This window comes from Plectrocnemia conspersa, unplaced genomic scaffold (assembly GCF_051122295.1).
Source record: "Plectrocnemia conspersa isolate PC_06_02 unplaced genomic scaffold, ASM5112229v1 ptg000009l, whole genome shotgun sequence".
Lineage (NCBI taxonomy): Eukaryota > Metazoa > Arthropoda > Insecta > Trichoptera > Polycentropodidae > Plectrocnemia > Plectrocnemia conspersa.
In genome coordinates, this window is record NW_028277173.1 from 6,137,088 (window position 1) to 6,281,266 (window position 144,179).

The 144,179-nt window shown below is 32.3% G+C and overlaps 8 protein-coding genes and 1 long non-coding RNA gene across 65 annotated transcripts in view; 7 read left to right on the top strand and 2 right to left on the bottom strand.

Annotated features, from left to right (window-relative positions):
• Positions 1–242: 242 nt before the first annotated feature.
• Positions 243–9,850, bottom strand: eIF2alpha (eukaryotic translation initiation factor 2 subunit alpha). 2 transcript variants are annotated; one of them, XM_088192585.1, is made up of 6 exons: positions 9,483–9,850; positions 3,217–3,454; positions 1,139–1,370; positions 835–1,067; positions 651–766; positions 243–576 (listed from the first exon to the last, which is right to left on the bottom strand). In XM_088192585.1, the coding sequence occupies exons 2-6, from the start codon at positions 3,452–3,454 to the stop codon at positions 388–390; spliced, it is 1,008 nt and encodes a 335-aa protein (XP_088048711.1). In that variant the 5' UTR covers positions 9,483–9,850; the 3' UTR covers positions 243–387. The 2 variants fall into 2 exon arrangements, with proteins under 2 accessions (XP_088048711.1, XP_088048710.1); XM_088192584.1 differs by lacking the exon at positions 9,483–9,850 and adding an exon at positions 3,582–3,705.
• Positions 6,513–15,114, top strand: Dek (protein). 50 transcript variants are annotated; one of them, XR_015810706.1, is made up of 14 exons: positions 6,513–6,735; positions 11,621–11,753; positions 11,819–11,973; positions 12,040–12,104; positions 12,171–12,450; positions 12,525–12,849; positions 12,917–13,020; positions 13,085–13,249; positions 13,317–13,433; positions 13,524–13,650; positions 13,792–13,994; positions 14,071–14,223; positions 14,486–14,634; positions 14,924–15,114. XR_015810706.1 is itself a non-coding variant. In XM_088192547.1 (13 exons), the coding sequence occupies exons 1-13, from the start codon at positions 6,691–6,693 to the stop codon at positions 14,936–14,938; spliced, it is 1,887 nt and encodes a 628-aa protein (XP_088048673.1). In that variant the 5' UTR covers positions 6,513–6,690; the 3' UTR covers positions 14,939–15,114. The 50 variants fall into 50 exon arrangements, 33 of the variants coding, with proteins under 33 accessions (XP_088048673.1, XP_088048675.1, XP_088048674.1 ...); XR_015810708.1 differs by having other exon boundaries at positions 13,536–13,650; XR_015810707.1 differs by having other exon boundaries at positions 13,085–13,243.
• Positions 15,115–18,963: 3,849 nt separating this feature from the next.
• Positions 18,964–60,776, bottom strand: LOC148231718 (sodium-dependent noradrenaline transporter-like). Its single transcript, XM_088192546.1, has 19 exons — positions 60,591–60,776; positions 46,644–46,792; positions 42,535–42,990; positions 35,308–35,364; positions 34,520–34,687; positions 31,801–31,920; positions 31,591–31,722; positions 30,842–30,904; positions 30,573–30,774; positions 30,375–30,508; positions 27,050–27,189; positions 21,332–21,435; positions 21,143–21,267; positions 20,959–21,071; positions 20,756–20,896; positions 20,594–20,693; positions 20,433–20,533; positions 20,206–20,373; positions 18,964–19,404 (listed from the first exon to the last, which is right to left on the bottom strand). Exons 2-19 carry the CDS (start codon positions 46,735–46,737, stop codon positions 19,306–19,308), a joined length of 2,517 nt encoding a protein of 838 aa, XP_088048672.1. The 5' UTR covers positions 46,738–46,792; positions 60,591–60,776; the 3' UTR covers positions 18,964–19,305.
• On the top strand, positions 19,395–21,307 carry LOC148231719 (uncharacterized). The gene is made up of 3 exons (XR_015810723.1): positions 19,395–19,928; positions 20,223–21,074; positions 21,134–21,307. It is a non-coding gene; the product is annotated as an uncharacterized LOC148231719 (long non-coding RNA).
• Positions 60,777–78,462: 17,686 nt separating the features above from the next.
• LOC148231720 (uncharacterized) lies at positions 78,463–88,310 on the top strand. Of its 3 annotated transcripts, none has more exons than XM_088191499.1 (14): positions 78,463–78,697; positions 82,021–82,252; positions 82,317–82,497; positions 82,575–82,721; positions 82,793–82,938; positions 83,006–83,260; positions 83,327–83,508; positions 84,106–84,188; positions 84,258–84,429; positions 84,639–84,783; positions 84,865–86,432; positions 86,498–86,618; positions 86,683–86,797; positions 87,440–88,310. In XM_088191499.1, the coding sequence occupies exons 2-14, from the start codon at positions 82,076–82,078 to the stop codon at positions 87,979–87,981; spliced, it is 3,834 nt and encodes a 1,277-aa protein (XP_088047625.1). In that variant the 5' UTR covers positions 78,463–78,697; positions 82,021–82,075; the 3' UTR covers positions 87,982–88,310. The 3 variants fall into 3 exon arrangements, with proteins under 3 accessions (XP_088047625.1, XP_088047627.1, XP_088047628.1); XM_088191501.1 differs by having other exon boundaries at positions 78,463–78,693; XM_088191502.1 differs by having other exon boundaries at positions 78,463–78,672.
• A 7,376-nt stretch (positions 88,311–95,686) lies between these two features.
• On the top strand, positions 95,687–102,408 carry sax (type I BMP receptor saxophone). Its single transcript, XM_088191850.1, has 11 exons — positions 95,687–95,851; positions 97,967–98,138; positions 98,473–98,542; positions 99,424–99,533; positions 99,603–99,709; positions 99,771–99,900; positions 99,965–100,190; positions 100,256–100,441; positions 100,509–100,843; positions 100,913–101,138; positions 101,264–102,408. Exons 1-11 carry the CDS (start codon positions 95,800–95,802, stop codon positions 101,414–101,416), a joined length of 1,767 nt encoding a protein of 588 aa, XP_088047976.1. The 5' UTR covers positions 95,687–95,799; the 3' UTR covers positions 101,417–102,408.
• Positions 102,409–108,744: 6,336 nt separating this feature from the next.
• On the top strand, positions 108,745–120,108 carry LOC148231722 (uncharacterized). Of its 4 annotated transcripts, none has more exons than XM_088193016.1 (12): positions 108,745–108,886; positions 114,224–114,347; positions 114,415–114,522; positions 116,819–116,905; positions 116,969–117,135; positions 117,200–117,298; positions 117,366–117,488; positions 117,681–117,849; positions 117,921–118,435; positions 118,505–118,629; positions 119,001–119,220; positions 119,371–119,552. In XM_088193016.1, the coding sequence occupies exons 1-12, from the start codon at positions 108,854–108,856 to the stop codon at positions 119,509–119,511; spliced, it is 1,911 nt and encodes a 636-aa protein (XP_088049142.1). In that variant the 5' UTR covers positions 108,745–108,853; the 3' UTR covers positions 119,512–119,552. The 4 variants fall into 4 exon arrangements, with proteins under 4 accessions (XP_088049142.1, XP_088049141.1, XP_088049140.1 ...); XM_088193015.1 differs by lacking the exons at positions 108,745–108,886; positions 119,371–119,552 and adding exons at positions 111,310–111,475; positions 119,593–120,108; XM_088193014.1 differs by lacking the exon at positions 108,745–108,886 and adding an exon at positions 111,310–111,475.
• A 5,972-nt stretch (positions 120,109–126,080) lies between these two features.
• iav (transient receptor potential cation channel subfamily V iav) lies at positions 126,081–137,786 on the top strand. Of its 2 annotated transcripts, none has more exons than XM_088192286.1 (22): positions 126,081–126,329; positions 128,532–128,758; positions 128,854–129,008; positions 129,079–129,301; positions 129,607–129,702; positions 130,311–130,528; positions 130,601–130,826; positions 130,887–131,002; positions 131,081–131,317; positions 131,385–131,536; positions 131,751–131,881; positions 131,944–132,029; positions 132,497–132,658; positions 132,721–132,909; positions 135,292–135,407; positions 135,467–135,750; positions 135,812–136,065; positions 136,133–136,295; positions 136,358–136,619; positions 136,728–136,885; positions 136,948–137,068; positions 137,133–137,786. In XM_088192286.1, the coding sequence occupies exons 2-22, from the start codon at positions 128,632–128,634 to the stop codon at positions 137,320–137,322; spliced, it is 3,666 nt and encodes a 1,221-aa protein (XP_088048412.1). In that variant the 5' UTR covers positions 126,081–126,329; positions 128,532–128,631; the 3' UTR covers positions 137,323–137,786. The 2 variants fall into 2 exon arrangements, with proteins under 2 accessions (XP_088048412.1, XP_088048413.1); XM_088192287.1 differs by having other exon boundaries at positions 136,954–137,068.
• A 4,033-nt stretch (positions 137,787–141,819) lies between these two features.
• LOC148231724 (uncharacterized) overlaps positions 141,820–144,179 on the top strand; it is a 30,884-nt gene continuing 28,524 nt past the window's right edge. The window contains exon 1 of the mRNA XM_088191508.1: positions 141,820–142,583. Coding sequence (XP_088047634.1) covers positions 142,419–142,583 — 165 coding nt within the window. The 5' untranslated portion in view covers positions 141,820–142,418. The remainder of the gene's footprint in view (positions 142,584–144,179) is intronic.

Below are 144,179 nucleotides of genomic sequence, written 5' to 3' on the forward strand. Positions count from 1 at the left end.
AATTGAATAACAGTCTAGAATTTCTATATACTAGAGCGAGAAGGAAAGTATCTCACCGCCCGCTCCTGATACATATTTTTGTTAAAATTAAATTATTGAATAAGAAAACTAAATTCTATAAGTATAAAAAACAAAGAACAATTTTATATAAAACTTTTACTTAATAAAAAATATAAATTTATCGCCATACATACAGTAATAAAATCAATGAGAGTAAAATAATAAAATCAAACAGAATAATAGACCGTTTTAGTTTTATTTATTTTTTCATCAAATACCGATATACAAAATTATCCTGAGCGATAACGCAAATGCGAGTTGTGTTGTTGATCGAGTTTAGAGCGATGTACCACAGTCAATAAATATACGTTAAACGTACACAAGTGGCTAATCATCGTCGCTTGCTTCGCCGTTCTCTTTCGATTCGCCCTGTTCGTCCCCGCTCAGTTCGGCGGGAGCTCCAATACCTTCCTCTTCTTCTTCGCCCGAATCTCCACCGACTTCGGCGTTTTCTGCTTCGGCGCGCTCCATCTGTCTCACTAATTCTGCTTCATCCAGCGCAGTGACAACTTTAGGCTACAAATGACAAAATTTATGAACAAACAATTCAACATTCACCTTACAAATCACAAATAAGTAAATAAACATACTGGCATATGAACGTTAAACACTCCTTTCATTGATAGTATCGTTTCCTTTATTTTATCAATAGCATCCTGCAAAGCTTTCAACCCTTCAGCTTTTTCAGGGGTTGACGTTGTCATAACTATAATAGAAATGATGACATGATAAACATATATCTTTTTACAATCTAATGTATATTTATCTATCTACCGTATAAAGGAGGAGCTATTAAGTTTATTTTGATAGGCATCTCTTCCGTCGATAACTCTAATCCGGCTTTAAGAGCAGCTTTGACTGCATCGATTCCTTCATATTCATAACACGCTACTTCAACATCAGCACGAATCTTCACCGCCTGCATGGTCAGCTTTCTTTGAATGTTGTTCAGCAATACTTGTTTAGTTTCTTCGTCGAGTTCGCATTCTGCTAATATTTTCGGATCACTGAAATGAAATGAATTACAATAGCATAAATTATAGTAATAAAATATAACTATTTAACTATGATTACTCACTTGACAGCCTGTTTGAAGAAATCGTAAGCGAAAGCTTTGCTACTCTTGTGCTTTTCTTCAAAGTACCAAGCCGTTCTTTCGTACAGGTCTTCTAATTGCTGATCGGTGGTGAAGCTCATCAGCTCTGCCACGTGACGAAGGATTGAATTGACGGCCTTTGCTTTCGCGTAACGCTCATTACACTTTTCGACATCCTCAGGCGAGACTCTTCTTTTAGACAGATCGATGTATCCTGAAATTGAAACAAATCTTTGAGCAAATAAATAATTTACTTATATGACTCGTAATTTAATGAACAATTTACTCTTTTGGCTGATTGCACAATAATTCATGCCTATTATTTTACTCAAATAAACTCGTCATAATGCAACTCGAACAACGCCATATAATTTCTTAACCGTGCATTTGAATAAATACAATAATATTGCTCAGTGGTGACTATTATAAAAATATTAACCATAATGGTTCATCTATCGGGAGTCCAAAAACGTTGTTTGTTTATGTTTTCGAAAGGCTGTGGTGATTTTTACTTCCAGGGGTTCTGGCTAGATTAGCTGGCCACACACGGGCGAATTTGCCTGACGGATTTGTTTGAGATGGATATCCGACAGTGTTTGCTCTTAAAATCTTCGGACAGATCCGTCTGTTGTCCGTGCTCAAAACGAACGGATCAGACACGGACAAGCAGATCTGAGCAGAGGTCGCACTCGGGTAAACGACGGTTTAGTGTTTTTTGTTAAAATTTGTCCCTTAAGTGATTTTATGACCCAGGCATTTATTAATTTAAGCCAAAGTTGCCGCCAACGACTAATTTTTTAAAAGTTTTATTACTTTAAGACCCACGTAAAAGATTTCTATTACATCACTATACAATAGAAAAATAATATAAATTTAAAATGCACTTATATGATATAAGTATCGACTCTTGATGCTCTTGATAAGTATATATACGTAAATACTAGTTAAATTATTATATAATAAAAAATATAGTTTTGATTACACTAAAATTAAATTTATTATCACTATTGAATATGTATGAAAAGATCAAGGTATATTTAATATATGTATATTATTATTATTACTAAATGTCATTTAAATTTAGAGTTTACTTTAAACACTACATAAATTTAACTTTTCTTGCTTTTATCTTTAATCGTTCAAGTTTAATATGGTTTACAGTATCGATGGAAATGTGCATGTTTTTAGGCAGTCCTCGGCTCTCCGCTTTTGTCAATTGAAAGGTAATTAAAATGTATCGCAATTGTGTTATTCGCACCCGATAGTTTACAGTATCTTTTGTTAAAATTTGTCCCTTAAGTGATTTTATGACCTGAGCCATTTCCACTAGCCTTTATTAATTTGTGCCAAAGTTGCCGCCATCAGTAGGTATATCGTCTAAAAGGTCTAAATAAAGTTTTATTACTTTATGACCCATCGGTCACTCTATATTGTTACCGTTGAAAATGTATTTTTGCCATTTATTTTATCAAAGACAGTGAGACATCATATATTGTAAACTAAATTCGTGTGTTAAAAATAATTGTAAATTGTGTAATTGATTATTGTTTTGACGCCAATCGCTTATATCGCTTATAAGTTATTCTTCTAGTATTGTAAGGATAGGGCTTCATAATATGCTTGTTAAGTTGAAATGCAGAATCACCTAAAAACACGTAAATCTGATGTCCGATAAGAATTTATGTGAGCTCAGACAGACAGATCCGAGCTCGTACATTTTGAGTCTGTGACCAAGCACGGAGAGATTTGTCAGATGTCTTGTGTGCTTGGCTATTGCAAAATTGAGTGTTTATAGCAAAGCACGTCTGTTGAAAAACTTATATTCCAACATAAATCCACACCTTAAATTAAGATAATCTGAACCAGAAAGTGAAGTTTTGTTAGTGGTATCTATGTTTATCTCCATTAATTTCGAGTTTTAACCCAAGTAATGTCTAAATAAATTCATTCAACACCATCCCGAAGATAGAACGTACAAAGTATTTCATCTCATAAAAACCATTTTAGTAAACTTCGTATTACAATTATAAAACTTTAAGATAGAGCTTATAAAAACATACCTTTCTCTTTATCAACCCTGATAACGACCACGGGCTCCGTCTTTCCAACTCTGATGAGCTTGTTTATGGACCTGATACGCCTTCTGGACAACTCAGACAGCAATATCATGCCCTCGATGTTGTTGTACTCTAAGAGGTGCACGTAAGCGCCCATTTCTGCGATCGAGCGCACAGTCACCATCACGACGTCCTCCACCTCAGGATATTTTTCCTTGTAAAATCTACAAGTGAGCGGCATCTGAAACACCGAAGGAAACAATTTTAACTTCGACCGTATGCCGTCTGACGAAACGTCTAAAAAGTATAGGTTATGGCGGAAAAGTATGAGAAAACTCGTTCATTTCGAAGACGGAGAGTATTTTAACCTCGGATTATTGTCTGTAAACGAGCTATCCAAGAGTTAGAGGGCGATAGACCCAAGAATCGACGGAAACGTCGATACAGTCGAAACTGCCCACACTGCAATTGACAATACCGCAATTGAAAAGTGTTGCCACTATTAAAAATATTGAGGCCAAAATATTTTAAAATCAGAGCTTCTGCTGACCCACGTGTCATATAAAATCTTGTTATGACCGAAATATTATTTAATTTTATATAAATACAGGTAAGAATATTGAATACAAATGATTGCACCGTTTACTTTTCACTTAATTCCGTTATTATTTGCTAATTCATTATTTGTTATTATGCATGCTAGTTAGTTAGAACTATTAAGTGTTTTAAATGTCAATTTATTACAATTATATTTTCGTCGACTATTCAAATATAAGTTATAAAAAGCTTCTAAAATTATTTCTATATTTTAAGATAAAACAAATATTAATATTAAGAAGTTTGGGTTCCTTATAATTTATTGAATCAAAACAAGGCCACTCACCCGCCCTCATACTGATAAATTAACTAGTGAAAAAATGAACAGTCTTGACTGGAAAGTTTTATTACGCACACCGTATTCACCAGACATAGCTCTTTCAGACTATCGTGTTGAGGTTAATAAATGACATGCATTTTACTAGCCAAATTCATGGAGGAGCAGATGCCTCCACCTGCCACCCTCTCCCCCCCATAATTGACAATAAAATCCGGCCATCGCCGTGCATATTAGTACTTATTATAACAATATTACGATTTACAATAAGTGAAAATCATATGAATCTAAACCAAATTTTGCAGAATAAAAGAAGTAAAATATCTACGGCAAAAGCAATAATATCGTGTCAGCGATTTTATTGCTTTTGACGTGAATTTTTGACTTTAGAGAAGTGATAATTGTTTTTGCACTCTCCTATTGGTCAAAATTCGATTTAAATATGCTTCATTTGATTCTCGGTAAGTCATAATATTGGTTTAAAAACAAAAAAAATAATATGCACACTAGATAACTACTTACACTACTGGATAACATAATTTATTAAAAAGTATAGACTTATCAAAACTAATTGACGAATTCGTGACTCTAAAAGCCAGAATAGTTTTTTTAAACATAGTTATATTATTATTTTTTGTTTAATTGTATAGTATTTAAAAAAGATAATAGTATTGTTTTCGTAATTTTATAATACTATTATTTTATATGTTTATGTAAATATTTAATATAATAACTAAATTTTGTACAAAAAATACGTTTAAAAATTAAAATATTTGTTCGTCCTATCTTACATGAAATATCAGTATTTTTGTATTTTCCCAAAATTTATTATAATGAAATACGAGGGCGGCCTCACCGCAGGATGTAGAATGCATTAAAGTGGCATTTCCTAAGCTTATTTTCCGCAACCCGGTTATTATTATTCTTTTTCTGTATGACCCACTAAAATTTTAATCACATATTTTAACCTGTTAGCAAAATGATACAAATTTGTATGTTTATAAATTATATTAAGAAGCATTTGGTCTTACAAAATGTAATTTTTATTCCATAGTCCAATACCGGGTCGCAACCCTCGATTACGTTCTTTGTTAATCGAGAGTGCTCCTCATACATGAGCTATTTAGATTTTAAATTAAAAAATTACCGCACGTTAGCTAAAATCTAAAAATATTTGATCTCTAGTTAATAATATTCTTATACAGCAGCGTGTTATATTTGGTTATTTTTATTTTTCAATTCTTGGCGACCAAGTTGTACATTTGCTGGCGTTCATATATAGCAAGTTGTATGTTCATTTTATTGACTAAACATATTATTTTTATTTCGAAAAAAGATCACCGTTTCTTATGTGTTTACTTATTATATCAAAGTAAGCTGTAACATATTGACAACTTAAAATATAATTACAACGAAATAAAAATACCTACTATATTCATTGTTTAATACATGCAATTGTAAAAAATGATTTTTCAGAGAACTCAAAATCCCATGCTTTACTGGTTTGAATTTTTGGGACTACATTCGCAATAATCCGATTACATTTTTTTATGTGCGCGTTACAATATTTATTGGTAAATATTTCGAGTGCATGTTTAATAATAAATAGCTTTAACACGTTCAAAATGACGAACTTTTTTATATAAAAATAGTAAATATTCAAATTTTGTTAGGCAATTAAAATAAGTGACAACAGCGCCATCTGGTAGCGTTAGTTATATAGATAATTATGTATTTTTATGATAGGCACGTTTATGTTAAATAAATTTATTTTTGAAAACCTGTTATGCTTTCTCCACACTCTCTGGAAGTAGGCCATGGTTGGGCAAGGATGGAAAATATAATGTGTTAATTCGGGGCTACTTCGGTCGAGCTCGGGTCTGCCCGCTCTAATGTCTCGGCGACCTCGACCATATTCGGTAGACCTTTGGTTCGGTAGCTTCCAGAGACTATAGACTCTATAGTATAGAGGAAGCATTAAGATATGCTGGTTAGATTTGATTTACAAAATCCGATAAAATGTAAACTCGGTGTACATCGCAGGAAGGCAAAGGTAAAACATATTCGTAACGGCGACACGCATGAATGGTCTAGTTTTATTTTATTTTATATTGTTTTGGCTAAACAATACGGTTAACGTAACTATGCATAACGTGTCCATAAAATATATGTGTAAATGTTATTATGATTTGAGAAAACCTGGTTAGTCATGATCGTTAAACTTGAAATAAAATTAATAATTTCGAAGACGCATTAAATATTTTACATTTATTATTAAATATTTTATTTTTAATATTACTGTAATTAAAGATTGGAATTAATAATGCATTTATTAATAATAAAATAAAAAAGCGCAAAATAGCAACGCGGCGGCGACGACGACGGCGGGGAACGCAGGCGCTCCGACAGGCGGCGCGTCGATCGCACTTGCGCGCGTGGGGGTTTCGAGCGGCGCGCGCACTGTTGTCGGACGCCGAAGGGACGCCGACGGAGTGATCCGCGAAGGCCGCTTAGGCCTCAGCCCCCGTCCGATAGCCCCGGTATCAGCTGCCAGATCGGTGGCAGTGCGCCGAAAGCGCGGACTACGCGACGCCCGAGAAGCCATGTCGGCCGACGCCGCGAACGCCGCCGCCCTCGCCGACTCTCAGGTACAGCGCCATTTTACGCAACGCGACGCATCTCGCCCGCGCGCGTCTTGCTCCTACCGCAAAATGGCCGACTTCGCTTTTTCCCGCCACACCCCCCCGCGCACCCCTCGCGGCCGCGTCCCGCCGACGTGCGACCGGGTCGCTGTGTCGCGTTCGACCGGGTCGAACTCGCCGAGTCGCCCGGCGCTCCGCCGAACGCCGAACGCCTTCGCCGCTCTCGCATCGCGTGAGTCTAGTTCGCCATATTGTTCCCCCCTCGACTCGATCCCAGTCTCGGCCGTATTTTATTGTCGCGCAATATAACCTCTTGACAGCGACCGTTGGCAGCCCTGCGCGCCGAGGCGGCCGAGTCGCATAAACAAGGCGGACGCCGGCTCTCCTTTTTCCGGCGGTTTTGTGCCGCCATGTTGGCTCTTTTGAAAAAATGCTTTAGCCCGTTAACACTGAGGGGTCAAAAGGTGACTATTTTAGTATCCGACACGGATGTGATATAAAACGCATGATCGTACATTTTTGCATTTTTAAATTTAAAAAAAAGTCGAGTACCACTGGTCTGACCACTAACTAACTCGTTGCACTCGAGATCGATTTAATAGTAGGTAGTATAAATATGTAATCTGTAAACCTTCAAAATATTGTTCATCCCATGTGTTCATTTTAAATCCTTCCACCGATTGCCATCAACTACTTTTTGTCTCTATTTTCTTGGGTACTTGGGTACGGACCCTACACTTCCTTCTGGTTACCGTTACCCTTTTTGACCATGCCCCATCAAAGTATTTCTAAAATCATCCTATTATCCCCTGTGACAAAAATCATGGCGTCCAAGAAATAAAAAAAATTAAAGACCATAAATCAGCAAGAAATTGTTAAATAATATTATGAAGTGATAGTTTTAAAATTACGAAAATAAGAAAATTGAAGCGCATAAAATAGTGTCACAGAACATCATCCCTTAATTAAATTCATCATTGTCAATATATTTTATTACAGCTTTACTGTCTCTTAAAATTGATTCATTCATCTGTATTGAGAATATTTTTACTCTCAACTTTTCAATTAGTTGTATTTCTACATCTTCAGCAATCTCATCTTTTCTCTTACTAACCGTGCTAATGGTTAGTGGCATTTCTTTCACATATTTTTTTTTTCTATTTCCAGATATTTTTTTTTTGAGAAAAACTGAACAGTATGATTTTTTCAAATTTGGCCAAGGAGAGGAATTTCATAACTAGCTTCTAGGGTATACGACTTTTGTTAGCATTTATCTTCCAGAGAACAATGAATTTATTGTTATCATTTTTTTTTAATTTCTCCCTTATGTTCTTAAATTGCGCTAAATCATAGTTCAAACAAGTGCTAAGTTTCGCCCTCAAGACGACCATTTTTCATAGATTCATTGGTCAAAGAATGTTTGCATAAGACAGAACTGTAAACAAATATGAGTAGCTGGTATGAAACCAAAATTAAAATAATCATCTAAATATTGACGAACTTTTTTCTTGCTTTCACTACTCATTTTGTGCGATGGGGTGAGTTAGAAACCATAATTAAATTATATTCATAAAATACAGATTTAATACACAAACACATGAATTAACAACAGACCTCAAAGTGCTGCCGGTTTTTTTCTCAGGAAGTCAGGGTTGCAGTATTAAAAAATATTTTTGATGTGTGACTAATAAAAAAAATGTGTGCACCACATGTTGAGAAACACTGACTTAATTGGAAACATATCCGCAGGAGCAGTTTTCTCGGACATTGATAAAGCTTTTGATCGCATTTGTCATTTAGGCATTACATATAATCTAAATACACTCGATTTTTAATTGACATTTAAATTAATAAATTCGTTTTTAAACTGTAGAATCTTTCATGTTAAAATTGAGAATTATTAATCAAATTATGTTAGCACCCTACAAGATTTAATTTTAGGGACCGAATGTTTAACTTTTATTCAATGACAATCCGACCATTATATGCGTCTTCAAAAATCCCTCTCCGAATTGTTGTAGATATATTTCAAAAGAATAAAAATGATTTAATTATGCCTTGTCACTGCAAATTTTACTAAGAGTAGCAGTAATGCTTTTTTGTATAATTAAAAAAAAATGCTGTAAATGCAAGTTTAATAATTAAAAAAATATCAATTCATAAATCTATAATAAGATATAATTGATACTAAATACTCAGCAAAATGTTTGATTAAGAATTGTGTCAAATACTCATTGGTTTGTCTGCAATTAGATGTTATACTAAGATTTATAAATAGGTACTTTGGTCATACATGAGAATTAAATCTAAATTTATATTAAGTACATCAAAATTTATTCTACAGAAACAAAAAAAAAACGCATATCAGCAAACTAATAAAAATAATTAGCATTAACTAAAAGTATATGTTTTAAATAAACATTAATATTTGAACGCAAAACGTGTAAAACTCAATAAAAAAAAAAACAGTTACCACTGGTTGACAACCAGTGACTGTTATTGGCAAATATACAAATAAAGTGGAGTGACCATTTATTTTATAATATTTAAAAAAAATATTTGTGTTTAATGTTTAAACAATTTGAATTTATTTGAACTATAGCATATATTACATTTTTTTGCATATTTTATATATTCATTACTCATTATTATTAGCACTTGTTTCTAACTTCAAAAAATAATTTTAAATTGCAGACATGGGCTTCTATACTGTTTAATCATAGCTTCCTTGAATTATTTGAGTAGTGACGTACGTTTCATTTGCCTCCTAATTATCGTTCCTCGATTTCTACATAAGTGTCCTTTTTTTAATTTTGCTTTTTCTCATTCTCTTGGCCAGTTTGTTGGAACTTGAGGTCCAGATAATTGATCACCCGTTGAATATTACTATTTATGAGGCACGCTTAACTAATTTATATTGCTTAATTTTATCAAAGTGGCAAGGCTTGTTTAATGTGTTATTTCTTAGTCACTATTATTTAATTTGTCATTAAAATTATTTTATTGGGCCATGACTGAGTTACTATATTTTTACGTTTATTGAACATTTTTAGGTTAAAATGCTTTTTTTAAAAACTGCTTAGAACACACGTATGAACTCGATTAATAAATATTTCAAACTGACACGAAAAAGGTCCTCGAAAGCGAGATCACATAAATTCCCATGTTTATTACACTGTTTTTGACTCCAATTTACAATTAAAATAAGCAAACAATATAAATGAATGGCAGTAATAATATTTTTATTACCTGAAAAAATTCATCATCAATAAAATAAACACCATTTGTTGAAAGATAAACAGTTCATTACCACAGTAATTATTAACTTTTTGAAATACATTATTACGATTATACTAATATAATTTTTATAAAATACGAAAGAAAATGAATGATTAGAAATAATAAATAATGTTAATTATGCGACTGAAGTATTGCATATGAAATGCTGCCATAGCCGCTGCTTCCGAGCTCAAAGTGTTAAATTAGGTATAGATAAAACCCACCTATAAAGTCAGTCCTTGTTGGTTTGATCCAGGTAAGAAAAATATTTTAGATGAGATTAATTCTTTAAACTTTTATCTTTAAAATTGCAAAATATACTTTCTTATTTGACAATTTTATTATCTGGCCCACGTTTTTGTAGTCTTTAAATTAATCCGATCCTTTTTAAGGCGAATTAAGTTTCACAACTAATACAATAATTTTGGCTCATTCCTCAAAATTTTTATCTAATGTATTTTAAGACATAAAATACCACATATGAAGTGAGTGTTTTATGGCTTATTGAGTTATCATATTTATTTGAAACTTTGTTGAAGTGAATGTTTTGAATATTATTAATTTGTGGAATTTTTAAGCTTCCATGAAACTAAATGTAATCTTTTGGAATTTTGTCAAATTTGCCCCATGAAGTTCTTGTCTAAAATTTTGGTTATTGATGATTAAGTTTGTCACAAGATTTTTAATTTCAACATCTAACATTGTAAAAAGTGCTTCTACTGAAATATTTACAATAGAGTTTGTTAAATAATTCAAGACACATTGGAAAGTTTTTAGTGTAGTCTTTCCATTTTTTACAAATGTTCTATAAAAAATCAGTTATAGTAAAAAAAAAAACTGTGTTTTTGACTTAACTATTTCATTTCCTATTTATTAGATATGCTTATATTTATTTATTGTAATATTATTGTCGCTATTTAACTAATTATATTGAATGAATACAGTTGTAATTAATCGCTGCAGATAGGGAATCACCATATAACAAATTCCGGATAATAGAAAAAGTTTTGATAATACTGAAGTTTAAAAATTTCATTCATTTAGTTTTTTACCTGTTGCTGATTATATTCTTTATGACTAGGCGATACAGCGGACGCTGAAAATATTTCAATTTTATTGGTTTTCGTTCGATATTTTTACAATTCTATCGAATAAGAAATGATATTTAAATGTATGAAAATTTTATGGAAGTCATGAGGAAAAATGTGTTAATGTATGTAGTGATGGCGCAAAATAGTAACTATATAGTCACTGTTGCGTTGTTCACATACAATAAGTATTTTTTTTATCTTTAAAATATATTTATTATAAGTCAGTATAAATCATTAACATTAGTCGTAAATACTTGATGCATTGATTTAGTGAATATATGATAAAATTATTAAGCCGTTTAATATTATTTATTACCTTTCTTGGTACAAATTGTTCACTTATGAAAGGTTGTCAACCTCTGTGCTACTTTCTAGCACACTTTCGAATTGTAATGACGTCAACTAAATATTATAAAATTTTCATAATAAGTTGCTTAAATTAAATAAATATAGTTATTAATGTCAATCACCATATATTATGTTACACTACGGTAGACATAAAGGTTTTGTTTTGTTCATAGGACGAACTGAAGAAGCCCAGCGACATGTCGACCGAAGACGAGTCGTCCTTAGATTCGAAAACCGAAGCGAAGGAAGCAAAGGGTAACGGCGATGCCACCGCCAAGGAAGAAGCTGACGAAAAGAAAGATGATGGTTTGTTATAATTACTAAATGACATAATTGTCAATTCGCAAAAGGTAATAATATTTTTTCCGCAGGCAACGCTAGCAGTGCCAAAGCAGCGTCGGATGATGTTAAATCTGAAAAAGACGGTGATGCAGAAGATGAGGCCGAAAAGAAGGGCGAGAACGGAGAGACACACGATGAAGAAGACAAGAAGAAATCAAAGGATGTAAAAAAATCAGCTAAAGATGTAAGTGTCCTTTTTAATATTTTATTTTTAATATAATGTAATCACTGAATATTTTTGCGCTAATAGGAAACTGAAGAAGACGAGGAGGAAGAAGAAGACGAAGTCGAAGAAGAGAAAGTGAAAAAGCCTAAGTGATTAAATTATCTTTTGTGTGGATAGGCTGTTTGTGATTTTTTAATAATTTAAATATTTTTTAGAGCTAAGAAACCTGCAGCTAAAAAGAAAGTGAAAGATGGCGATGATGATGATAAGGATGAGGAGGAGGAGGAGGAAGAAGAAGAAGATGAAGAAGGCGAAGAAGAAGAGGAGGAAGAGGAAGAGCCTCAACCTAAAAAACCTAGGAAGGAGCCCACGGAACCGCCTGTACCCGTACCGGCCGGAAAAGGAATACCAATCGGATACATTCCTAATGTTGAAATTGCTATTTCGAGATTTAAGATCGAAGACTTAAAGATCATGCATCAGTTTCTGTACAACGTTAGTCTAGATTCGATTTTGAACTTTTTTTTTTTAAACGTTTTTGTGTATATATATATTTTTTTTAATTACAGCAAATCTGCAGAACGAATTTAATCAAGCGCAACATCAAGAAGTTCAAGGGATACGAATACGACAAAGACTCCGCTGAGTACGAGGCCAAGATCGAGGAGACCAAAAAGCTGGAGCCGAAACAATTGCGAATGCTGTGCGAGATGCTGGATCTCGATAAGAGAGGCGGGCCAGGCGATTTGGCTTCTAGGATCGTCGGTTTTTTGGTGATGCCCAAGAATTCTTCACCACATTCCCGAGGAGCTGTCAAAGAGCGAGTCTCCGATCACAGCGCCACTCCCGGCGGACGTCCGCGTCGAAACGCGGCCGTCAAAGTTCACAATAGAGGTTAATGTTATTTATTACTGAACAGTAGTGTTAAACGACTTAGTGTGAGCAATGGCGAGGCCTTTAGATCAAATTTTCGTTTCAGGTTATTCCGACGAGGAATACGAAACGGATCCGGAGACCAAGGTACGCAGACGTAAGGTAGATAGAGACGGTTCTGCCGATTCGGATGTACGTTTCTTATATCTGATTATGATTAAGAAGTGATATCATAATGCACGAGTGATTCTTTCAGGGATCCTATAATCCGAGCGGCTCTGGACAAGATCCCGACTCTGACTTCGATCCGACGACAGGCGAAGGCGGTGGACCTGGCCGCAAACGACGAGCGCCGACTCGCAGGTCAAGCAAACCCGGCAAAAAACCCGGCCGCCCCAAGAAAGGAAGCAAACCTGTAAAAGTAGTTCTTTACCGCGCTGTGTAGATGTTTGAGGATAAGTTTTTATTTACGCATCGACTGCTTTTAGGGAGCGACGGCTAAACGCGGAAGAGGAAGAAGGCCCGCGCAGAGCGAATCTGAAGAGGAGAGCGAAAGCGAGAGCGACTCCGAGCAAGGAAGCGAGTCTGACAACCAGGATTCGGACGTTAGCATTATTTATTGATTATATCCCATGATTGTTTCTCACTCCTCTCTTTGTATTGTGTTAATATGTTTTGAATTGTGGCTAATATAGCCTTTAATGCAGGAACCGCCAGCGAAGCGAGGACGAGGAGCCGTGGCTGGCCGTGGACGTAAACCTGGAGCTGTTAAAAATAACAAATCGCCTGTCGCCGTCAAGAAGAAAGCTCCTCCTTCTCCTGGTATGTATCATAGAATAATAAGAATGTTATCTACAATATAATTCAATTTTTGTCAAATCTTTTCATCTATAATGATGCTAATTGATTTAATATAAATTAATATTATGATTTTGAGAGGTAATTATTCTTGAAAATTAACAGCCAAGAAGAAACCAGGCCCGGCAAAAGTAAAGCCGGCGGCCAAAGCTGGCAAAAAGCGAAAACAATCATCTTCCGAAGAGGACGATTCTGAAGGCTCTGAAGAGGAGGAGGGTTCAGAGGAGGGATCTTCCGAGGAAGGAAGTGAAGAAGACAAGCCCTTAACGAACCAATCGAGCGCTAAGAAAGGAAAGCATCCGCCCACTGTGAGTATTTAATAGTCGATACATAATGTTTATGTGCATATAAATACCTTTATATACAAATGGACGCTTTGTTCAGGATGAGGAAATTAAAAAGTACGTTAAGCAAATCCTCGACGGAGCCAACCTTGAAGAAATCACAATGAAAACCGTGTGCAAACAAGTTTACAGCCATTACCCCGATTTTGATCTCGCACACAAAAAAGACTTCATCAAGGCCACTGTTAAATCGGTAATTGACCATTGATTTATTTTGGGTTGTTATTTTTTTCATTAAATAGTCAAGTACACATCTAAAGTTCCGATGTCTGCTTTCGATTTTTGAGTAGCTTATATATACATTGTTTATTTTGCTTATTTATATATGGTATAATAATTTTTGTCTGAATCTTATATTGTGTGTACTTATTTTGTATGATAGATTTTTATTTTAAGTGTGTTAGTTTATTTTTATAAATATTTATTTTGTATTTTTGTTTTTTCTTTCTTTCCAGTGTATTTAAGTTCTATGTTTTAAAAAGTATATATAAAGAATATATATAAAATATACGTTCAAAAAAATGGAAAATTATTGACACCTAAATAAAATATATTATCAAATAAAAAATAATTAAACAACCACATTGACGCTCGATCTTTTAAGGTATTTTTTATTTATTATAATATATCGTATTTATTTTAATGAGGAATTTATCTCTTTGTTTATATATTGCTAGTCACCCGTATGAAAATAATTTATTTATGGAGATGGTTTTTTATTTATTTTTTATCATTTGTGTACGTGTACTAAATGTAGTTTTGTAAAGATATGCATGAGCTGGGTCGGACATTAAAAACTAATTTATTTTGCACATAAACATCTTGTAGATATCACTAATGCTATTGACATTCTTATCGAATAATGAATAACAATGTGTTTTTTCTCATTGCAGTTAATATCATCGTGAGCTGTATAAATAGAATACGTCTAAATATAAAAATCTCCCATCTGCATGGAAAATTTAGGACGAAATTAACAACACATTCTTTAGAGAACTTAAGATAGTTATTAAGTGTAATCTATTTACTTATATATAATATATAATGATTAGGTACAATGGTAAATAAAAAAACATCAGGAAAATTAGTTTTTATTTTAAAAATCGCTTATACTTAATGAAATAAAAAATAAATTCTTGTCAGCTTTGAAAATATGTCAGTGTTTATATATTTTCACGCCATTTGATTTTTATATTATATAAAAATAAATATAATTTAAATATAAAAAAGCTCGTAAGTTTGTATTTGCATATGCATTCAATTGAGTGTTAAATTGGATAGATTAAATAGACTAACGAAAATAAGGTAACACGGAATGTGTTCATCAATTGTTATAATTGATTATGATTACGTGGATTCGTTTACCTTACAGTTTTCTTAATGTCTGATTAAATATGAATATACGTGAGTTGGATTTTTATTTTGAATTTATATATATCTACATTGAAAATGTACTTTTGTTTTAATTTTTCTGTTCCAAGTGTAATTTTTTTCCGTTTATGTCATTAAATTCTTCTTTTTATTAAAAAGAAATAGATGCATGCACTTTTTTTTCTTACATATATATAATATATTTGTTCTTTATTGAATTTTCGTTCTTTCGTTCATCATTGTAGCATATCAGATGCGAATTTTTTGGGAATTTATATATTTAGAATTTATTTTGGATCTTCTTTGAAATCAATTTATATCTCTTGAATAGTTTATATAGTTATATTATTTACAAAAAAAAAACATAATTTGAACAATAAAGTGATAAAAATTAAATAATTTTATTTTATATATACATATTTTTTTAACGTATATCAGTGAGTGTAAAGTACAAAATTGGAAAGTATATGAATAACTCTTTTGGCTTTTTAATGATTCATTTAATAATAATAAAAATATTTTAATAAATAAGATCAGGTTTTTGAGTTATGAATCACTTGAAATTGAGTGATATTGTGGTTGTATTTTTTTAAATTGTACTTTTTTAAATTTGCATGGCCGTGTAAATACGTATTCGCTCACTTTTTTATTTGTTTTACGATCTAATGTACGTTGGTTGATCAAAGAGTCTCGCATGTAAATAATACAAATATTTGTAAACAAACGTCCGCTTATTTAAATACAAGATCTTTGAGAACGAATTATTAAAAATAATAAAAAGTGCGCTATTAAAATGTGTGTAATAAATTAAAATCATTTCAATCGTGATACTAAAGTATTTTGGACGAAAAATATGATAACTATATTTTAATAGAGAATTTGTAGATTATGTGAGACATTTTGTATTTCCAATCATAGGTGTTATGTCGTAAGTCGATTAATCGTGTTTCTCTCGTAGTGATGACCTTTATGTTGTTCCTATGTAAAATAAAATCCACACAGTCTTCTTCACACAAAAGTGTTAAGTACACACACACTCATAAAAATATATATATATATAAACCAAAGTATGGATCGTGAATCGTTCGTTTTATCAGGTTTTAAGTATACATTATATTAAATAGATTAACAGTTGTTTGAACAGTGTCAATGTGTTGTTTATTTTTATTTTTTAGCAAGTACTAAGAATCCGTTTTAAATACGGTCACTGTTTTTAGGATCCAATACAAGTCTTATACTCAATAAAAGTGTTGTTTCATTATATCAATCAATCGACTCCCAATCCTAATATATAAATAAAACAAAGGTCAATTCGTAATGTAGAGTTACACATTTATTTTTAACAACAATGTATTTACTTATACTACATACACTCATACGCGAATAAATATAATGTAAATGAAACGTTGAAAAAAAATCAGATGCAAATAGATTGCTTTTCGTCAGTTTCACAATCTTAACGTTCCATATTGACACATAAATGCAGAAACGCATATTAGAGCTATTACTGTATTTGAACTAAATAAAGATAATTTAGCTCTTGATGAAAAAAGAGTTATGAAATCTGTTTCTGATGTAGGGTAATTTAAATCATGAATGATAATCGCAATACTGATTTTAAGTGATATTCTTAATGTTTTCTATATAATAAGTCAACAATATCATGATTATTTATACATATTTAGTATATGTCGAAAATTTTAAGAGACCAGCTCTTTACGTATATTAAAATACAAAACAACCTCACTTCATAAAATGATTTAAGAATTTACCATAATATATATTTTAAATAAATTTGATACGGTACTTGAAAACATGCACATAGTTTATTTTTGTATTGTACAAAAAAATCATCGAAATATATGAGTGGTGACATTATTAAACTGGAGACAAAATTTTGTTGGATTTTTCTGATATTAAAAATCACTAACTTTCTACAGAAATTTTTGAAAAATAACATCTTGGTTGGTTGTCTAGTGTTTGAACTCTTTTTGTGTATCTTTGGTGTATATATATTATTTAACTGTTAAGCTTTTTGAAGCATTTTGGTATTACTTTAGACCGGATAGGTCTTATTTCATCTAGATTTGTGTATCAATATCTTTTGACTGATTGACATGACCAAACATACATATATTTTGATCTAAAGGATAACTTTTTGATAACCTTATAGATCTATAGAAAATCGAAAATTTCTTACAATAATTGTTTTATGTAATTTACACCAAAGAGAATGACTTGTTTAGATCACAAATTCTTAGTTTTATGATCATTATTTAATAATCGTGTCTGATCATGGAAACTGATATGTGAAAAATTAAATGCTATGACTTGTATTTTTTCATTTATATTCTTAAAATGCAGTCAGTAATAATTTATTATTTTCAATAATCAATGCACAAAAATTTGCTCCGCTGTTTGCTTTTTTTTATTCTAATTTAACCCGGTTCTTAGCATTTACGTTTATTCAGTGTGTATTTGTTTTTAATACTTTTTTTATTGTAAATAATAACATACAGTAGACACCCCAATAACACGGTAAATTTGGGTGCCCATTACTTTATTCGTGAGCGAGCCAAAGGGAGGATATATCACACACGCAAGTGACTCATATGTACGTATTGCAAAAAATTGTACAAGTATTTCTAGTCTCCCAACTACACGCACCCGAATAGCACGTCCCCAATTAACCGTGTTATTGGGGGGTCTACTATCTGCTTTGACATTTTTCCAAATATATAATAAATTTTTGCATTGCAATTTTACAATAATAAAAAATATTTTCTGAGAATTAACACTTCTCATCACATAGGCATGTAAATTATTTCACCGACACTAATCAAACTAAATTCACAGATATTATTTGATTGTTATTATTATAAAGTTGCAATTCGTAAACTGATTTTAAAAATAAATATTAACGTTAACTACTGAACCACAGACATAGTATCAATGCGGTTCATAGATCAAACAATCATAAAACAGCGATATGATTATTCATAAAGAACTTTCTCTAAGCATTGGCCCATTTTATCATTTCTTAAGTACTCTTATCTAAGCTTTGCATATTTTTGATTGAACCTACATACTTATAATAAAAGTAACCTGTTTCAACGGTTAAGTAAGATATATGTTACACATTACAACATTGTTTATAATATATATACATTTAATTTAATTAAAAAATCATGAACGACAACAACGTATATAATAATATCAGCTTAAAGCTTTTAACCAATTGTTTTATAATATATAAAATATATTTTCCAACGTCAACAACGCAAGTTGGGAATTTACACATTATTGTCTACAGCTTTGTGAATGTTTTTACAAATCTTATTTTGTAGTGAATATATATTATTATATATAATGTCTTGCAATGACACTTACATGTTTAATTCAAGCGACGCGACATTTATTGTCATCTGGAAGGTTTCGAGCTATAGTCTGTTCACTATTAACTCTTGAAAGTGAACAGTCTATGTATCAGAGGAAAGCATTATTAACTATCATATTTATATTGCCACAAACATATTGTGATATGTTATTTAGTTATTATTAATTTGATTTACGAGTTTTATATATTTCATGACTAGATACATGTTTTCAATGGAAACATCTAAGCGAACATCACATTCTAACCGTATACATACATATATAACAATTGTTTATATACAATATCTTCTCTACAAACACATTTAATTGTGCCTAAAACATTGATGCGCTCCTAAAAAACACTCTTTATAAATATTTTCAGTTTCTAAATCGTGTAAGCGTAACTTATGCGTTAATATTACATGTATATTTAACACGTTTAAACACTAGCTGCACATGTATGTTTACAACTACACATTAATATACCAACTACGTTATACAATGATCAATAATTCACATAACTGATAATTTACACATATAACCAATGCTTCAGCTTAAACCGACTCACTTCGTTTGTTCTCTTGATTTCTTCGTGCTCGTCAGTCGGTGAAATACTTAATGCGAGACGCTAAAAAGAAAAAGAGTGAATGTGTTAATTACGTATGCAAAAATGTTACAGAACTACCCAAAATGTAGAAAGCACAAATTATAACAAGAAAGACTAGATTTTACCTCATATAGACCAATCACCTTCTTATAATGCCAAAATTATTTAAGAATAAAAAAAATCTTTCAAGTACTTGAGTTATCACTTCAGTTTCAGGAACGAAATTATAAGAAGCAGCAGGCAATGGTAATGAAATGAAAGATCTCTAGGAGAATTATTAACTGACCATCTTGAAAATACTGCAGCGATAACCAAAATGCATTCAGTCCAGATGCTATTTTTATTTTATTAACTACCTAACAAATTCTGCTTTTGGCTCATCAATTTAAATCATACATTGAGTATTATCAGATTTTTGACAAAACTCTTAAATATTCTCCGGCTGTCTAGAGAGTATTATCAAGTATGTTCATATCAGAAATGTTTTACATTTATTTCGAGGTTTCTTAAGGGTTCAACTTATGCTGTGAAATTTAAAAACAATGGTAAGCATACAATTAATGTCGAGTAGAACGTCTGTGCTACTATAGTCTATTTATTTTCAAGAGTCAGTGCGCAAGAACACTGTTTAACGCGTAATCAAAATGTGCTCTTAAATTTCTGCCTTGTGATTGGTCGTTCTCAATGAAACGATTGATCTTACGGCGAACGACCAATCACAGGGCAGAAATTTAAAAGCATGTTATGATTACGCGTTAAACAATGTTCTTGCGCACTGACTCTTGAAAATAAATAGACTATAGATAATTTAATTCAACATACCTGTCTCCATGTTCCAGGCGTAACCCACAACCTGTATATAATCATGATGGGTATCATCAGAACGGAGCTGAGCGCCAAAGACCAGCCTACCCATTCGGCCCACCATGGATATGTATACTCTTGATATTGTAGTGGTTGATGATATAGTAGGCCAAAAGTCACTACACCCTGATAACAAAAAAACAATATAAGAAAAGAACAAAATAGCGATGAAATTATAAACTCACAATTATGAATGATGGACTTATGAACTTCCAACATATCCTCCAGTAAATGCCTGGCTTGAAACCTAGCATATCTTCTACATCTTGCGAGAATTTATCCAGTCCTATTGCAGAAAGTATAGTGAAATAATTGTTATTTATATAAAGTATTATAATTCACGTACCATAAAACCATGATACGGCTAATGCTTCAAACAGAGCAGAACACAACAGTGAGATTCCAGCTGAATATGTGTCCAGCAAGTTGAACATGTAAATGCCGCCCTGAAAACAACGTTTAGATTAACTGATGGTAAATATTGTAGTCATGGTTTAAATGATCTTACCGGTGTCACGTTGAAGCACGCGACACAGAATGAAAATCCAACTACGCACAGAGTGAACTTTTCTCTGGCATACTTCTTATTAGCAAACAACCATTTGAATTCGTCCATAAGACCAGTGATGACGCATTCCAAACCGCCCATCTGTTTAGATCGAACGTGATTATGATTGTTGATAAAGAAAGATCGTATTTTATTAAACATACTCCTGAATCAAGACCCAGCATTATGAGCATGAAGAAGAACAGCATCGCCCAAATGCTCGCTCCTGGAAGAGTGGCAACAGCTTCTGGGTAGACTTGGAAGACCAATCCAGGACCTTGTACGTTCATTTAATTAAAAACATGTTAAAAATATTATGCTAATAAACTTTAATTATAGATATAATACCTTCGGTAGCCACAGAGCTGATTGGAACTCCTTGCTTGTGCGACATGAATCCTAAATATGTGAAGATGACGAATCCAGAGAAGAAGGAAGTAAAGCAATTAACAGCGGTAGTTACTAGACAGTCTCTGTAATTGAAAATAAAAGCTTCTGTAGTGTTTCATCAAATGTGAACGTATTTTATTTTATTACCTATAACAATTATTGTGAAACGTGTTATAGCTGGCATATGATAGATGAACACCAAATCCTGCACCCACTGAATAGAATATCTGAACAGCGGCATCGACCCATACCTAAATGAAAAAGCAAAATTATTACATTGGTGGTTTATGATAAGTTTATAAAAATGGGCTGGACGACCAATTAAAACTGAAAGTCAAATACTAAGGAAAAATGTTTCTAGATACACAAGAAAGTTGCATAAGCGAATGCGAATTAAAATCCACCAAAGAAACTCTTTTTAGTATAAAAGGTTTGCTACAACGACTTTGAGAAGGCATTTGAAAAAGTCCAACATAGGAGAACATTTCTTTTTAAATCTTCAGGAATAGACGATAACGATTGCTAAATTATTCCCAATCTATAATAAGAGACGTATCATCGGATGATATCAAAATACAGCGAGAAGTAAGACAATGTTGTTTTTTAGACAATTTTGTCCCCTATGGTTTTTAACAGATATAAAATTATTTTTTTAACGAATCATTGCTGAACACAAACGGATTCAATAGATAGAACGCAGCGTCGCTAGTAGAAATTTGCCTACCACAGGAAGTTTTAGACTAGTGAATATTATATAAAAAAAACATATTTGCATTCAATTCGCTTTATAAGCTTTGCAAGAATCCACCATGAATGGTCGAATATAATAAAATGCGTCTAAAAGTTTATTTTAATGGAGCGTGAATATGTCTCCCGGGTGCCACTCAAAAATGAAACCATTGTAGTTGCTTACCAATAGCAACAAATTAATTGTAATTTGTGTATATCTGGAAACATGATTTATGGTTTGTTTCCCTGGCACAGGGACATCATTTGGGGGGGGGGGGGAAGGTGGAGGTATTTACGAATTTGACAGTTGCGAAACGTCCATTTGCTGTTCAAACCCTAACCTAATCTATACAAATTAACCTAATCAAATTGAATCAATAAAGGTTCTAAAACTAATTATAGTTTTAGAACTTTCATAAGGTCAAATCCAAAATACAAACTAAATCATATCTTAGGGGAAAATTAGCGAAAGAAGAAATACAGACACGTCGCATCTCGGATATTGCTCCATAGTTCGTCAGCACTTCGATATTACGCTATGTTTTAAAAATAAGATAGCTATCCTTACCGATATTACTACGGACTTTTGATATGAGAGTATTACTCAAAGTGTATTCAAATCGAATTTTGGTCAATATGAGGGCCCAAAAACAATTATCACTTTTTTGAAGTCAAAAATTCACGTCGAAAGCAGTAAGATCGTGACGGCGATGGCACGATTTTATTGCTTTTGACGTGAATTTTTGACTTCTGAGAAGAGCTATTTGTTTTTTGTACTCTTCTATTAGTCAAAATTCGGTTTAGATATGCTTCATTCGATTCTCACTTATTATGATTCACGTCAAAAGCAATAAAATCGTGACGGCGATCGCACGATTTTATTGCTTTTGACTTCTGAGAAGTTTTTGCGCTCTCCAGTTGGTCAAAATTCGGTTTAGACATACTTCATTCGATTCTTGGTAAGTCGTAATACCGTTATTAAAGTCTTAATATGAACGCTAGATAACCAAGCGCTTCCACTGCTGATTTTATTGCCTTTAACGTGGATTTTAAACAGGAAAACCATTGAATTTGGCGAGAAAAATGCATGTCGTTTAATAAAAAGGAATGAAAATCTTAATGAAAAGGATATTTTAAAACGATTATTGACTCGCCAACTTTTACCCCCCCCCCTGAAAAAAGCTGAAATGAGTATATGGTCCGATTAAATGATATATTTAATGGATATTACCACGCACTATTATCGTACAAGTTAGGACTTTTTAATTAAATAAAATCGGCCGGTCTTTTTTCGGGCGCTATATGCGGGTGCCTGTTCTGCCTGTGCGTAACGCTGACGCTGATGATATGCTGCTCACAGTAAAACAATGTAGAAGCCTGTAAAAATGTGGCCTAAAATTAAACGATAAATAGACACACGAAGCAATTTGTATATGTAGCAAAATATATTTATTTGGGTTATACTTTAAATTCAAGTTAGACCACACATTAGAGATGAAACTTTTATTAAATTTAAAAATAAAAATATAATAATAGTACTTACAGTGGTGTGACAAAATAATTGGACCACTCAAGAGATTAACAAAGATAGAGGACGATGTCCTGGTCAGTGATGTAGTGTTAATTTTAACTTAACTTCCACCCATTATGCCTGTGTATATATGTATACACCAAAACCTCGTATAACACGGTTTTATATAACACTGTTTTGATCTGTTTATCCATTCCTTATATATCTACAAAATATTAAGAACACAAGTCGGATGTTAGTATTGTTAAAAATTAAAAAAAATAGTTGGCCAAGAACGGAGAATATAGTGGGTTACTTCGGTCGAGTTCGGTTCTGGGCGTTCTAAAATCTCTCGGAAGTTGTCCGAGGTTACCGAGAACGGGAGGTAAAGTGAGGGTAATTCAGTCGACTTGGCCAGCTTCGAGCGCTTCCGAACATTGTCGGCAAACGGACCGAAGTCAAAGAAACCGAAGTTGGAGCTGCTTTTTCGAGCGCGAGCGATGAGAAACTTTCCCTTTCACTCTCTCGCGTGTTAAGTGACGAGAGTGAGAGAGATAATGATATGGTTTATCGCAAACTGAGATAGAACGAGTAGCTCGGTTCAATTTCAGTATGCGCGTAGGCGTCCTATGGTTAACACGCACGTCGAGTGCTGCATCGTGGTCACGTGGTCAAGTTATAATACCACATACTAATCGGGGACTTCAACAGACTCTTACTGACATCTTTGAATGTTTTAGGGCACCAAAAGAGATTAATTATATTTTTGATAGTATATTCTTCTAACAGATATCGTTATTATATATTTTTTTCATATAAAATTAAATAATTAGTGATAATTAATTTTGTTAAAAAAAATCGTTTCGAATATCCTTGTGTATTTTTCTAGATCGGTTTATATAAATGTCACACCATAACGAATTCTTATTTAGAATCGATGGAGACAAACTCTAGGATAGTCACAGATGTGGTGTTCGTATTCTGAAGTATAATTTTTATGCCTTATGGCATTTTTCAAAAGCCGACAAAGATTTTGCGTAAATTGAATATTTACGACCGAAATTTTTTTACTGATATTGTATTGGTGAGTGCCCACACATACCTTTATAATTATCAGTAATTTTAATAATATGACAATTTAAAAATTGCGATTATTTGGCACATTTTTCGATCGCGCGCAAATATGCTAGCTGTGCATGACAGCAGCCGCCGTGCGTACATCATTCACGCCCACCGTCCGGACGGCATATGAAATTTGTGGCAGTGTGGCCGCCACTCGGAAGTCGGCGACCTCGGCCGACTTCAGTTGAACTTCGGTTCGGACAACTTCCAGAGAGTGTAGTGCAAGCATTACAGATTTTTTAATGGTTGAATCCAAAAATACTCCAGAGTCCTTTGATTATGAAAACTTACAACCGATCTCGAAAAAGAGTCGAACATAATCGATACATATGAAAATGTATATTTTTTTTATTGTTTATTTAAGAAATAAAGGGTATTAACTAATTTAGATTTTTTTTTTAAACGCAAACCCTAATTTTGTATGAACTACAAACCTCGTATAACACGGCGTTTTTGTGGAACCATATGACCGTGTATATATAATACATATATATGGGGTGTGCCAAAATAATTTAATCACTCCAACATTTCACATATTTTAATATTTAGTAAACAACTAATGTAGAAAATAAATGATGTGCGTTAAAAGATTTGAAGCTTGTTAGTAGGCAATGATTTTTAACAAAAAAGTTATTAATTTTTGTATATTTGTTTCTCTGACGAGACAGTCATGCGCACGTTGACCGAACAGTGCGATTATGTGCATAGGCGACCATCGGATAAGTACAAAGAAGAATGTATGAAAAGAGTCGTAAAATATCCAAATTAAATGATGTTATGGTCTGTTATTAGCTGCAAGGATGCCGTCCTCTTTATTCTGATTGAGAAACGATGAATCGAGATCAACTTAAATACGTTTTATTAATAAAAAACACGATATACAGCTCCCTGTCAAACGGTAAATTAATAAAGAAATACTTGGTAAGCAAAAGTATACAATTTTTACATTGACCAGGTAATTTACCTGATATTAATCTAATAGAAAACAGTTTTCCACATAATTTTATGTAATTAAAAAAGTTTTTATTTTTTTACAATTACATAAAAGTGTGTACGACTACAAAAATATGAAAAATAATGTCTGGTCCAATCATTTTGTCACACCCTGTATATCAAAGCTATTTGTATCACGTGAATAATACAAATACTCATTAAAACCATCACTTGATCCATACCATAATGCTTCTCGTTTTCTCATCTTTATTCATATCTATACATCCACAACTTTGAATGCGCCATAAAATATGTACTTATATTAAAATTCAGTTTCAAGCATACATTTTATTGCATGTATTAAATAAAAATAAGCTGAATTTGAATTTATATTTTTTATCGTGCATATCTTCACGTCCACACACGCGTTTATATATTTCGCAAATAAAGGGGATAGGAGAAGTCGCGTTCGTTTAACCAGAGAGAGGGCTACCAACCGCACCGACACGTACGGCTCCTTCTTTTCGTTCGGTTGGTAATGAAGACGAGTTATTCGGGTTTATTCGCGCAAAGTATGCGACGCGCCTCCCATTATTTTATTGCGGTCGAACCAAGGGGACAATGGCGCGCCGCCGCTGGAATTTCCAATCGCATTCCAATCGATTCACCTTCGTTTTCCACAGCCTCACGTTTAGCTCCGTTATTAAAACTGCCTGTCGTCTTCGCAGTCGTCCCTTCATCTTCTCCATTGTTTAAACTCAAAACTGGGGGGTGACTTGATACGAGGAATGCCGGAAGACTAAGACAAGGTAGGGGGTGTTGTATATTAGATAAAGTTGTTCAGGGGCAAAGCAACAGGTGAACGCGTGCCTGAATAATGTTTATGTATTTTATTTTCGACTTGTATTGTAGCAACTAATTATTCAATTTATTTTTTAATTAATTATAATCAAAATTAGGCGGCACTCTGACCGCCGGCAGAGAGCAGCAAATTATTTTGGTAGACCTCGACGGGAAAACAGCGGTCGATGGTGCCTCGTCCACCGTTCACTCGCATATATATATGTAACATTATTACATAATTTATAAACTATTTTAAACTTTTCAATACTATTGCAGCAGTATTATAGAATAGACAAACTCAATCTAGACTGGAATAAATCAGTAAGCATGCGCGTGGGTATAAGCTGCGCTTGCTGCAGCATAGAAATACCGAGACATTAATATTTCTAAAATAAAATAAATAATTAATTTTTAAAATATTAATTTAAAAATGTTATTCAACCTGTATTTATAATACATTTCTCATCACGAATATGAGTTTTTAATTATCTAATTACCCATATTTTTGATAAATCATTCGAAAACACAAAAAATGCATAACTAAATTAAAAAATTATCTCTATAATTACACCGAAGGTGGTCGAGAGCTTAGCATGATGTGCGTTTTTTTATATAAATATCTCTCGGGGGTGAAAAACGCACGACAAGGTCAATTACTTTTTTTTTAATGTAACACGCGAGTCAAGGGTTAGAACCCTCTTTGACTCGCAGACAGGTAGATTGTGTACCTGAGTGTCTGCCAATCTCGCCAGTTGAGGTCTCAGGTAGTATGCGATGCCTTTTGCGGCTCCAGGGAGGAGCAACCCGCGAGCCAAGAGCAGAGAGAGGACCACGTATGGCAACGTGGCTGTGGCCCATACGACTTTTCCTGAAAAATGAGATAAATTATAACATGATTTAAAATACAATATTGGAACTTAACTTAGATTATTTAGAAAAAAATATATAACCAATTGAGGACAATTAATTGGTTCTTTATATTTTTTTAGAAATTATTAAAGAATATTAAGAAGAATAAGGCATATTAAATATGTAAAACAAATATTTCACAGAGATTCGCTGCTTTTTTATACTGGTCAGATATTTTATTAAATAAAATTGATTTATTTTTCTTCGTTCTTTGAATATTAAGTAAGGTATTTTATATAAACAAAAAAGGTACAATTACACGATAATCGATAAAAAATATATTTTATACTTTTTAATGGGGTAAATCAGTATCTAATATACAACCATATAATTAATTATAAGCAATCATGATTAAAATTTACAATTAATATATGTCACTTTTCAGCTGGAGCTGGTTTTTTAATAAATAATTAAATCTGCTGCAGGGATCTGAACCCGAACCCGTGACCTCTGGGTTATCAGTCCAGGCCTTACAGACTACGCTATTACGGCCTTAATATTAGAGTAAAAAAGAACAATATTTTTGTTGTTGTTTATTTAATTATTATTATTATTATTATTATTATTATTAAAAAAAATGTTCCGCGGTTTGACAGTTGAACAGCGCTGCTGTGCTGTATATCGAGTGTACATGTTATATTATTATATGAATATCTGTATAACTATGTCGAATAAAATGCTTATATTTGAGATATTTCTCCATGATACACATACATATTAAATCAGATATTTACATTAAATAAATAATATTCGAAAGACACAAAAGTAAATAATTTGTTTTCAAAATCAGGTTTTCGTATGTTTTAGACGTGTACCATAATTATTTATTATTATTTTTTGAACGTTCAATTGTATAATTATTATTTGTATAATGACGCTTGGGGAAGCTTGTCAAGTCATGATGGCTAGATTTGTAATACAAAAAAAACTGTTACGTGCCGACTATGGCTATGTATTTGATAATAATATAATTAAAAATAAAATATTATTTACTCGCAATAAATTGAAATCATTCGTTTTTACAATTTTTATATGTATGTACACCGAGTATACAGCATCGGAGCGCCCGAATTTTTCTCAGCCGTAAGGTTAATAAATGAATATTATTTTTATAAAAAAACAATGATCACATAATCTATCTTCCGTTTTTTTTATTTTTAAATTAGACATTCTAAGTAGATATTCGTTGATGTTTTTGCCCCATAAAGAATACAGTTGTTAAATTATCTTAGATAATCCACTATTTAAACTTTAAGTTCCAAATAGTAACAACTTCCGTTCTTTTAATATTATATAAAGGCATATCAATTAGGCAAAAAAATACAATTGAGTTATTTTGTTGCACTATTAACATTGTCATAAAAAAAAGGATTATTTAATTGAAGAGAGATTTTACCACATCTGTTCATTAAATTTTTAGTAAAGGAATGTATGCAAAATATTATACAATTTCACGAGATTTGAAAATAAAAAAAATACAGGAGTTAAACTATTTACACCGAAATAATTGTACTAATAAAACGTGATCAAATACTATTAATTGAAGTTCGACTGCAAATATATAATTCAACCTCCGGTCTATAAATATCATATTAAGGACAGAATAGCGTAGTCCGAAACGTCTCAGACCAATAACTCTGAGGGTACGGGTTCGAGCCCCGGCAGCAGCACTCGAATTTTTATTTAAAAAAAATGCGCTAATATTAAAAAAAAACAGCCCCAGCTGCATTTACAGCTATTAGTTATCAATTATATTGCACATATTAGTTTATGATTATTAATATAGATGTCACCGATTCTCAGACTTTCAGTCTGGTGGTTAATAATTGCTTGTAGGTATTCATTATATCCGATTGACTTACTCAGTTGGTATAGATTTACACCGTTATAACGCATTGGGTTTACGCCTGTCATGTTACAGCGGAAGATTTAATAAAAATAATAATATTACTTGAAAAAGGTGCCTGCACTTTAAAAATATGTTTAATTTGTATTGAAAAATCTTTTGATTTTATTATAAAAATTGTAAATGAATTTCCTAACCTCTATTCTTGAGATATTATATAAAAAAAATTCAGTAGAGAAAAACTGATTTTGCCCTACAAAGAGCTTTATAAGAAAAAAATGCTCAGGACATTAACACCAAAATTCCGATACTGAAAAAGTTGTTATTCAGATTATCTAATTGCAAATAGATTTGCAGCCTCCGTTCTTTAAATAATATATAAAGGCACTTATAATTATGGCTTAATAAATGCAAAATGCATAAAAAAAGGCACTTATAATTATGGCATATTTATAAATTTGTAAATATGGATTATTTAGCACAGATATGTATAGTTTATAGTAGAGATTTTAATAAGTGTATACTGCAATAGAAAAAAACATATTCTCTTTAATCCACGATTATTTCTAGAACAGATTGTTTTTAAATCTTCTATTGTAACCTGACAGGCGTAAGCCCAATGCGCTAACGACTGGGTAAATCTGTACCAACTTGATAAGGCAATGAGGCATAATAAACATCAAAAAATAAGTATTAACTACCAGACTAAAGTATTTAAAGCGGTGATACCTATATAAATAGCTATAAATTTATATGAGAAATTTAATTTATATAAAATTCAGCTGCCGTGGATCGAACGCGCGGCCTCTGGGTTACCAGTCTGAGACGTTACGGACTGCACTATTCCGACTTTACGCAGATGTATATCTTTTGTCAATTCGCATGTATTGTGCATTTCAGAAACGAGTATAATCTAACTTTATCTAAATGTCGCTCTTATATTTGTGAACACTTCGGTGTCTGGGGAAGTATCTTAAGTTGAAAGAGATTTGACTAACTACTTACTTTTAAAATAAAATATTAAAATTTATATATAAAAACTGACTATCTCTGGCCGAAAATCCACCAATAAAAATGAAATCTTCCTCGAATAAAAAATCTTTACACCCTTCCGCCAAATTTGATTGCGATCGAATGGTTCTAAAGGTGTCACAAAAAATCCTCCCGTTTCCTCTCGCTCGTTTGATTTATATAGAACGTTTGATTTGACATCTTATATCTACATAGTTAAACACACATTCGTACTTAATTTTTAAACAGTCTTGCGAAAGGCGATAATTAGATTTAAAATCACTCACCAGACGATTTGACTCCTTTGAACAGCGAAAGGTACAACATTGTGTAAACACACAGTAAGCAGAGCACCAACTGCCATTTGGGCAGACCTAGATCGTGCAGACCGTTTGATTTTTGCATCTCCAGAACTGAACGACTGCAAAATTAAAAATTGGATTAATTTAAATGTGTTATGGTTTTTTTTTTGCTCTGGAACTTACTGGAAAAATTCTGAAGCAGGCGTGAAATGACTCAAAGGTCCGTGGAGCGAAGTTTCGTTGGAATAAGTCTGATTTGAGTATTCGTTGGATGTGTTTCTTTGGTTGGAATTGTCCCAGCAGCTCTCAGAATTCCAACTGTTGTTGCAATGTATCCATGGCAATTCTGTAGTGGCCGATGAGACCAAGAAGTATAGCGACCAGCCTAAAATATTAACGTTTTATAAATTAATCAAGTCTATGTTTAACACAAAAATATAAAATACACTTACCGATAATGACGTTATAATAAAATGAGACGTAGAAGGCAACCATTACTGCACAAAATCCAACACCTAAAAAAAGGAGGAAAATAGTAGGTCATCATTTTTTTTATTTTTAAGACAATTTTTTGACAACTCTAAAAAATACTTATTTATGTGACTATTTTTGGATATTGCTTAAAACTTGAAAACGTTCCTCCAGGCGAGTACCGAAGTTCATTTCAAACATATTTTGATTCCCTTACAGTAATTATTGTGTTCGAAAATACTATTCTACTGTCACGCTCAGAACAAAGACCATTGTCCTCAACCAAAAGCGTGACAAGGATCGTATAGTTCAGCAGATAATATATTCATACTTTTATGAAAGGATATCTTCAACAAAATTGGTCATAATAAACCCATTTACCATAAGTCAAAGCTGCTAGCATCAATAATATAAAATAACTGTTTCGCGTACATCACTATTTATAATTTAATAGACAAACATCATCACACTAAGGACTATTTTTGACAACTTGCTATGCAACTACGATTCATCCGGACGCATTCGACACCGACGCCCGACACTGACACCTGATTTGTATGTATATATTAATCGGTCCAAAACCACATAAATTTTAAGTAATTTGTTCTGCAACCAATACATGAAGTTTAGCATTGCTAGTATGCTTCTTCTTTAGATTGGCGTAGACACTAATGAAATAATCTTTAGATTCAAGATAAATATATTTTGAAGAAAAAAGAATCGTTCTTACCTTTGAAAATAGGACAAATCTTCCACAACGATATTGGACCCTGTCTGTTGAACTGTCCCAAGATGAGCTCCATGTAAAACAGTGGCACCGCCCCAAAGACGAGCATCAACGTGTAAGGTATGAGGAAAGCACCTGGAAGCGCAGACTAAAGATCAATTTATATTTTCAGCTTTTCAGACGTTTTAGAAATCGACGCTTTCAACGTTTTACCTCCACCGTTCCTGTAGCATAGGTATGGAAACCTCCAGACGTTCGCCAAATCGACCGCGAACCCTATGATACTCAATAGAAAATCTGCTCCGGTTCCCCATGTCTCTCTTCCGTCAGTTTCTGTAAATTTTAGATAGTGAAAAATAGTGAATCTGTATTTTTCAGTGAAGTTATATTTTTAAAATTATACATATAGTTTTACTAATGAGTGCCAATGTCCACTTCTTTCGAAATTTGTTTTATTGTTGAAATGGATGATGCTGGGCATTCTTTACAAGCTCCATTAATGAAAAAAATCGTAAAAACACCATTGTCTCAAAAAAGTGATATCACTACTTTTGAAAAAGCCATCCAAACATTTTGAATGTAAAACTACCAATGTCCTGAGCAATAAACAGACTAAACAATGCATGTTTAAAATTAAAACTATGAATGATAATATATGTATGTCTTCTTCCTTAAAATTTAAAAAGGTTAAAATAAGCAATAAAATATTTCTTATCATAATTCGTATAAATAATTTGCTAAAAAAAGATTTATATTCCTCGTTTTTATTAAATGCGAGTTGGTCACAGACACAGAACTGGAATTAATATTAAAATAAACTTTTTTACAAAGGAGGACTGAGCAGCTAATGTTACATAAACGCCGTAAAAACACAAGAGCAAACGCATCACGTGCATACACAGAACAAATGTGCGTGTATATCATGTTTCTGTTACATAAACAAAATTTAATTTTCTTAAATGTCGAGAGGATACTTATTTATTATATTACGCAAAAAATAAAGAAGAAAATATGCAACATATCTCTGATATTATTTGTGTGATTCAGTTGTGATTTTTAATACCTTAAAATTTATATTGGAAAGTTCTTCGATTAATATTACTGATAAATCAATAAAACACATTTTAAATACAAGTAGACGAGAGTTAATTAAAATAAAAAGGGTGTAAGGAAGTCCTTATATTAATAATGTAAGTTAGAATATTCTAGCAAAAAATATTATAAGTGATTGCAGGTATTTAAGTAATATTTATATTTAACCAAAGTTACCAGTGAAAATATATTTTCACTGATAATACACATTTACTGTAACATATATATATTATATGAGTATAATATGAATATAATATATTATATTTAGGTGACCGGTTTATTTCTCACATGAAAATTGTTTGCTTGTCAAATATATTTTACTGCTTAATATCTTTCAATGTAAATTACTAATATAATTGTAATATATTTTAAAAACATGATATTTTTAATTTAAAAGAATATTTTTAATTTAAAAGAATATTTTTAATTTAAAATCAGACATTATTTTTTATATAAATTTTTCTATTTTTAAATATACATACATGTGTATATTGAATATCTATGATCAGAATTTTTGTCATTTGAAATTTTCGCTGTGCGCAATAATCACGGAATTTATAATATGTGTAAGGGCTGAAAAACAGCATGGTATATGAAATAAAACAAAGTTGATATGAATTCATTAGGAAAGTTTTTCATGTATGCATTAATAAAATAATATTACATAGCAAAACTGGAAACAAGTACAAATGTTCACGAAATAGCTTTTATCAAAAATATATGAGGCGAATTTTGGCATCGTTTTTTTTATAATTTTACAGGAATATGTTTTATTAATTTTAAAATATATATATTAAATTTAAAATAAATGTATTTTGTTGGAAATCTGTATAAACAGCATATAATGAAAATTAAATTGAAGTAATTACTCGTTAAAAGCGTATTTGTGACATGCAGAACAAGTCTGTTGGTCACGCCGACGTGACGGTCAATTTGGATTGATTAGGGCTTAGATTAGATTTGGATTGATTATTTTTAGAAAGACCTAATATCTATAAAAAAAATATTTAATAAAAAAAAATATGAAGCGAATTATAGCATCGCTTTTTTATAATTTGTAACATATTATCATATGTTTTTTTATGATAATATGCGTAATGTAAAGTAATTTAAAATAAATATATTTTGTTGGAGATCTGAATTAACAGCATATAATGAAAATTAAATTTCCGTAATTGTTGGCTAAAAGCGTATTTGTGTTATGCAGAACAAGTCTGTTCGTCACACCGACGTAACGGTCGGAAATTTGGATTAGACCTAATGTTTATAAAAATAAAAGGGACTTATATAAGTGCGACATGTCGAAGGAAAGTGTCTTAATAAAGTTCTTAAAGGAAGTGATTCAATAGGAAAATGTTTTATCTTACAGTTATCGATTATCTGGTCAATATCAATGATTCAGGGCGGAACCAAACTATTTGTTATTATCTTATAAATATAGATGGAACGATACCTCACAACGGTGATTCGAAAATCAATGATTTTTATCATCGTTATCGTTTAATGAAACGAATAATTGAGTTTTCGGTATATTTTTAGTGCTCTTGTTCGTAGGAGATCTTTGTTCAATTAAGGTCCCGTTTTTAATGCAAGTGCTTCTGAAACTGTTTAATGGATTTTCGCTTAGATAAGCAATCGATTATCTTACGCAGTCGGGAAAAACTTCGTCCAAAGAGCACAAAAAAATCAGTTTTATATGCTTTTATTTTTTTCACAACAATTACGGATGGTCCCGATATTGCTCTTATTTTTTTTTATCAATTTAATTTTATTGACACATTTAATTCCGATTAAATCTTAATAAACCAATCACTTCAATCATTAACAATATATAGATTACCTTCTTTTGATTTTGGTTTTATGACTTCGCCTAGAATGGATCCTGCACGTGATGTATCTTCTCCTTCTCTTCCTTCTCTCGCATCGGGACCACTTCCTGGCGATTCTGTTGTTATAAGCAAGCTTTGAACTATGCCTGAGTCTTCTTCTACTTGCACTAATAGTTCCTCTGAAGAAAAAATATTTTATTTGTTGCGTTTTATTAATATAATAAGAGCCCTACGATATATTCCATTAAATAAAAAACTTTGTGTTGAAGGATTAAATAATACAATAAGATGAATTTACTGTGTGTTGAAAAAGTGTTGGAATACTATAATCGATTGGTGTATTATTATTAATCATATGAGGGATATTCGGATACATTGATGTAAACCTGAGAACAAGTTTCTCGATTCCAACGTCATACAAATCTCACGCAAAGTTCTCCATATAATAAACTAATGCTTCGGTAACTGTTTCATAATTATAAGTTCTGGACACTTCTACACATTGTTCATGAATTCATCGATTGTGCCTATCAAAAATATGCTTTTAATGAATTTATCAATGATAACTATTGCTTGTTTATAATAAAAGCAACTTAGCGGTAAATTACGCACAGAAGATCGAAGATCAAAGCGAGATTAAGAATTGCGCACAACTCGAGTAAAAATATCGCTTTCTTTTTTACAAGCCTTGAATCTAATTTCTGAATATTCCACATAAATATACAATCAAAATATATATACTAAAAGTAATCTAAGATGTAATCATATCATATATATTCATGAACAAGTTATTACTTACTTTTAGGGTATAATAACGTATTCGCAGATCCATGGTGCTTTGAAGGTTTGTGTTGACCTGGAAACAATAAATAATATTCAACGTGACACATTGCACATTACACACTACGTTAGTTTTCAAATCATATAAACGTGCAACGCAGAATTTGTTGCGATCCGTTTGATTTCGCTCAAATGCAGATTTGAGTTTATGTCGTACAGTCAACCGAATAGAGAACGAATTAATATATCATGCCAGAACAATTTTTCAGTTTTTCTGTATTTTACCTTAAAACTGAGCTTTGAATAAAGCTGTTAAAAAATGAATAAATATGATGCCAATATCAGAATTAATTTATATGAATTTAGACATGATAAAAAAAATATTTCCCTTCATTTCACCACCTAATTGTGTGATTTGTCCCTATAAATTTGCCATAAACCTGGTTTTACGGTGACTACCAGTTTCAATGCCGTTTTGCCTACCGTGCAAAACCTATAAGCGTGATTGGAAAGGCATTTTTCATAGCTGGCCGTCGGTGAGCAAAAAAAGGGATAGATTCGCAAAGGGCCCCCGTCGACAATTTCATGCATCACAAAGAAGCGTCGTGTATCGCATAAAAAAATGAACTGAAAACCTATGTGACTATCTGCATATGTCATGTAATACAGATAAATATTCATATCTATATTAATTTTTATTTTTAATAAAGATATGTTAGATAATAATATAAAAATAGTTATATATAACTCTATTATAGAAATAGTTGATAATATAACATATTCAGGACTAATTTTAGATAAAAAAAAAACAATTTTAAGAATCATTGTAATTACATAATAAAAATAACCAGTAAAAATATGTATATTATCTAGGAGTATAAATACAAAAAAAATATATATATATATACTCTTACTTGCAATAATATTATATATGCTTAATAAATTAGATGATACGGTGTTGCAAAAAATACTTAATAGGGGAGTAAAAGTAGTTTTAAATAAAAAATAGATCTACTAGTTGTAGAGGTATGATTGAAAGATTGGATATTCAAGAAATATTTAAGATGAATATTTTAGTATTTATATATAAGTTAGAACATAATTACCACAGTATTTAATAATAAATAAAAATGTACATTAATTGATCGTGTAATTAGAAATAATTTAAAGATAGTTAAGTATTAAAAAAAATATTTTACGGAGATGTGAATTTGTATAATAATATTTTCCACAATGGAATAAATAATCATATTCGTGCATTAAGAAATAAATTATAATATTAAAGTATTATTATTTTATATATTCTATTTACGTTTATAAAAAATATGCTGTGTTAGTAGAATAAATAAATAAAATGCATAAATAAATAATTAATAAACCTTAAATAATATATAATAATTGATTTGTTTCATTATATAATATTAAGCCGCATAGTTTAAGTTAATTAAGTTAAAAGCTTTAAAAAAATTGACAGGCTGTGTAATGTGCTATCCGGAAGCATCATAAGATTCCCTATCAAGCTCGACGGTTTACCGTTACATTATAATTAGAATCCATTACTATTTGTCTCTCAGCCATACACCGTGGGGGTGTTACCCTGCGCTTCTACAGAAATATTCACCATTTTATTTATATAATATAATAATACTCTTTTCTTATAATAAATACAAATATTTTATTGCTTTTGGAAACAACAATAGTAGGAACACATTTAATTATGACTATAATAATTATATTTATTTAAAAAAACTTTGAAATTCTGCGCAAAATTAAAAAAATCAGATACATAAGTAGCAAAATTATGGAATGAAGTTAGTGGTATTGCAGGTTAATCATTTAACAATCCAGAACTGATGCCGATTCCCTAGAAATAAAAGTGGGAGGGGTGTCGCACGCAACGAAGAAAGAGATAAAACATGCTATTTCGTGTAATGGTACTTCGTCCAGACGACATGGGAACCTTATGAAGCGATCCGGAACGACAAGTGCAAGGTTGCCAAATTTTCACACCGAACGGTCAAGCAACGATTCTTGTAAGAAAGACAACGAAAATCTAATTCCACTCGCAAATTATTGCATCTAGTGCATAAGTCGAGAGGAGTCAGAGCAATGAAAACTCCTCCATCTTAAACAAGGATATATAAACGCATATATGGCGCACAACATTGACCATTTGGAATTTACTTCGGATGAAATCATTAAACACTTATTACCGACTTTGGACTAGAGTTTTTAATTATTCGAATATTGAATAGCAAACCTTATTCTTAAAGATATTAAAAACCGAAAAATACCGTTTAAATAATAAAAACCGGTTCATACACACACAGTTCTATATTATAAAAAATATAACAAGAATATTTATTTTTATTTAAGAAATAATAGAGAATAAAGTAGTACAAAGGTAAATATTAAGTCAATATTGTGAAATTTGTATTATTTAAAAGTATATGCTGTATTTTGTGGTTACGCGAAATTTATGAATTTGAAGGTAAAGATGTACACTAAATATAAATGTAAAGTCGTGAAGCTATATAAATAATCAATAGATATAATTTTTAGATAAAATGATCAGATTTCTACGAACTTTTTTTCAATCAAAAAAATACATAGACAATTCGTTGAATATTTCATTCGATTAAATATATTAAATCACAATTGGATTTTTCAATATTTATAGATAATCAGAAATATATTCAAGTCCGCCATCAATATCAGAAAAGTATATAAAAGTTAATCAAGAGATAAGACATAAAATAGAATCACGATATGATATGCTAGGTTGTAGATTTTTTCTTAGAAATCTGGGTTTTTCAGAAAGCGGGGGGGGAAGTTTCTATAGATCGATGAAAGGGAGTGGGCAATAATATGTTGTCTTTAGCCTCTAAAGCAATATGTGCTTTGGCATTTTGTGTTTGTATTTCAATTTAGTGTTTGTTTGTATCATAGTCACCGATACATTAATTTAGTGCTATGAAAATGACAGTGTTCTTTAAATATTGGTATTTGAAGGCTAATATGCATTTTTTAAAGATAAGTATAAAAATGTATATTATAAATTATTTTTATTGCTTTATTGTGCCAGCTTCTCCATCTCGCCCATCACAGTCTGTCGCAATATGTAATATAATCTAATAAAAATCGCACTAGTTTCCACCTGCGTCTTACTGGCTACAAAACTACACGCCAAATGGTGGTAATTGAAAAATTTATCGAAAAAAATATGTTACACAAAAAAAAGCTGCTCAGCAACAATGCCCCCCGCTTACAAGGAAACTGCAACTATCATGGTAGGATAATTATACAAATTAATTCGGACAGGTAATAAAAATATGATCATTATAATGCATACATTATCATAAACAAACACGTCTCATATCACACAATGTATCGTTATAATATTACAAAATTAGTTTCTGATTGTGATTATAGTTTTTTTAATATAAATCTCTATAAAACCTATTTCAAAATCTATCCCCTACATTTATTTAGTAAATATAAGTGTCTATTAAAATCGTATTTTTTTAAACAAAGTTACTTGACAAATAAACCTTCGAGAGATATCAACATATCATTACAATCAAAAACCAGACTTAAATAATAACCAAAACATAATTTTAAATATAACAAAAATTAATTACACTAACGCTATTTGTATTATGATTGCCATAACAATACGCATTGTTGCGTTTAACGAATATGGTAAGTGACAACAATGGCTTTGTTTATAAAGAGCTACCCCGGGAGATATACTTATGCTTCATTATCTTAATGAAAGTTAAGCAAAAGTAACCAATATTAGAAACTAAATTCGGCAAAGCTGACGCTAGGTAAAACATAATTCCGGGCAGTTAAGTATCATTTCTCTGTCCAGCATCAATTAGGGCGAATGTTCGCCGTTATGAGATTTCACCTGCGAATACCTAGGACTCAATAAGTGCCGAACGAACGAATGCGGCGGCAATGGAAATGAGATTCTTGTCGGGGTGGGCGCATTCCTGAATACCGCGGGCCAACACGATTTTGAGGTGCAATGCCAAACTCTCACACCAGACGCATACTTTCGACGAAGGATCTCCAAAGATATTAAGATACCTCATCGAAGCCCTTAATTGTAGTCAATTACAGTCATCTTCAAATTGCGTGAAAAACAAGAATTTTTTAAAAATTCTAAATAAAATGTAAAGTGCTATCCTTTTATTTTTGTGCCCAACTTCTCATACTTTTGCTCCTAGTTTTCATTAAATACATTCAAGCTATTTTCTTTGATCTTAGAATTAAACATTATTATCATTAAATTAGTCATAGAAGAATAAATCGAGGCTTTTTAAGAACAAGATCTTGTCGGTAATACAAGCGAACGTGCTGAATGCATATTAAAGTGGATTAAGAACACTTACACAGCTTTAATATTATAAATCATAACGTAAATGTTAGTTTTAATGCATATTTAGCACAATAACAAATAGTCTGTTTCCGCCCCAAATTTCTGCATTGATAAATTGATCGAGAGTAAGAAGAGTAAATATAATAGTAAACATGGCTCACTTCAATAAAAAAAATTACGATTCATCTTCGCTTCCGACTTGAAACAAACAATCAGCCCTACTCGCACTATGAAGAGCTACGCTGAGTATCGACCGAGACGACCCGTATAAAATTGAGAAAGCAGCGGCTTCCCATTTCACGTTAGATAATTAGATAATGTGTTTCATAAGAGACAACGTATCATAAAAATACGATATTAAGAACGTATTCAAATTTGGCTTCATTGTCGTTTATGTGAATTTACATATAAAGTTACAGTAATTAAAAAATGTGGTCGAACAATTTTATGAACTGACCTATATAAACAGTACAAAATTGTCGATCTACTTTCATTAAATAATTTTATGAAGCACAAGAGTCTTTGCAGTATTCAGATACTGTATTATAAATTGGCTCATGATAAAATGTTTACAATTGTGCTTTTACTCAAAGGCTAAGATTAAAAGTTTGCTTCTCTCATATCATATAATTAAATTTTGATATTATTCCTTTCGGCAAATTTTTATTTACGACTCGAGAGCTTACAATATAATATTTAAAACACACGAATAAATAATTTTTGTCCCATATATGTATTGCAAAAATCTTTATTTTTTAGCTAAAGTGTAAATGACAGGGGGAGGAAACGGCGAGGGTAATATTATAGAACAAAAGTAGGGTTCACGTTAAATTTTATGAACCGATTGTTCGTTGAAGCGGATGTTTGATAACTTATATAGTTATTAAGGATGCTGCGCTGTCCGCAAATTTGTGATGTCATAAAAAGACGCCGATAATGTTGAAGCGAAAGAAAAAATATTCGTGAAGATTGTATGGCGATAAATTGCGAAAGACTATAAAAAGCAAGTTCGATAAGTGCTGTGATTAGTTAACATCGCGAAACTTTACAGCGTCTCTTCCGTTTATTGAGTGTCGGTACATGAATTTATCTTGAAAGTTTAAAAGTGTACTTTGAGAGATGTGTGATGCAATCGAAGATGACACAAGATAGATAAGATCCATTTTTATTAGAGCACTATCTGGCGGCGTTTACTAACGCCACCAGATAGTGCTCTTTTTAACGACTAACGACTCACAATAATTATAATAGTATGTATCGAGATTAAAGCGTTATTATATTTTTATTATATGGAATGGGTAAATACTAAGTTATGCATCTATCACCAAGTAAGTGTGACTGTTTTGCATAGGCTTTGACGAATGGTGAACGGTGAATGGAATTATTTTGCCCAATTAGGCTGTAGAAAAATCGCGCTTCCTTTTGGTACGCATTTGGGCAAGAAATTCTGTACTTTTTCAAATATTCTTCAAGGCTTTACGATCTTACAGTTATACAGTTTACATATATATATATACAATTTAAGGAGATGACTAATAATATGTATTTAATATAAATCAGTTGCATGTTAGCCCAATGTGTTACAAAAAGATAAATACACTCGAGTATGTAGTGAGGTATTTTTAAACTAAATATGAACGCTAATAATATATTTTTAAAAAAATATGGCCACTACTAAAATACACATTCTAATTGCAAAAATAATTAGTAGTTCAAAGATTAAAATATGTATTTGAATTTCTGTTGCAATATAACAACTAAGTAAACACAATCAACAACCATTAAAAAGAAGTAAGATTTCAGACTGAAATCAAAGTCTGTAAATCAGTGTTATTTGTATGTTTTATTATTTTTTTATTGGTGCTACAACCCTAGATTTTTCTTCGCCTTCTTTTTTGGTTTGCTTCGAAGCAAATTGCACAAAATGCATAGAAAGTTAACTATAAAACCTCTGATTATGGTACACAGACTTTGATGATACTGAGAGCTCATAATTACTGTTGCAAAAAAAAACAAATTAGGATTAAAAATTTTGTCTCATCCCCTATATTTTCCTGACCTTTCTCCTACATATCATAATCTCATAAAAGTAATATTATAAAAACGTTTGACTCTTATCCTCTTTAAAAATATTTGTTTATAAACAATGTATTTATGAATTGTTAAATCGTCGGGAAAAGTATGTAGCATATTTTTTTTAATAAAGTTGTAGTTAAAAAAAAGTGTAACGTTTTTTATTACAATAAAAAAATCGGTTAACTCAAAGGAACAACATTGAAAATCTAAAGAAAGTTGTGGAAATTTCAATTTAATTTTAATTGCATCACAAAATATTTTGTGAGATATGTTTTAAAGGCCTGCTGATTTAATTACTATAATACTATAACCTTAAACATTTTAATGTGTTTTGCAGTTCAATATATACAATGATTTTGATTTAAGTAATACGTAAAGTTAAAATCTGTATTTACTTTAATTAAAATATATTTATTGTAAATAATATATTTTTGGACCACCAGTCGAGAATAAATTAAAATTAGTTCAAGTTATACAGTTGTTTTGATAGAAAAGTTAACCACCAACCATCGATCAATTACATCATGTGTGTTGACACAGTGGAAGTGGAAACCATGACCCGAGGCTACCTTAGAAGGCTTTCACGGGTCGGAAATGACCGTATCACGTGACGCGCATTGCACAGCCGAATCGCTTTCGAGCGTCTTCGACTTTTTACTACCAAATCAACTACAAATTAATCATGGATTCGATCACGCTTCATCGATCAACCGAACTTAGCCATTGGCCTAGAATACAATCAATTAACTCAATCGACTCGAAATAAGATAAAACGACAAATACCTGAACCGAACGGAGAGCTATTTGAAGAGCCGTAACCGTCGTCAAGACCAGGAGTGGAAGTCGAACCCAAGCTCGTCCTTCCTGGAGTACTGTGAGCGGTGCTGCTGGCTCCTGCTGATAGTGGAGGTTTTCCAGGAGTCTTTTGGAGCGCATCTTGCATTACGATGCCAGCTTCTGGATCGTCTATCTTATCTATTTCTATGCCTTCGAAGAAGCTGGACACTAAGCTCAGCTTGGGTCTTCCCTCTTTGCCTTTGGACGTGAGGACGACTTTTGTGGAATTAGTATTGGGATCGAATTTAGCTGTGATGTTCCTTGGTGTTATTGGAGGAGGCTGCTTAGTGCGGTTGATCAACGGAGTAGTAGAAGATGGAGTTCTGTGGTCATGGAAGTTCAGTTGAGTTTGTTCCGTGATTGAAGCTGTGTCTTCTGCTCCTTCGCCAGTCTCACGTATTCCTAGAAAAATAAAGACGATTAGGATTATAGATTTAATCAAATTAATATTTCTCAAAGAAATCTGTAGAAAAATATTGAATTGAGCTTTATATTTATATTATTCTATCTAAAATAAATGTAAATTTAAATTAAACTTAAAAAATATTGACAAATCAAAAATTACTTTACAAAGCCCTCAAAAAAATTGAACATGTAACAACTTCCCAAATAAAAAATATTATACAATTACTTCTCAATCGTAAAGTTTGAATAAATGACTTCACACCTAATAAAGTTTTTAAAATCCTTTCAACGAATACTATGTAAGCAACATAAACATAATAGTTCTTCGGCAACTGGATATAGACCCTACGCTTTCTTCTAGTCCGATCCATAAATTTACTACCCGTCGCGAGTAAAATCTAAAGTTACTAGGGTATGTTAATAACAATAAAATCATAAATTTATCAACCATAATAGTTTTGTAATAAAAAATATTTTTAGCCGCCGCTGTAATTAATTCTGAAGTAGTCGTAATCGCGTTTCTTTTTATTACCCGTTGCGGCCAAAACGTCATTAGTTATGAACGCTCCTCTTGAATGAGCCATCCAGCTCCTCAACGAGCTTGCCAAACACAATAATGTTTTTGGCGATAGCTATGAGGAGCTGGAAGAAATATGTAGGATGGTGTTCGTCTATTTTAGGTGTGTATTATAACTGTTTTTTATTGTCTGTATAATGGTTGAAGAAACAGCAAATCGTATAATGTTTTAATTAATGAAGGTAAATCCTGCTTGGGGTAAAAATAAACTATTTATATCGTATCGTTGTTATTTTTTTTGTCTATGGTACAAATTTATATAAGCGTTAATTTTCAGAACCCCTAAAACCTGTACAATATTCAACAAAGTTATTCAAAACATATATTTATATAAATTTTGTAATTTCCGAAGTTTTCAGGGAATCGGTTAATTTCAAGGGCTAAGAGAAATAATGTAGCAACGTGAAATGAAATAAATCTAAAGGCTGTTTGCGAAAAGAGCTATTTTTAAATTATGGAATCCACCTGGCTGTCATTAGCGTCATTTACAAAATATGAGATCGATATGATCGTAAAGAACCTAATGAAAAGTTGAATATTGCAGTCAAAATTTAATATAGTACTGAATCAAATTTACTTCCTTATATAAGTGAAATTTTGATTGATATTAGTAAAGGAACAAATTAAGTTCTCACTCCAGTGACAATTTTTATTTTAGCAGTAAGTAGCAGATATGCTACGATTATTTCCGCTGAAGCTTTAAAATTACTAGAATAAATAATATACTTTAAATTGTCAATATAAATGTAAATTAAAGAATATATAAATAAAAGTGTCATGATCACTTAAAAAACAATTGTTAAAAATAATATTTTAATTATCTCTAATGTGTTTTTATATAAATATATACAATAATGACCAGTAACTCTTGAAGTTATATTCCCTTTATATTGTACTCTTTCACTATTGGTAAGTTATTAATTGTATTTTCGATAATACATTGTCGTAATCCAAATATATTTGCCTCATAAAATTCTCACATTTGCCTCAATTTTCAATTAAAATGGTTTCAGGATTCTAACCTTTTGAGATGTGACTTTGCAGCCAGTAAGACGCAAATGGAAACTAGTGAAAATTTGATTAGATTATATTACACATTGCGACGGACTATGATGGGCGAGATTTTTTTTTTCGAGCAGTGGTGAAGCTGGCGCAGGGATGATGTACGTGGAAGATCCTTTTTGTTCTGATTGCTGTAGCAGCGACAGAGGTATAACTACGTAAAATCCATTGATCTGCATGAATTGCAGACCAGCCAATGTAGCAATGACAGTATAGCGTATGTTGATCCTTTTGCTGCGGTGCTCATATGGTGGAGTCCTTCTCAGGATGTGAGCGTCCATGACCTTATGTTGTCCACAGGCGGGCCGAATTTGCTCTGTCTTTTCTAGTGTCTGCCTGGTCCTATTGGAGACCAGTCTTATGTATTCAAGGCTGCAAAGCTTACTGACCAGTCAACCACACGCTGGAGATCGCTGTTAACAGTGTGGGAGAGTGAGGGACCTCTTTCGAGTTTGAAACCCTAAGCTCTTGAGAGAAAGTAAACTTTGTGAGCACCCAACCGAGGTAGCGTTCTTTGGACTACCAATGACGAGCAAAGCATTGCATTTCAACCCCAGTTGGCTAATAAGGGCCCGGCCCTTAGGGACCGGGGGCTAAATCTGGAACTGAGGCATCACGAAAGTGATGTACAAGGATGAAGCGTAGAAATACAATATCATGCAAAGCTAATGCTATGCAAATGCAATGCAAAGATTTGCAGGTGGTCAGGAGAGCGTTTCCACTTTGGAACAAAACACTCTAATAAATAACGTAGTACTACGGGGGGTGGATACTGCTCATCCAGCCCTTAAAAGATGGATGCCGCCCATAGGGTTGGTCTCGTAGGGTCTTATTACCGGTAAAGGTAGTGGTTCTTCCAATGGAAAAATGTAGTAACGCTCTTGATCAATAACAATCACGCAGCGATCATCCAGCCAATCGTTTTACTCACTTCTTAGAACAACGAAATGTGTATCCGCCTTTAGAAAGTGACATCTCCGAGGTCAAATTGTGCAACGGGAATGTTGTGGCAATATTCATTCATTCAATGCACCATAGAATCCTTGCGTGTCATTTTTTTTCTAGTCCTAACGAGGGCCTTTGTGTGATCGCACTATTATCTAATTTATCCTTATTGATGAATGATTATTTTTAGTCACAGATTTTAACGCGAGTTTAAGAAGAAAAAATCTGAAATATTATTTATGAATTCCAAGAAAAAATTTGGATCACTATTTGGTCATAATTTAAACAAATGTAGATTTCACAACGTTGTTTCAAAACACTTTTAATTTAAGAACTGCTACATTCCACTGACTTTTTGGCACTTGTATTGCCAATTTGTATTTTTATAAGCACCGACTTACGTTAATTTTCAAATGTCCCTAATACGTCTAATTCTCTGTGTGTCACGTTGGCGTGACGAATAAACTTTCACAAGCAATAAATATTAGTATAATGCTTAAGGCGTAGTTACGGAAAAGATTGATTTTCGTTCAGTTCATGTGGCGTCCATTTGTCAAGATATTTGTACAAGCATTGACTTATTGAATGTGATTCTGATTAAACTAACGCTTTTAGCTAGTCATTATTGACTGTAAAAGGACGCCCACGAGCTCTTTTATTTTAAAGATAATACTATTGCATATTATGTTACTCTACAGTACCTACACCAAAAGCATTGTTTAATTTAGAACAGTTTCTGCTGCTTTACTGCCCGATTTTAACTCAATATATCTGCATATTTTCCATCTTTATCAACATAAATACAGAGCAGATGCACTTTAAAATTATATAAATATGGATATGGTAAAATTACATTAAAGAATCTAATATGCATATGAATGGTGAAAGGCAAAAATATTCCACATAGGTCAACTCGCATATACAAATTGTTTTTTTCCGAATTAAAGACACTCCCATTGGACCATATTTAGAATTGACCGTACTCAATTGACTCTAATACGTATTATGAAAGTATCAAATGACAGTGTGTATGAATAATTAGCAAAACAGGGACATTGTACGATACCTAATTGTATGGTCTCGGTGAGGACTGGTCCTCTTCTGTTGGCGTCCGCGGGAGCAGAGTCTCCGATCGTGTTCCCCATGACACCTAGCTCCATGATTCGGCTCCTAGATGCTGCTCGTCCTTATTCTGAATTCTTTGGTGAATCCATTCTGCGGAAAAGAAGATAATATATAGTCGCGTTAGAAGCTGGCCTTTTATAGCAGAGGAAACAGTTTTTCTGTTAGCAATATCAATCGATTGTCACTGTCAACTAACATTAATTAAGCTTTATTAAACACACATGAATATATTAATTTAAGTTAAAAATATTTTTGAACAAAGAAAATATTTTAAAACAGTTTCCCGTTTGCGATTTTCATAATTTCGCATTTTGTAAATATTCTGTCTCAAATGAGTATAACAATATTTATTCGTGCAAAAGTATGACTGTCGGTTCTAAATTAATTTCGATATATTCTCTCGAGAGCTAATTACGAAACTTTATATTGTCGTAGTATGTGCGTGTATATTTATTTTCCCGGATTGTTTGCTAGATGCACAAATGGTCGTCAAAACATTTTCTGTTTGATTTTCTTTGAAAATTTGCATCTATATTAAAATTGCCTCGGTTTGAACAACGAGCAAATATTGCAGAATTCAATAACCGTGGGGGCGGTAATAATGGTAAACTGGCTTCAAATAAAGATGTATTTGTAGTAAATGCAATATTCCGTTAGACTATTGGTTAAGTTAAAAAAACCGCCTCCATTGGAATGAAAGTTTTTTATTAAAAATATATTAAATTGTAAAACGTTTGTTTACGCATATGCCTAGTTATTTATTTTTTCCAAGACAATAGCGAAAATCTAATATATGAAGATATTACACAACTTGACAAAGGTAAATTTAAATGTATATAAAATAATAATTATGTGCCAAAAACATATATTGTTCAAAGTACATAATACAATAAGTATACTTAATAACGTTAAGGGTTATTCAATTGAAAAATAAATGATCCTCTCATATTTTCAATTAAGTAATAAATTCTTATTTATGTAGCATTCTTAGCAAATTACCAGCTTTGATATAAAGTTAATTTGAAATTTCCCTTTGACTATTCATAGCAACCATGTTAAGTCCGAAGCTATACTTTTACTTATAGTCAGCGATGGCGTAGAAATTATTTAACAAATCTCATCATCTTCTTAATCTGCTAGTTAATTATCGAGAAATTAATAGATTGAGACTTACCACAGCAAAGCCGCATCCACGCTAATAATAAAATGGGAAAATAAATTGATTAAGAGGTTTATATGACCTTCCTTGATTGCAGCCTCAAGCCTTTATAATTTATAACCCAACAAAAATAATATTCTTAGACCGTATATATGGAAATAAATATTATTTTAACAATATTGGTTTTCTTATATATAATAGATTCTAACGCTACATAATATTCAGTTTGATAACACTACCCATATAAAATAATATTTTATAACTACAAAAAAGACTGATTATAGAGCTACTACTAATACTATTAAATTTATCTATCTTGAAAGTATGTTTGTACGAATATGGATCGAAAGATAATACGCAGTGTAAAAATACATATTTATTCTATCTATATCCTACAATATAGCAAACACATACATCATAGTTTACAAAAAAAATTAAAGCACAAAAAGTTGAACGTCCATTACCCGTACGTCGGCTTGCTGCGGTATTTCACAACAGTGAAAGACCGATGGATATGCGCTTTTTGAAATGACCTTCATAAGTCATTTCAATTACTTTATTGTTTAATAACTATAACAACTTAAAAATTGCGTATTGAATTGTATTGCTTAATAAATCAAAATTACGTTTGTCTTTACATAATCATCACAACTACGACATTAAAGTTTAATTTTTAGTTCAGTTCAAAGATAAATAGTTCGAGCGTTACCACGATCGCTTTTGTATGGCCACAACAACTTTTTTGCTAAGCATACCTTGACAAATTCACGAAACTTGATTCCCCTTGTAATTTCGCTTAATTCCACTAAAACTTTTGCGCTCTAAGTTATTTACAACGCAAAAAATATCCGTGGCGCTTTGTTAAAATTATTCACGTGCACATACGCAAATGCCGCTCGTTAAATGACACGAGCAAATTGTGGTCTTTGTGCTGTTACCAACCCCTTTTGTGTTTTTGCTGCCGCCGATAGATTGATTTCGATGAAACGCAGACGAAAACGCTGATACGCAACTAGCAACGAAAGCAATATAAATAAATTTAACACACCCCTACTTTAAATGATAAACCTCGCTTCAAAAAAATACTGTGAGACTAAAAATAACCTTGGGATTAAAATAATAATTTCATTTGTTAAAATTCAAATTTATATCACATTTTAATTGATTCAAATAAATCTAGATATAAACAAAATATTGTTGCTTAGCAAATTAAAAATTATGTATTAAAAAAAATACATTTTTCATATTGCATTGATTAAACTATGTGTAGTAATAATTATTCGTAATAAATTATACGTAATTCATTTTCATTTAGGTAGAAAATAAAAATATAGGGTGTACCAATTTTATGTTTTTTTTTTTTATTTGAATATTACTGAGAATAATTAAACAGTATTTTAAAACTATTGTAATTAATATTAATACATATATTTAAATCTTGGTACTTTAAAAAATAAGCACAAATAGTTATTGCAATTTGAATAAGTAAACTGCTCGTTTCACATTAATGCTTTTGTATAATTGCTGGAGGGGGAGTATTTTTTTGACTAACGTATATTGATTCAAAAATCACAGTAAATATATTTATAAGTGAAATAGAGGTGATAATATTTAAGTTAAGTTACGTAATATTAATACATATGTTATTGCACAAAATTTATAATTGTCAAAGCTTAATGCAAAAGTATACACATATTGAAAAAATATTTTGTGAGAACATTTAATGATTGTAGTAAAATATTTTATTATCAGAGCCGTACAACAAATGAAATATGAACCATTTAATAAATGTAGAACTAATTTATAACTATCTTCTCAAGAACTACTACTATTCTTAAGCACGCACCTGATTTAAAAAAATTATAGTCATTGCCAGTTTATTGCGTTCAATATTTTTTACAAGACAATAAAAATACATCTGGAAAATCAGATTTATTTGCTGAGTTAAAAGAAACGGTTTTCAAAAACCTGACCATACCTGGTGAATATTGGTAAAACAATGAAATGGTTGAAAAGTTTATGACCAATGAATTGCCTTTGTTAAATGCTTCCTACTGTGATTTCTGATCATAGTCCTATTTTGCAGGTTGGGAAAATTTTTTGTAATACTTGACTCACAAATGAAAATGTTTAATAAGCCGAGTAGCGCAAAAAAGAAAATATAAAGTTCTGATAAATTTTACAGATATTAAAGTCGCAATTAGAGATAGCTACATTTAATCGATTTATGTTAAACATATTGTTTAGAATGAAAATGTATTTGGCCGCGTAGCGTGGAATTTTTTATTTTTACCTTAAAAATATTTGTTTTTATTTAATTTGAATTGTCGTTATTTTTTCACTGAAAAAGCCTTGGCTTAAATTAAGCTGTGACTGAGAGAAGCGAATAATAAATAAGCATTCATATACACAGCATATTTTACAATTTATTATTCAGATAAGATTTTCCTAGATTTTATTATCTCTCAGATGAGTATCGTTGTGGATTATCTTAACTCTCTTGTAATAACAATCATTTATAAACGTAAAGGGACTTTTTACTGTATTGTACTATTTAATACACCCTGTACAATATAATATATGACATCACGCTCCAATTTTTTTTCAATTTATATTCAAAAGGTACATTTAATTACTTATTCGGATATATGTACATTTGTCACACGTTCGGGTGAAGGACGATTACACGCGAAAAAATCAATACGCCACAGACACAAGAGTTCAGTTAAGAATTTCGATTCGGGAAAGCTTGATTCTTGACGATGAGTTGAAAAGATCCTTCACCTCTATGCGAGTAATGCATGGTATGAATGCATCACATACATACACAAGTGAATACTTTGATAAAAGTACGAGGGTTGCATTAAAATTCAACCCTGGAGTTTTCAGCTATATTTGAGGTAAGGACAAGGCCTTTGGAACGGTTGCCAAGAAATTGATCTAATTATGGGTTGCATGTCGATATAATCAGAAATAATGGTTCAATCGTAAATATATAATAGTATGTATAAAATTTATATAAAGAAGCACAAACGCTTTTGCATTATTAAAAATGTGTACTTTTTTGCAAGAGTCACTTCAACTCGAGAGTATGTGCATATGAGTCGTTACATTTTAAAATGTGCTACATATATCTGAAAACATTGCACTTATACAAATTTTTTTAAATATATAATAAAAGTTTTGCCCTCAATCTTTAGTATCCAAATAATGTGTTATGACTTTTAATTCAGTTTTTTCTGCAGCTTACAAAATAGTATTTAGCATTAAGCACGTAAAGTTCCTTTAAGAAAAAAAATATTTGTATTGAATCAAGAAAATCAATATAAGAGAAATTCTTTGAATTCTGTTTATTTGTATATTATTTTAAAATAATTTTTTAATGTACAATATAGTTATTTATATTTTTAACTAAAGCTTATATTCAGTTTTTTCTGTTAGTGTGGCGTCACTTTTGCATAGTTAAAGAATTACTGTTAACAATTAATTTTTCCCCATTATCTCTGTTCTGTTAAAATTTAAGAATGGCTATGAAGGCAGAAGCATTCTTTATTGAAAGAATCTAACCGTTTATATAAGAACAATACTAGTGAGTTTTATAGTAATGCAGTCGAATGAACATGTATTTACAAATAAGGATGCAGATTAAGAAGAACCGTTCAAGTGCACTAGATTTGTAGATAAAATATATGAAAGAAATATTAGCAAATTTAATTATAAATAATTAAATATATTACATATTTAATTATACCTATACCCTTGCTTCTTTACTTTAATAAACATTTACAAAATCTTGCTCTATAATCCTTGACAATTATTTTAAAATGATAGCATCATTACCATGAATTGTGTGGCACATACCATTTAACTTATAGAAGCATAATGGAATAGTATGCATAAATATCTATAGCACCCAAAAAGGTAGAAGAGAATGATCTAGATAGTGTATTCAGTTTTATTATATACGAGGCGTGATAAAAAAATACGGTGATTGAATTTTTATATCAGCAACTGTCCGATTGCTGATATAAAAATTGATCCATTGAGATAGTCAGTGTCAAATTTTAACAAGTTGTGACTTATCAGACGATTTTCGGAGCCGGAAGAGTTAGGTCGTGTTTACCGTTACCGATTTCGACCAACGCGTTAACATTCATTTTTGTTTTAAGTTGCAAAAAAGTGGCAAATATGCTCATGAAATGTTAAAATCTGTGTATGGTGATACTGTGGTAATTCTGGAGACTGTTTACAAGTGGTATGAGCGATTTAAAAGCGACAATCGAGACGTCCTTCGATCACAAAAACAGACGAAAACGTGCAAAAAGTTTTAAAAATGGTTTGTTCACACAGGCGATTGACTATTTGAGAGCTAAGCGAAGAACTGAACATCTTGTATGAGTCCGTGCCAGTGGCGTAGCTATGGGGGGAGGGGGCGGAGGGGGCGTTCCGCCCCGGGCGGCACTTGCTTGGGGGCGGCATATTCGCGATGGGATCGTCTAGTGTGCTTCTTAACCTTGAATGCACTAAAACATATATAAATCCACGAATAACAAGAGCTTAATAATAACCAATTTAATATTTCAAGAAATGCTGATTTTATGACTGCAAAAAATGTAGGAGGGAAGCGGCAATTTTAAAGATCGCCCTGGGTGGCACATACCCTAGCTACGTCACTGGTCCGTGCAAAATATTTTAACCGAGTGAGTGCGAAATTTGTTCCCAGGCTTTTGACTGACAAACAGAAGGAAAATCGTGTGTCAGTTTTCACGGAATTGAGGGATCTTCATGGTCAAAATTATAACTGGAGATGAAAGTTGGGTAAACGAGTGACTCTCCTCGCCTTAAGAAGGCACGTCAGTCAAAGTCTAACATCATACTTGTCGACACTTGTGTTAAAGACATTGACGGTCATCTGCAATGTATTAATGGTGGCCCTATTCTCCAAGTCTCCGATCGTCACGTGCGCTTATATAGCGTCTTAACGTAACGAATAAACCTTTTATGTATAATAATAAAATGATATGTATTAAAATTTAATTTTTCATAACCCATTACATACAAAATTATCAGAATAGCATTAAGTTTGAAAAGCACTGGAGTACATGGTTCAGGAAAAAGACAAGACACTAATTGATAAATGTGTTAATCGTGTCACTGGCAATGAATAAATAAAGAATCTGCCACTCTGCTTCGGTATTGATACATACATGTATCATACATCACAGTACTCCTCTCCTAGCAATTTAATTTTATGTTATAAGAAGAGAGCTTGGAACATTGGCTTGACGTTAAAGTAAATATTTTGTAGCCTATGATATCGGTTGCGGCTCTAGTGAACTGTGAGTAAGCGTGGAAGCTGCTGCAGATATTTTTATTTTATCACATAAAAAATGATAATTTCTGATAATATAAATATGTTATTTCAAGCCGAGCTTCAAACCCAATATTAAATTTGTTAATAGTTTTTAATTAATAAAAAGGTAGATCAGTTTTGAAACTTGACACTCCAAACCTGCGAATAATACACGAGTCTTTTCAATTTTCACGACACACACATACACACTCAGTCTCTTTTGATGTGTCGTGTGCACATAAAAGTAACAAAGATTCGATTTGTTGATCATTTTTCTCATCTCGTCATTTGCTATAGCGACTATTTCAAAAGGAACGCGTTTCAAAGGATCAATCCTTTATTCGCTCATAATCCTTTTTAGGAGAGTACTGCGTATTATATCGTAGATATACGATGTTATTGCCAAGAAAGCTCTACCTGTTGATCATTATTATTACTTGGTTTTTGCAACAATATACAGAAAATCGGGTCAAGCGAAAGCCTTGACCCGATAGGCTAGCGATCAGGACGAGCGCTACAAATGGAAAATTAATTGAATATAATCCCCCGGTCAATTTTAGATTTAATTGACCGACGCACGCGAATTTCGCAATGATAGGCACAAACGCGCCCTCGATAATTCTGAAAATGTATTCATATGAATATATAACTTTAAGCGAAACTGCGCTTCACAGTTGTTTTTATACGGAGGAGGATCAAAGGGTAGAAAGTTTTTATACAGACGGCAAAAAGTTTCCGCTACAAAGTGATATATGCTGAGGCGTAATTAACCATACGAATATTTGATTAGGCAGCGTCGGTTTTATGCCAGTGTCCATATTGGCATTGTTCGTAGGTAAGTGGATTTTTTAATTACATACAGTCATTCATGTTAATATTACACATTATGGCATTGACCGCAAATAATTTTAGGTAGTCCGCGAAAGTGAGACTGTCGAAGTATTTTAAATTAAATTTTTCATACAAAAATAAAGTGGTAAAATATTTTGCTCTTATGACAGCGTTAAAAGCTTTGGAAATGGCAAAAATAATTTTAATATTTCGTCAAATGTAGAAATATAATGAAATTAATCGGCATTAAAAGAACTTGCAATACTAATTTATTTATTTGTTTCCTTTAAAGTTCGTAAAATATGATTTTACTCAGTGTAAAATAAACGATATATATTCATTAAATTCACTTGTAACAAAAAACATAAGCAAACCTAAGAACGTCGATGCCAAATACAAAGGATAAGAACCCAATATTTCACAATCCATATAATTATTAATATGTTAATATGCCGCATCAATAACTAGACACATTATATAAGTCTGAAGTTATACTTTCCCTAAAGAACTTTCTTTAGATATTTTGGTTAGAAGCATTATCCAGAATCAGCACTTCGCTTCCGACTTGAAACATACGAGAGTTTAGCTGAATTTGCATAAAAAAAAACTACACTGAATCAACCGAGATGACACGTAGAAGTCCAAGATCGACCCGATCGCCTCAAGACGAAATGAAAGCTAGGTGACGCAGTATTATGCTTAAAGATAAAATATTATTTTTCGAAAGGATTGAGCATAATAATTTAGGCAATACAATAAAGTAAAAAAAAATATATTTTAAATAAAAATATATTTTTAAAGTTCCTTTAAAAAAAATAGCAAGTTGTAGAAAAAGATGTTCAAACTGAAATTTTATTATTTTTTTCTCTGCGATCCAAATACAGTGTAAGGCATCGTGTTTCGTACATTTTAAAATATTATTATTGTTATATATAGTTTGATATAATTCGTCACATATTTTTTATTTTTTATTAAATCTTCCATTGTAACCTGGCGTAGCTATGGAGGGGGGCAGGGGGGGGGAAATTCGCGATGGAATCGTCTAGTGTGGTTCATAACCTTGAATGCAATAAAACATATATAAATCCACGAATAACAAGAGCTTAATAATAACCAATTTATTATTTTAAGAAATGCTGATTTTATGACCCTTCTAAAAATATATTTGAGGGGGGGCGGCAATTTTAAGGATCGCCCTGGGCGGCACATACCCTAGCTATGCCATTGAGCGTAAGCCCAATGCGTTACAACGAACAAATCTGTACCAACTGAATAAGTAAATCAGGCATAATGAATATTTACAAGTAATTATTAACCACAAAAATCAGTGACATATACATAATTAATTATAAATTATTATGTGCACAATTTATAATCAATATATGTCACTGCAGCTGGGTCGGTTTTTTTAATAATAGCGCATTTTTTATAAATATAAATTCTAGTGACGCTGCCGGGGCTCGAACCCGCAACTTCAGAGTAACTATTCTGAGACGTTACGGACTACGCTATTCCGTCCTTATATATCCATAAACCTGACAAGTCATAATGGACAGATTTGTAATAAAAAATAGAATAAAAATGTGTTTCAAATTAATAATCGAATATTATGCGATAACATTAAAAAGCTCGTTAAATTAAATATTTTTCCTATAGTATCATGTGCCAAACATTCGAAAGTAAACATGCGCGCAAAATTGCTCTCAGATTAAGATTATACTAATTAATAAAATAAACGTAAGTAAAAATCGTGATATATTTACATATAGTGATGGTTTATTATTTTAGATAATATAATCATAAAGAATAACCAATTACGTATTTAACGTTTTTTTTACTTGAGTTTTTTGCAAGCATATGCATTTTATTTATAGTTTTTTATATTATTTTTTGTGACTAGGGATGTGACATATTTTTTATATAGAATTATAAAAATAATATTAATAAAATTGGCTATGGCAACAAAAAACGGCAATAAAAAAAATATGGCAATAAAAAAAATACAACAGCAACGATCTTGTCATAAAATACTAATCATTTTTATCTTAAATTTAATGATTAACCTTTAAATCTATATTCATAAATTATTTTTGTGAATTTTAATAAAGCAATTATTTTTAAAATTAATTGATTTTTCTGAAATAATTTTACAAATAATATAACAAAAATATTAAAAATTGTTGTGAAGTATACTTTTGGTATATATAAGTAGTTTTGATAATTTAATCTTAAGTTTTTCTCGCAATTGCAGAAAAGATAAATTTTAAGAAGAAACGAGATAATTGGCAATTTATTTTTGTAATATTATTTAATATCGAATATGTATTTTGGAATGAAAAAATATTTGTGATTTAAAATATACTAATAGACACAAAATTTCATACAATATAATTATGATGTATTCTAAACAATTAAAAAATATAAATAAAAATAAAATTCATACATACATATAAGTTTTACTACTACTTACTATTTTATTTCATTAAAATTATATAGCTTAAATGTGGCTTTTTGATGGTTAGATTTGATTAACCAAAGGAGAGCAAATTTCTGAATTGGTAAAGAGTATTAAATATATATATTTATAAGTAGTATATTTTATTTATATGTTTAAGTGTTAATTTATAAGATTTAAGTGTAAAGTATTAAAAAATTTTGTTATGAAAGCATATGTCACTATGCATTAGAAATTTATAAAAATACTTATTGACAAACGTTACGACTAACTAACCAATTAAATAAATTAACCGCTAAATAAAAATACATTAAAATTGTATACATATGTATTTTTCTGTGGAATACATAATTATATATCAATTTTTCTTATATTTGTATTAATTAAAATTTTAATACCCTATGTAGTAAATGCATATATATATATATAATAATTGTAAAATCCTATAACTGATAATAAAATATGATAAAAACATTTTCTCAAATTTCCAAAAGTACCGTTAGAATTTATTCTTACTTATGTATCAACCATTTTAAAATGTAATTGTTTTGTTAATACATTTCGTTTCAACACCGCATAATTTATTGTCTTAGCTCGTAAACTAAATTAATATGCAATTTTATGTAAAAGCGTAATTCTCAAATAAAATTATATAAAACGCTGACAGTATTGGTTTTTATTGGCTTTTAAAGTAACATTAAAAATCAAGAATATTATGTTTAAAAATGGAATTACGAAAATAATAATTTTGATACTTAATGGTTGTATTTATTATGCTTCATATTTACATTAGGTTATTTTTTAATTTAATTTTATTATAAAGACGGATACCTGGAAAATCTTTTTGCTAATAACGATCCAAGCAACACGAAATAATGAAATTGTTTTAAAAATATTTTTAAACCAAAATATCAGGAAGTCTATTTTAATAATATTTTATAATCAATTAAATTTCACAATAATGGATACAACTTTTGTGTCAAAACCACCATGTAAAGGTAAAACATTTATAAATATATTTATTGAGCAACGATAATTTCCATATTTTTTTAATAGTAAATATAACGATTTTGCTCCTTATAATATTTTTCGACACGCAAATTTAATAAAAACGTAAGAGAAGATAAGATTGCTCTAGTTCTAATATAAAATAATTAGGTTATTATATCTATGCTATCAAGCCACTAGCTTTTCAGCTATTTTTTACGAATAAATATATTAGTAAAATTGTTATTAAATAATATGATTAAAGATATGGACTTATTTTTTATTTTCATAATTTTACGGACAAAAATAATATCGATTTTTAAGTCACAGTGCAACATTGAGTTATGGACAAACCATGGAGCATTTGACACGATTATTAAAAAAGTGATTTTTAATAAAATTTTATAAAATAAAGAACCCAAATAAATTAAAACAAGCTACTAATTAATATCCTTCTTTACAACAATAAATTGAATATAAGTAGTATTAGTAAAATAAATAATAAATAATTTACTTAAATATGTATGTATTTATATAAAGCTAATGAAAATTTAATTTATGCATTTAAAGCAAAAAATGTTTAGTTGTTTTAAACTAACTTAAAATTTTAATTTAAGTATGTTTTGTAATTACTGATTCTGGAGATAGTGAGTTAATATTTTTTTATCGTAATTCTGTGTAGTATTTTTCGATATTATTATGGCAGTGTACTTTATTAATAAGATATTAAAAATATTTTACTGTAAGTAATATGAGTTATATATTATTTTTATAGATTTATTTTGACTTTATTTTTGAACGCCAGAAAAAAAAATGAATTAATGGCGTAACTCCGCACCGAGCAAGCGCGTAATATTACTGATCTAATTAGCTGTTTATATTGTATTTTTTTCGTTAATGTGTTTCTTTTGTTAAATATCGGTTATAGGGCCGCAATGGCAGCAAGCACTTTAATAATGAGTTCCGCGAAATGCTTTGTAAATTAAAATTTTAAATCTGGTATTTACCGCTCACCCTTCATTAAATGCAGTATTTTACAAAGCAAATGTTGTATTTGTATTGTAAAATATATTGCTTTAGTTTCTATTAGTTAATTTGAATTTTTCATTTAATGAAATAATTATTGAAGTTTTGTTAAGATTCATACAACTTAATTGCAAATGATTTGATTCCATACGAACTAAATAGTTATGAAGAAAAACGGGCATAGAAAACTGCCCTGCGGGACTACAATTGCCTTTCAGATATAAACATATCATTGGTGTAATATAATCAGGGATTTTATTTGTATATATTAGACCGTTGTGCCAGCTTTATCTATATTAAGCATAGATAATATGTGCTTTTTTCATATTTAAATTGCTAGAATTGTTTTCAGTTAACAAACAAACCCAAAATCGACGCAATAAATTCGTCCGAAGATGGCTGATGTGATCCAGCCGAAATATCACAGTAAAAAATCTATACGCGAATAACCCAATAATGCCTTTTTTTACTTCGTGCAGGGAAGGATTTTTTTTTAAATAAAAACAATATAATAATATTAACAGTAACGTGCTGTAAATCGTATTTTAAGGATCGAACATTTGTAACAATACGAAAAAACGATCGATAAAAAATTCTTCAGTATGCTCCTATCCGCGGAGCAGTGAGGGTGTAATAATATTCAAACTAAAAAACGTGTTTTTAACATTAAAACCAAAAAATAGTGCGAATAAAAAATCCTTCTCTGCGTGAAAACTCCTGAGGATGAAAACTCCCGAGGATGCTGGGACAATCTCCGGCGAAATATAGAGGGACTTCACGTAAATAAATTATTTTTTTAAATATATATATATATATATATATATATATATATATATATATATATATATATATATATATATATATATATATATATATATATATATATATATATATTTTATATGGATAATTAATTAATACTGCCCCACCGAAACAAGTATATATGACAAGATCAAGGACAAGAGCGGCAGTTCCGAATAATTCGTGATCATGGCTGGAAAATTGCGGCCGAAATATAGAATAAAAGTAAGTGAAAATCGCGATGAATCCCGAGTTTCAAAAATAATCTAGAATAGTATTATATTGCTTGCACATTCATTATTGTTAAAATATATTATTTTTGCCTAATGAATCAAATAAGAAATTTTAAAAATTACACAATAGAAGTATGATTGAAAGATCGGAATATTTGGATGTTCGAGGAATATTGAAAATAAATATTTTAATATTTTTATAATTTAGAAATTAAAATGTTATTTAATATATAAAACTAAAAATATAGATAGGTATAAAAAATGCTACTTCTAAGAGTATATTGTAAATTTGAGTTGGAAATTTATATAATAATTTTCCTAGGACAATCCGCAATTAGTTGGTTTTATCTGAATAACACATGAGCAACCTTATAAGTTAAGTACATTAAATATATTATATTTACTTATAGATATCCACTATTAGTTGAAGTTGCTCATTATTAGCGAATTTTCTATACCTAAAATGTACGACCTAACTCGATTTTAATTAATCATCGCGATATTCAACCTTGAGATTAGAAAAATCTAGGTAGACCTAATCTGTGATGATCGATTAGAATTAAAATTATAAAATAATCATTAATTCCGATCTCCCAGACACGATAGAAATTTAAAAACTCAAAGGCCCATATGCGATTTGATCCCAGGTGTTTCAGGTCAAGCGACTTATATGACTGGTCTATCGTGCTGGCTTGATCAGTCTATATTTTATTTTTCTGCATGTTTTCTCCAGCTCAATGGAAAGTAAATTTCCGGAATATTAAACATTTTTTTAGTTGCTATAGTTGTACTACTAATAAATAAAAAGGGCAGGAAATAAATGAATATAATATATACATATATAATAAACAAATGCAATAAACCGTTACTATGACGTTATCGGCAAATAAAAAACGTCTCGACGATTTCATGTAAATTTGTCACATAATGCTTTTGTAGCTTAATATTACACCTAAATTATTGTATAATAAAAGCAAATAATTGACATGAAAATTGGATCTAATCAGGAGAGACTAGATCTGTTAAGTCTAAAAGGAGCAACATACTTTTTGGAAGTGTGCATCCGCCGCGTCGCAGGTAGTCTTCTAATTCCGCCCATCAATCAACCCCACACTACCAATGTGTTTTCTGCAATAATAGTTTTTCAGAGTGCGCCAACTTGTTCGCAACTTCAGTCGCAACTTGAGCGGTCCCAGCCGACGAGCGTACGACAGAGAAGCCGAGTGCAGACTGGCCACGAGCACTCGCGTCGAGACTACCTGTACGAACAAATTGGGAAAAGCACATTTTCCTCTTCCACCACTGGTGAAAATATTCTCGACGTTTCACTACAAACCTCCAACCCCATCCCCCATACCACTACGGTAAACACTTCATTACATATTGCCCATTTGAAACGTCAATCTCTTTATCGAGCACGTGTTAATTATAACGACACATGTTATGCGATAAAAAGCCAATGTGATGTGCAATAAATAATACACAAATATATATAATATAATGTTCGTTTAATTAAATTTTAGAAATAAGATAACATCGATTTATAGAATGGTTTTTTCTTCGTCAGTATGTGAGCTATGGTACTCGCTCGTTATATAACTCAATTTGGGACCTCTACTCTTTCTTCTTTGCTTTGGAAGATGGCAGGGCTTGCGTATCGTACTGTATCTTGTTCCGATATTATCTCTATTAACGCAGATTTAGCTGTGTGGAAGTTTCAACCGCTTGCACAATTAATTTAGGATCATATACGTTTTTATTATATTTTGGTCTTTGACGCTCGTATGATCAGGCAACTGCCGGTTTTATACTTTAAACGTGAATTTAAAAAGGTTTTTATTTATTTATCTTACGTTTTTATATATGTTTTGGTTATCATTTAAGCCATAGTTAATAAAAAACAATCCGTTGGAAAAAATTCAAAAAAATATTTTGGAAACACTTTCATAAACCAGATTTTAACCTTTTTGATGCTATACCTATTTAGGTAGTATACACAAAAAATGCCAATTGTTTTTTTGACAAATATATTAATTTAATAAAAAAAAATTGAAATTTGCTATTTTTAAATAGGTAACTTCTTTTTTGACAAAAAACATTTTATACAATTTAGAATACTAAAAAATAATGAAATTTTTATACAAAATTTTTTTTTATTTTTTTATTTTATCACTAGCAAAATTGTCAGAGATATGCCTATTCGCAAATGAAAACTTGAATGGGATTTGATGGACTTTGCTACCTGCTTTTACTCACGCGAGTTCAACCATTCTCATTTATGGCCTTTTAAATCTCATTTTTTCGCTAAATGGTAAGCTACTACTTTTATCCTTTGCTTAAACCACTGCCGTTACCCGTAATAGGGCCCTACGAGTCCAACCCTATGGGTGGCATCCAGCTTTTAAGGGCTAGATGAGCAAGAACCACCCTCCGTAGTACTACGTTATTTGTTTAGAGTGTCAGTAGTGTTTCTCTCGAGTGTTATTGGAAAAAGCTCTCCTGACACACCTGCGTACTATCGCTTAGCTTTTGCTTAGCATTAGCTTTGCTTGCTCCTGCATTTCCAGGCGTCATCCTTGGAAATCTCTTGCAAGATTCCTCCGTTCCAGTTTCGACTCCCGGTCCTTAAGGGCCGGGCCCTTATTAGCTTGCTGGTTGGAAATGCAGTGCTTCGCTCGTCATTGGTAGTCCAAAGGACGCTACCTCGGTTGGGTGTTCACAAGTTGACTTCCTCTTAAGAACTTGGGGTTTTTCAAGTTCGAAAGAGGTCCCCCACTCTCCCACACTGTTAATGGCGAATCCCAGCGTGTGGTCGACTGGCGCCAGCTAAATGGTATAGTTGGTATAGTTCATATGTGCTTACCAAGTTTTATAATTAACATATTTATCAAATAGATCAAGTTACATTGGTCCTATGAATCGACCCCTGGCACTTCAAGGGTTAATCAATGCGACATACCAACGGTATAGCCGCTGACTAATACCCAAAAAGCTTGATTTCAAATCCCATACAAACTTTTGTGTTTTTTAGTTACTATCGTATCCGAAAGATCAGAATTAGTGATTATTATATAATTATAATTCCGATCGATCGTCACATATTAAATTTTCTTAGATTTCCCTAATATCACGGATCAATATCGTAATGATTAATTCAAATCTGAGTAACTCGTACATATTTGATATAAATTTACTTCAGTTATAGAGAATATCATTTTATATATGTATATATAAAAAAAACTATAAAAACTAAGTCAGTTTTCTTATTTGGCAACTAGAGTAGAAAAGTATGTTCAAGGGTACTGCGCACTAAATGATTATACAAGGCACACAGTGTCTCCACAGCTCTTAAATTGATCAGACAAGACTAAAAAACTTTATTACAATGTTTTCCATATGCTGTAGTCCATTTTAAATAGGACACCCATGGATTTACAATGATATTAAACTGTGAAGCTTATATCAAATGTACCCATCATTTTTTTATATTTATACATTTAATATAATATTTAATACACTTACATATACAGTAGTTTTTCGATGTATTTCATTAAAAACGGAAGATGGTCAAAATCAAGATGGTTTTTAATAAGATTTTATATTGACAAAATTTCCACGAATACAATTTTTGCGAAATGTAATAAAAGCATTTCATGGGGAAAAATACACTTGTAGTTTATATATAAATAACCAAATCTTAATGAAAGTTATGTGAAAAAATTTACAGGAAAACGATATTTTACTCAATTATTGATTATGGGTCAACCCTAAAAAATATTTATTACTAAAAAAAAATTAAATTCTGCTCTTTGATTAGCTTAAAATCTATTTAATAGAAGTAAGAAACGACACACCTTTTATTCAATGTGACGTTCAAATTCACTTCAAAGCTCTTTAGAGGTTAGACAAGTTAATCCGACGACTTGTTCTGGGAATATGACGACACAAAAAAAGGGAGAAAAAAAGGAAATATTAATAGAAAGCGGAAATAATGTGTGCCTGCTTATCGCGTTTCAATCGCCTTGCTGTGAATGCCAGTGGCTGACAACCTTTGACCTTCGTTCTATTTACTTACCAACAGCCAAAAATGTATGTTTATTTCTAAAATCTACTCTTCGACTTTATTATCAAGTATCGATTTGCTATTCATATTTTTTTTGTATGGCAAAGGAGTGGGAGGATTCGAAAAGTTTTTTTTATATTAAATAATTAACTTGCAGTACAATTTTTATTTAAATGAAAAATGTTTCTTATTGTAAGAAAAGTAAAGTAACCACAAAGTTTATAAATCTTGATACGTAATTTTCCATCTCGCGATTTAACTTTAACTAAGAAATACTTGAAAGAAGTGTTATATTATATTAAATTTATCACATGCTTTCATGGTCTTTACTTTTTAATAAATTATATTTATATTATTAAAGTTATACGCAAGCAATATTCAGCTTATATTTGGACATCAAATTAATCACTCATTTAAATACGAAATTAGACAAAAGTGTCTAAAAAAAACGTTTCTGGATAATTTATAGATAGAATTTTGCCACAAAGATGAGATAATGACTTATATGAAAATATATTATTCTTATGAGTTCTCTACACATAAGTTCAAAATCGTTTATAATACTAAAAAATATTATTGTAATTGCTGGAGGGGGAGTGTTTTTATTTCACTATTATTTTCATACATATTGATATATTAAACAATTATATAAGAATTAAAATATGTTAATATAGTAAAATCTACGGGTTTTTAAACTCTATTTAATTGATATTACTATATTTATGGGAAAGCTTAAGAATAAAAATATGCGTATAATTAAAAATCTTTCATTGTCATTGTGAAAATTTATAAATGAGTAGGCTTACCATACGTCCCGGTTTTCGAGATGACATTTTGATAGCTCTCACAGCATCCCAAAATGAACAAAAATTTCCGAGATAGCTCCCTCAGTAGCACAAATTTAACATTTTTTCCTTGTCAATTAACATTATATTTATAGTTTTGAATGAAAACAAGATCTATAGCCATACAAACTAAAATAACAATTTTTAGAAAGCATGACAACAACAAAAATACATAAGTCATGATAAATGGTACTCTTAAATATACTTATCCCTTGATTTATGCAATACTCGCTTTCTACTATTAAGAAAAAACTTTTTTTTTAATACTCCAAATCATAATGGTTTCGTATATGTATCGCAGCGACGTAAAAACTCGTAGGTTATTAATGGCTTACACCTACTTATTGTAACTGAACTACATCTGGAACCTCTCCCACTGTCCATGTAGTATGTCCTAAGAAAGTGTTGGGAAAACACTGTCGGGAAGCGTTATTTCGTATTAACATTATGTCGGTTAACTTTTTGTTTAAACACCGATTCTGCGTTTTTTTATTTATGCTTTTTAAGAAATACTTGAATATGCTATTTAATATCAGCTTAAGTGTCACAAATATATGTAAAAAATATAAATACTAATGTAATAAAAAATCTACACATGAATATAAAAAATAAAATAATATTTTATTTTTTATAAAAATTTAATTTAGTTCAAAAATCAGATATTTTTTGTAGCGATTTTTATATATTTAAAAAAAATTACACCATGAAACCCAAAACTCAGTTCTATTTAATTGAATATGTACTATGTATCATAATCAATCATAAAAATGATTTATTAATATTTTGCCAAAGCAAACGTGTCATATGAAATGATAATAAAATCAATACATTATAGCGAATAACTTTTACATATAAATCGAGATATTTATACGTAAAATACTTATTGTTAGTTTATGTTATTTAAACAATTTTCTTCTTAAGTATTTGATACTTGATTTGATACTAAAATAATTGTAGAATAAATCTAATTATAAACTCTTACTATAATATTATTATGTACAATAAAAAAAAACTGTTTCGGTTGACATTTTGCTTTTGTAAATATACAATCAAGAAAATCAATCAAGAATTTTTCATATGCGTATGAAATAATTTTAACCGCTTACACAAATACAATACATACATACATACACTAAATTTTAACTAACGATAAGTTAACCTAATATATTTTAATACCAATACAACACGAAACGATATTTATAATGCGTGTTAATTATCAAAACGAATACAAACAAATTTCTCAAAAAAAGTTAACCAACACGATATGCTATTATTGTATAAATTACTAACATGTTTGTCCGTTCAAGGGCGGTTATTTAAGCTTTAAATAAATATATGAAGTTTGTTATAATTATAAATGGCTTGTTTTAATTATACGAGTGAAAATACAGTTACAATGCATCATTATGTTATTAAAAATATGTATTTTATCTGTACCATTATTTTGATCTTAAGCTATGACAAAAAACATAGTTTCGTGTAATTTACAATTTATTACCGAAACTATGTTTTTTGAAAACTGGTAATAATATATTTATAATAAGGAAATAAGCATTTTATAAATCACTGCTAGACTGCTTTTTTAAACGGAAAGGAATAATTCAAGATAAAGTTTAATTTCAATCCTTGAAAAATTCAGTTTTATTTTAAAATATTTGCATAAAAGTCTTATCGCAGATCTCAATATATTGCTTATGAAAAAAAGTTTGATATTTCAGCATAAATTGAAGAAACACATCCAGGTATTTGTACTTGGTACTATTCATCAGTTATAATTTTAAGTAATGAAAGATTTAATCTATATATTAGATTTATCTTGGGAGCATGGAACCAAAGTATTAAAATAGAAGGAGTTTTTGGACCTTGTTTGGACAGGATCCTTGGATATTTACTTTAATCACAATATTTTGAAGACAAATACTTTTTGATAGATTATCAATATTAAACAGGGCTTCGATTAGTTATTTTTTCATTTCGGTTTTCGTTCCAGTTCAATTAAAAATCTATTTATATTAATATTATATTATATTCGTATTTCGTTCCAGTAAAAATATCGTTTTTTCGGTTTTCTTTGTATTTGTATAAAAAAAAAAATTTCTATCATAATTTAACATTTTTATAATAAGCATACTACATGAATTGATACAATAATATAATATACATGCACCGAACCTTTTAGGGATTTACAGGTAAATTTAAATTAAATCACTTCAGGTTATTCAAAATAGTGCTATAAAAAAAATATTAAATTTCTTACACGAAAGACATCATTTTGCCTATAGTTGTAAACATAAATATGAACTAATAGTTGTAAACAAAAATAAAGATTAACTTTGAATCTATCCTTGGCGAAGACGGTTCAAAATAAATTAGTTATATTTTTAAATGTTTTAACCTTGGTCAGTTACCTCTTGTTAAGGAGTTGTATAAGGTTCAACAGTAGTCATATTAGCAACTACGATCCTTACCTAATACTGCGCGGACTAGGGCAAGGCCCGACCTCCTACCTGGGCTGTCTTGAGTGATAGCTGTTGTCAGTAAAATAGCGCTAAATTTTAGATGTTCTTTATTACCACAAATCAGTTTAAGGAGACTAGTATTGCATATCAGGGATAAACATGCCTGCCAAAACGTGTGGGGGGGGGGCAATTCCCGGGGCACGACTCTGAAAAAAATCATAACAAAAATATATTTATAAAAAAAATAAAAATCGACCTCATATAATGAATATTTATTGATGTATTTAAGGTATAAGTTCCTTCAGCCCATTTTATACATAAAAAATATAAAGAGCAGAACATTGCCTTCAAAAGCACCCACTTTCTGGGTAAATAATAAACATTATTATTCAAAGGAACATATGAGAGAATCGAATAAAGCACATCTAAACCAAATTTTGACCAATAGGAGAGCGCAAAAAACAATTATCACTTCTCAGAAGTCAAAAATCCACGTCAAAAGCAATAAAATCATGCCGTCGCCGTCGCAGTGGGAACGCTCGTTACCGAGCGTTCCCACTGCAACGGCGCCGACACGATTTTATAGCTTTTGACGTGGATTTTTGACTTCTGAGAAGTGATAATTGTTTTTTACTCTCTCCTATTAGTCAAAATTTGGTTTAGGTGTGCTTGATTTGATTCTTACTCATAATATTGTTATAAAGTTTTAATATAAACGCTTGATAATCGAGCGTTTTCATCGCAATGGTACGATTTTATTGCTTTTAAGCTGGACTGGATATTCAATATATGGCAACACTGAGCAGCAAAGAAAGCACGACTTATTATCAAGTAAATATTATGAGTAGATATATTTAATATTTTTAATGCCTAATAAAAATATTTCGCATAAAATATGATTTCAGAAAATATGTCACAACGGTGTCTAATTTTTATATTTATTTGTAGCATAAAAAGGAGTAACTCGTACCTATTCATTCAAGAAATTATATTACGATGCTAAAAATATATATAAAATGGCGTTTTTGTCATGAGGACCGGAATCATTGTTTTTCCAGGTCCCGTGTTCGCTCTCGGTGGCCCTGAGGATAAGAGAGGGGGTGGTAATTGTAGTGGTCAGTCGCGCTCCGCGTACGTTAAATGCGCATAATCAGAAAATTTATGGAAGTAATATTTATAGAACTACATGACATGTACCGATTGTTGGATATTTTCAATATCACCACTGGTTATAGTATAAATTTACTCTTGATACCAAGCGAATCATGACTCAATATTGCGTATTCTAATAAAAATATTACCTTTAAAATATTCCACAAGATCAAATCTTACGTTTGATTTAACCTAAACATAAATATATGTCATTTCATAAGCGATTCTTCCAAACTCCCACTCAATAAATGATATATTTATTTACATCATCCTCCTGCCGAACAAACATGCTCGTATTCTAATAACGCTCTTTGGAGTGTATAGGGTTTCCAAGCTTTGTAGCGAGCCGCTCGAGTGCCGTCGTCGGTTACCCCTGGCGCGTTTAGATCCCCCAGCATCGATGGGCTCGTATCGTTTTACTCTCCTTTCTTATGGCGTCTGCGGTATTTATGATTCCCTCGCATTCTAATTTGAATTTTCCCAGGAATTCCTACAGGCAGGTATGGGAGTGCTCAGCTATGCTGGCACCTCTTCACCACTCGCAGGGTCCTCTTACGTGACTATCGGTGTGCCGTTTTGTGTATTGTCCACAATGCGCGATCGATGGGGCTTTTCATGGGGAAATGTATTTGGAATGCGTCTACGCTGTGTTGAAATCAAGTATTTTTTATATTTTTATATAGTAGCACAATGGCAACCTCGCGGTCACCTCTTCAATAGTTGATTCATAACATAATATAGTATGTGTAAGTAGAATACCGAACAGTGATGACGTACGAAATTCGTGTGTTCGCTTAAAACCTTTATATACGTATAAAGAACCATATGCGGTTATATTCTGATCTATTATTATTATTGACGCCACTGTGCCAAGTTTGCATTTATTTAATACACTTTGAATTACCTTGGAGTCGTCAGACATAATGACTTAGTGGCCATAAATAATCATATTGTCTAGTGATATGAATGAATCCTTTTCGCGTTTCTCAATGACAACAATCAGTATTATCTGGTTAACGATACAAGGGCATTGGTTTTAGTACAACTGTGTATTGGCAATGAAAAGGTTAATTATACAGTTTTTTATGTTTGTCCTATTTATACATATATTATTGTTTTTTATACAATTTATACGTTTTTATTGAACACATAATTTAATAAAATAAGATCATAAAATCATATTATTTTATTAAGTATCTTTGTCATTAAAATAAATATTATGTTATTAACATTTTTTATTATTTTAATTAAATAACAATAGATCTGTTTTTATCATGAAGAAAGTGGAATTTCATTTATAAGAGTAAAAAATATTTTCATAACTGTTCCGACAATTTTACATATATTTATGCATGGCCGAATAAAAGTGTGTTATGGCCGTGCGTGGTTTTTTGTGTATAAAATAACCTGAAGGCGCCTCAGCTGTCACGGCGTGTGGTCGTGTGTCAGCAAGGATTCTAAGGATGTAAACTCTGATAATAAAGCATTTCAATACTTAGAGGCGTTTAATTCCGTCGAGAGACGGTGGTCCTTCGAGAAGAAAAGACGGCGATCTCCAAAGGGGAGAGGTCGCAACAATAACCTTTTCACAAAAAAGTTCATGTACTTCGGTATGACACTGTACAACTTTATATATTGTCATAGTTTTGATTTTTTTACCAACTGATTTTTTTACCAACAAAAAAATATATTTTATATTTAACTAATAAAGGTGCAAATTTTTCAACAGCTTTGTAATTGGCAATAAAAATATATACGTGTCTTTGTAATCGGCAATAAAAATATATACCTTTAAGTCATATCGAAGATCCTAATCTCACTTTCTTCAGCCTTATATGGGTTGTCTTGGTCTCTGTTTGTTGCGAGTTCAACTGAATTCTCGTTTATTCAAGTCGTTTAAGTCTGAAACGAAATAGTACTTCTAGATAAAATTAAACAATACAACAGATTTCTGTATCATATACTATTTAATAAATTATAGAAATTCAATGCCCTTTCCAGTACTCAATCATCTGACAATATCGATGATTCGGGGCTGAACCAGATTATTTGTTATTGACAAATACATATCTTATTAGACTCGTTGTATGTATCATATAAAGAAGTACCAAAATTGTTGCATCATTATTCCATGGAATGTGTAATCTGTGTATTCTTAATACATATTTACACCGCATTCCTTCGTATTGTGCTAAGACCAAAGGGTACTTGTTCTAGTAAAGTCCACTGGAACTGTTAATGTATGTCCTTTCGAATACGTAATATTACTTATTTACCCTGACGAGAAAAAACTATTTTTTAAATACTAAAATAAATTGATGAGACGCTTTTAGTGAATATATTGTGACTAATTTCGTTACAACTTTTATGAGTAGACCCAATAAATACAATATTTTGTTTTTCCTGCATATAATTATTTCAAATTAAACAATCTAATTATTTCAACGCTTGTTACTCTGATTTTTTTTTAAATAATACGATATATATATTATAATGAATTAATTTCAAGAAAATATCCAGAAATTGCGCACTGCTCGCGCAAAGGTATCTCAAAAAATTTTATCAATAATTTATTTAAAACTTTCGCACTGCACGGATAAATTATATATTGCACTTACTTGAATTTAAATTTGGATTAATTAACGATAACAATTCATTTGTAAATTAGACTTCTGTTGATAATACAACTCGTTGCTAAGGGACGGAGTCAACAATCCGTCAATGTTCGACTGAAACTTGAAGAGTTAGGCTTGCCATAATTATAGCCATACGGAATAGCCATGATATGTATGTTATAATATAATACTGAATTAATTTACTATAATAATACATTTACGTCAGATGATAATTTATATTAATTAATATTAACCAACAGTATTAGTCAATGGCTAATACCTGAAAGACATGAGTTTGAATTCTATATGGACATTAGTGTTTGCTAATGTTTACTTTGCGAATATTTTGCACAGAGGTCACATATTCTAGTTTAAGCTCAAGATTTTAATTGTAAATGAAGACGAAGTCGATGAATAAAAAATGTTGCCAATGTTAAAAAAATATTGTAAAACTCTCGCCTTTTAATATTATATGATACTGTCGTTATTATGAAAAACTTTATTATGAGAAAAAATGCAGCCATCCCTCTCAATGTCATACTGAAAAGTTTAGACCCGCCCATGACCGCTTTACCACAGGCGGATTATATAACCACAACATATTAAATTGCGATATTAAAACGGAAATATTATTATGATGTTTTTTTAATCGTAATATGTTTGAAAATATGAAGCTTTTCAATAGAATTGTATCTTATATGAGTAGCACATGTACCGTATATTTTTTAGACAATGGCACAACCGTTTGAAAATTTCATTAAGCGACCAATTAATATTTGACAATGGGACGGTGTGTATCCGTATCTCAGGGAGGTGAGGGAATCGAAGAAGGAGAGCCGAAGGAACACGTAGAAGGCATCTTTAATCTACGCAACCTTGGTGTGCTTCTTTCTCTCTCTCACATAAACTGGTGGCTTTTGTGCGTCCTTATCCATTAAATTGAACCTGTTGAATCGATAAAACTTTATGAAATTGCGACGGTGGGAATTTTTCGAGTTTTTCGACACCCACCCCCCTTTTTTGGGGGGATCTGATGGCCGATTAATTAACGCATCTGAGGATTTTTCACATTCCTAAATGATAGTACCAATCCATTATTGTTAAATAAGGTACCACATATGATTTGTTCATTACAATAGCTCTTACTTTAGCCGGTATCAATATGTAATTCATACGACACAATGCTTTTAAGATATAAATTCTGAAGATGCACAGATGCTGTGCTTTGACGCTGTAAAATATATTTTTAAAAACAACAAAAATGATACTATATACATGAACATGTGTAAATTGGCTCGCCATTTATGCCTTAATCAGTGTGCTTATTTTGCTTTGAAAATATTGTAATGACTCATTGTCAATTTTATTATTAATTAATAAATACACATATTTGTGCTACTTGATTTAATTTTCAATTCTAGTAATGGAATGCCATCCCTCCATAATTCCAAGAACTGAAATTATCATTATCTACAACTGTGTGACTGAAATCTATTTATAATCTAAATATTACTAATCCGATACTTCGCTTATTAATAAAGCTTTGATCAAATGGACTTCTCTTATACTCCATGAGCTGAGGTAAAACAACACATAGATGATATTTTTTTTCTCATTTTCAATTCACTAATTAAATTTTGCGTTTAAAAAACAGGTACACATCCAAGCAGCTCAGATTAATTAACTACCGCTTTGAGCCGGAGGCTATAGATCTTTAAGGTTATTATACAAGCTTCATTTTGTCGTTAAAATTCAGAACCAAGTTTAGTACAAGTCACGGAATTGCAATAATCTCATTACAGGCTCCTACACCAAACTGACAAACGTCTCGGTGTTAATTAAGAGCGTAGATATGCAGTTTGCATATTAGATCTTTTCTTAATAAACTAGTTCATTAATATTGTTCATCTGGTGAAATGCCACATACCTCACATGAAAACCAATCAAATATTAGATTTTACTAGATTACCTAATCTCGTTGAACGATGCCGATTTTGGGGATTAAGACTTCAATGGCATGATTCATGTCGTTTATTTTTTTTTTGTTGAGTAGGTCGTCGCCAATCAATGCCAGAATTTTTTTTTGTTTGTGGCATATGATTATTTTTAGATATCTAGAATAAACCCAAAAATGCCAAAAAGAAAGTGTACTCCTAAAATTTACCGTACCCCAAAATACCGTCTCCGAGCGAGCAGGTACAAATTTCGCTGTGGCTAAACTTACATAATCCAGATCAAAAGCACCTGCTTCGACGACTAGGATAGTCTGATAAGATATTTATTAAATAAAAACAAGGATTTTAGTTTCGCTTCACATCATTGTAGGGAAAGTATGTTTTTTTTTACAACTTTCATTGCTCAACAGAAACTTGCGATTCCGAATAAAAACGTCACTGGCTTCAGGCTATATTACCATACTCTTATTTTAGCATTATATATATATAAAAATATGTACGCCACTCTCAATGGAGACAATGAACGAATCCATCTATCAAATCCCTCGAACAAAGCGAGGGTTGTATAATTTTTGCGCTTTTCTGCCCGCATCAAAACTTCGACAAAAGTCTATCCGTTCAGTTGACTTTTGTAGAAGTTTTTCAACTACGCAGATACAATCTCGACAGAGACATTGTCTCCTTCATTCGTCGAAACGATACAATAGGGTAGTTAATGAGTTTGATATTAATTTTGAGATGCGCCAATGCTTGCTGGCGGAGTGACGCTCCGAGATGTTATCGTTAAGTTTCAGTGTCTCATAATTGCCAATCTGTCCGCAAACTTCGCATACCATGGGTGCAAATGACGCGAATATCCGAAAGCCTGCCCTGCGGCTTAGTTTAAACTTCCTGTGCATGATGAAGCTGGTAAAAATAATATAATTATAACTATCTAGAAATGGCGTAACATGCACCCTTCTAGAAAATATGTGAGGAAAATAATTAACAATATTATTGATCATCCCTTAATTATAAATACATAGCTATATCTTCTTTATTTTTAATTTATGTTATCTGTCTCGCATTGTCATCATCTAAAGCGAGCTATAATTATTGAAAAATATTTAAAAAAAATCTAACACATAATTCCCATTTTTTCTGATCCAAAATAGCCACTCAACACGTAACAGTGATGTCTTACTTTATCTGAGCGTAATTTGTCATATTGTATGGTTATTTGTCTATGTCTAATTAAATATCCTGAAATTTTATTTTCACAATTCCTCGAAGACATCGTTAATAGTATTTTCCTAATAATTTTAACTATGACTATAAACAGTAAAAAAAAGCCCTTAAGCTCTTACGGCGATAATCCATCTCGTAGCCCATAATCGTTACCCTAAAATTTAATTCTGATTCTTATTGGCAATAAAAATAAACGGATTTACGTCTATTTCCCTAAACGACCATAACTTTTAACGACGAGTTTACGTTTTTACTGTTTGAAAACTATGTCTAGCACGGTTCACGTGCAACTTCCGGTCATCCTTTCTTCAATTTCCGGCCGTAGCTAATGCAGCGCTAAAGTACATACACACCTACTATATATAAATGTCCAATAACAAATTGCGAAAAATCTATGCTTACATACGTATGTACATATATAACACGCGAATGTCGCAAAATTTAGTCTTTTTTCGCGTGAGATTGCATGAAAGAGTTGTTTTGTGTGTATTTTTTTGCATCCACTAACGATGGCTTGCTCTCATCCCCCATGAGGCGTTTATAATTGAGTCGAGTGAGTGGCGACAATGAAATCCTTGAGATGAGGAAGGAGGGTGCAGTTTTGTTCTCGAAACTGCATTTGCTGCAGAATATATGAAAATGCAAATTTTTCATCTGTCGCTCTCTAGAGTGTACACCTGATATGAGCATACTATATAAATATTACAATCACATACACCTATGAGAATAAGTTTAATGTAAACAAATATTTATAATTTATTGAGCAACAGTAATCAAAGAGAATCTGTTACAGAACTCGCACCATTTCGAAACTTCATACTCGACTCATTACCTCGTATTTTTCTAAGTATACTTCTAAAAAAACGATGGTGTTTTCAGGCGCGTATTTTCGTATCCTTCATTAGTGTACGCGGAGCGCGACTCACCGCTACCCCTCCCCCTTTCTCATCACTAATATACCATATCCATTTCCTTAAATTGCTTAAGTGATTTTGGGCCGTTTTTTATTGATTGCAGCTGTTACTCGCGACAGCCCAAGTAGGACGTTGGATATATCCTCAGTCTGTGCACTGTACTGAAGCGAGAGCCCAATAGGTAAGGGTTGTAGTTATGTAGTTCAAGGACTGGATGCCCGATGTCTTAACCCTCTGAACACCAGCGAGTATTACTATCATATTACTTTCTGAAAAAATAAATTGAAAAATCTGCGTTCATTAATAAATGATGCTAGTATAATACAATAATCTTTACATATTGAAAAAATCGTTATTTTCCACAACAAAATAGTGAGTCGCTGACGTTTCAGTGTTTAAAAATTTTATAAATGTTCATAAAAGTCCCCTCTCTTCAATATTTATTGTATAGCTAGAATAAAATGATATAAAAAACATTTGCATCGCGCAATGAGATATATTAAGATCTTCCCTTACAATATGACAGGCGTAAGCCCAATGCAATACAGCGGTGTAATCAACGACGACATTTCAACTTTTTCTAGGAGCGGTTGGCCAGTTAGTAATTCTTTTTTTTATTATTTCGCTTTCATTAAGATTCATGGTAGTTAATTAAATATTTAATTTTAAAATTCAAGAAGATCGCTGAATAGAATCACGTCAAAAGCAATCATATTGTGCCGTCGCCGCCGCAGTGAAAACGCTTGGTTATTTACTATTTACTATTTATTATTTTATTAATTTATTTAACTAAAATTTATATCTACCAAGTGTATGACTTCCGGGTGCCTTTTGTAAGCGAAACCATTGTGGTCATTTGCCGCTGGTTATAAAGGATATATAAGTACAATACGTTCTGAAGCATGTCACGAAGACCATAAATAAATTAAGGACCTTAGTACGAATAAATGGTTTTGGTTTATGAAAGTCTACTTAACCTTTGTAAGTTTCTTTTTCAAATTCTTAGTTGTTCTGAAATAATGATTTCCCTCGTGTTAGCAAAAACACTTTTGCTCGATTGTCGCTTACTTATTTTAGGTAATTTTATTTATAAGCGAGAATATATGTATATACAGCCAGGAATTAAAAAAATAATTGTTAAAAAACCTATATTACTATTGTAAAAAATAATATGATTTATTTTAACCATGCAGCGAAACATTTTTATAATAAATATATGCATTGTATTTATTTGATTTAATTTATTAATTATTATTAAACAGCAAATAATAATTTTAAAATTAATTGTATTAATAGTTCTAAATTATTCACTACTCGTTTGTTTATTTGAATTCAGAAAGCTCACAAAAAGGTATTTTAATAATTGTAGATAAAATTAATACCCCATCTATTGATTTCGTATGAAAGCTGTTACTAAAAAGCGCTTATAATTTTATATTTATTAAACTTTTATTACAGATAATATTTTATAAGTTGTGCTTTGATTTTTATGCATGCAATTAATATTTCCGGTTTTTTTTATATGTATACCAAAAAAATATAAAAAAATTATTACAACCTATATCATTATCTTTATAGTTGGTATTATAAAATTATACAGTATTGTATTATTACATAAATATTTTTATTATCATTGATATATTTTTTAAAAAAGTATCAGGAATAATCCAAATGCTTTTTTTTTAAATAAAAATTAAGTTTAGTTTCCATAGTTTATGAAGTTTTGTTGTTGCTTTTTCTATGCATTGTTCCAAAATTTTAGTGTGCACAAAAAAAACATAACCTGATTTCTAAACGCTCCGCTGGAATGTTATATACAAAGTGACAATAGTGGAGGATCGCAGCTTCTCGCATTCCTTTAACGCCTTCAGAACCACATGCCAATCATTCCCCTTTTTTATAATAAATATATGCGACGTAATTAATTGTAATAAAAATAAAATAATAATGTATAATCCTTTTAATGCAATATATAAACAGGAACATAATAAAAAAATGATGAAACTACTCGCTGCGCGGACTAATATTTTATATTATTTATAAATAATAAAATTAAGAAATCTCTCAAATTTTATTGTTTTATATGTGAAATATGTTTATAAAAATATTGAATGTACATTAGTAAAAAAACACCTTAAAGTATAATTTAAAAAAATATATAACGCAGTGGAAACGCTCGTTACCGAGCGTTCCTACTGCGACGGCACCGACACGATGTTATTGCTTTTTGACGGGAATTTTGGACTTCCGAGAAGTGATAACTGTTTTTGCGTCCTCTTATTGACCAAAATTCAGTTTGAATACACTTTTACTAATATTCTCATATCAAAATTCCGTAGTAATATCAGTAAAGATGGATAGATTAAACCATAAACAAGTGCAGACAAACTATGGAGCAATGTGCGAGATGCGGCGCTTGTCTGTACTTCTTCAGCTTATTTTCTCCTCAGAGATGAGTTGGCTTAGTTGGATAAGTGTGTATTTTGGGCTTGACCTAATAAAAGTTCTACAACTAAAATTATTTTAAAGCTTTCATAAGGTTTGGTTTGGGTAAGAACAGCAAATACCAAATTGAGTTTCATAAACATTTTAGAGCAGCATATAATATATTTTTGCTAATTTAAATATATATATATACTGGTGAAAATGTATTTGGGCTTCACTAGCGATACTTACACATTCACTGCGACATTTATATATCTCATGTGAAAAAGAGTATATAAATGTTTATATTACTACGTATGAAAAAGATAAAATTGTATAATTTTATTAGCACCTACCAGAAAAATTATATTTTCACTGGTAAAATATACCAGGGCATCGAACTGGAACTGAACCGAAAACCGGAAAAACTGTTATTTTTGCCGGAACTAGAATAGATTTCCTATTTCTACAGATGTGGACATTGAATTCATATTGAATAAATAATTTCATCTATGTACAAAAATTAGACAGAAAAAAATACATATTCTCATTTATACAAAATTCCAATGTTTTTTTTAGGAGCTCCAGCAACACAAGTTCGTGTTAAAAGACCTTCTCTGGTTTAAAGTTTATTCTACGAGACAATTGAAATAATTTAAATGAATATAGATTGGAAGATATATTAATAATTAAAGGAAACTAAGAATCCTGTATATTTCAACCGTGAATTAACGAATATTATTTGTTTTCATATGTTTCGTTGAATAAATTATATTGTTATCATATATTATATACTTATAGTTCTAAATGACGTCCCCGTATTTCTAGCTTGAAATTTTTAAACGATTTCTTTTCGTTGCTTGATTTATAAAGCGCTTTTGTGTAGGTCTTCTACACAAAAATACATTTTCTTAAAATCATGTAAATCGAGGGACGGGTTTAATATGATACATACAATAAATACACACACTTGATTATGTCGTTAAGTTAACTAACAATCTTATTATGTTATTGATGCAAATTAGAAATCGATTCGACGAGAATCCATTCTCACGGTTCACTTTGTCTTACTTACCCATTGCCGTTCGTTATTTAACTAACGCATCAAACTATCGGTATTTATGATTGTTTATAATACTAATATATACTCCAATAACAATGTTTGATTAGTCAAGAGACGCATACTAAACAGTACACTCCGTGGTTCAATCCATTGCCGTTCAATACCCGATCAAAAGTTTTACAGTTATAACTCTGATCGGGCAGTTAAGGTGTTGAAAAACAGTTGTTTGCGCGAGTTATGATACGCGTCCGTTCTCTTCGCGAATATCGCTCCTATTTCTTAAACTAAGTGATCGAAACGTTAACTATTTGGATCGTCGAGTGATTTCGAAGTGACTTGATTCGAAGTTGAAAAAAAGCTGCTGCAGTCGAAGTGCCGCCCCGAGATATGCGATGTGGCGCACTCGCATAGGTTAGGAATGCGGATTAATGCGTAGGTATGCGAGCTTTTTGGCCAATCGGGAATAATCGCGAAATTAGCACTGGATTAGGGTGTCGTTTACGACCTTTTGACCGCGATGGAATGTAAAGATCCAAAAGTTTCGAGTTTTTGTTGGAAAACTTTTGACGTTTGGCGCTTTGGAAAGTTTGCCAGCTTGGGCGTTGGTGATTTTTGTTTTATTCGTTATTTTTTTTAATAGGATCAATGTTTTTTTTATTGATTCTTTCATTTTAAAGATAAACGACCCACATTGCAAAGTAAGAGTTGCTTGGTCTAGATTTGACGTTTGCTCTTCACAGCTAACCAGTTTAACTTAGCTATTTACTTGTAACTAGTTCTTTTGCTCTTCACAGAGTGCAAGGAATGATTCATAAAAATAAAAATCTTTGTGTTTCTGTTATTGAGATTCTTAATCAGATATACTTTAAGATTGCCTCCAATAGCTTATAATCAAATAAGTTAGGTTTACTTGTAATTATTCTTTTAACTTTTTTTTATCAATATCCAGTAATAAATGACAAATTCATGTTTTTCTTTTGTTGTATGGTGTAAAATTAAATAAGCAAGGTGATTCCAAATTTACCTCAGCAACTTTAAGTAATTGTTAAATTAGATTTATTTATGTCTTACTCTAAAGTGACCAGCCTTACTGTTTTCGGCAATGCGTTACTGCTTTGGGATTATTTGTACTACCCAATTGACAAAAATGCTTTCCTTATATTCGCGAAAAAAATAAGTAAAAAGTATTTAACAATTACAACAGCCGTTAAACTAGAGTGAGAATCGTAAAAATCAACCAACTCTGACTCCTTTTTATAATTTTCTTTAAAATGTTTAGTGCGTTGAAGAGTGTTTCTTTTCCACTCTTAAAATAATAAAATCAGATTTAAGACCTATAAACGCTGAATTATTAAAAGTAATTATTTTTTTAAGATCTAATTCAGTTTAAATCACAGATAGAAAAGATTACATTTAGATTTAGTGTTATTAAAGATTTAAGATTAGATTAAAATAAAACCAATGAAACAAGCTTTTTCCGTTGTGACTATAATTATTAAATTTGCTATTTTTGTTTATTTTAGTGTATCGTTTTATTTATTTTTTTATTTAATATAAATATTTTATTTTACTTATATTATATATATTCTTTTTTTTCTCACATATATTCATATAATAAATCAATAAATTTTAATTAGATAGGTGTAGCTTTTTTTGCTAAATGATTTTTTATAATTGCATAATCATTGACATTATTTTTATTGTTATCAATTATGCATGCAATTAATATTTCCGGGTATTAATTATTAATTAATAACTTATCACTGATGGCAAAAGTTTACTAAAATCGGTTAGAAAGCATATAATATGAAATTAGCCACCGCTAAGACATACCAATTGCTACACAAACTTACTTAAAAAATGTGTTTATCTTTCCAAAAATCCATTGTCCCATATTATTGTAGTAGACAAATAGAAAACCAGTACGCTTTATTCAATTCCTTAGTGAACTATTTCTGTTAAATAGTAAGTCACATATCACATGAGGACGGAATAGCGTAGCCCGTAATGTCTCAGAGATTGCAGGTTCGAGCCCCGGCAGCGGCACTCGGAATTTTTATTTATAAAAAATGCGCTATTATTAAAAAAACTGACCCCAGCTGCAGTGACATCTATTGATTATAAATTGTATAGCACATAATAATTTATAATTAATAATATAGATGTCACTGATCTCCAGATTTTCAGTCTGGTGGTTAATACTTACTTGTGGGTATTCATTATGTCTGATTGACTTACTCAGTTGGTAAAGATTTACACCGTTGTAACGCATTGGGTTTACGCATGTCATGTTACAGCGGAAGATTTAATAAAAATAATAATATCACTTGAAAAAGGTGCCTGCACTTTAAGAAGACAAGTGCAAAATTTCAGAAATAACAAAAAATCTCCATTTCCCTCTCTAAAAATGGGTTTATTTGTTAATTTAGACAAAACTATAACTATGAAAAAACTATAACTTAATCATTAATTATTGGCATATATATATTCTGCATATTAACACCTGTTGATGTAAGCGACACGTTGAGCGTTTGTGCTAGCTTCTGTATTGTTAATCTCTGATCTTCTCTGATGGCATCATCCTTACTAACAACCCCTAAGGACTTTACCCGCATTTACGTAGATATTGAATGTCAAAATTCCCAGAACGAGATTTTAAAAAATAATTGGAAAGAGATGTTTTCGTCAAATCTGAACAATTGTATGTAACTGACTTGGCATTTTGGACTTATATTTTGATTTTTTAAATTTCCTCAGCTTGAAATAAAAGTTGATAAACCAAGCTAGTTTTATATATTTTTAAGGGGCGTAGCCCTAGGGGTGGTTGACCTCGCGGCCAATGAGACTCTTCGGTGAATCCTATTAGATTGTTTATTAAGTTATAATTACAATTTTTACTATGGACGATTACAGCGTGACGTTTCTCGCGATGAAGGTGTACGTGGCGCAGGTGGTGATAGCCGTAGATGATTCTCAGGGTTCTTAGGCTGCGTGCAGCGAGTGCCAGGTGTGATCTTGAGGTCTGTCGGTGAGGGCGCGTGGCTGGTTCCTCCGAATGGCTGCTGGTAGATCTTGGCTCTCTGGTCGTCTGTGTCGCTGGCTCTGCTGTCTGGGCCGTCTCTTGTCTCGTGCCTCAGCCGTCTCGTATCTCGGACCGTCTGCCTCAAGTGCCGTGGACCGTCTCTTGACCGTCTGCCCTCTCCTCGTCGGAGTCTGAGCTTATATCCTTTAGTATGGATGCACGCTAGCTAGCCAATCGCGATTGTGCATCGATCTCCTAACCAATCGCTGCAGTGGCTTCTTAGAATTCGAGAAATCGGATGTTGCGTTTTCGAAAGCCAGTTTTTGGCTTGGCTCCAGACTTTCGAATTCTTCGGAAAGGGTTTGCATTATGGCGATTGATTGCCTCCGTACCGTTTTGTCACAAAAAAGATTCTCTTAACGACCCGTGTTGTGTGGTCAAAAGAAATTCCTCTTGTGTCATGATGTTTGTCTCATTGTTAATGAATGAACGTTTTTGGTCACGGCCATTAACAATGAGACAATCGCCCTTTTAAATGTGCCTATATGTGTGGTCGCCACATATTTATAGATGTATATGTCTATAAATATTACTGTAACTCTACGATGTAACAATTTTTGGATGCAGTATGTTCTAAAGATTCCTTATACTACATGAAAAATTTGAATATCATAGTAAACAGTATTATCAACATTACAATATCAATCTTCTATAATCTACACTCTCGATTTTTCCAGTATTCTGAAATGCAGCAAAAAAGCGGATCGGTGATTGCCTTCGCTGGGGGCGACAATGGCGGCTGAATTCCTGCCACTCTGCGACGTCCTCTTCAATGTCATATCGCTCGCTGGATATTTCTGCGATGTGGTCTTCGACGTCGTGATGAGCTATGCGCTGCTCGAGCGTGGTTACACGGCCACCGCGGCCACTGCCCTCGCCATCATAATATCGTCATTGCTCATATCACAAGTACTAATCAAAAATATATTTTAATCAATCAGAATAACCCACTAATATAACATTTATTTTACAGATAGTGTCACTGCGGTGGTATTGGCACATATCAGATGGCAAAGACGGCACTAAGAAAAATGGCTGTGGTCGATATATACCTTACGTGTTGCATTGTTTGCAGCTCGGTGTCTTATGGCGCTACGCTAAGCTCTTTGTACCTGTAGATTTGACTAATGTTAAGCATGAAGTGCGAAATTTATGTAAGAATTAATAATGTCAATTTATTTTTTTACATTGGTGCTTCTTTATGAATACTTTATATTGTGATCGATTTTAGGTATGTTACGGTTAGTACATGCTTTTTGCGAAGCAGCTCCCATGTTACTGTTACAATTGCACGTATTAGCAGCAGGGTTTGATGGACCGACTGGCAAAAGCAGGACTTCCTTGTTATCTACTTCTTCTACTGTTGATGATAGAGGCGGTAATTATTTTTTATCAATACCTGAACTACGCCATAATCAAAAACTTAAACCATGTTTATTTTTATTACAGCAAGTGCAGCTTTTACGGAACTCAATGTAATATCTGCATCTTTAAGTCTCTTCTCGGTCTGTTGGGCTCTGGCTAGTTTCAGTAAAAACGTTCGACTACAAAATGTACATCGCCTTGTTCTAACGTGGTTGGGTGTAATATTTCAGGTATTATCTTACAGGATTACAATTATAACATATATTGATATTTTTATAAACATATTTTTTATTTCAGTTCGCTTGGAGACTAGGTACTATTTCTGCTCGTGTAATAGCTCTAACGGTGTACGCATCTTTATACGAACATTGGGTATTCTTAGTCATCGGATTGCATTGGGTGTCGATGTTTTTGTGGTTGATATCTCCCAAGAACGTTTTTCATGGTGAACGAATAAGCCGACCGAGGAAAGCGTATCTATCAGCACTCATAGCATTCGTATATGTGTTCGCTTATGTAAATTTGCAAGAAGTAAACCACAGGCAGAAGATGGTATAATATCCACAATTTGTTTATTAAACTTTATGTTATTATATTTAAATGAAGATCGTCTTTCAGGTGACGTTTTATTTGGTGATGATGGTCGAAAACTGTTTGCTGATTTGCGTTTGGATGGTCGGAGTTTGGGGACAAGAAAGTGACGGTGACCTAAAATTCGATCGCACTCAAATAGTTATGGTGCCTCTACTAGTATTTGCTTCGTTCACAGCCGGAATAGCTTTTATGTTATTGTACTACAGGTATTAATATGAAATATTATTAGTTCTATAAAAGAATTTATATCCTATATTTTCTTTAAATGATGATACCACTCTTCAATATGCATTGCACCCATAGCTTTATACCTAAAAGTTTACTTATCTTTTCGATTATTAATAAAAGAATTGCTTTAATTTTTCTGCTTAACACAATCAAATTTGTTCGAAACACAAACGCGTCTATTATGACTGTCCGGCAGTGATTGAAGTTCTGCGCAGTTTGTTAAAAACTCTCACATTCTCAGTGAGCTTATTAACCTACATAGCATCGATTTGATCTAACATTGTATAATGAGACTATTTTACTCCTAGTTTCGTCTACATTTTATTCCTATATAATATTCTTCAATACTTGATAGTTAATGATGTTTTTGCCCTGGTCAGTTTAATTAAAACTATTTGTGCAATAATGATACATATTATATATATTGTTTTCGCTGGGGTACTGCGTCATCTTATTAACTTTTAACTATGAAGAATACGAGCAGCTTTGTAGAGTAATTTATCAAGACATAATAAAAAATATTGCAAATATGTAATTAAGCTATCATTTAATTAAAATTCATTTATAATTTCTAGATACTTTCACGTGAGACGGTTAGGATATGAATACGGTGGACGTCTTCCACATCTACCAACTGGTAGTACAGATAGTAAATTATGTCAGTTATGATCAATTTATCTCTAACATATTATTATACTTATAATCTAATATAATTTATATTCTTTAGCCAAACATCAATTGGACGGTGGTGAGAATCATATAAATTCGACTGATATCACAGACGGACAAGTCAGATCAACTCATATGTCAGCTTGTCAGCCTCATAGGAATGCAATACCGGGCGTTTTTAATTGTAGATTTTCAAATCCGGTCGCTAACAAGTATGCCATCAGTTATTGGTAAATATCATTGTACTATATTTTTGTTATATTGAGATAAGATAGTAGAATTATATTCTAATTTTAGCTGTAAGATTTATTTTTTCTTAAAGGGTCTAGTATTTTTTATAATATATAATTGATTATAATAGAAAATGATACAAAGTATAAATTATTTTAATTAATAATTTTTAAATTAGAAATAATGAAATATCCAATGTATATTCTAGTGCTGCTACTAAAAGAAAGAAGAAAAAACCGACATCGTTTATCCCGCCACCAGCTGCACCACCAGCGCCTTTAAGGGCTCCGCGTCCAGCTCCGTTACCATTTTGGCGTAGACCGCTACCAGCACCTCATAATCACTCACACTGTGTAAGCGTTAGCTTAGTTTAAAGAAAACATTCATGGACATACGAAGTTCATGGACATGTCTAAATTATAGTTGTGTTATAGGGAGGTTCTTCAGAAAACGAAGGCTCTTCAGTCGGCTCCAGAGTGAACATCCATCAAAAACTGCAAGAGAAGAAGCAGAAACAATTAGCAGAGCTGAAAATAATAGAAGAAGAAATAAAACAAGGCAAATTAGCGAATAACGCCATGATATCCGGCGACGAAATTTATTCCAGTTTACAAAGGCAGCCGATTCCTAGAACAAAGAAGCATATAGATCTAGAACCCCTAACGTGGGCTCCGCCTAGTCCTGAACTCACGTCGCTCGGCCAGAGTTTCGAAAATCTCAACACCTTAGGTCAAAACAATTGTTCTTCGCATAGTCCTAAATTATACGATGGTTTAGCAAATGTATTAAATAGTAACTCTCACAGTGGAGGGCATCAGAATAACGGATATGAAAACTTCTCCGGATTCGCTCAGAAGGCTTTATCGACTAATTTGGTCGGACAATTCTTGGGAAGCTTTCCTAGTTATACAGAAATACCGAATTTAATCAAGAACAATACTGGTATGTCACCTATTAATATTCAAGGTAATTATGAAAGTATCAATAACAACCAAGGAGCAAATAACAACCGGAATATGTCGCCGAGTTCCCAGATATCGAGCGGAGAGCAGAACAACTCTTTAACGAGGCAGATCTTACCGCGTTCTAAAAACGTGAGACAACTCGTATCGCCGCAGCATAGATCTAACTTGAAAGTCGATATGCAAAGACTCAAAGAGCCGTCTAGGGTTCTTTACGGCGATTCGAACGGTCTTCGTGTAATGACTCCTCATCAAAGCAACGATAACAATTCTAGATCTCAACACAACTTCTCCGACGCAAATAGACTGCAAAACTTTTCACCGTCGATCGGCGACATGTCCAGAAATACATCTTACGAAAACAATAAATCGATTAGTCCTAGGAACGTCACTAATATGAGTCCCAAAACGATATTCGCGACTGACATGTCCGGATCGGGAACAAACTCATTCGAAAGAAGCGATAATCAAACTAGTCTGCTAATCAATAATTTGTCTCGGCAGATCACTATATCGAATGCAAACAATTCCAATAATTTATATAGCGAGAATCAATCCCATGGTAGACAATACTCTGGTGTTTATAGTGTATCGAATCAAGATCTTAGCAACTCTGCTTACGGGTTGAATTTAACAAGGAACGCCCCATATACAGAATTGCAGCAAGACAATATGTTCAATAACAATAAACACAGTATGGAATATAGACACAATTATGACCCCCAAGATGTGGAGTTAAATAAAAATGACAATAGCAGTCAGAATAGAATGGAGAATAATAGGAATATATACTTGGACAATAATCAGCGATCTATTTATTCGACTTCCGGGGAAAATTCAATGGTTAAGAACGGAATTTCGTTTCCTTATCAAGTGATTCCGCCCACGAAGGCAAAGATGGATAGAAATGGCAACAGCAGTATAATGGAGCAGGCTAGGAAAATACCAAGGTGTAAAACAACCGAAATACTTCTAGCACCACATTTTTTAGAGAGTTCCTCAAAACAACCTTGCTGCCACAACTGGGGATTATCTTATAGGTAAATTTATTAATATACCAATTTATTTTTAATATGACTATTCTTAATTATAACTAAATATTAAGGTGTCAAGAAGACGGAGAGTGCATGCAACACGGTTGCTATAACGCAGAAGTTTTAAGTAGCGGAGAAGGCGAACCTGACCTTCAAGGAAACTGTAGACCACCGAGTGACATCGATAGCCAAGTATTTAATCAATGGCACCTTAAATTTAATATGTAAATTATTATTAATAAATGTTTCGTTTTAGATTTCTTTACCAAGATCATATACATTGCCGAGAGAGTTTAAATATTACAGAAGAAATAGACAAAGAAGACTAATTAGACCAGATCACTTCGTGGCTAGTACAAACAGCAGTGATGGTTAGTAATTATTTGTTGTATTTTGTAGTTAAGAATAAATTGTAAAGTATATGCTTTATGAAATCATTCTGAATTGACGGACAGTGCCGCAAGATAATTAAAACTTTTATATTTTTACCATTCATAACTTAACTGAAGAAGATCTGCAATTCTCTAGATGTTGTGTACAAAAAGATTTTCTGACATAATTACATCATTACTTCCGGAGAATCCTTCTGATTTATGACAGCCTAAATTCATACTTTAGCTCTAGAATGGAAGGTGGGACGAATCGTATAAAAGGCTTATTTAGAACAGTCACCCCGCCTATTAATGTACAACCTATTTAATGAACCAAGTGTATTTTCCGTGTGGCTCTTTTTAGGAAAAACCGTTGTGGTCGTTTTCCAAATGTCAACAAAAATATCATGTAAAATAACACAAAATAATTTTAGTTACGGTAATAAAGATTAATGATGTTCGAAAGTCTGCCGAAAGTAACTATTGTTAGCTTAGTCGCTCTTCAAATTCTTGGGTGTTCCAATATGACAATTCTTACATGTTTTTATTTAGCGAAGCACTTTGTTCGATTGCCGCTTTCTACTGGACAATTATGTACGAATCCCTACACAATATAATTTAATTAAACTTTTAAATTCATAGGCGATGTGGACAGTGGTGATGACAATGAATCCGAACGTCTCTCCAATAACTCCAGCAAATCTCAGATGAACTGCAGCCAAAATAACTCTGACTCCAAAAACAGCCGCAATATAATCTCAGACATATCTCAAAAATATTACTGCAAACAGAATCAAAACAACCCAACGGATCCTCACCATCAGCATTCAATCAGTCAACCCAACGCTATGCAGTTAGAATCGCTTTCCAATAAGATAATCTCACCCCTGGACGTCAGATCCAATCAGCTCAATTGTCAGAACATCAGCGTTTATGGCATGTCTACCTCTTCGTCTTCGAATCAAAACATCGATTTCGACAACGGAGCAGCAAAGAGCGAAGAATCTCAAAACGTAAACTCTTCTAAGAGCGGCACAAATGAAAACGGACGATACGGACAAGAGTACGGCTTGGAGCGACAGCAGTTCTATGCGGGAGTGTCTCCAGCTCATGGCAGACAACTCAGGAATAGAATATACGGTATCAACAAACAAGGGATGGTTAAACACGAAACTAAATTATAAAATTGACTATGGTACAAAATTGTATATCGATCAAATGCCATTTTAAATTTAACTCTTATGTGTATATATTTTTTTATATATATCAAAAATGAGTTTAGATAATATAAACCAGAGATACTTAAACATTTGAACAATGCTGAGAATTTCTGGTACAAGCAATAAAAGCTCATGAAAATTAAAGGGTTCCTAAATATATGTATATTTTGCCATTTTTATAAATCATTAACTAACTGGTAAGACTTACTAAGTGCTCATTGACTAATGTATGTATAATTTGTAAATAACTGAATAATATACTTAATAAATGTATACGTAATAAAATATCATAATTTCTGTGTTCATTCCATATTGTTAATATTGTTATTATATAAAAAGATAATGAAGTATTATACTAAATTGTTTCAGTATTTATTATTAATAAATATATTGTAAATAGACATTGGTTGTGTAAGAATTTAACATATTAGGTTGTATGCATAAAATATTGTAAATTATATATTTTTAATTTATAGTGCCTATTTTTGGACATATTGAAATTGTGATTGTATTATAGAATAATTTTTTTTGGACAATTTAAAATATATAATATTATTTATAATCAATGCGTGTCTTGTTTTTGTAAATTGTATTTGTTGATGTACCTATATTTTAGTTTATCCAAGAGTTGTATTATCCAAGAAAGTATTTCGTTCCACTCACAGGTAACAAGTCACCATGGACAAACATAATTAACTATTACTGCTGTAAAGGCCAAAAGGTATTTCAGGTAATATAAAAACATTGTCATACGTAATTCATTCTTAAAATAACCAGTGTATGCAATTAAAATTTTAATTCAGTTATATATTATTTATCAAGCAAAGTATATAATTAAAAGATTTTAATTAAGCTATAGCTTATATCTCCTGAATATACGTATCAAGTAATTTAGTGATTATTGTTCTGTAAATAACATAATTTGAGAACTAAAAATATCTTCTACTGCAAATATATTAAGCTCTTTTTTTAAACACACTTATAACTCGTTTTTATTATTAAATCTTACATTTTTTATAAGCATGAATATTAAATAATTTATTGATACCAGTATAATAAGAAATCTTATTCAAGCTACGCCTTTTTAAATTATATTATTAACTTTTGAAAACAAAATGCGTAGCCGCTAAACTTTACCATTTACTATACATTTTACACAATATCAGTTTCTGGGTAAACTCATTTGTAATTAAAATTTAATAAAACCATATTTTATTATCAGTTTTAATAAAATACAACAGAATCACTACAAATAATTAAAATAATACTATTTTTATTGGTAGATGTGGGGCCCAATTTATATATTTATTTATTCATTCATTATGGTCAACACTTGGTGACACTGGTAACATCAACGTGACGGCGGCGGAAGGTGGTGTCACATTATTTTGGTAGACCTCGACAGGAAAAATAACGGCCAGTGGTACCCTGCCCACTGTTCATTCACATATATTTCATATTCCAACACGTATCGTCAATCCTTCAGCCAAAGTAGATATTAAACAAATTAATTATATAGAAATTATTGTTATCCTTTTCGCTCTATGGCTCTGCCTCTATCTATGTCTTTATGTAAAGTTAAATAAATTTGAAGACAAAACATGCTATTTTATTGCTTAGAGAACATCCATAAAATATAAAAATATTTTTTTCAACTGAAAATCTCTGTTACATAAATTTGCAGAGAAAACTTAAACCTAGTACCCCTTCCTTTCTCATATTTTCATAAGTTTCGAGTTACTTATGAGCAATTTGATTCATAAATGTATGTTGTTGCGACCTCTCCCCTTTGGAGATGGCCGTCTTTTCTTCTCGAAGGACCACCGTCTCTCGACGTTATTAAACACCTCTAACCATAGAAATGCTTTATTATCAGAGTTTACATCCTCAGAATCCTTGCTGACGCACGACCATACGCCGTGTCAGCCGAGGCGCCTTCAGGTTATTTATACACAAAAAACCACGCACGGCCATAACACACTTTTATTCGGCCATGCATAAATATATGTAAAATTGTCGGAACATTCTCCCCCCTTGAAGGAACGTACATACTTTGAACAAGGGAGAAGTATTGTTCTTTCAAAACACTAGTTGAACAAACTTATTGAAAAACAGTTGGCTGAACGCAATTATATTAACTATTAAAAAAGGTTCGCCACTCAACTAAATACAAACTCTGCCACATAGGCGCAGAAATTATAACACATGAGTATTCCCAACCGAAAAACAATACCAAAGTATATACAACAAAAATTATAATACACAAGTATACAGAACAGATAACACGTACAAACATCGTAACATATGAACATTGCAAAAACTTATGTTTGGAACATTTTTTCCTCCCTACACTTCAAGTAGCTTTGTATCTTATTTTGAAACGATACTTGCTTACTCACTATCTTCTAATTTCATCGCCTGAGCGATGTTTACGCTCATTTGTTTTATTACACTGTGTCCTATTGCTGCTCCACTGGTAAGAGTGCTAGCCTGCTGACTGCACGTTTGGTGATGCCGCTAGGCGTTTTTACCGAGACAACGCGTACAACTCCATCTTCTCCTTGCTGCAACCCGATCACCCGTCCAAGTTGCCATTGAAGAGGAGGCAGATTGTCCTCCCTCAACAACACCATGTCGCCAATGTTAGGATTGGAGGAACCCGATCTGAAGCTGCGCTGCTGCATCAATGTCACATACTCCTTGGACCACCTGGCCCAGAAGTGCTGCACCAGCTGTTGCAAACGTCTGTACTGAGACAGCCGTGACTCCGGCACGTCGTGCACGTTTTCCTGGGGACAAGCAGTTAGTGGCTCGCCGATAAGGAAATGACCAGGAGTCAATGGAACGAGGTCATTTGGATCATTGGAACTTGGAGTGAGCGAACGCGAATTTAATACTGACTCGATCTGTGCAACGACGGTACTGAAGGCCTCATATGTTAAGGACGCGTTTCCCACTACCCTTACCAGATGTCGCTTGGCTGATTTGACAGCCGCTTCCCACAGACCGCCAAAATGCGGTGACCGTGGTGGTATGAATCTCCATTTAATCCCTTGTTCAGCTAACGAAGCCGGAACTTCCTTGAAGTCGGCAGATCTTAGAAGCCTTCCTAGCTGACGAGAGGCTCCCACAAAGTTCGTGGCATTATCGGAGTGCAACTCGGCAGGTTTGCCCCTCCTCGCGATAAATCGTCTCAAGGTGTTCATGAACTCATTTGTAGTGAGTCCCGTGACAACCTCCAGGTGCACTGCCTTTGTCGCAAAACACACAAAGACGCACACATAGCCCTTCACCATTGATCGGTTACGATATGCTTTGGTGGACACATCGCAGAATCCGACCAATTTGATGGTAGACGGACACTGCGCAAACCCATGGCGTGGGACAACTATTGCCTTTAGGCCATTTAAACCCCCGTACAACAATTGCCAGGAGCTGAATAAAGAGCTGGGGATTTTATCATCCCAGCCAAGCTTCTCCTTCCACAACTGCTGCATGTATATTTTTAATATTACAACAACAAGACCGACGAGACCCAGCGGATCAAAAATTTGTGCGATCGACTTGAGGATCTCCCTTTTGGTCACTGGGACTGTCTCCGGGAACGCTGCCATAAAAAAGAAACTATCTGTTCTCGTTCCATTCCCAGTGTCGTTGACTCATTCGTCTCAATGATATGGTGAGAGATCTGCCCCTTTGCGTCCTCCTTGAGATCGCTTATCACCCTTGGCTCGTTTGACAGCCATTTTCTCAGGGTGAAACAGCCCTTTCTCAATATGACGTCAATTTGAGACCGTAATGCCTTAAGGGCCACAATGGAATCTGCTCCGGTGAGCAGGTCATCAACATAGAAATCATTTTTTATGACTGCAGAGGCTGCAGGAAAATCAACCTCTGCCTCAGCTGCAAGTTGATGCAGGCAACGCACCGACAAAAATGAAGCTGGAGCTGTCCCGTACGTTACTGTGTTCAGCTGGAACGATTTTACGTCGTCCCGTGGGTCAGATCGCCACAGGATTTTTTGAAATCTCCTATGGGAGGCGTGAACCTGAACCTGCCGGTACATTTTCTCTATGTCAGCCGTAATGACATACGTGAACCGACGAAAACGAAGCAACACGACAAAAATATTCTGCTGTAGTTTTGGACCAACCATCAGTAGATCATTGAGCGAGGCACCGTTGCTGGACTTGAACGATGCATCGAAAACCACTCGGAGCTTGGTTGTGATGCTACTTTCCTTTATCACAGCATGGTGTGGAATGTAGTAACCCTCGTCCCTTATGGACGGATCGGTGGGAAGCTCAGACATGTGACCAAGAGAGATATACTCTTTAAGAAAGTCAGTATACTCATCCCGAATCTTTACAGACTTCGCCAGCTTTCTCTCTAAAGCAAAGAACCGCTTAAGCGCTGGCTCGTATGATACACCCAAAGTGCGGTCATCAGTTTTGAATGGAAGGCGTACAACAAATCTACCTTCCGTTGTACGACTTGTTGAACCCTTGAATTCTTCCTCGCACTTGTCGCTGTGACTAGCTCTTAGGTCATTACTTACCTCTTCGAGCTCCCAGAACTTTTTTAACTGCCTGTCCATCTGCACCAAGCTAAGATTGCAGGCAGGATCTTTAGCGGCCGGTGCTAAGATGCTACCTGACACTATCCACCCAAATGTGGAATTTGCCAGAATTACTACTGACCCATCCTCAAGTTTGATTCTTTTGCGCCCATTGCGCATTGATTCAAAGAACCAACTTGCGTTAAGGATGACATCCACCTCTCCCGGCAAGTCAAATTCATTGTCTGCCAGTTGAATATATCTAGGGATGGCCCTACGTACATTGCTGTTGGCCATGCTTGGAATTTTTGCAGTCAATTTCGGCATGACTATAGCGTCAATTACCGACCACTGCTTTTTCTTCCTCGGCGCTATTTTTAGCTTTACAGAGCCTTGACTAGCGGCCACAGACTCCGCTACACCCACTATGTTGGCGCTGGATTTGCGGATGTTCAAACCCAGCCTGTCAACCAGTGCACATGATACAAGGTTCGTCTCAGCGCCAGTGTCAAGAAGGGCACGGCAGACTTGCGTGGAATCATTTCGACCCCGGATGGATAATTTTACCGTCGAAAGTAAAGCTATTTGCGATACTACCTTACCGGTTTGACCTGGCCGGCAGGCCATTACAGCGGACATTGTCGCTTTTGGAGCTTCTGCTCGATCCCTATCTTCATGGAGCAAAAAGTGATGCCTTTTTGCACACACTGAGCAGCAACTGCCCCTGCAATTACCAGCACTATGACCTTTCCGCAGGCAATTAAAACATAGTGCGTTTCGTTTCACGATGACCCACCTTTTATGGACATGCAATTGTTTGAAACTTGGGCACTCACCCAACTTGTGAGTCCCCTTGCACTGAGGACATACCTCGCGCAACGGCTGATGGCTCACTTGGTGAACAACTTTAGGCTCCTTAATGGGGACCTGAGTCGGGATAATTGTGTTTTCCAACACTTGATGTTTCGTTTTTAGGAATGTTAACAACGCCTCGAACGTTGTCAATTTGATTGTTAGTGCTGTCGCTTCCCATTCGCGGGCCAGCACCACTGCCAATTTTGACACGATGATCTGCACTAGGACAAAATCCCAATGCTGCACTGGCAGCCCAAGACCTTCCAGTGCTCTTACGTGCAACGTAGCCGCATCGATCAGCTTCCTTAACCCCACATGGGAGCCGGCGCTAACTGTCGAAATACTGAGCAGTGCTCTCCAGTGCTCAGTGGCCAAAATTTTCGGGTTGTCGAACCGTGATCGCAACAACTCCCATGCGAGGTCAAATGACTGACCTGCGGACTCTATACCGCGAAGGACCTCAGCGGCTTCTCCCTTGACCGAAGTCAACAAATAGTGGACTTTCTCTTGATCTGATATGTTTGCCTTTCGGCAAACAATATTTAGAAAAAGGCTAGAGAAATGCGGCCAATCTTTGTAGTTACCTTCAAATGAAGGCAACCGAAGGGCAGGTAATGAAACATTAGAGGCGGCGCGACTGTTGGGAGAGGGGGTTGCCCCCGTGCATATCGCACTATTAACTCTTTCGCGGCGTAAATGGCTTTGTAATAATCCCTTTCGAACGCCGAGGTAGCTTCATCGTCCACCTCACCTATGGTGCATTCGATGTCCTCCTGGACCTGCCTGAAGGTCCTTAAGACATCCACAACGTCATCAAGATGTACTTGAAGACCCGACGCGTCTCCTCTCGACACGCAGCCCTCAACAGCGTCGGCAAATCGCTTAAGCTGCGACTGCAGCCTAGAACGCTTCAGTATGTCGCGTTTTGACATATTGACTCGAAGGAAAAGTTTGAGGTTAGGAAATAACAAGTGGGGAACGGCTAACCACTAACCTAAATGTCCTCTCCTCCGTCTGCGCAGCTTCTCAACCCGGCGGCTTCCCTGTGATGCCCCGCAGTTGATCAGCTGCTGCTGCCCCGAATGCTTCCTCAGCGAAGCGCTGGTGGTCCATCCGGCTCGTAGGACCAAATGTTGCGACCTCTCCCCTTTGGAGATGGCCGTCTTTTCTTCTCGAAGGACCACCGTCTCTCGACGGAATTAAACACCTCTAACCATAGAAATGCTTTATTATCAGAGTTTACATCCTCAGAATCCTTGCTGACGCACGACCATACGCCGTGTCAGCCGAGGCGCCTTCAGGTTATTTATACACAAAAAACCACGCACGGCCATAACACACTTTTATTCGGCCATGCATAAATATATGTAAAATTGTCGGAACATATGTTTTAAATCATTACACAGAAACGATACGATTACGTTTTCTATTTATATAGAGAATTATCTAGTCTATTTGCTACAACGTTTTTTTTTATTTATAATACATATATATTGGTTTGGTTTCTATTTGCGGCATAACATATCTTGGTATAACGGCCAAAGATTGTCTAGATTTTTTTGTCGATATATTTAAAATGTAGTTGTAAGTAATTATTTTATTAAAGAATCTTTTATCGAAATTTAACGAAATCATAATCAATAAACTTGGTTTTGGGAATGTGGAAACAGAGTACGTGTTTTGTTTTGACGTATTATAAAAACGGTTTTAATAAGCTTGTATCTCGTTGAGAAAAGTCATAAAATGAAAGAGTAATTATTTTAATGATTAAAACTTTTTCTAAAAATTCTGCTCTTGTTGGTTTTATAATACACAAAAGCATAAATAATTTATTAGTAATTTTTTTAAAAGACAAAACTCTGTAAAATTTAAATAAAATGGATATATTGCTATTTTTATACATATTATACATTTTCTTGCAAAAACTTTTTTTTAATATTTTTTTTTAAATTAATTTTTAATTTTCTTCTTAATACTCAAAAATCGATTTATTTATTTTTTAAGATATGCAAATTTTAATAAATTAATTTAAAATACTTTTCTTTTAATAAATAAAGTAGTTGTTGTTACACGTTAATGTTGGTAGCTCTGCTTATATTTCGCCACTTAATGTTGAATATTATTAATAATACACAGGATTTAAACAGTCGGTATGATTAAATATAATTAAATAAATTGTACATAAAATAAAAGCGCAAATAAATAATGATTGAAAGATAAAAAAAGAGCGTCGCAAATAATCCGTGGGCCGCGAGCAGTGTTGCCAACGCTCGCGAGCGCCGTACGTCGGGAGCTGCCGCGGCGGCGGAGAGAGAAGCGAAGACGAAGACGATAACTCCTCGGCCGGAGGCTCGGTGTTATGTGCCGTGATGGCGGCCAGGCCGTGGCTGCTGGCCGCGTGGCTCGCCGCCGCCGCCTGCGGTCAGTTACGTTTCGTCGTTTGCCCCATGTCAACAATCCCCAGCGCCTGACACCCGTTTCTTTCATGGGGTGCTACGCCCCAACCGTACCATCTGGGGCACTCGTTCCTATTTAAAACGCGTCTTCGATCGAGGAAATGCGATCCTACAATTGTAAAAATGTGCATAGTGCGCCTATTGTTTTTGTGCGATTGTGCAAAATTGAGTGAACCGATGAATGTGGACATCTTCATGGCCGATGTTTTTGGTCCACGTATTAAAAATAATATATGATTGTTTTAGTCGCTGACGTTTGTTTTGGCCAAAATAATCCATTGAAATAATCGCCTTTGAACATAAATACAATGATGGTGTGGACATGGTCGACACTTTTTGTCGAAGTGTGTATTTTAAAGTCGAGTTTAATTTGGTCGTCATTTTGTATGTTTTGATCATTTAAAAAATATGTAATGTCATCATATTTTATATTTATTTAAATATTTCTTTATTTTCGTGCAATCGAAAATATTTTAGTACTTTTAACTGACATTTGATATGCAATATGAAAAATTCGTCTAGCTATCTATAGTTTTAAGCTGCATGATGTTCAAACGATGTGAAGCTTTCGGAAAATATCAACCCACTCGTTTCGACTAAACCAGTAAACCCTGAAGCTACCGTCCGCTAATAAAAGTTTATGTTTGAGTTCGTATAAGCTGTGAAAATGATTCCTCGGCTACTAAATTTTTTATTTAATTACGATCGGAAGCAAGCTCACAAAAATTGAGATCTGTTTTATCAAAATGGTTGAATTAAGATTTTTTTTTAATTAAGTAAATAATAACGTGAAAGATAAACAATTTTATTTTTAATAATTAATAATAAAATTACTCACATCTCTGATGTTGAGCATCCAGTAATATTGCACTTGACAAGTGCAGGTGTATCGAACATTTAATTTATACAAAAACCAACTTGATAGCTCTCGACAAAAGTCAAACCTGAATTTCTTGGGACAAGATTCTTAAGTAAAGTGAATCGTTGGGGATTCCGTGATTAGATTCCCTAGTCGTGCTGCAGAATGATCTTGCATCTGTTTATTATGGCTCTTTTCTCTTACTATAAAGCGCTAATGACAATTTATTGATAGATTTTAATAAATGAAAAAGAATCTCACTTACCTGTTTATGAGTTAGTTAGAACTGACTTTTTACTAGCAGTTAGTCTTTGTTTTTAATCTCCATCTATCAAATAATCAATAAACGGCTGTAATTCTTGTTATTCTTCAAGTAATTTGCATGTGTTGATGCCTAGATCAGACAAATTGTGGGGAAACCGAATACCTTGTCTTATTAGTATCTGTTGATATTGAATTGGTAGTTCCATCTCCAATGGTGTAGATTGGATTGGCTTCAACTTTGGCCCGTACAACGTCCTCATCCACTATGCTACATAGTCCAATTAAGGTTTATTTTTCATGTCAAAATTTACATTTAATTTTTTGAACTGTTGTTGACATTTTTTGAGGTTACCATAAATATTGCAAATATTTCCCGTTGTATCTGTTGGATTTTTTCCTGTTGTAGCAGGCAGCTACCATAACTCTTTACCCCTTCCCGGTCATGCCCAAGTTAACTCGGAAATTTGTGAATTCTCTACTTTAAAATTAACAAATTTCTTATGAAAATTATCTTTTTTTGTTAAAAATTAAATTTGTACGAATATTTTTACAATAACTGCATTTTTTATATTGCTGCATAGGAAAGAGTGTGTCCGTGCCAGACGTTTTTAAGTCATTATTATAACATAAAAAATATTGAGAGCCTCTGAATTGCTATAAAAATAATTCCAAAAAAGCTGAATAATATATAAAAAAAATATATAAAATAAATTATTGAAACATACAAATACAAAAATGTAATAAAATAAATCAAGAAGAATCATTAATTTTTTCTATAATCTTTTACTATAAATGCAATATAAAATAGTAATAAATAATTAATAATAGAAATAATTATGGAAAAATACGTAAAATTAACTCACTCTCAGATTTTTATAAAAACCGATTACGTACATAAAACTATAAGTTGATTTATGTACTTATTAATCTGATCTAATTGTTGCTCTATTTTCATAGGTTGCCTGGCGGGAATCCAAAGAGGAAGTTTGATAGATGATGGAGGAGACGACGACGATGCGTCTGCGAACTCGCTCGCGTCCCCCAACTCGCCCGACATAAGCGAAATGCTCGATCATCAGAGACTGCTCGACGCCCAAGGCGACGCCGCGAATTTCGTACAACATCAAAGGTAGTATTTCAGTAAATAAAAGGTTGTTTATAAACATATAAGAGGCGAATAGATAAGATTGTGTTGTGTCAACACACAAGTCATGTTCGATTAAATTTTATTGCACGCCACGATGCGATAACGTAAATGTTGTATTGCGATAAATTTTAACAATACATAAACACTTTCTTTTGTTTGTTTTTAATCGTTTATCGAAGGAGGCGGAGGATACGAAAAAGGTATATTATCTTCGTTGATCTGAATTATTACCATATTTTTTCGTTGATTATTTATTTCTTTTTTTATTACTAATAAACATAAATTATTTTATTTATAATTAATTTTAATGTCTTAGATACGAATGTCTATCATGCGAGGCTCCCGATTGTGTGACGAAGATGGAACCCTGCAGAAATGCAATACAGGTTAGTGTTATTTCAAATCCGGTGCTATTTAACAGGGAGATATTTAAAATGTTCCATCAATTTTGCTGAATTAATTCAGCAGCAGCTGATCTTAATTCTGATGATTTGATTTACATGCAATTCCGCACAAAACAAATGATGAAACGAATCAAATCTATTTGTACATTGAATTTGTTCCAAAAATTATATACAACAGATAATAAGTTATCGAACATAAATTCGAATAAAATTATGTATTTAACCCTTTATATGCGGAATTAAATTTCATAAAAATTCAGGAAATGTGTCAATTATCAACTAAAAAAAGTTAAAGATATAATTATGATTTTTTTATAAGTTTATAGTCATTCTCTGCTGCGTCTTTATTCACCTTCAGAATTTAATTTAAAAAAGTAAAAAGTGATAAAATGAGGGGAAAAGGAAAAATATATATAAATGTTTTTGAGTCATTTAATAAAAAATAATTAATAAAGAATATGGAAATTATAAAAAAAATTCCAGATAAAAACAGGAAAATAATGCAACAATTTTCTTGTTTTTATCTGGAAAAATAAAAATATTTTTTTTTGTATGTACATGTATTATGATTTTTATAGTGTGGGATAAATACTATTATATATAAACATATTTTATTCAATATTTGAATAGTTGAAAATAACGAATAATAATAAGAACCCCAACTGCGATGCCTTTATTTCTCAAGAATAAGACATGGCGCTACTAGAACCGGCGATATGACTAACATAACTAGTAATCGCGGATTTGGGACAGACGGTGTATACATAATATAAATTATTTTTACATTTATGAACAAAAAATGGTCAATAAATAAATTCACCCAACTATTTGAAATAATAGCGTAATCATTAAAAACATTTTAGTGCTGGAAGTCGCACGTCAGAGACTCAAACGGAGAAGAGAGATTCTCACGAGGCTGTACCACCAGGGAAGACCAGCACATTATGCTCTGTCATCCGCAAGGACCCTATTCGTAAGCCTTAATAATATTTTTTTTTATTATATTATAAGCATTAAATCACATACGCATGTTCTTGTTCAGTGGACACAGAAAAAGACACACAGCCGGACAGTTCAATATAACGTGTTGCACCGGTGACATGTGCAATAATGGCGAATTTCCTGAACTGCCGCCATTGATATATAGAGGTATATTATAATGACTTATATAGAATCGTACAATAATAATTAAATATCTATCTAATTTCAGATTCCGTTCCCACTGTTATGTGGGCCGGCTACGCTCAATCTTGGAAGCTTTGGGTCGCCGTGATAGCGCCCATCGTCATCCTCGGCTTACTCGGTACCACTATATTAATCATCATGAAGAGAGCGCATAGGTGTGTTTTAAAAATATATGTTATATACTATAAGATATTTAATATTATAACATTACACATTTAGATCGCGAATGTCTCGCGCCATGCGAAAGCTTTCGATGCAACGTTCTGGATTATGTGACGACAATCCGCATCCTCAACAGCAATTATTACACGCCACAGCAGCAGGCGATAGTACTCTCCGAAGATATTTAGAGCGTTCTTTAACATCTGGAAGTGGCAGCGGTTTACCATTGCTTGTCCAAAGGACTTTAGCAAGACATATTACTCTTGTGGAATGCGTCGGAAAGGTATTATATTGTTATCAATCATGTTGTGTCTAAAATGGGTCGATATAATATCGTTTCAATTTCAGGGGCGTTATGGAGAGGTGTGGCGAGGACAATGGCATGTCGATAGCATAGCGGTTAAAATATTTTTTTCACGTGATGAAGCTTCGTGGCAACGAGAGACTGAAATATATAGCACTGTTTTATTGAGGCATGAGGCTATTCTAGGATACATTGGGAGCGATATGACTTCCAAAAACGGCTGCACTCAGGTACTGTATTGATATTAAGTTGCACTTAAAAATGAACTACTTTATTGTTGATTTTCTTAATTTTTAGCTGTGGCTCATCACGCATTATCATCCCCTGGGGTCGCTGTACGATCATCTAAACAAAACCACTCTGACGCACCATCAAATGATGGCCATTTGCCTCTCGACAGCGCACGGCTTAGTGCACCTTCATCATGAGATATTCGGCTCTCAGGGCAAACCGGCGATAGCTCATCGAGATATCAAAACGAAAAACATATTAGTGAAAGTGAACGGCGAATGCGTCATCGCTGATTTCGGACTGGCCGTCACTCACGTTCAGTCCACCGGAAAGCTAGACGTCGCTCCTAATCCTCGCGTCGGTACAAAGCGATACATGAGTCCTGAAGTATTGGACGAAAGGTAAATTTAAGATTATTAATATTTTATCATAGTTTACGTATATGTAATTGTATTTCTGCGATTTTTCAGTATAAACATGGATTGCTTCGAAACGTTTAAACGTTGCGACGTATACGCGTTAGGACTGGTGATGTGGGAAGTGTGCCGCAGGACGATGTGGAACGGTATAGCCGAAGAATACAAACCGCCGTTTTTCGACGTGGTACCATCAGATCCCTCGTTTGAAGATATGAGAAAAGTCGTATGCGTGGATGGAATGCGGCCGTCGCTATCTAATAGATGGGCCAGTGATGCGGTATGTTAAATCGTTTCATATATGATTTGTATGACTTATCAACGAGTCGCCCTTTTCTTTTTTTCTTGGAAACAGTTTGGCATTACACATATTCGCTAAATACATATTTTATTTCATTTTTTCAGACCTTATCCGGTATGGGCAAGCTGATGAAGGAGTGCTGGCATCAGAACCCATCAGTGCGGTTGCCGATTCTAAGAGTGAAAAAGACGCTCGTGAAACTGGCCACGGCCGACAGCAGCATACATCTAAACTCTGACGCCGAAGTGTGCGTATGATACTCGAAGATTGTGTACATATAACGAGACTCGGACGTTTCTACGATAGTAAATGTATATACTTTAGGGTGTGTTGTTATGAATTTTATTTCAAAACGGAGTCTTTGTTTAGTATTTATTTGAAGGCGATGACTTAAAATGCGTGTCTTTAAATACGTGCGTTTCAATGATCGATTTGTTGTATAATTGTTACATATCTCAAGTTTTCTCGTTGATATCGCACGTGTTTAGGAGCACGTTTGTATTTTATGGTTCGATCGGCGTTGAATTACGTGAGCGCAAATAAAAAAAAGTATTACAATAAGGAGAAACAGTTTATTTTTATATGACGACGAATGTATATCTCATGTATGTGTATAAATTGTGTAAACCGCACGTTTTGTAAATATACCGTTTCGACCACTTGTTAAAAATTAAATTCACATTTTGCGTATCTTTTGTATTGATCTAAAATTGTGTATAGTCTAATTTTCTATAAAAAAAAATGATGCTTGTAATACTGTTTTCGCGAAGGCTATCGTGCGGTGCCGATGATTTGTGTTGTGAAAATTCGACGTATCACTATTTTGACAAAAAATTTCAATTCTCTCATATCACGAGTTAAATATATTATATACGATTAAATGTGTAATTTGTTTCGAAAATCATTTATATTTTTGATGCTCAATTCAGACGAAAACTACTTATTTTTAATTGAAGTGCTGCCAACATAATAACAAAAGAGGGGGAGTTATATTATTAACCGCACTCTCAGTTTTTTATATAAAAATATGTTTAATTATTACTATTAATTTGTAATATGATCTTGTGGTATTTCTTTTTTTATTTTGATTTTAATTTTGTCTAATATGATTTTTCAAATTTATTTTAGAATATTTGAAATTCTAGTGTAAAAAACAAACTAATATAAGACCATCGATATTTATTGAATATCTTATTTGAATAACAATCATTGTATGGGAGAGAATAAAAATTATTTTTCTTTCTGTTTTTATCAGATTTTGGTTAAACTTTCCTTATAAATATCTCGGCTAAGTTAGTCAGTTTGATAATGAAAAAATAATTTTTCAAGTAAGGTTTTCAATTATTTCGATATGTTCCTTATTATTATCTGCATTTATAATTTCATCGAATAGGAAATCCTCTATCCTGTTTGTTTTAAAATAATTTTCATACATATCATACAAATTCAAACTATACATATTTGAACTTGTGTTATGAAAACACCGAAAAAATAATCAATATCTTATTTATATTGTATACATATTTAATTGGAACAAAATGCATCATCAGTATACACATACAAAACACATATGCACTTGTAAATATAATATAATATTTTTAATTGTTTCAGCATTCTCTCAAGAATGCTGATTTGTTATTGTAATATCTTAAGTGTGGTGAAATTATCAAACATCTCAAAATATCATTTGTTAAATATATCATCTAGCGCTACATTTTTTTTTTGTGTGTGTATGTGTATATAATGTGTTATAGACTTAGTTCTAATCCCACATATCTCATTTTGTCGTCAATGTTTATATTTGCAAATGTTAGTACAATATATATTATTAAAAAAAATATATATATATTGTATTTAAAAAACAATATATATTATTTGAAAAATATATATTGTATTCTTAATTTCTCGCCCAATTTTTCTAGTATTTTCCCAAGCTCAAATCTCTAATTAGGATATATAGGGAATCTGAAAGTGTTGACAAAATGTGCTGCATGGGATTAGTACCGAGCTGATGATATGCGTTATTTTATTGCATTGTATATATATTTCTAATAATATTTTATGCCATATCAATGAAACATCATTAGAATTATTTCTATTATATTTTTCATTATTATTATTATGTAAATGTTGAATAATTGCCATAAATATATTGTAATAGATAGTCTCTAACGAATCTTTTGATTATTGTTAATACGTAGTGATACTCATGATATTGTGTATAGTTTAATTGTTCGAAATAATGTGTTCATTGCATTTTGGTTTTGCATGTTTTGATTATTTTAATTATGATTACGAATAGTCTTCCTTTATTTATTAAAAGTAATTTTTATGTTTAATATGTTTTCGACGTAAATTTTACTCGTAATGGTATAAATGTGGGGGCTGATTTATTTGGTTGGCCACAAGCCCTGTGGTGGCACACTGATGTAGCGAGAGCGACACTATCCCTTTGGCGATCACGACGACCGGTGACGCCTTGTCCGCCGATCTCATAACATACATTAACTATGTAACTATTATAATATACACTTTAATAAAATACCACTGCAGCGGCCCAATCTGTGTCTAATTGCCACCCGTCACCATCCGTCCGCCAAACTGGTAACCGACGATGTGGTCATGAACATGACAAAATGGCCAATATAGACGCCGTTGCAGAACCACTCACCGGGTCCCTGGTTCGTAACGCCGACTCGAAAAGTCAACGTCGGATCGCCTGCGTCTCCTCTACACTACGCCCTAAGGATCTAAACGGCACCTATCGTTCGCTGCACCATACGTCGCTACTTTATTGCCTCTGTGCCTCCAATCATTCAATTTTATTCTTCCTCGCACCAATTCGCTGCATGCTATAGAGAAATTTTCTCGTTCGCATTGACTCACTGTTTGCTATCATTTTCACTCGCTCCACCAATGCCAATGTTGTATTTGATGGCTTCTGTTCTTCTTCTATTAAAAGTGCGCCTATTGAGGTACCTTTGCACCATTCATTTGGTTGGATTATATGTGGAGAGTTTGACCAGTACTGGAATGACGTACCTGTTAATTCTTTCGACCCGACTGTTTTCTCAAAGAACACTATCTTGATTTTTCTTTGCAGTGCTGCTTAAAATCGTTTAAAACTGTCTCCCTTTTGAAGTATTTCCGATTTTGTATTGGGTTGATGCAAGTCTGCGTTTTTCTATGAATGTAGTAATGCAACTGTCACACTAAAAACATTTGTCACGTGTAGGTAGTGAAGCAACTAAATGTTCTTAAAATTCTGAAATGTGGATTTTTAATTTGCTGATAAACCACACGGAGTTAGCCAAACATCTAAGTACGACATTTGCGTTCCGAATGAATTATCGGCTGCAAATTTAATGTAGAGTTGCAACATATGTTTCGTTAAGTGCAAGAGCCCATTTGCATCGGTTAGTGATAGGCGGTGAAAAACATGTGGTGCAGACACGAAGAAACATTGGATCAACTACCAATGCCGAAATGCATGAAAAAGTTGAGATTTGTGTTTGGTGCGGTGAAAAGGGTGGTTGCTTCTATGAGCTTTTTAAAAGGAACGAAACAATCGGTCTAACGTTGTCAAATTCAGCTCTTCCTAAGGACAGAGAAATCATTGAACCGAAAATGGTAATGTTTCGCCAAGATAACGCACAACCACATGTGGCTTTGACAACCCAACATAAATTAGGGAAGTTCAATTTGCACGTCATTAAGCATCCACCATATTCTCTAGCCCTTGCATCCTCTGATTTTAACATATGACAATCTGGCAGCTATGTAACCGCCACTTCCAACTCTTGACCTTTCTGAATAGATAAAGCTTGCCCCGATTTTTGGACTTTGGCGGACGGGTGGAAACTACACACGAATTGAGCCGCTGTAGTAGTATTTTTATTGAATGTTTGTTATTGAAATATATCTGAGTGGACGGGGCACCACCAGCCGTTATCTTCCTGTCGAGGTCCACCAAAAGAAAGTGCTGTCACGTGTGTTATCAAAGTGTCGCTAGGTTTTGGCCATAACGAATGATTCAATAAATATATAAATAGGCCCTCACATGACCATCCACTCTTTGTCCCATGAACTTATAACCCAACATAAATGTCACTGTCAATTATTATTTCTTTACGATTGTTAGCTTATAAAATACACTGATTTACTTCTATCTCTGAGAGGGATCTATTCAAGTTAAACCAAGCTGTCCCAGTCGTTTGCTCTGTAGATGTTTTTCATCTCTACGTTGACAGACCCTCGGATGATACACTTCTTGTCAATTTCGAGGTCTTTCGCTTCATCGTATCGCAGCAGTTTTTTGAAGCAGTTCACCTGATTGTTGGAGGGTCTCTCGCATCTTCTCATGCGCTTCGGCCCGCGTCGCTAATCTGGGGAAAGTGCCTCTTTCATGATTGCACATGACCTCTGTCCCCACTTTCTCTTTCAGCTAATCGTCTCTGATGAGACATCCTCGGCGATCCAGCGCTTGATTCCGTCATTTTCATCTCTGTCCAGACTTCTCGGTCTTTGGCGATGCCATTTTAGCGCATTTTCAACCGGACAATCCCACAATTTGTCTGATCTGATTAAGGTTCGAAAATTTAAAATGAAAGGCAAAGATGGCGTGGATTCGTTTATTGGCAGCGGTAGGACAGGTTAACGCCAGTCCACCTGGCTACTGTTGAAATGAGAACGTATCATGGCAAACAGTTTGCTTTATAGGCATGCTTGTGGCCTTAACAATATTTATGTTGGCCATAACGCGATGTGATACAATTAAAAATAATATACTGACTTAATCCTACAGCTAATATGCTAACTTAATCCTACATTAGTTTTAAAATAATGAGTAGCAATAATTTTTCGGCGCGTACGATCGTAAGACAAAGGTAGCTTAATGGCATTTTTTCTGTTCTTTATTACAAATTATCAATCAGTATTTCAAATTTAAATTATGCGTTAAGTCGTACTTCAATCATTACGTAATTTTATTATTTTATCAAAAAAATTAGGGCTTCCGTACAAGATTCGTCTGTGTGATTATATATAAATATTTTGGCTTGCCCGTGTATACATTTGTAAGGTATAGTTTTTATCACACATCTCACCGTTATCACTCAACTGTAAATTAACACAACTTGTAAATTTACTATGGTCCAAATGTTACTAAGTCGTAGTCCGGTCGTTATATCAAACATCAAACAATATCCTCTCTGGATCTTAGCATTTTTATGTTTGTTTTACGAAGATTTATTAATCGATTTTATTGTACATTATTACTATATCTATAAAACGACTAAAATAAACATATTACGATTGTTGTACAAAAAATATTAAATAACTTGTGTTTATAATAAATATATTATAGTAACGATTGAACTTTAATTTAATTTGTTTGTAAGTTTAATTAAACATAAGCGTCTCTCAATTTTGTATGTATGCAATTAATTTAAAAGCTGCTTGAAACTGTTTTTTGGTGATCGTCAGTCATTCTGATGCATTTATTTAAAATTGAGTAACGCCTATGTTTGATAGTTATATTAATATCGGTTCTAATATACCCGTAACAAAGCCCAGTTTGTTTTAAAACATTATATATTTAATATGAAACAACAAATTAGTTTATACATGAAAATAAACAGAACAGTTAAACAGTTGGATCGTTTCATTGACCCTATTGTACATTAATGTATTTTCTTTATATTTCAGAACCATAAATACATTATTTAATAACTATACAATATATTAGAATGAAAATATCACTTAAACAATATTGTCACGTCCATACGAATGTGACCTTATTGGTTCTTGACAATCAGTTTGATCAATAAAAATGTAACAATTGTTGACTACAAGATATTTATTGCAATATGAGTATTTTAAGTAGTGTAATCGTATTATCAATGCTTTGATAACTACTCAACTAGAGATTTCAATTCATGGTGGTCATTTAGGGGGACAGGAGGGCACTTGCCTCCCCCCCCCCCCCCATTGAATTTAGCCAGAAAACTTCATGTAATTCAATGAAATATGAAACCGAAATATTGAAAAAACGACCATTGACACTCGAATTTTTGTCCCCCTCCCCTGGAAAAATATGAAATGACGTTCCTAATACTAAACCAGAAATTATCGGGTTATCTTTCAAAATAAATCTATAAAAAAACATTAAATCTATCCCGAAAATATTTTTTAAAACATTAATTTTAGTGAAATTTTTTGTGACTTTTTAAGAAAAAGTTTTTTCTCGTCGGCTTGATAAAAACGCATATTTAAACGGATTAAATGCACTTGTAGAAAGGTGTACCTTCAAACCAAATGTAAGGTGTCAAGTACAAAACCGAAAGCGTCTACCAATTTAATCATCGCCGTTACTCAAAAATAATTCTAGCTAGATATTTATTAGGTAATAGCAAATGATCTGTTTCCACCCCAAAATATCGCATTGGACTTACATAAGCTCGTATAGTTTATAAGCTCGACATAAATTGTACTGAATTCATTTCCGATAGAAAAAGTCAGAACTTGACAGAATCTACCATTTCGCTTCCTTCCATAAATGAGTGTTCAGTAGAACTAATACCACAAGTAGAAAGAAAGCAACCGCATTCCAGCTCCACATCGAACCAGGTTTAGCTAATAAATCACCGGAATCCAAGAGTTTAACTAAATCTTGGACTTGGACACTACGTAATGAGAATAAACGGGTATGTATACATGTACTAATAATTGCACACATTGTTGGTTCATATTAAAACGAATTAAAAAGTAATTTATAATTATATATAAAAATATTTATATATAAGTATATATAAAAATAATTGCTCCACAAGATACTCACGATGTTATTATTTCTTATTGTAGGTAAAAAATATTACATTAACTGATTTTCTCTACGTTCTTTTTTCGCTACGATAGTTTTTAGCTTCACCAGGTGATGTTTTGCTTTGAGATAAAAAATGTTTTAAATACGTGTTATATATCATAATAATCCAATCCTTCCAAAATACTTGATGTGTATTTTGGAAGCAAAACGAAATAGTGAAACTACTTAAAATTTCTTAATTCTAAAATTATTAGATTTCCTTCACTATTTTATTTTATCTTATTGAGTTTATCAATGTTCAAAATACAATAATTATATAAATGTGTCTTAAAATAATTATAATAGTTAGGTTAGGTGGCAGGGGTAAATACTCTGCCGCGTTCTGAGCTAGTGTGAGTAATACGCTCATACTTGAACACATTTTAAGGGGTTGGGTTTTAATATTAGTAATATAAACAGTTTCTTCATCTGCCCTTGCTGCTTCTCCAATTCATGCAATGTCGTGCCAAGTACAACACTGATTATTTTTTTTAATTAAAACAATAATAAAATTTAGTAAATGGTCGACTTGCAGCATCAATTTATATTTATATTTAAAATCAGTCACATTTTTTTTATATAAATATATTAGTGAATATGTACTGTACAGTTGTACTATCAAAAACGTTTAATATAAAGATTTAGAACCGCTGGAGTTTCGCCAAATATTTTATAGATATAATCTGGCGATAATGCCAGAGTACGAGTTATCGCGCGAAAAGAGTAAGCGATACGCGACATCTAAAAATAAACAACTAAAATATATATATATATACATATATATATTCGTTACTAAGCTACTTATTTTCAAGTACTAAGCAATCGTAAATTAATGTTGTTACGAAAAATCGCAGCATTTTGGATCGTAAGTGCCTTTTATTTAATAACAATTGTACATTGGCCATACATTGATTGACTATGAACTGATTAAAAATAAACATTCAAGTTCATAGTCGATGAGTTTTGTTTAATTCAGGCCAAGTTCGTATACCTAGAGTTAATATTCAATAAGGTTTCATTTATTTTAATATAATTCCTGTTTTTTATTATTTTATTAAAAATAATCATTCGAGTTCATGGTCGACGACTTGTATGAAGTGAAGGCCAAATGAATAGAGCTTTAAAAATTGAATACATCTTGCATTTTAAAGTGTTATTTATTATTTAAGCAAATTAAAAAATAATATTATTACAACAGCATTTTTAATTGATTATTATATCAACAGGGCCGTTTTTAGAGATTGCCCGCCCACCCGAGATGTTTCGACCTCTCCTTTTTATTGATTGATACAAAATTAAAAATATGAAAAATAAAATATAAATATTTTTCTTCTTTAAATGTGACTAAATATATTTTCTTATACCTTTCACAATATGTACGTTCTTTGTAGTTTTTTTTAAACAAATATATTTTTTAATACGCCAGTTACAAATTCCACTTTTATTTTGTATTCCGATGGTTTTAAATTGTTATGGTGCATTCGATCTTTTGTGGATTTTTATCTACAGAAATAGGCTTCCGTCTGGCGCTGTGGTGTCGGAAAATATTATATTATATCATTTTCGCGAAATCATTCACCATCAGAATATTCCTATGATCTCGGTGGGACGTTCCATCTAAGGAAACTTTTACTTAAAATCTTGGAATCACTTTTAAGAGCAAATACAAATTACCATGCGTAAACGACTTCTGCATTATTACCGACTTCTGCAATTAAATAATAACCCTTTAATATATGTATAGCATATTAGCTAAATCACAACTGTTATAATAATTCTTTCATGAATTAATTTACATTTTTATAGCTAATTTTTCACATTCCAAGATTTAACTTTAATGCTTTAATGTAGTCCCAGTATAAATATTATTATATTTTGACTCTTTATGACTGACTGAATTGACTTAAATTGTTAAGTACCGCCTAATATGTGTAATTAAGACCCAATCATGCGTGCATTCAGTGTATATATTTAAGTTGCTTTACCGACTTCCCTTTCATTTCTAAAAAAACTTTGATTTCAATGTGAAATCAGCAAATATTCAAATTTTATGACAAGAGAACCAACGTACTTCTGTGTAATAAATCAAACTTGTATATCCAATTTCGATTTCTGAGAGTCATGAATAAAGTAAAATACACTAAGGTGCTCCTTGTTTTTAGAAAAATGTCATTTTGCTTAGCTAATAACTTAACTACAAACCCATTTGTCTTTCATGTAATTGATTTCGCTCCGTATTTTGCTACACGCACTAGTTTTGATAAAGAAAGATTGTATTTTATTGAAAGCTTGTAGACATTCATAAAAATATCTTCGCTTGTGATTGAATTATTAAGAGAGACAATATATAAGCAGTTTTTAGTCACAGTAAGATTTTTATTACAAGCAAGATTCTTGCGCCAGTCCAGTAATATCTATAGTTTCATCAACTGCAATTGAAATATTCAGATAGTTTTAAAATTTTAATTCAAAGTTTTTATTTAGTTTTGTTGCAATTTCATTGATTCTTACTGCAATATCATTGAGTGACAGTGAAATATTTTAAATTGTTTTATTTTTTTCTGGAAAAAGTACCTATATCTGCAGTTTTCAGCATACATCGTTTAACAAATCATTAAAACATTATGAAAGTTTAGCTGTGTTCCGAGAACTGGATTTTACGATGCCTCAGCAGTCTAATGTTTGTCTACAATATATTTTAATACATATAATATATCTTTGTAGGCTGAAGTATCTCATACATCATAGAATAAGTTCACATTATACAATTAAAAATGAGACCTTTTACGAGTTTTTATTTTTTCTGAATATTTATATTATACATATAAAAATTAAAAATATATCGATCGATCGTTCAAATTCGAATAAAATTTTTCACTTTATAATAAATGAACAGGGCCTCAAAGGGACCTTTCCTATGCTCCAGTTATTTACATCGACTCGTTCCCCTTCTCGTCGGGCCTGTCTATGACTGTCAACATTTAGCTCCATAATACGTAGCATTACACATTGATCTATTTAATGTCAGCTACGAAGAGCTGTTCATGTTATTTTTGCATTAAGACTATTTTAAAAGAGAACCTAATATAACTAAAAATCATTGAAATTCATGGTCGTCGAGTTTTGTCTAAAGTGGGCCATATGAATATAATTAAAAAGTTTATTGTTTTTTTTTAATTTAATATAATATGATGATAATTTATAATAATTAAAAACTGACATTTAAGTTAATGGACGCTAAGTGGGCCAAAAATATATTATTTAAAAATTCGAATGTATAGCGTGTTTGTTTAGGTTGGTATCGCGCATGTCATCTGCGCTCACGTTGTCAACCCTGCGGTTTGAATGTCAGCGCCAATCATTACGGCGCTGGTCGTTGCAGCGGGAGGGTGTGGCGCTTTCGATTTCGCACAAGTTGCGATTTCTCACTGAAAATAGTCAAAAATCGCACGAGGTACGCCTTTAAAACGTGTCCGAACGAAATGCGACACGTTTGTTCGCCGTTTCGCGCGTTGACCTTGTCCCAAATTCGTGGGAAGGTTATGGTCACGCCGACCCGATTTTGCACCTTTGCCCACATAATAGCGAAGAAAAAACGTTCCGCATTGAATAGCAATCGTTCTTGTACAATTAAACGCGACATCCGCGCGACGTTCCGTTGACAACATAATTCGAAAACAATCTAAATTTAGTTGCTGAAAGCTGCTGAAATTTACATACTAATGTGCGTTCTCTTCTTGACGAATCTTATCATATGGATACATGTGGAACAATTATCAAAGACATTTAAACAGCTTTTAATAGTGATTGGCATTTTTTTATTTATTTTATAATTTAACAAAATCAACTGCTGTTTTTATCATCTTAATGTCTTATATTTGTACTAATTTACTTATATTCTTGTTTATTATAATGATACATATAGTCCTACATTTGTGAATGTATAACAATGTTTCTATTAATAATTGATAAACTTGAGACAAAAACATGTTAACTGACAAACTCCATAACGACAACTGAATCATTCTATAGTTAAGTAATTTTAACTATTTATTTTATAAGGAATAGTTAACAATATTTTGCAAAGGACAAATATTATTAAAAAAATATTGTAATAATAATAAAAATAAACATGTACCCATACACAAAACGAAATGAATAACACATTAAATTATTAATTTATACAATAATTTGGTATTTGTTATCAAAATGTTCAAACACATTCACATAGCTAATAACAACAGTACAACCATCCCACTGCTTAAAAGTTGTAGTTTGAGGGAGGATTCCGCAACATCCCCCTTATGGTAATGACTATCTGAGGGCTGGTTCTTTATGAAGACAATTTAAATTAACAATATATAAAATAATTGTTCCATGAAATGAATTGTTTGTGCATTACTGTTGAACAGATCAGGTGCGAATGAGCGATAGCTAGCCAGCATTGGTCAGAACAGTGAATACCTTTTGTGACGCTTCCTTTTCTAAAGATTTACCTTACATTAATGCACAAAAAAATCGTTTTATGGAACAAAGTATTTAAATGCACATATCTTTTTAAATAATTCCCTGTTATATTTTTGACAAAAGTATCAGTTAACATGTTCTTACCTTGAATTCTCTAACTAATAATATGCTAATAGTGTTGTCTATGTTTGAAATTTGTCGTTAAAGCTTTTAAAAGCCTTACACATTAGAAGAAATCTAAATATATAAAAATCCATATCATAGTTGAATTGAAATTGTTATAATAAACAAGTAATATTGTTGTTATTGTAGCTTTGTATAACTTTGACGATATTTTATATAAATTTGTCTAATAAACTTGCCAGCAAGGAAAGATGGCCGGATTCGCTGCTCAGGCCGCTATTAGATCCAAATGGACGGATCTGATAGACTCGACGAGCATTGACGTTCCCGGTGAGGTAACACAAGGAGTCCGGTCCGTGGTCGGGTGGTTAAAACAGGCATATAACATATTGTTAACAGTTTTGATGTATTTTCTTTCAATTAGCCCCGTTTTTAATTTGCAACATTATTATACATAGTTATATATTTTTTACTGTAACGTATCTTACGAAGCTAAAACTGTAGTTATTTTATATATACGAACCGTCTACAACCCATTGTATGTACATAATAATTAGTTACTAAAAAAATATACACTCACATAGATACATATCGTTGTCCTAGTTACTCATTGTTTTATGCTACATTCGCAATGTATGCTTTAGCTTACAATCAATATAGAATTTCAGTTGTTAGTAGGAGATAATGTCAACAATTTTTATTATATCATGAAAATTTAATGTAAATTAATGTGAGTTGTGGACTGTTTGTATATTATATATTGCTTTGCTTTTCTATTATGTATTATTTATTCATTTAAAATATGTTTGATTACTGTATGAGGGGTATAAAAATGAAGGTAGCAAATGTAGAATATAGTTATCACGCAAAACACTGCAGTGTCTATAGGTATTAATTAATAACAATCAATCACTACATTAGATAGCAAAAATAGTATTAGTGTCTAATAAGATATGACTATTTGATTTTAGAATGACATTTTTTCAATTTATTATCTAATAGGATTATGTTAATTATTAAACAATTTTAAAATCATAAAAAAATAGATTATAAGCTCAACGTGTTACAAAGCCACCAAACAGAAAATAATTATTTTACATACTAAATCGCAAAAGACAGATATAAAAGGACTGTCTCAAGAACCGAAAATCATTAAACGCAAATATATTATTATTAGAAGGTTTTAAAATATCAAAATTATTTATTAAAATTTGATACTCTGAGGTATTTAGATTTAAATCTAAAACAAATAGATGGAAGTGAAAAACCTCAATTTTTATACCCTTAATATATTACCAGTTAAAAAATTAGCCGTTTATATTCAATATATACATGACTCATTCAATATACATAAACATATTAAATTATTAAAAATTCCGATATATTTTAATAAAATCTAATTTAAAACACACAACACTTTTACACGTCATAACATGAGATCATGTATTAGATAATTACTTTCAAGTTTACCTTGAATCTCACACCGTGATATTGACCTCCTCAATTCGGCCGAAAGGAAGTCAGTCATTATGATCAAGGTTATAAAGTTAAAACGTGTCACATTCAGGCCCCTCTCCTATTTAAGGTTATATTAATTTTACATTTTCCATAGGCTTCCTTGGAGGTTCGTCAAGCTGGACGACGAGCGGTCTCATCCTTAGGCGGCTCCACCATGAATCATGACACAATTACGATACTGCACTTCAATGATGTGTACAACATCGAGCAAGCTACGCGTGAGTATATTTTTTTACTATATTTATATTGGAACAGCAAATAATATTGTCGTGTTGTGTTTTTCAGAAACGGAGCCGATCGGAAGCGCTACTAGATTTTGTACAGCCATTAAGAGTTTCTCTCATTTGAATCCGCTCGTTCTGTTCAGCGGAGATATTTTTTCACCGAGCATGTGTGAGTATAGTGTTTTATTCTAAAAGTAATTATTTTTATATATTTTTTCAAAATATTTGTAATTGATTTAATACAACATAGTCAAAATATAACTAATCATTTAATTTAAAAACAGACATATTAATAATTTCCGACTAGATTTATTATTATTATTTTATTATTGTAATGAAAAAACCATGTATTTTTAATTTAAAGCAATTTCAAAATTATTTTGTATGTACATACATTATCAAAAAATGAGAACTTTAAAAATAAAAAAATAAATAATGCAATACTACAGAAAGACATTAACGATCAATGTCTTAAAAAATCTCATTATGTATACAAAAAATAAATATTCTAATCAACGATGACCCAAAATTCAGTAATAATAATTAAATATAAAAATAATTATATACAATATGATAAAAAATATAGTAAAACAGTATAATTCTTATCTTTATAGTATATTATTGTATATATATAAAAAGAGATGGTGATTAAGTGAAATTGAAATGAAAACAATTAAAGAATAATAAAATGGTGATCAGTAAAAATAAACACTGGAATTACATTGCTATATCTTAACACTATACCGATTGCCAATGAGCTTTATAAAAATATGTAGTTTTAACTCTTTTTTTAAATCGTAAATAGCAACAACAAAAATAAGAACAAAAAATTATTAATAATTTTTGGTATACAATTTATGTGATTTTTTCTATACATATTGGAAATGTTGTCGAGTTCTGAATTTTTATGACAGGATATGAGTCAGATGATGTGTTAGCGAATTAGGTATAAATGTAATTAGTAAATACATACTATTTCTAATATGTCATATGTAAATATGACCAGTGTAGAAACATGATCCTGGATGTCATTCGCTTGGATTAGTGCCGCACCATTGTATGTGTCTATGTGTGACCATACCAGCCGGTGGCCAGTCGGCTGTTGTTGAGTATTTGATTAAGTGCGAATATAATAACTTTTGTTTACTTTATATTACCCACTTAAAACGCATGGCCCACGACGAACAATTATATTTTGAAATATAATATCAAAATATATGATTTTTCCTGAAATTTAATGATGCATAAGTGCATCAGATACTATATTTTTTTAATGACGCATATTTGCGTCAACGGCTTTTAACATTACTTGAATGCATATCTTTGTTAAATGACACATTTTAAGTGATTGTATTTTAATATTAAATATTTTCTTTAACTAAGTTATAGACATAAATAAATAATATTGTTTTATTTTTACCCTTTATTATTAAAAATAAACAATAGTGCTATGCGTTATTATAAAATTTCATATTTATATTATTAGGTTTATATTATTAGTTGATGTCAATTTATTTTGATATGACATATACTTCCTAATAGTAATTTCATATTTAACCTCTTTTTATATTCTTAGCATTTTCACATTCACAGTTATCTATATCATACATAAATTTATTTAATTACGATAAAAATAATTAATTATAGTTTAAAAGTGTTTTTTATTTTTATTTTAAAAAAACGAGATAATCATTAGTTCCTCCCAAAAAATATACAGCTCCAATAAAATCGACTCCAAAGAAAACGAGAATTAATTAGATTTCTGTATATAAAAACCTAAAAAAAGTTTTAAATAGAATTTTTATTTTATTTTAAGATATATTAAAAAATATTTCTTTTTTACCAGTAAATATATATTTTTACTAGCAAAAATATAACAGATAGTGAAAATATATACTGTTCTATAATGTGTATGAAACTCAATTTGACAGTGGCGAAACGTCCATTTGCTGTTTAAACCCAAACCTAACCTACACGAATTAACCAAAACCAACTCTCATTAGGTCAAGTCCAAAATAAAACTAAGCCAACTCAACTGTCAGATGAAAATAAGCGAAATTAGAAGTACAGACAGATGTCGCGTCTCGCATATCGCTCCACAGTTTGCCTGCACTTGAATATTACATGTTTTTAACTATAGTAGGTATCCTTACCAATATTATCACAGACTATGAGAGTATATAAAGTATAGCTCATATATGTAAAACATATATACATATGCATATAAATATATAGACATATATATATATTAAAATTAAAATCTTGTAAAAAATATTAATCAAAATTTTTGTAGCGATTAATTATATAAAAAATATTACATATTTTACTTAAAATAGATTAAATTGTAATATAGAGCACAAATTTTGACTATAAAATAATGAAATATGAACTTTGAAGCATACTTTATCATAATCAATTTATTTTTTATTATTTAGTTAAAGGTATATATTTTACCTAATTTTCAGTGAGTACCTACACAAAAGGCGAGCAAATGGTCCCGGTTCTAAACGAAGTAGGAACACACTGTGCCGTCTTTGGAAACCACGATTTCGGTAAACTTAACCTCATGTACAGAAATATTCAACAACTTTTTTATTACCATTTTTTTATTACAGATCACGGTCTCGAAATATTATCTAAGTGGGTATCTATGTGTAATTTTCCATGGTTGATGTCAAATGTCATTGATAATGAGACAGGTCGACCGCTAGGAGACGGGAAGATCACACACGTCGTGAATTGGGAGGGTCGTAAAATTGGTCTCATTGGTCTGGTCGAGCAGGTAATCATTATCAAATTAGTCAACAATGCTTTGATTGAGTGATGTACTTTATTGATGTTTTTAGGAATGGCTCGACACACTAGCTACAATCAATCCCGAAGAAGTGACATTTTTAGATTTCATTCAAGCTGGTACTAAACTAGGCGCTCAGCTGAAAAAAGAAGTATGTAAAAAAAATGTTTGTAATGTCTTGGGATTTAAAATAATTATTTCTTTATGATTCGTTTTAGGGTTGCGATTATGTGATCGCTTTGACTCATATGAGGACTCCAAATGATATGAAGCTTGCCGAGCAATGTGATGAGATTGACTTAATATTAGGCGGACACGATCATGTTTATGAAACGATTTTGGTATTTATTTATTTATAACTATATTTATATGTACTTAAATAAATATTTATAAACGAGGAGGCACTCAAAATCTGAGTTCTTAATGTCAACTTAAAACTATTATATAAATAATTCTGCACTTTGAATATTATTACATATTAATAAGTTCACTATTGTCTTATTTTTATATTAATAAAACATAAATATTTTCAGATGAACGGAAAATATATTATAAAGAGCGGCTCTGACTTTAGAAACTTCTCCAGAATCAGCTTAAACTTTGATAAGAACAACAGTGTTAGCGTCGACATTGAAGAGATCAGAGTGACGTCGAGTTATCTTGAAGACGAAGTACTGAAAGAAAAACTGGAACACTACTCTGGTATATATTTTGAATTGTACGATTGTAAGCATTGATTTTTGTAATATTAATAATTATTTATAATATCGTAGCTATGGTGGAAGGCAAGATGACGGAAGTCCTCGGCACTTTTACGGTTCCATTAGAAGGACGTTTTCAATCTATCCGAACTTCAGAATCGAATCTCGGCAATTGGATATGTGACGTAGTATTAGCGTCCACTGGAGCCGATCTCGTCATATTAAATTCGGGGACTTTCCGCAGCGATCAGGTTCATCCTGCCGGAGAGTTCACAATGCGAGATCTTTCTAATATAATACCGATGCGAGATCCTGTTGTTTTGATCTCGTGCTCAGGCGAAGCGATCCTGAAAGCTCTAGAAAACGGTGTCTCTAAATATCCGAAGCTGGAGGGAAGATTCCCACAAGTGGCCGGAATATCGTTTGCGTTCGATCCAAGCAAACCTGAAGGCAGTCGAGTGGAACACCGGACAGTGAGGATCGGAGACGAATATCTGCAGCTAAATCAGATGTACAGAACGGCCGTTAAAAAGTATATTCATCAAGGGTGCGACGGATATGATATGTTCAAAAATTGCTCAATTATGGTATTGTTTTTTTTTATGTAGTCATACATATTGTAGTGATTTATAATAAGATTATGTTTTTATGTACAGATTGATGATGATATGTGTCCAGAATTGGGTATGGCAGTTCAGAATCACTTTAATGCGATCAACATGCGATTGGGTAAAGCCAAACACTCAAAACATAGACAATCTCTCATTACGCTAAGTCGGAGGTAAAATTTTGTAATTCTATAACAATTAATATTAGATAATAGTGTTTTTGAAACCATATAATACTATTGAATTTTACTAATATAGTAGACCCCCCAATAACACGGTAAATTGGGGACTTGCTATTTGGGTACATATAGTTGGGGGATTAAAAAATACTCATACAATTTTTTGCAATACGTACGTGTGGTGAGATATCCTCCCTTTGGCTAATTCACACATAAAGTAACGGGCATCCAAATAGCACGTCCCCAATTTACCATGTTATCGGAGGGTCTACTGTATATTCATCTTTATCATTAATCAATCATTAAAAGTTATATATTAAGCACTCGTGGGTCACAAAATTAAGTGTTACAAAACTATTTTTCAGGCATAGCTTAGTGAAAATGTTGGACGGAAGTGACCTGGATGGTCCACCCCCAATGAGAAGAGCTTCGTCGATAGAAACCCCTTCTCCGACCGTTCCTCCTGCTTCAAATCCTTCTCATCACAGATTAACTCGCCGAGCGTCGCTAGACGATCTTGAACAACCAGCGTGCCAACTGACACCTAAATTAGAGCAAAGGATCGTCGTTTTAAATTCGCCACAGGTGAGCACTATTATTATTATAAACGTTTTGCTTTTCAGATTAACTTGATATTATGAATCGCATGAAAATACAACAATTGCACGCGCTTGGGTTAAATTATTTGGGATTACATTAAGAAATGTTTGTAACCTTCTTCTTATTTTATTCAAGGACCTAGCGAGGTCGATAGGAGAACAATTATGGACATTCGAGAAGAAGTACCTTTGTTCAGCAATTGAAATTTTAAAATTAAGCATACGCACTGAAATTTATAGAAGCATTAGTAACAAATTGGATTTTGTTAATTGTTGAAATATGTATTTTGTTTAATAAATAAAACCGTTTTAAAGAAAGCAATTGTATGATATATTTTGAATATCTTGTTTTATTCAGAAACTGAACGAGCTGCTCATGCAGAGGACGAGGTGGGAGGCCGACTCTGTGATCAAAGAAGTCGACGAAACGTCCCCGTAATCTCCTCTTTGCCGATTTGTATTATGTAACGTTCGGAGGCGGAATCATTGTGTTTATTACGAACGTTCCTTTATCGTTTATTGATTTGCGTTCTGTGATTTCTGTCTTTTTAATGGTTAGAGATGAGTATAACTTATGTAACGATTCTAGTCTAGATTGTTCAGTATTGAAACGTGCACAAGATAAGTGGTTTTTATTGAAAATTTTGTATACACACTAACAATAAACAAATAACATAGAAAAGAGTCGTTGAATGATATGATTTTTAGTTATATTTGCGAGCTTTCCACTGTCGAAAGTGCCTGAGCCTCAAAGGCGTCCATTGTACAGTGTGTATACAATTTATGAAAATGTATTATGGCAAATCAATGGTTGAGAATATTAATCAATTTTGATAAAATTTTAATCAACGAGACTCACACTTGTATATAAAAATTACAAAAATATTCATTGACAAATTTTGGGTAATTTCCCTCCAGCCTGCTTCGAAAATTAAAATACAGTAGATCCCCCAATAACACGGTAAATTGGGGACGTACTATTTGGGGGACTAAAAAATACTCATACATTTTTTGCAATACGTACGTACGAATGATGAGATATCCTCCCTTTGGCTCGCTCACATATAAAATAACGGACATCTTAATAGCATGTCCCCAATTTACCGTGTTATTAGGGGGTCTACTGTATGTACATATTTACATATAAGCTTTACTTCGGTTATTTTGTTAAAACTTTTTTGCTTACAATAACAACAATAGACTATACATATTGAAGTTGCTGTCATTGGCTATTATAGAGTAACGCGCAAAAACTTGACTATTTTCGCATATTTCCTTCTTAAACATTATTAGTTTTACCACAATGTATAAGAACTGCACATGCTACATAACAGTAGTTCAAATTTTGCAAATAGTTTCATAATCTCAATCTTTCCTATTTATATACATTTTTAAATGTATTATTTTCATATTAGTCTCACTTGAACTTATTTTATTCTCAGCCATTCAAATGCCTTTGTATATATATATAATATAAAGTAAAGTGGATCAAAAGTTATTTTCCTTTATTTCTTAATGAATACTATTTTAAGAGATATGGAAGAAAATTTTAAATGGAAGTGTTTAAAATTCCATTTATTTCTTTATAGTTATATCAATTATTATTAATATATACAAAAAATGCTATTTTTGCATATGTTTGATTTTAATTTAAATTTAAAAAAAACATATTTCTATAATCATTATATCAATGTGGGCGTGAATAAGTTGATAACTCGAGATGTATTAAATTATAAATTCTCTTTTCTTATATGAGATATAATTATAGCGATATGTTCAACATATTTGTTACAAATCACTATTCTTTACTGACCCATTCTGAATGGAACTCTTATAAATTTTTATGAAACATTTAAAAAATCGGTAAACAAAAATTATGTTAAAAACATCACAAAAGCAATAAATTTATTTTGCACAAAATATCAAACCTTGATTAAAAAATTATATTTTTGACTTGTCAACTTATTCACGCCTACCACAATCATTAAAATTCAAATGTTTAAATTTAATACAATTTCAACCAAAATTGGGTTTTTGAAAATATTTCTAAATATGAAACATATTTTGCGGCATTTTAAAGTTGGGAAGATATTTTTGCTCCACTTGCTATATTTATATTTTTTACAACTTTGATCAAAAATATATTTGTACTATACGTATTTTGTATGCTTATGAAGCTTAGAATTCGCATCAAATGCACAGAAGACATTATTTATTATTATTATATTTATACTATATTACGCAAAAGATTTATATTTACTACATATTATATTATACACAATTATTTTGTTGTTGATACATTATTATAATAACTAGTGATGGTGTGATTCATAAGGTTATCATATTTTAAATTATCATTACGTTCTATAACAACGTTCTAGACATTTTTGATAATATAAAAACACATGTATAGAACGTACAAAAAAACCAAATACATTTTGGCACATATAATGTATAATACATCTGCCAAATTGGACGAGGTCTTCACCTTTACATTATTATGACGATTACAAAACTTTTGGCAGGTGCGTTCAAGTGTTAAATATATACGTATACTATGTATTATATTTAATTAATCGATCAAATACCTCATTTTGTGATACATATCAGAATGTGTAATAAATCAGGAACAGATATTATTTATTTATTTAATATAAAAGACAATTTATAGTTGATTAGTTTCATATTTAATTATTATCATTATTATTAAAAGTCTTCCTTCCGATAGTTTGCTAAATATCCATTGCACATGTTATGAGATTAATATATTTTATTTATATAAAATATATGGCACAGAGTGTACCAACTATATTCTATAGCGATAAGTTAGAGCTTTGGCTTCAAAACGAACACACCAATTACCGTATTATGTGATAAGTTATATATTGTGATTTTGTTTGTTGTTAAATTAAACAATGCATTTATTTATTTCGATTTAAGATTCGATTTTAAGACCTTATCTATGTTGTATATAACATGAACAATATAAATACTACAGGTCTCATAAAGTTTATAATTTATAAATATTTTAAATAATTTATTACTTGCACACTAAATCTAGTGTCATGATAATGACCGATATTTAATACACAGTAGTAAATATTAAATTTATCATTCATTTTAAATAAAAATTTCAAAAGCTTTAATTATATTATAAAATAGCTTTAAAAACTATATACTCCGTCACAAATTTACAACATATGAAAAAGCTATATATGTATTTGCAAATGTATGTAGTTTTAATTATAATATCTATGACATAAACAACGATTAAAAACTTGTATGCGTGAAAAATATTTATTTCACTGCTGCCATCTAGTGATTCGTTTATAATTATTCAGTTTATCTGAAAGATCGAAATTCAACTTGCAAGTAATAAATGTTTAAACTAATTTAAGGTTGTGTGCCGCTATGTATATATTTTTTTATGCAGTTCTACGATTATTCATTTATTTATCGAAGACGTTTGTCCATTTGGAAGCTCAGACTACCTAAAAAGTGTCCTTAGTCTTTCCGGTTACTTGAATTAAATTCAGTACTAATATAAAATACATACATATGTATATTATTAATATTTATTTCATTTGTGTAGTAGAAAATTTTTGTATTAATCGCTCAGTATTTTAATTATTTTATTATAAACAGTAATAAAATTACTTATTTTTAAATATATTTATTAAAACGCAATAATATTGTGAAAATTGTTCTGCAATAATTTTTAAAATATTTATTTATTTTGCTAAATGTTTTATTAATATGTGTGTTGTACGTGTATATGAATATAATGTCAATATTTTAAACAACTATTGTTGTATATTTATCAGTGTCGTAATTGTATCGTTTTATTTTTTAAATAAATGCTTTAAATTAAAATGGGGGTTTTATTCATATGAATTCGATCGACGCCTTTTTATATTGAATAGAATGCGCCTCTTCAGAAAGAGTACACCTTATTTAACTGGAAGTATTTAGTCTAGTCTAAAAGAACAATAATTGTATTAATAACTCAATTATTGAGTAAAGTTTGTAAGGAATAGCATTCATTATAATTATGCACTAACTTTTAACCCCATTGTCTCCATTTAAAATAAGTACAATTTAAGGCCCACTATCCACGGAGGCGTCGCTGCATAGAAGCGTATTTATCATTGTACGCTTGTTGAACGCCTGCTTGCTGAGTACATATAAACTAACAAAATATTGTTTGACTTCCCACCTCACTCCAACCTTTCTCAGTAATATCTTTTCTTACGTAATTTGCAAGATTACTATTATAAAGACACTGGTACTTTTCGACGATCTGAAAAAATTTAGCAGCTGAAATTGCCATTATTTTCTACACGTTCACGCAGTTCGATACGCTCGGGCGTCTGACATGGTTGATGACTGTCGTCTTGTAGCTTGCATGCAGCGACGTGTGCGTGACGTTGCAGCTCCGTCGACAGTGTTTCGTTAGTTTATATGTACGCAGCAAGCAGGCATACAATGATGAATACGCGTCTATGCAGCGACGTCTCCGTGAACAGTGGGCCTAACAGGGAATTATTTTAAGAGTCTTTAGTTTTTTTTATCATGTATACTTAATATCTACGTTTTAAAATTATATTGCTAAAAGAAAATGTGTCTTGAAAGATTTGAAAACGTTGTTTTTTCTTGGCCTTGTAAAAGTGAAACAGCTTTTAACGGTTTATACTATATTTTAACGGCTTATACAATTATTTTTAAAACTTTTCCACAAATAAAATCAGGGCCAACTCTAGCTTATTTAACATCCCAGGCAAACAATAAGTTGCTCCCCATTCCCACATATTATCAATACATTACATTTAAAACATGAACACATATACATTTAAATATCACATCTCAATAGTACTTTATAATCAATTATCTTTCGCAAATAATTTTAAACTTTATAGTAATGATAATTTACTACTAGCATTTTAAAATTATAGTAAATCAAGTTAAATAATGAGCGGTTGTTTATTGTATTATAATTATTTAATAAATTACGCAATTAAGACCTAAAAAATAGTAGATTAACGCTAAAATATAAACAACTGTATGGTAATCACAGAACAAAGAATATAATATTAAAATATACGTTTACCATAAGACTACCACCGAGTTTCTGTACTATAAAGGGAGCTAAAAATATTTTTAGCTCTTAGCTATATATCTTAGCTATATTCAATTTCAGTATAATAAATGTAAAAATTTTATCTATACATAATAAAAAAAGTTATTAAAATATATTTTGCTCTAAACGTTAATAGAAATAGTATTTTTCGGACCCCAGTGCAATTGACATGTTGTCGAAAATAATTTATAAGTAGATTCAAGATGAAAAAGCAGGTGAGTTGTAGCATTTATAAGATTAAATAAATAAAGGTTATTTTTAAAAATCATTCGCTAACTGTACGGAATTTTTTTTAGTGCTCTCTTATTCTTAGTGGTCTTTGATCATGTGCACGCGGTTGCATATACGCTTACCAAGATTTTTTGGATTTTGTTAGCAACATTGTTTGAACATTTTTGAAGGAAACGTTACGCCTTTATTTTGATTTTTGGGCGCTTACTTACTGAATAAAACAATAATTTTAAGATCAAACTGTGCTTTGATATAACTAATTCTAATGAATTCGTATAGAGACGAAACCGTAAATTATTTAATTTTACTTTAGTGAATCTTAATACATAGTACATTGTGAATGACGATTAAATGTGCATAATTAAAAACGCTTGTTATTACAATGTATCAGAATCGTATCGTGAAACATGAATAATAGTATTTCCCAGAAATACTTAATTTATTCAGGCATTCTTCCATTCCACGAAGAATCCGATGGGCCAGGGGCTTTCAAGCTTTTCATAACCATATTTTCAAAATCATGTCGTTCGATTGCACGACTAATTATATGTGTTTGTACTTAAATTTATTGATATATTTTTACTTTTCTCAAACAAACACTTATATTAAGATAATTTATATACATTCATAGCTATTTTAGAATTTACTTTGATGAATATTCGCTTAGTCTAGTATAGTCTCTTTGCAAATTATGTTATGCCTAATTAAATGCAATTAAGTTTTAAAAAACCGTTTTCCTTTAAATACAATTAAATCTATATATTATTTGACAATAAACATTAATTTTGATCAAAAGTTTAAATAAATTTACGACCATTTATAATAATTAACTGACCATATTTTTTTAAAGGTGTCAAATATTTCGCATACCTCATTATATAAAAAAAATATGCCTAGGCATTCAAATCGTTATTAACAACTTTGTGATGTAGTCATATACATATATTCAGGAAATTTAAACTCAACTAGGAAACCGGTAGTTTCATTCGTACGTATTTTCAATTGAGTAAAATGAACATGCCTCAACTGGCGTCATCAAACAAGAAATTGTTTTAATCGACTTTTACACTTTTTAATATTACGATATTTTTTAATTTCGTTTGACATACAAATAGAGCGACAAAATTATTTTTAAATTTCGAGGTCTTATAAGGAATGCAATCCCCACATTTCCCATGGTGTCACTCAAAAGCTTTCAACACTCATTTTAACGACTGGTCGTTCGTCACGCATCTTTTCCAACTTTGCCAGTTTGACCCTGTGATTCGAATAGAATCGAGCATATTGATTTTGAAATTCAATATGCGACGCTCTTGGTACTTTTCAGCGAAAGCGAACCAAGCGACTTTAGTTAATTCCTGAGTTTCTTAGTTTCGGACCGAGTGATGTATGGTAATAAGTAGGGGTAGCTGTGAGTTTTCAACACCTCTTCGCCGCGGTGTTATCGACATAAAAGCATTTTAATTACGTGGTAACCTGATTAAACAAGCCACGGTGGCCATGGATACAGACAACACATTGTCTGAAAGAAACCTGTCCACACACAAAATACGCCAATGCAGCAGATCGTTCGTCCTTCGCCCCAATTCATCCGACCATATTCTGGGACTACTGATCTTTACCTAGCCATTGACATTAGGGTTCATATGGAAGCTAATAGGGCGAAAAAGCAAGCGAAAGAGACATAAGTTGGTTTTCAGGATAAGCCAATAGACGCACTGCTTCAGGTGAGCAATATTTTCTGAAATCCTTTTATTACATAGAAACTTATAAGTGAATTTAAACATGTTTAAAATACTATTATAACATTATTATTTATAAAGAAAATATTAGAACAATGGAATGGATGTACATATAAAATGTATATAGTATGTATCTAAATATCAGTTTTTAATTGTATAATATGATTTTTCAACCAATCTTAACACCTAATTTGTTTAAGAAAAATCAAATGCACAAGCATTCGAGTCACCGCCCTCAATGCACGATGGAAAATAATTTATGTTAAATTTAGATTATATTTCAGTGTCTTGCTAAATTATCGAGGACAATTTAAATGAGCAATATATACAATAATTATTTCATAAAACATATTGTTTGTGCATTATTGTTGGACAGATTCGTTGCGAGCGAGCGGTAGTGAGCGGACATTGGTCAGAACAGTGAACACCCCATGAATAACTCTAAAATTAATCATTTCCCGAAGAAAACTTTGAAGATGTATCTTAAATAAATGCTAAACAATTAGTTTTATAAAACAAAGTATTTATTTAAATGCACATGTTTCTTAAAACAATTTCCTGTTCTGTTCGCACCATCAATTATAAGACTTTCTTGAAAATAAAAACTATCTAACATTAAAAAATAATACAATTTATTTACGAAAAAGTATGTATAAATATAATACAGAAAAGGGTTGTTTTTAATGTGTTGTAAGATATACTTTGTTGAAAATAAGAGCCTTATTATTTACAGCATGTTTGCAATGCAAGTTTTCAAGAGAACTTTATTTGTTTCATAAGGTCTCATACATTATATTTGGCTTTATATTCGGAGAATTTTAAATCCAACACTTTTGTTCCCAAACGTAGACATTTGAGAATCACTCATTTAATAATGAAATTTTTTCTGAAAAATTTAATGATACTGGTTCTGCTTCTTTGTTCTTTTCACAAACTGTTCCGCCGCACATAAGAATGAAATTGCTGAAGCTCAGCTGCAACATTGCGCCTTTTCTTCTGATGCCCTAAGCAAGTGCTTAATTTGCTTAGCGGTTAATCTGACCTGGTGAATATTATAGATTGATAGTTAACCCATTGTAACGTATTGGGACTGTGCGAAAGTATTTTAAAATTAACATTTGGTGTCAACTTTGCTGTTCGAACTGGCATTAGTAATTTTAGTCGAACTTACTTCAAACGTCGCTGCACTGCTTTGGTCTAGGTAAAACACGTTTATAACACGTTTTCTACTACACGATACAAGAAGTGCATGGCAATATAATTTTTACTTTATTTTTTTTAACAGTACTTTGCGGAATAGCAAATAACAATAACAGAAGCTCATACTGACTAAAATTTAAATCATAAAAGAAAACTAAAAATAATACAAAACACAAAAAAATACTTTCGATATAAAATCTTTAGGAATGAGGAAAATTCAACGTCCCTTTTAGTACTTGATCCTTTGATGAATGCAGATGATTCGGGGTGGGACCAGACTCTTTGTTTTTGTATATTACATATTAACGTGTGTAACAGCGTAACGATAAATTCAAAATAGGAACATTTGGCAACGTAGCTATCCTCTGGAATGTACATTTAGGGATTGCGTTTAATATTCGGTACTGATCCTTATTTTTTGTTAATGTAAGGTCCAACGATTTTAGCGCACTTGTTCGGATTTATTAATAGATACCGTTAATGAACATCCGCATGAATTTTCAGATTTTTGTTAAAAACAAAAAAAGGTATATGAATATTCTTATGAAGTCTTGTGCAACTAATTCCAACGCAATTTTTAAATTTGCATTGTCTTTTTATTGGTTTATTGAATTACAATTACTTTTGTCTATATTTATAGTTTGAGCTATAATAATCTAGAGATGTGAGCTTGCAATTTTATAAGAAACTTATCTGTCTGGTGACTGTTTGCAATAATCAATAACTTATATTCTAGTTACTTTTAAAATAAACAAAATATTATCAATATGAGTTTTTTGACAACTTTTACTCAACCTAAATACGAATATCATTTATACATAACGAAAATATCACTAATCATACATTTACGTAATTAAGTAAATAGCTTAAACTATTTGATACTTAAGTTAATGAATTATTATATCAATAACATTTGTAAAGAAAAATATTCAAATAAAAAAATGTTTGTTTTTTATACTTCATACACATGTCTAATTTTATTTTCAGACCATTTTTTAACACTCACATTGTTCACTTCATTGAAAACTTCGCATCAGTTATCCAAAGATCGATGAACACTGTCATTAAGAAGATGTAGTTCATTGAGATGGGATGTAAATTGTGTCGGAGCGGAAAAGAAGTGCCAGCCGATGGTTCTGTGTTAGACAGAGTAATCAGTCAATCGTCTAACGAAGACCAGTGCCTGCTTTACAAGCTAGCTAACTATAAAAAGGGTATATAGTATTGTATAATATAATCATGCAATTTAACTGTGTTTGTATTTTGTCTCACTTCCAAAATTATATAATGCATTAATCAATGGTTAAAGGCGGAGAATTGATCGAAGCCTACAATATAGGAGGGCAGATAGAAGTGGAGAAGCTGATTAGGGAGCAGTTTGGTGTGCTCATGTATGCAGAGGGCAAGGGACAGATTATCAACAGAGCCGAGTATCTGAGATGGAAGTTCAGAGATCAGAAACACGTTAGTAATTAGCTTGGTAGCGTTATAATATTTTTTGGTTGTGGTTTTCAAAGGTCTATTTTATACATAGGTGGTCATTCCGATAGAAGCGTCCTTGTCGCAGTACGATCCTTTGGCGCGATGGCAGGATCACGCTGCTTGCTGGCAGATGAGGCATCGAGGAGCTTTAGGAGAGTCTTTGCTGCACGTGCTGATCATATGTGACACGAGATTGCACACTCGATTGGCTCGTACTCTGCTAAAGTGCTTTCCGATGCTGGCATTGGATGTGGTGGAGGGAGAAGAGTATCTCGGTATGATTCAAATGTACCTAACATTTTATATCTTTGCAGCTACTAAATATTTTCAATCCCGTAAGGCAACATTGTCAAATTTGCTAACTTAGGTTTAGGTGAGTTATATTAATATAATCAACTATTCTTGAACTTTATTGGGGGATACAAGAATTCCAATACCTACTTTTCTGTCTTTAATTTTTTGTGAAAAATACTTCAAGCAGAATATTTTTTTTGTATACATTTTTCTTGCCATTTACTTTTTATTTTTTCTTGAATATTATGAATTAAGAAAAAAATTTATTATATTATTTTTATTTTAGGTGCAAGTTCACTACATTTAGCAATAGCCTACAGCAACAATGAATTGGTACAAGATTTAGTCGAAGCTGGAGCCAACGTTAATCAACGTGCAATCGGTAACTATTACAATACTCAAAGTATCTATCTATCTTACTTTTAAGTAGGGTTAATATCTTATTTTATTAATTTATTTAACTAATAATTCATACATTAAACGAATTTAATCGAAACATATATACATATAAGAGATAGCAAAACAGAATATAAAAAAATACTTAAATATTATAATTCATTTCTTAACGCATGAAGATGTTTCTTTATTCCATTGGGGAAACCCGTTACATATTTATTTTTATGGATTGTTCTAGGAATATTATTATACAAATTTACACCTCCGTACATTATTCCCCTGGCCGTACTTGTTTTCTTATACCTAACTATCCTTAAATTGTTTCTATTTCTAGTATTAAATCTATTTACATCTTTATTTCTTATTAAATACTTTTTTAACTTATATATAAATACTAAAACATTCATATTTAATATTTCTTGAACATCCAACCATTCCAATCTATCAATATTTTTTTAAAAACATGCAATTGAATATTACCATTACAATGTAACAAGCAAATCACCTACTGCCTGATATGGCTATCTGCATTCTAAATAATATGAACTTGACTCAATCTCCTTACAAGAATACTCACATGTTTTTTGCCATTAGGAAGCTTTTTCCTGCCCCGTGATCAACAAAGACCAAATCCAGCACGTCACACTGACTATGAAGGCTTAGCATATTTGGGCGAATATCCTTTAGCTTGGGCGGCTTGCTGCGCAAACGAGTCTGTGTACAATTTACTTGTAGACTCTGACGCCGACCCTGATTTGCAAGATTCCTTCGGTAACATGATTCTGCACATGGTGGTAGTCTGTGATAAATTAGTGAGTCTTCAATATTAGCCGTGATATTAACATACATGAGTTTTATTGATATACTATTTGTGATTTATATAGGATATGTTCGGTTATGCTTTACGGCATCCCAAGTTACCGGCCAGCAACGGCAAAGTTAACAAGGAAGGTCTGACGCCGCTGACGCTTGCATGCAAACTTGGCAGAGCCGAAGTGTTCAAAGAGATGTTGGAACTCTCGGCAAGGGAGTTTTGGAGATACTCCAATATCACATGCTCGGCTTATCCGTTGAACGCTCTTGACACCCTGTTACCTGACGGACGAACGAGTAAGCTTACATTTTTTTTTATTATTATAATGTTTTAATTCAATAAATGTTTGTTTATAGATTGGAATTCTGCTTTGTTTATAATTCTTAATGGAACTAAAGAGGAGCATTTGGATATGTTGGATGGAGGGATTATTCAACGGTTGCTAGAAGAAAAGTGGAAGACTTTTGCAAGGGTAAATTTATTACATTTTAATCTAGGAACGTTGATAATTGTGTATTTATATTTATAACGTTTATTTATATTGTTATAGAATCAGTTTTTGAAGCGACTGTTGATTCTATTTGTGCACTTAGTCTTTTTATCATTGGCCGTCTATCTGAGACCCATAGATCGAATGGCTCCGTTACTGGCCTTTCCGGAGAATGTGAAAGACGCTGCTCGTTACGTGTGCGAAATAGGAACTTTGGCCGGCGTTTTGAGCTACGTGCTTCTCCAACAAGGCGATGAAATAAAAAATCAAGGATTATCCGCTTTCATGAAACAATTAGTGGGTGTTTATTATATTATTTATTTTAATATGAAATGTATTTTTATTAATAAAATCTCATTATTAGACACACGCTCCCGCCAAAGCCATCTTTCTTGTATCAAATTTTTTGATCTTGGCGTGCATTCCGTGCCGGCTGATGCAAGATAGGAACTCAGAAGAAGCAATCCTACTGTTTGCAGTACCCGGATCGTGGTTTTTATTGATGTTCTTTGCGGGGTAAGATTTTAATGTAATTGTGGAGGTTTTTATTTTACCGGCAATGAAAAGTGTTTTCTGCAAAGTGGTATACTTATTTGCGATGATGTAAATGTGACAATATTAATGCATTGCTTATCTCATAATTATGTTTTATAAATAGTTCTTAATGAACTTTAGTGGTCATGTAAGTAGTACAATCCAATGTTTATTTAATACTAAAATACATTTTCAGAGCTGTTCGTTTGACTGGTCCGTTCGTTACTATGATTTATAGTATGATAACGGGTGACATGTTGACTTTTGGTATAATTTATATGATTGTCCTATTTGGTTTCTCGCAGTCTTTCTTCTTTTTATATAAAGGTAACCATAAATAATTACTTACAAATAAAATACTCTTAATAACTGTTATTGTCTGTCAAAAGGATTCCCTGGCGTCAAAAACTCATTATATAGCAGTTATGCTTCAACTTGGATGGCTTTGTTTCAAATCACACTAGGAGACTATAGTGTAAGTTTCTTTATATAATATTTTTCTTATCTTCTTTTATTTATATAAAGCTAGTAGTCCATATATGGTATTAAGCAGAGATAAAATTAAATGCCATTAAACCTGTGATTAGTTCTAAATGAGTTTTTCTTATTAATATATTTACATGTATAGATCAGAAAGGAGATTCTTTAGAAAGAATAAACAAATATAATACTACTCAGAGTTTTAGCGATTTAATTTTTTAAAGCTTTGTTGATATTTAGTATACAAGACACTAATAGAAACAATGGGTAAATCACAAGGAAATCCTGTTTCGTCCTCAATGCATACAACATTTTTATCTGTGGTGACTATATTTCTTTAGGGTTCTAGTATGCAACTGAATTAAAAATGAAATAAATGGCATTCATTATATTAAGGGTGGAGAAAATGTGAATAATTACGTATAGAAAATATAAAATATTAAAGACAATTATATTTTACAGTACACCGATTTAAGCTTCACTACTTACCCGAACCTCACCAAATCAGTCTTTGCCATTTTCATGGTATTTGTACCCATTTTGTTGCTGAACATGTTGATAGCTATGATGGGTAATACGTACGCCCATGTCATCGAGCAGTCGGAGAAGGAATGGATGAAACAGGTAAATAAATTACAATTGGTTTTTGTAAACGTTGAATTTATTAAATATTGCATTTTTTATAGTGGGCAAAGATTGTAGTCACGCTGGAAAGAGCTGTGGCGCAGTCTGACGCTCATCACTATTTACAAGAGTATTCGATAGGCCTGGGTCCGTCTGATGATCCAAGATACGAGCAACGTGGAGTTATGGTCATCAAATCTAAATCGAAGACGAGAGCCAAGCAACGGAAAGGAGCTGTTACTAACTGGAAGGTTTGGCGTTGTTTTTTTAAATTAATATTCATATTCACAGCATAAAATAATCTTTGAAAATTGAGTAGCCATGCTTGAGAAAAATTGAACAAAGACGTTCCATGACTTGGGTCAACAAAAATATAAACTCATAAAATCAACGAGTTGAATATTACTAGATATAAAAGGACTGCCTCCATAACTCAATTCAATTAAAGCCTTTTACCGTTTAAAACAGCTGACAGCTGTGTCATCGTCTCACATTTTTTAAATTATGAATACAAATAATATTAACCTTTCTAATGCCAGGAGCCACGTATGGGGCTCAGTCGCGTCGTGACCGTATTGTCAAGAGCTACCTACGGGTCACAAAGACTCTCATTTACGCTACGGAATAACATTACATTACCATTTAGGTATATAGAGCCATCTATAGAGAAACGTTTAAAATTATTACCACTTGTAATAGTTTCCTTAAAAATGGCTTAAATTAATGTGCTTCTCTTCAACGTCGACAAGGGTGCCACTAGTCATATGCGCCTTTGTAATATATTAGGGGTACCGGAAAGAAAACCATTATTTTAAGCATCATAGGTCTTATTGAAATTTTATTTTCATACTATTTTACATATTATAAAATATAATCCCCATAGTTATCTAGAACTGTTTGCCAACTTTTAGGCATTTTTTGGATTCCCGCTTTATAACAATTTGGTGGTTTCGAATTAAAATACGAATTTAAATGATTTTCGACTTCCTTCAGATTTTCAAATTTTTTGTCCCTAAATGAATGTTCCATAAATCTAAAGAGATAAAAATCAGAAGGAGCGAGGTCTGGCGAATATGGAGGATGCTTCAAGACTTCAAAATTTAAATTGCATATTTTTTCACGGTTCATCTTTGCACTGAGAGGGTGCGCGTGGTCGTGTAACAGAATCACTCCTTTTCGGTTTATCAAATTCGGACGTTTCACTTTAAATTTCTCATTCAATCTTTCGAGTTGTTGACAATAAACTTCTGCAGTTATCGTATCACCCAGTTTTAACAGTTCATTATGGATAATTCCACGAATATCCCACCATACACACAATAGGACTTGCGAAGGGTGAGGTCGGGCTTAGGGGTCGAAACAGGTACTTCCTTCTTTGAAAGCCATTGTTTTTTTCGCACCACGATGTCGTATACTATCCACTTTTCGTCACTAGTCACAATTTGATCCAAATATGGGTGAATTCTGTTTCTTGACAACAGTGAATCGTACGTGTTCATTCGCTTCTCTTTGTTCGCTACGGACAGCGCACGGGGAACCCAAACACCCATTCGATTAGTTTTCCCGAACTTTTTTGTGTTCTTGCACTGTAGACCACGGAGCAGCAAGTTTTTGGGATAAATCCTCGATACTTTGACGAGGATTTGATTACAAAATGACCTTCAGCAGTTCATCGTCGAATTTCGAAAGTCGTCCTGATTTCGGAACGTCTGTTAAGGTCCTATCGCCAGATTTAAATCGCCGGAACCAAAACTGGCATCTGTTTGCTGTTATTACTGCTCCATAAATTTCAATAATGGTTTTAGCTGCCTTAGTTGCTTTCCAGCCTTGATCGAAAAAAAAGTAGCATGCAATGCCGTATGTATTGTTCGATTGCTTCTGGTTTGCTAATTTTACCCTTAAGATTAAAAAAATATTTATGGCGCAAAAAGAAAGCCGAGGAACAATACTATAGAAAAAAAAACTTACAAAGATGCTCACTCTACCGTGTTCAGGGTCAAACTGATCTCAAACAAGGAATGTAAAAAAAAATGGAATCTTTTCCGGTACCCCTAATATGAAATGTAATTTTTAATGAACATTGATAATTAGATCAGAATGAGATTTTTTAGAGGATATTTGGATGCAGCAATAGTAAAATTATAGTTTGCTAATAAAGCAAAATTAATTCAATAATGGTTTGTTGTGACAACCCTAGCACTTCGGTTTTTAACTACCGCAAATGGTCTTCAAATGACCGGAAATGGCACCCAGAGGTTCCTTTTGAATTAAAAAAGCCCTTGCCAAGTATTCAACACTTGACATGTTTTTTTTAATTCCAAAAATAGGTTGCATTATGTGATGTACTACGTAAAGTTACTTTGGCACATAAACAGTTAAAATACATTATCGATTCTTTCCTATCTCACAAACATATATGAGTACTGACAACGAGAATAAACACTTAGAAATTTACAAATTAATAAAGCACTAGCAAGTCCTTGCAACAAATTTCGTCTCACGATCAAATGCAGTCTCGACAAATGTAAAAGGACAATATTTTATTTATATTTTGTAAGTAGCTTATAGTGAAAGTGAAAGATCAACCTATGTTATAAAGATGAGATTTACAATGAATTATTTGGGTATTTCAGAGAGTTGGCAAAGTCACTATAAACGAATTGAGAAAGAGGGGAATGACCGGTGAAGATCTTAGAAGGATAATGTGGGGACGAGCTTCTATTTCGACACCGACTAAAGTTCCTATAAAGTATGTTATTTTTTCATACGATTTGTGTCTGTACTTTAACAAAAATCTTTGTAATTTAGACCTCCAGTCGATCCGCTTCAAACGAACGCACTCAACGTGACCGGTGGTTTTGGCGAAGCGTTATCTTCTGCGTTGGACGTGATGGCATTCACACACGATTTAGACATGGCCGGAGCAAACGGGCTCAATTTGCAAAGCAACACGATTAAAGTGCAAACGACGCCAGCTGTAAATAATACTTCTAGCATGCCAAAAACGACAACAATGCAAATACCCAAAGAACACACCGTACCAATCTCAGGATCGACGGTTCTCAGTTTTAATCCTATGCCTATGGACACAGGTGAGAAAAAACAAATTTGAATTGCAAATCATTAGACGATGCTTATGATTATTATTTACAGATATGAAACTATTACCAGGTAAGGGTTTTATCGGTCCACAGCTACAGAACGTTACGCAACAACCGCAGATTCCTTTAATGAATCCAATTCAATGTATTACGCCACCCATGATTAAGATTTATAGCGATCCGTTGCGTGAGATTATACATTTGTCTGATTCTAAAGACTCTTCGGAGCATGAAGGCAAAATAAAATCATTGGCCGTTGAAGCAGCTAACTTGCATCATGTAGAAGAAGTTAGACCTACAGTTAAGGTGAGATCTAACACACTCGTATAGTGGGTTTTGAAACTCAATAACTTATTATTGTATACAATTTTAGACCAAAGCACGTTCTTCAGCACCCGTTGCTAACGTGACAGGTTGTCTGACCAACTTGTTTGGAGTCGATGCTCCTTCAGGTCCCAAAGTCGATTGGGGAGCTGGAAAAAAGAGGCAGAAAAAACAAATGGGAATAGAACCAAGCGATAGCGATGGAATCGGCGGTATGATTGTCCGTTATCTAAATTATTTTGGATTTAGGGTAATTTATTAATGCTATGTTTAGAAGCGCCCTTGTTGGGCAAAGCTGCCAGAATGAAACGAGCTCGATCCGCCACAAAGCGCAATCAAGAACTTCGACAAAATCAACACAACGGCAAACCAATGTCTGGCATATCTAGGAGAAGTGCTCACTTGCTGCTGACTGTTGACACAAGCTCTTCAGATATGGGAGGTGATGCAATAGAAACTGAAGTGAGGAGTACACCATTGCACTTTGCAATCGAACCTAATGAGCCAATACAACAGCCCGTCCAGGATACAAACAGGTGATTCAGACAAATTGTTTATATTATATAGTTAAATATATTCATAGAGTAGAGTGTATTCAATTAATACAAAATTGTTGGTTAAAATATTATTTTTAATATTTTCAGGGATGTTGCGACTCCTGAATTTACGGATTTATCACATTTGGACTTGAAAGACGTTCGTCCGCTTAATATAGAGCAAGCAATGGATGCTAAAGTCAACAACGAAGAGCCATGTGATGCAAATATGGAGACAATCACAGAACAAGCGGTTATTTTTAAAGGTATGCATTTAAAACATGACTCAATATCAATATTAATTTATAATCAAAACATTATCTATAAGGTGAAGGTGCTGGTATAGAAGTGCAATGTGGAAATAGGGAATGTACAATACAAACGAATAAGGATGGAAGAAAACACGAGAAGAAGAGGAGATGTCGTCCGAAAACAGCCCGTACTAATAGGTATGAACACATTATGTTATAAGTAAAATATAATTACATTTGCAAAATATAATTTTTCTTATAGAGTCGCTCCTATGAATGTGTCAGATGATCCAAAAAGAAAACCTAAAAGAATACAGTCAGCGCATCCGACTAAAAGCGAACAACACAACGAGCCCCAATCTCCACCGGATCCGTTAGAAAACTGGTCGACTGCCGGAATCGCTTCGATGAACTCTTTACTGTCATGGGATAACGAATCCGATGAGTATTGAGTTGAAAATGTATACCAATTGAGGCAAATATATTAAATCATATATTTATTAAGAATAGAACAGATGAACCGTATACGTGGGTTTGCAACTTTGTTTAGTGAAATTAGCGAAACACGATACGGATACCAAAGACAAAGATACCACCTTGTGTTCTAAGACAGATCAGATAACGGATACCCGTAAAAGCGCTTTGTGCATTCCTTTGGTAAATGAAAAGTTGCTTTTTGTACATTAAAAGCGCTCTTGTGTAAACTTCGAATATGTTTTATATTGAAGACATATTCTTGTATTGTAGTGAACGCCTTAAGATTAATATTTTATTATAAAATAATATATGTAGATGTCTAATACATACGAGTTTATGTACATATTATTTATAATGCATATATTTAACTCTAAATTGTTTTTTACTTTGTACTCCGGAAGCTGATTATTTTATTTGAATACCAATTTATGGAATAAAATTGTTTTATTCATTACAACATAATATTTTTCTTATCAGAAAAATACTAATATATAATCATAAAAATCATCCACCTGATTAAACATTTAATATGATGTTTTTAATACTGAAATTAGCATAAACATAATTTAATACGTTTTTAGTAGGTTTTATTTGTACACGGCATATGTTTGTATTTCAGTAAACTTATTAAATATGGAATGAATGAACTACAACAAAAACCCACTAAAAAAACTGTTGAATTTGTTACTTTAGTTTTAAAAAACTAAAATTTATACGTAAAAAATATTTACGCTCGATATATATCACAGCAGAAACTTATTCGACTATCGCTGATTTCAAGTTTTGAACCAATCTTCAAATTTCTTGCTAACGATTTATTATTCTTTCTGGCAATAATAATTAACAGGTAGATTTTTTAATTTTGGAGGCTTCCATAAATTGTCACAAGTTTTTCGTAAAAATTTTACCCCACCCCCCTTCCTCTTCTCCCCATAAACCTGTTACATAATTTATGGAAGCCGTCTTAGCTACTCTTTAAATCTTCCCTAACGATGAAAAAAATATCTGCACACTCCGGTAATAAAAAAATCTGCGCACTCACTGTGTATGTAAAAAAAATGCAGGGACGTCATTAGGAAAGGGGACAAGTGGGGGAGAGGGGTGAATTTGCCCTGAAAAATGCATATCATTTAATGAAATACTATGAATCTTGAACAACCACTGACTGGCCAATTTTTGTCCCCCCTCCCCCCTGAAAAATCTAAAATGACGTCCCTATAAAAAATCTATAAAAACGATTTAAAATTAGAAAATTGCGAATACTATTACGAAATAATCATCATAATAATAATCAAAGTCGAAACAATTAAACATATCGTAATGAATACTGTAATATATGTGCTAATAACAAGTATATGCACATTGCAAATATTTATTTACAAAAAAATATGTATTTGTAAAAATAACCAAATATTTTTTACAAAAATAGCAATAAAAAATTATATTGCCAACACCTGTATGCGAATATAACAAAAAATACAACTGGCAACATTTATTTTTATTGATATTAATTGTTGTTACTTCCGATCAGAGCCGGCTCTGGCCAGTGCAGGGCCATACGCAAATGGAATTTCAAATAATTTTAATAAAAGCAGTTTGACATTTTGATTCTTCAAAATCACAAGTAAATGATACAAAGTAACTAGACTACTTACACGAACTGCAAGAAATCGATTTAAATTCCAATATCAAAAAATACATTTTAGAACCATATATTATGGTTCGGTAAACATTGTTCTCGTGGCACCTGGTCACACGAACATTGATCACGGGAAGATTGCTCACGTGGACTATTATTACACGAAAATTGGTCACAAATCGATCGCTCACAATTTTTCATACGAATATTGCTCACACGGTTTTAGAAAAAGTAAGTTTGTTAAGGTTATTTAATTTAAAATTAACAAAACACAAAGTGAAAAAAATCAGTTAATTGAAATATAATATGAATAAATATTTTTACACAATTTTTTAAATAATTATATTTGATTTTACAAGGAAAATCTCTAAGTTAAATAATAATATGGCAATTAAGTATTTTTGATACAAAAACCGAAAGCATTTGGATAATTTTAATTATGAAAACGTTATGAAACATGTTGATTTATTAAGCAAAATATATCAATAATTATATGATAGCTGATCACTTAAAAAATAAATAAAAGCAAATTGATGTAATGTATTTAATTAATTAATATTAATATAAAGGAAATACGTTTTTTTAACTCCCATCAAAATTCGCAACTTCTTTGAAAATCGTTCCGCGCCCTTATTTTCTTACGCCCATTTTGTTCTATTCGCAATGTTCAAATACGTAAGTAAATAAATATTTTCCGAAATTTATAAATAAATAACAAAGATATCGTTTCAAGGTATCGTGAAGAAAAAAAACGCAAAGATATATTAAATCAATTTAAAATTAAATAAATATTAAAGTAATGTTTATAAAAAAGTATATATAGACATAAAATCCAAAATATCTTAAATAGCTGATATTAAAATATTACTTATTTATCGTTATTATAATTATGAATTAATTTTATCCTACGTATTAATATTTATATTAATAACCAATATTCAATATTATTAACTAAGTGGTTATTAAGTACACAATCATATTTTCAAAGTAATTTAATTTTAAAATTAGCCCAAAGGGAAAAAATTTAATTGCTTAAAATAATAAATTAATAAATATTCATACACATTTTATAAAATAGTTTTATTAAATCCATAATAATATATTATATATATACATGTATTCTAAAAATAAGTATGTATGTACTCGATAAAATTGTTCATATTAAATTGAAGACCAAAAGTATTTGTAAATATACACAAATCGATATAAGATATTTTCATCAAATTGATACAAAATATTAAATACATATTTTTTTATGTATTTAAAATTTGCAAAATTCGTCTCAATAATTTGTACGCAATGAACATGTATTGAATTTAAAAAACTTTCCTTAAAAACTTACTATTCCTAAAACTGTGTGACTGATGTTCCGTGTGAGCAATATTAGTATGAGTAGTCGCTTTGTGACCAATTTTCGTGTAAAAAGTTGCCTTGTTACCAATGTCCGTGTGAGCAATTTTCATGTGACCTATGTTCGTTTGACTAGTTGCCATGTGAGCAATAGTCCGATCACCGTATATTATATTGCAACTATGGAATCTTTACAATATTGAATCTAAATATTCCTCGCTTTTTTTAATATAATATTAAAATATTGCTAACTTTAAAAATAAACTTGACATTAAAAAATTCGAATCACTACTAACAATCAACGTATGTTGAAATTTAAATTTAAATGCCTATTATTTCTAAAACATGGACGTCAGCAGAAAACACAGGATCCAACATGTGCGTCTTAATGGGCCATAGTTTTTTTTGTGTATTTTTTTATTTATTGCGACGAAGATAAACGCTATGCCACGATTCATAGAAACGACACATTCAAGTTGTTCTGGTAGAGCGCGAGCCCGGCTCTGTCTAGGTATACGAATTTTACATAGATACTCAAAATCTTAAACGGCAAACCTCCAGAATTCGTACAATTTTGATTTTATTATGTTTTGTGGAGAATGAAATAACACTATGAATTGTAATTTCACATTTTATGATAAAAATAATATTAACGTCTGTTTCATTGTTTTATTACTTTCAGCGCGGGGCCCTACGCAAGTGAATTGTTTGCGAATGATCACAGTTTTATTTAATTTAATATTTAAGCTAATCGTTAGGAATAATTATAAACACTTAATTTGCCATATTTATAGAGATGTTCACATAATTAGATTACATGTACACCCAGTATACATCACAAAAAATTAAGGTTAATTATAAAAAGTTTTATTTTATAAGCATCAGATGTTTACACCATGCCACACTTGCGATGACCAGACATTTCACCACACGATATTTCACCAAAAGACATTTCACAACACGACATTTCACTACATGATATTTGGACACAACGACAATTCACCACGATGACAACTGAACACACGACACTTTTACCACAATCCAAAAAGACACGTAAAAAGGAGCAATATTTTTTGTTTAAATTATAAAAAGATTTCAAGTGCAGATTATCTGTATAATATTAAAATGTACATGTACGGATATTCGGGAATACATCGCATTCTTACTGAAGCAATATATGTTTACTCACGGACGGCTATCCTTTTAAAACTGGCTTCAAAGTAATATTTTTTGCTTTACGAGTCTAGTCATTTTAATTTACACTTAAGTCGAGTTATAACTGCTTTCTTTCGAATTTCCTAAAAATATACTATTAAAACGATATGGTAATAATTTGTATGATAAAATGTGATTATTGTGATTTTATAAACGTTACTATATTTATTTTTATTTCGATTGCAGTTATTAAATAAATACGCGCATGGTCGATACGCGCGGCACTTCGGCCAAGAAGAGTGTCAAAGTTTACCGTTGTGCAATAAACAGTGGGCCGCGAGCTGTCATCGGTGACAGCGGGCGGGCGGAGGCTTGCGGCCGTGCGCCCCCGTGGGGGCTCCGCCCTGAGCGCGCAGCTACGCGGCATGACCGCCAGATCTCGGTCGGGCCGCCTCGCCAACCCGCCGCGCCGTCATCCGTCCGAATTCAGAGTCGGGCGTCGCCGTCGACGCATCCGCCCTCGGGGGCCCGCCGCATCTGACGCGGGGGCTCCGGCGACGGCCGCCAGCGCTCGCCTCGCCCCGCGCCGCTTCCGATCGACCGATCGTCGGTAACTCGCCCGACGCTCGACTGGCCTACTTTCGCGCGAATCTATCTTCTTTTTATCGAAAGTATGTAAGAGTCGACGGAAGCGCTCGTCGCTGCGAGTCAAATTGATACATTCGCACATTTTTATCGTATCGATAACGTCAAACGTTCGTACCTTATTAGCTAGTAAGCAGATTTTTATTCGTATACACTTTTCGTAGATATATATTTTTTTATTGTCGTATTGCGCGTAATGCGAGTCGGGTACTAGGATTAGTCTGATATATCGTGCGTTCGCGTCGCGATCGTGGTCGTGGTCGTTTCGACGATGCTCAAGAAATGATGACAGATGACAGCGACGACTTGAGCAAACTACCGTCCTCCAGCGGAGCGGGCGACTCTGAGTTCTACTCGGACGGTCCGGCAGTCGAGGGTGAAACAGGCGATAGCGACGACGCAGCCGCTCCGTCCAATTCTGCCGAGCCGGTCGTCAAAGTTAAAACGGTAACTACCCTTAAAATGTGCACAAAAAATATTTCTTCCAATCACTACGTATAATATGTAGTTTCAAAAATTCCATGTCTGTAGCTCAATATAACTCACCAAACAATATTTATTTATTTTATAATTGGACAGAAATAAAATGCTATTTTTATTATCTTAATGTCTTATATTTTAACATATTTACTGATATATTATGATGATAAATATTGTGACGTTAGCAAATAATACTGAAATTTTAAACTTATCACCATTAGTCATGTTGTCATTTCAATTCACATATCTATATATTTTTATTTTGCTTTGAGTCGATTTCATAACTACAGCTGAATCCTACTTTAACTTGTTCTATTCAGCAGTTGGCGGAAGTAATTGGACCCTATTTTTTATACATTAATGAGGAAGGTTTATCACCACTGAACACATACACAAATGTTTTCGAGCAATATTATAACTCATTACTTACAATAATATCTGAAACACGACTTTAACAGCTAATTTAGCTAACACTCAAAGACGGTTCGAGACTTTTATCAGTTCTTCTTTTATTACATTAATGTTTACAATAGGTCTCTTTCACACTTCTTTTGATTTGACTATATTAAGAACTGCCAGTAGCACAGGGACGTCATTTGGGGGGGCGGGGGAACAGTAGGACCATTTGCTCTCCTTGAATTTGGAATATTAATAGAAATATTAAAAATAGTTAAAACGACATCCCTGATTCTAAACTAGAAATTCTCAAGTTATTTCTCAAAGAAAATATAAAAGAATAGTCGAATTTATCAAAAAAAAATTATTTTTAATATGTCTCTTCAGTTTAATCATATTGGAATACATATTCACCGGTAGATATGTATTTTTACCAGTGAAAATATAATTTATCTGGCAGGTGCTAATAAAATTATACGATTTCAACTTTTCCATATATAGTAATAAATACATATATAATACATACATACAGATGTATTACCATTCGATGTATAAGTGTTACAGTGAATGTGTATTTTTCAGTAAAGTTATATTTACACTAGTGAAGTCCAAATACATTTTCACCAGTAGATATATATTTCCTCTAGCGAAAATATAATTTAACTGCGTTAGTGAAATTATATGAAATTCAATTTGACAGTTGCGAAACGTACATTTCATGTTCTAACCCAAACCTAACTTAATGAAAGTTTTAAAATTAATTATAGAACTCATCTCTCAGGGGAAATAAGCGAAACAGAACATAGTTTGTCTGCATTTGGATCTTACACTATGTTTTAAAAATATACTTGCTATCCTTACCGATATTACTATGGACTTCTGATACGAGAGTATTGGTCAAAGTATATTCAAATCGAATTTTGGTCAATAGGAGAGCGCAAAAACAATTATCACTTCTCAGAAGTCAAAAATTCACGTCAAAAGCAATAAAATCATATCTGCGCCATTGCAGTGGGACGGCGACGGCACGACTTTATTGCTTTTGACGTGGATTTTTGACTTCTGAGAAGGGATAATTGCTTCTTGCGCTATTCTATTGGTCAAAATTCGGTTTAGATATGCTTCATTCTATTCTCAGTAAGTCATAATATTGTTATAAATATTCTT

Excerpts from the sequence above, each read along its gene's own strand:
- eIF2alpha (XM_088192585.1), bottom strand. The coding sequence starts at position 3,454 with ATGCCGCTCACTTGTAGATTTTACAAGGAAAAATATCCTGAGGTGGAG. Across the intron at positions 1,371-3,216 it reads CAGGGTTGATAAAGAGAAAG|GATACATCGATCTGTCTAAA; the intron begins GTATGTTTTTAT and ends TTTCAATTTCAG. Across the intron at positions 1,068-1,138 it reads TTCTTCAAACAGGCTGTCAA|TGATCCGAAAATATTAGCAG; the intron begins GTGAGTAATCAT and ends ATTTCATTTCAG.
- Dek (XM_088192547.1), top strand. The coding sequence starts at position 6,691 with ATGTCGGCCGACGCCGCGAACGCCGCCGCCCTCGCCGACTCTCAG. Across the intron at positions 13,434-13,523 it reads CTGACAACCAGGATTCGGAC|CCTTTAATGCAGGAACCGCC; the intron begins GTTAGCATTATT and ends TGGCTAATATAG. Across the intron at positions 13,651-13,791 it reads GAAAGCTCCTCCTTCTCCTG|CCAAGAAGAAACCAGGCCCG; the intron begins GTATGTATCATA and ends GAAAATTAACAG.
- LOC148231718 (XM_088192546.1), bottom strand. The coding sequence starts at position 46,737 with ATGGAGCTAGGTGTCATGGGGAACACGATCGGAGACTCTGCTCCCGCG. Across the intron at positions 42,991-46,643 it reads CACCGAGACCATACAATTAG|GAATACGTGAGACTGGCGAA; the intron begins GTATCGTACAAT and ends TTATTTTTCTAG. Across the intron at positions 31,723-31,800 it reads ATGCTACAGGAACGGTGGAG|GTGCTTTCCTCATACCTTAC; the intron begins GTAAAACGTTGA and ends CTGCGCTTCCAG.
- LOC148231720 (XM_088191499.1), top strand. The coding sequence starts at position 82,076 with ATGGCGGCTGAATTCCTGCCACTCTGCGACGTCCTCTTCAATGTCATA. Across the intron at positions 82,253-82,316 it reads CGTCATTGCTCATATCACAA|ATAGTGTCACTGCGGTGGTA; the intron begins GTACTAATCAAA and ends TTTATTTTACAG. Across the intron at positions 86,798-87,439 it reads TAGTACAAACAGCAGTGATG|GCGATGTGGACAGTGGTGAT; the intron begins GTTAGTAATTAT and ends TTAAATTCATAG.
- sax (XM_088191850.1), top strand. The coding sequence starts at position 95,800 with ATGGCGGCCAGGCCGTGGCTGCTGGCCGCGTGGCTCGCCGCCGCCGCC. Across the intron at positions 100,442-100,508 it reads CCAAAAACGGCTGCACTCAG|CTGTGGCTCATCACGCATTA; the intron begins GTACTGTATTGA and ends CTTAATTTTTAG. Across the intron at positions 101,139-101,263 it reads ATAGATGGGCCAGTGATGCG|ACCTTATCCGGTATGGGCAA; the intron begins GTATGTTAAATC and ends TCATTTTTTCAG.
- LOC148231722 (XM_088193014.1), top strand. The coding sequence starts at position 111,329 with ATGTCATCTGCGCTCACGTTGTCAACCCTGCGGTTTGAATGTCAGCGC. Across the intron at positions 114,348-114,414 it reads CAACATCGAGCAAGCTACGC|AAACGGAGCCGATCGGAAGC; the intron begins GTGAGTATATTT and ends TGTGTTTTTCAG. Across the intron at positions 117,850-117,920 it reads AAAACTGGAACACTACTCTG|CTATGGTGGAAGGCAAGATG; the intron begins GTATATATTTTG and ends ATAATATCGTAG.
- iav (XM_088192286.1), top strand. The coding sequence starts at position 128,632 with ATGGGATGTAAATTGTGTCGGAGCGGAAAAGAAGTGCCAGCCGATGGT. Across the intron at positions 131,318-131,384 it reads CCGCTTTCATGAAACAATTA|ACACACGCTCCCGCCAAAGC; the intron begins GTGGGTGTTTAT and ends TCTCATTATTAG. Across the intron at positions 131,882-131,943 it reads TTTCTTCTTTTTATATAAAG|GATTCCCTGGCGTCAAAAAC; the intron begins GTAACCATAAAT and ends GTCTGTCAAAAG.